Source organism: Lepisma saccharinum, chromosome 29 (genome assembly GCF_977018435.1).
Source record: "Lepisma saccharinum chromosome 29, izLepSacc3.1, whole genome shotgun sequence".
Classification (NCBI taxonomy): Eukaryota; Metazoa; Arthropoda; class Insecta; order Zygentoma; family Lepismatidae; genus Lepisma; species Lepisma saccharinum.
In genome coordinates, this window is record NC_139257.1 from 48,473,521 (window position 1) to 48,594,599 (window position 121,079).

General features: G+C 37.7%; 2 protein-coding genes and 1 non-coding gene across 4 annotated transcripts; 1 reads left to right on the plus strand and 2 right to left on the minus strand.

Moving 5' to 3' along the window:
- Positions 1-20,165: 20,165 nt before the first annotated feature.
- Positions 20,166-20,238, minus strand: TRNAR-ACG (transfer RNA arginine (anticodon ACG)). The gene has a single exon. It is a non-coding gene; the product is annotated as a tRNA-Arg (tRNA).
- Positions 20,239-27,116: 6,878 nt separating this feature from the next.
- CkIalpha (Casein kinase Ialpha) lies at positions 27,117-99,613 on the plus strand. 2 transcript variants are annotated; one of them, XM_083114610.1, is made up of 8 exons: positions 27,117-27,384; positions 42,425-42,531; positions 45,670-45,895; positions 49,641-49,780; positions 53,196-53,274; positions 55,735-55,809; positions 60,426-60,642; positions 97,919-99,613. In XM_083114610.1, the coding sequence occupies exons 1-8, from the start codon at positions 27,259-27,261 to the stop codon at positions 97,927-97,929; spliced, it is 981 nt and encodes a 326-aa protein (XP_082970736.1). In that variant the 5' UTR covers positions 27,117-27,258; the 3' UTR covers positions 97,930-99,613. The 2 variants fall into 2 exon arrangements, with proteins under 2 accessions (XP_082970736.1, XP_082970735.1); XM_083114609.1 differs by lacking the exon at positions 97,919-99,613 and having other exon boundaries at positions 60,426-62,220.
- A 3,954-nt stretch (positions 99,614-103,567) lies between these two features.
- On the minus strand, positions 103,568-112,776 carry SNRPG (small nuclear ribonucleoprotein G). Its single transcript, XM_083114321.1, has 4 exons — positions 112,610-112,776; positions 111,371-111,393; positions 108,821-108,945; positions 103,568-103,793 (listed from the first exon to the last, which is right to left on the minus strand). The coding sequence occupies exons 1-4, from the start codon at positions 112,639-112,641 to the stop codon at positions 103,743-103,745; spliced, it is 231 nt and encodes a 76-aa protein (XP_082970447.1). The 5' UTR covers positions 112,642-112,776; the 3' UTR covers positions 103,568-103,742.
- Positions 112,777-121,079: the final 8,303 nt, after the last annotated feature.

The following is a 121,079-nucleotide window of genomic DNA, read 5'->3' on the forward strand; positions in this document are numbered from 1 at the left end:
AAGAGTAAAACGTATAATATTTTGGCATATTAATTGCCTTTATTTTGTTTATGAAACTGACTGGGCCAGTTGCGCTATATAACGCATCCCTCCCTTCCTCCCGGCATGCTATTGTACAAAACATCGATTGCCTACTTCGTAAAACCATGCCTCACTACTGCCTGCAACAATTATTATTATTATTATAATTATTGATATTTTGAAATAAATATGCATCCAGGTGCGAAATAAGATTTTGACTTACTTTGCTACTAATTGTAGTGATTCAAATCTCACAGAACTTTGCTCTGCTGGCATAAATGGTATAAGAAGGGGAAAGAAAGAAAAGGGAAGTTAGCAGCACTGTCGTAACAGGAAAGGGAGGGTCATTCTCCTAAGAGGGTCATCGTGGGTGAAAGACAGGGGAGGAGGGATTCCTTCAGTTCGCATTCCAAGGGTTGCGGCTCTTTTCTTGACCATACTGAGAAGGAAATTCTCCTTCCTTTTCAGTGACTAAGGAATGAATGAATGCCTGTGCATTGCTGTAACTCAACTCCAATATTATCAAAAGTAATTGAAGAAACAATACATTTCTCATTGCCAAATGTAAACATTTTACAATATTGGCAATTTATGAAATAAAATGTATTTCTGCTTTGAATTTTATTAAATGACGAAACCAATGGGGGGTTTAACCCCCACCAACCCCCCCCCCCTGGGCACGCCACTGGAAGTTGCTATCACACAGTTATATGTATGCAGGAGCTTGCCAGTATGATGTACGGGACCAATTGCACAAGCATTGTGCAACTATAACACATTCTTTATTATATTTTCATAATTACAAGGCATAAACGTATCCTTGCTGCCGAAACAATGCTTCGTCTCTCGCCTCAATGGGGTAGAGTTTGCGAAAACTTTCGATCCCTTCATACATCTGAAGTCCAGCAAGCCACTTTCTCCGACATTGACAACCAACAGATGCTCAGTGTTGCCAACAGCACGAGAGAAAAACGGGCTAAATCGCACCCAAAATGGAGCTAAAATTCACATCCAAGGGGCTAGATTTACTAATCTTGGGTGTTTTGGTGCAAAAATTTCTGAAACTCAAGAACCACAACTAATCAACTGTCAAGATGAGGGACATACGCTCAACTAAATTAAATTTTCTTACCTTAAATAATTAATTTCCCCCGTAAATTGTGCTGCAAGAAATTACATAAAAGCATTACACATTTTCGGCATATTCCTCCTTCATATATATGCACACGCACACTCACACACATACACACACGGCCGCACACACGAACTAGTCTCTGGTCGAGCCTGAACGATTCGTCGATTCCGCATCGCATTTCTGTGAACTTTCAAGGACCTGATGTAATACAACTGAACAAAGATCCGCATTTTCTGGAATCGACGATATCCGTAATTCGCCTCGGGCTACACAGCATATCAAAACCAGAAACAAGGGGATAAAGTGACAATGTGCACTTGCTACCTGCTCCCAAAGAGGGGTCGCAGGACGAGCTTGCAGGTGCAGAGGAGGGTCGGTTAAGTGAATTCTTCTTTGCAGTTTACTTTACTGAAAATACGATAAAACATTTCATTACTGAAAGAGCTAGATTTGTAGCAAGATTTCTCTCTGTAGGGCTAAAAAGCCCCTCGGGGCTTTTGCTGAATTTTGGGGCTGAGTACGTACTCAAAAGGGCCAGTTCTGGCCCCAAAAGGGCTAACTTGGCAACACTGCAGATGCTCTACTTTTGGGCAAATTTGTTGTTTAGCCTTCCCACCAGTGTTGCCAACAGCACGAGAGAAAAACGGGCTAAATCGCACCCAAAATGGAGCTAAAATTCACATCCAAGGGGCTAGATTTACAAAGGTGCGGCTGCGCACTGAAAAAAACAACCTGGTTCTTAATTCTTGGGTGTTTTGGTGCAAAATTTCTGAAACTCAAGAACCACAACTAATCAACTGTCAAGATGAGAGGCATACGCTCAACCAAATTAAATTTTCTTAACTTAAATAATTTATTTCCCCCTTAAATTGTGGTGCAGTAGATTACACAAAAGCATTACACATTTTCGGCATATTCCTCCTTCATATATATGCACACGTACACTCACACACACACACACGGCCGCACGCACGAACTAGTCTCTGGGTGAGCATCACTGTTAGGAACGATTCGTCGATTCCGCACCTCACTTCCGTGAACTTTCAAGGACCAGGTGCAATGCAACTGAACGAAGATTCGCATTTTCTGGAATCGACGTTATCCGTAATTCGCCTCGGGCTACACAGCATATTAAAACCAGAAACAAGGGGATAAAGTGACAATGTGCACTTGCTACCTGCTCCCCAGGAGGGGTCGCAGGACGAGCTTACAGGTGCAGAGGAGGGTCGGTTAAGTGAATTTTTCTTTGCAGTTTACTGAAATACCAAAAAAACATTTCATTACTGAAAGGGCTAGATTTGTAGCAAGATATCTCTCTGTAGGGCTAAAAAGCCCCTTGGGGCTTTTGCTGAATTTTGGGGCTGAGTACGTACTCAAAAGGGCCAGTTCTGGCCCCAAAAGGGCCAACTTAGCAACACTGCTTCCTACACGTGCGACGGCTTGGTCCCACTGTAAGGCGTAGGATATAAGCTTCTGCCATCTATTGAGCGAACTGGAAAGCAGCATTGTAGTATCAGATACTTGCCTGCCATCTGTTGAATACTTCAGAAACTACAATGCCTCCCGTGACGTTGCTGGTTGTCTTGGGTGAGCATTTACATTGATTGATTCTTTACATCATCATTTGATGAAGCAACCCGATCACGGATTTCAAATTTTAAAAAAGTAGCTAATTCTTTTTCAGAGCTGTTCAATCATCACGACTGATTACTTGATATAAAAACCGCATGAGTAGTTCGTCAACACTTGGATCATTTGCCCTGTATCATGAGACTGACACCGTTCAAAATTCCGAATTATTTTCATTCTCTTTATTTTAACATTCAGAAAAAGTGTCGTTGGGACGCTTTACCAGGTTCTTCAATCGGGAACGTAAGAAAACTTTTGTTGCAGAAAAGTTTATCAAAACTTTCACAGCATAGTGTATAATCGCATTCTTCACAACATAACTCGAACATTCATTTCCACAACAAGAGAATAGTTTGTTTTATGTTTTGAAGTGGGATCCGAACCATTATGTGCCTGCACCCGGTAACGAACGCGGGATCCCTTGTGTTCCCACTCACATCTCTTGTTCTTTATAAATTGCCGCTAGTTGAATGATTTCAATTATGAGAATGGATTCTTTTCTCAACTACAGAATTTCTACTATATTATGCCTACGCGCACAACACGCATTACTAATCTCTTCTATACTGGCAAGCTATGTCAGTTTTTGGCTATTTTGCTCCCTTCGCACTATTATATATATAAAAAAACCTAGCAATACCAAGGTATTTTTTGTTACAGGCATTACGAAGGGGGGGCCTCAGAGGCCCAAGAATGAAAGTTCGATGGAACTGGACTGATGTGTGTTTTCTGTCATTTGTACGCATAAGTTAACTAATTAGACACTACTTTCATGTTTTGTTATGGATTATACATGAAAGATAAAGTACATAATGATTTTTAAGTAATTATAGTAAATCATTGTAACATTTATTACTTTTCTTCAATTACAATGTTGATACTTGGAGCAATGCTTAAACTGTGCAATATTCTAGCAAAGTTATCTTTATTTTATTTTTCTACTACCCATATATTCATTATTTCAAAATGTTACTATCAGTGGCGTCTCGTCCTTTGGGGCTTCCGGGGCTTAGCCCCTAAAGAAAAACGGACGTATTCACGTAATTATCAATCACCATAACGCATAACTATCACACAGTCTTTTAAAAGGCGATTTTTACCCACGTAAATTCATCGTCTGTTGCAATGGATACGACAGCGCTCCTAGCGGCATTGATGTCAATTATCGCTTTCCGGGGCACGTCGCAAAGGAAGGCGTGGCCTACACCCACCTACGCTACAGTGAAGGTCACAAGCTAGCAGAGAGAGGAGGGAAGAGTGCAATGGATTTGAGTGCTGATTCGGGGCTAGTTCCGTTGCGTCGCGTTCGATCTCGCGTGTTGTTCTGTAGTGTTTTGGTGGCTTTCATTCGCTATGTTTGAGTGAGTTTGGCAGGGTTGATGTTCGAACACAAATTGATGAAGGACATAGGCTGTCAATTACAAGACACAATGAATTTGTTCGGAAAAATAGGCATATATTAAATAGAATTATCGATTGCTTAAAATTCTGTGGTCGACATGAACTTGCTCTACGAGGACATAATGAAAGAGAACAATCTTTAAACAGAGGTATCTTCCCAGATTTATTATCCCTTCATAGAAGAGGGAAAACTAAAGAGGGAACTTCGTGTTCTTTACTGTAGTGAAGAGTTGAAAAACATAAACTCTATCAGTAGATTGCATTCATTTTTTATTTAAAATTATTTAAACCTTTTCAGAAACAGTAAAAATGACAAACATAGTTTTAATAACTCCAGTGGCAACAGCTGAATCTGAACGATGTTTCAGCACATTGAAGCGTATTAAAACCTGCTTAAGAAATGCAATAGGACAAGACAGACCAAATGCCTTGGCACTTGCTTACAATAGAGATAGAATACATTTCAAACAAAGAGGGCTTCAACGAAAAAGTAATAACAAAATTTGCTGAGCAGAAGAACAGGAGTCAACGTTCGTAGAAAGGTATGTTTCACAACAATACCTGTTTCTATTGTAATCATGTGAATTATCATTATATTTTAAATTCTTTAAAAAAATAAGTCCAGTTTTGTAGTTTAGAAGAAGATAAATACCCGTTTTTTTTGTAATTCATTTGAATTGTCATTATATTTTAAATACTTTAAAAAAGTAAGTCCAGTTTTGTAGTCTAGAAGAAAAAATACCTTTTTTTGTAATTCATGTGAATTGTCATTATATTTTAAATACTTTAAAAAATAAGCCACGAGACGCCACTGGTTACTATAGTTTAGCAATTGAACATATCGTCTCATGTATTGAAATACCTTTAAAACATCATTGCCAAATCTTTCCTTAGAATTACCAAGAGGTGGGCCTTTGAGGCTCATAAACAATATCAACGAAATAAAGTAACTTTTTAATCAACATTTTTGGGAAAAATCACGCGGTCATTCTAAATATTGCAAAGAACAATTACTATTTTTTATGAATTTTTACATTGTTGTAATACGCCCTCCCCCCTTGGTATTGCTAGGGTTAATATTACACATTAATTTATTTTGTAAAACATAAGTTTTTATGCAAATTTTAGTGATGTTAACTAGACATAAGCTAGATAATGAATTCGTGCTGTTATATCTCCATTGTTGTTATTAAATGAATGTTATGTATATCTCCATTCATATGTCATCTTTTTACCTGTTCTTGTAATAATAATAATAATTTTAGTGATTAGCCAAAAGTGGCAGAAAAACGAAATAAAATAAACCAAACCAATCAATCAATAATAATAATTATTATTATTACACTTTACCTCTTTTATTATTGATATTATTATTATTAAAGATATGTATCATATTTTCCTATTAATTATAAACTTTATTATTATTGCGTGTGAGTCACTTAGTTCGGACCCTTCCCTAGTTATAGACTTGTTCTTGTTTTCAGTGTAAAGTGCTCACTATGTGTTGTGTTTGAAATTTTCTCGATAAATAAATAACAATATCCACAAGTTTGGAAAATCAAGGATTTGAAAATTGCAATTGAAAACCTTCACAATGGCATTTCGGATATTTGCCTTCCGTTGGAGAATAGTTGTACAGTGAGATCCATGAGTATTAGGCTACCGTGCAAATTGTCGATCACCATGTTCGTGCACTTCATTTAACACAATAAGATTGATTGATTGATTGATTTGGTGTTTTAAGTCCACTTTATGCACAGTAAGGCTAATTGGGACTGGACCTACAGTTTAAAGTGGAATCCGAACCACTGTGGGCCTCCACCGAGTATCGAACCCAGGACCCCTTGATTACAAGGCTACGACGCTACCACTGCGCCATCGGGGATGCCCCTAACACAATAAGAGCTTCAAGAATTAAAAGAAAACTCAAAACAAGCTGTTGACAACTTCTGCACCAGCCTACATAAAAATCCATCGCTTAAAACACACAGGATGTGAGAGAAAAATTAATGACAATAGTCATGGACAATTTGCACGTTAATACTCATGGATCCCACTGTACATGCGCAACCTTGACTTCTACAAGGGGATATGAAGAAAAATCTTTACATCGGTATCGTTTGACAAGATTAGTACGTAATAATGAACATTATTGCAAATGCATTCATGGGCGTCCGAAAGAGGAGGGCAAGGGGGGCCGAGGCCCCGCCTGGAAAATTAAAGTCAACCAAAAAATATGTATTTCACACATAAAATTTCATTTTAGCCATAATAATATGTGTTAATTATTTCATGAACACCATAAATTTAAATTTAAGCAATGTTTATTAGGGAACAACACTCTTTTTGGGGAAAATGTAACTTGTTTGCCGCCCCTGGAAAAAATACCTTCCTTGCCCCTGCCTGGAAAAAATCGTCCATGAATGTATTGCATTTTATAGGCAAAATAAAGATAATTTGAACTCTAGCCTTCTTATACCCGAAGGTTTATGGCTGCAGCAACACAAGCATTTCATCTGTCCTATCCTCGGCAAGATCATGCCAATCTTTTCCATTCCTACCGATTTCCATTAGGTCCATCTCAACCTTATCCCTCCATCTTCGTCCTGGCCTTCCTACAGGTTTCTTACCATCAGGTTTCCCAACAAGATTCCTATAAACTCTTCTTGACTTAATTATTCTAATGATATCTGGAGAGGAATACAGATTATGCCGTTATAAATTATGTAACCTTCTCCACTCACCTGTATTCTCATTCTTTTTAGGTCCAAAGGTTTACTAAGGATTTTATTTTTAAATGCTCTTAATTTATTTTCCTCTTTTAATAGTAATAATAACCCGTGCCTCGACAGCCTGTAAGAGCCTTGGCCTATCTCCCGACTGCCAGTCTCCCTCCCACAATCCTGCCTAGAGGGGTGGAGATCTTCAACCAGTAACGGGGTGACGTGGGGTCAGCACGTCGAACCCTCAGCCGTTGTATGAGATTTCCGAGACAGGGTTACGCTACTCTTTTAACCTAACCTAATATCTTCGGACATAGTACATAATTACAGAAAATGACGTGGAGGATTTCGTAAATGATGGCCCTGAGTGTACGTGCGTTTCCGACACCTGAGTGTGCGGACTAAAGCCTTGAAGGCCAAAGCTCTTTGTAAAGTTACGGAAGCAGGAACTCAGCCTAACCGTTAACTGTCCACCTTGCCTCGTGGTGAGGATTTATAACTGTGTTTTGGCACAATGATAAGTTGCGAGATGTCAAACGTCGCCTTGAACGAAAGCAAAAACTTTAAAAAGATAACTGAATGATAAACTGAGACTAGATAAAGATGATCTTATTGGAAACTTTAGTTGGAGCTACGCTTATGCATCCAGGCAGTGGCGTAACTACGAATTTTGTTCAATTGACTTTCTCCTCGTCAATTGTGGATTCTTTTAGAAACATAAAATGGATTACGAACGTAAATTAAAGCTCACCGTATGAATTGATATTAATCTCGTTGCTATTTTTCATGCCAATGTGCCGACCTTTTCTAGCGCGCGCTACAGGGTGTACTTCCACGTACTGGACTGCATTTGCAGGCTAATGAGGCTCAGGTGTCTGGACCTACGGCCAGTATAATCTTCGTAGGACTGTGTTGTCATGTGTTTTGTCTTCATATGTGCTGAGTGTCCCGGTAACACTTTCATATAGATGTGACGGATTTCTTACTTTTTACAGGAGAAAGTTCTACGCAAATCATTTTCTGTAGCGTTGTGGGAATCGTGAATGTAGTTTTGATCAATTTTAATGCGAATGCATGTTGTTTTCTGCGAAAATCTCTGTCCGACACGCTGTTGCTTCTACCGCCATTTGCTTCCTGCACGAGAGCACAATGTTTTGCGTGTTAGATGACGTAAACACCGTAGTCAGTGTTTCAAACCTCGCCGTGTTTTCACTATAACATGACGTGTCGAGTATTTTTATATTTTAAAAAAAAAATTGTAAACTATGCTAGCCTAACCTAACCTAACCTTACGGGAAATGGTTTGTGGGGCTAACGTGAATGGTTTGTGGGGCTAACGTCAACGATTTGTGGGGCTAACGTCAATGGTTTGTGAGGCTAACGTCAATGGTTTGTGGGGCTAACGTGAATGGTTTGTGGGGCTAACGTGAATGGTTTGTGGGGCTAACGTCAATGGTTTGTGGGGCTAGCATCAATGGTTTGTGGGGCTAACGTCAATGGTTTGCGAGGTATTAGCATAATTTCAAATCCTGGCACGAAAGTATGTATTTTTCGGTGAACAAGATTGCAACACTGCATAAATCGACAAAACACTCGCACAACGCGCGATGAACCAGTTGTGTGTTACAGAATCGAAATAACGAATAACAGTAAGTACTCGTAAATGTAAGAAATAGACATTATTTTCGTTAGAAATTCATTATTCCGCCTAAAGAAATGTTCCGCAATGGAGAATAGTACAGTAGCAATGTAAAGAAGTGCGAAATAAATGATTTATAGGTGTCACACCTATATGAAAGTAGTACCAGTGTCCCTTTGCAGCATCAGCTTTTAACCCCGGCAAGAATATTTTAGTCCTTAGACACGTACGTGTCTATTTTAGTTATAATAAGGAGCTGGACCCCGCGTAATATGACGAATGCGTAAGTGCTGACGCAGCCAGAATTTTAAAATCAATCAATCCAAGCGCACTATAACGCCGTGGGTTCCAGGTTCGAAACTGGGCATGGGGTGTTCTTTCTGAGTGTCCCTTCTTTAATTTCATCATATCATCTTCGTGATTAGCCAAAAGTGGCCACGAAAAGAAGTAAACTTTGACCGAATGGACCTACACAAACATTCGCGCCTCACTAAATTTGACAACTAGCGTAAGGACCTTTAAAAATCTATGCCGGAAGTTGAGACTTTCTTCGCAGCAGAACTTCTCGGACAGATTAACCACCGCACGAACAGAGGCGACCTTAGTGAGGAGCAAGTGGGGCACTCGCCCTAGGCCCCGCGCTTCAGGGGCTCCCGTGCCAGATAAAAAAAGGTAACAGTTTCATACATCGGAGACACATTTCTTCAGTCTTACACAAGAAACTACCTACGGAAATGAGTTTCTCCAAGGTTTGCAACGTTCGTCGAGGTATTTTCTTTCATCGTGGAATATAGTATTTGACCGGGAAATCATGTAATCAAGAGAAATATCTCACCGACGCACAATTGCCATTGCTTTCATTTGCTTGCCCTACGACAACCGGATGCTGCGTACGTTTGATGACGTAAGCCCCTGTCAGTGTTTCAAACCCTTTTTTTTTTTACTATGCTTGCCTAACGTAACCAAACCTAACCTAACCTTATCGGAATTGGTTCGTGGGTCTATCCGTGAATGGTTTGTGGGGCTACCCATGTATGGTTCGTGGGGCTATCCGTCAGCTACCCGTGCATAATGTATAATTTGCACCGGTGACTAACACGATAGCAGGTATTTTTCGGTGAAGAAGGTTGAAACACTGCATACCCACAACTTAAGTCAAGATGTGCCCGCCATATTGTGTGTTCCGTAAGTGAAGAAAGTAATAATAATAAAAAAGCACTCAGAATGTGAAAAATTGCGTTTGTTTTAGTGTAAAAAGCATAATGGCACCTTGTTCTGCAATACACAATTGGTAAGTATAAACCATGCGAACACACAAAATATCCGATTTTAATGTGTCTCCGATCTATGAAACTGGTACCAAAAATAATTGTGTGCGATTTATTACTAATTTATACGACTCTGGTGCTTCCATTTAAGCAACTAATCACAATTATTGAGTTCATGGATTGTTATTGGCATACTTAAGAATATCGAAAATTACTGAAATTATATTCCAAACAACGAACTACAGTACATAAAAAATCGTCTTCAATCAATATTAATTAATATGCACTATTCGTTTACTTATGGAATGAAATCGTAAAGTTAAAATATTATTTCGTATGAAACAATGTAAATTCACCATAGCGTCAAGATCCAAGGAAAAGTAAACAAAAGAAAATCACGACAGATAATGTTATTGGATACGATAAAGAAAATGCCACTTCGACACGTGAGATAAGAGTTTGATATTGAACACACCCACTTGTAATCTATAATGAACGTCGCACTAGTGGCGAATCGGAAATTAAAAGAAACAGTAATTTCGAAACTTTTGTAAACCTCCCATACCCCACTGCCTCCAGGAACAGAGTTGCAGTACAGAGGCAATGCCTTGCCTCTGTTCGATGTTTCAAACAAAACAAATATGAACAATCGCTGCGTGTATCAATGAATGATGAGTACGATTTATTTTACTTTTGAGTAAGTGGGAAGATGAGTATGAATGTTGAAAATAATATACCCGGTCTCAGCTAACTGTGGAGCAAGGCCGCGTCAGGGAAGCGAAGGAAATCGAGTGGCCAGGGCGAAGGAGTAGACGCTGCTGGGAAGGCAGCCGCCCTCCCCCCACACTCCAGGCAATTCCGTTCCTCTTACGTGTTCATTGGTGGAGCCGTCTCGCGTCACTACTTGTTTTCGTTTGCCTGCTCCACAGTTAGCTGGGACAGAGTATAGACGAAGGGACCATCACAAACACATGTACACATCACAACTCCCATAGACGGTGTCGGCGATTGGGTTCCAAAACTGGGGGGGGGGGGGGCAAGGACAGTTTACTTTCTCTTAGTAGATAAGGTTTAACATAGTGCTGGGGCCAGTGATGTGCCGTAGACTATAAGTTTACGTCTACATGCGTTGTCTACACGTAATCTACGCGTAGATTACATTTGCTTCTAGTTTTCATAGACTACGTAGACAATCTAAAGTGCAATTAATTTTCAAGGGTTTCATGAAAATAAAGTGACATTTTCAACTACATTGGTTCCTAACGAACTGAAAAGAATTCTATTTACAACAAAATTCTCTTCTGTTCTCTCATCAACTATGGAAGAAGATAAATAGTATGCAAAAGAAACAACAGATGGCAGTCGTGAGGCAAGAGTGGTCTTTTCCCCATAAAACACTAGAATATTTCCTATATTAGGTTTCTTCCTAGGTGAAAAAATTATTCGAATTTGGAAGAAAGAGTATGAAAAGTTCTCCTCACACATCAGCAACTGATACGCAGTATAATTTTATTTAATTCCACGGCGCCCTTTGATAAGTTATCACCTTTCGCCATGTTCTTTACATAGATCTACGTGTATAAAATTGTCTACATGTAGAATGTAGACTATCGTTGTTTACGCGTCGACGCACATCACTGGCTGGGGCAAATGTGAGGGAAGCAATTCCCTCTCGCAGTGGCGTGCCCAGGATTTTCGAAAGGGAGGGGTTACGTATACTTTTTGTTGGTAGCCTGCCCTCATTTTGCCATATTTTCCTACCTTTGACGTTCTTTTTTAGGAATGCTGGGCCAAAGGGGGGGTTATAAGCCCCACCAACTCCCCCTTGGGCACGCCATTCTCCTCGCTCCCACAATCGCCGCCATTGCTCACAGATGATTATACTGGCCATGGATGGATCTAGACGCCAGAGTCTTTTTTGTCTGCAAAAGCTCTGGATATACTACGTGAAAGTGGGACTTATTTTAACAATTGGGTGTCTAACCGCTATGCCCTGGCTGGCTTACAGGGGCGCAGCAAAATGTTCCAATATCTTCACTGAAATTGAATATGATTGTTCCAAATATGTGCTTATTTAGTACTTTTTACACAAAATGTTTCTGAATTTGAAATATACGTACGTTTATTTCTTAACTGAAGGCAAGCAACCTAAGCACCAGAGGCGTCTCGTGAACGCATGCGGTGCATGCTGCGCATGCCTGAATTGTGGTGAAAAGGACAGCTTGCTCTGCTACGACATCCATGAGCATTTCTAATTTCTTCATATAGGAGAAGTATTTATTTTACACGAAAGCGCTGAACTAAGCTTATATTATATTTCTTGGAGCAGTAATGGAAGGACTGCAACCGAAAAATCGTGTATTTATGTGCGGCATATAAAAGCCTCTTCCGATATTTTCCAGAGTGCCTATTTCGGGAGATGAAAATGCATTGAAAATTGTTGGAGGGTCATAATTCGAAGCGTCGTGACTGGTGGTGCGTTAATATCCGATTTTTGAACAATATGGGTCATGTGCAGCTATGGGAGTCGCCAAAATTTTTTGAAAGGGGTCAGCTCATTGATAAAACTTAAATAGTAATAAACAATGCTAATTATTATTATTATCCTGTTTATGATTATTATTACAAAATCATTACTATTTTTCAACATAAGATGAACCAATTCTATCCTAAATGTATTATTATTATTATTATATCCTTGGGGATACTTTTCTACTCTATCCATCAGATGAGTGAATATCCACTCTTATTTCAGCGATGAACTAATTTCTAGAATTACCCCTATGGAATAAACAAGCAAGAAAATGTTCAAATCTCTCAATGGATGAGACTTCTTAATGCAGAAAACCCGCTTTCACGTTACAAGCAGTGAAAATCTGGGCTGCACTTCTTTTGAAACACTCTGTATAAGAGAGAAAATTAGCGAGATACGGATAGAACATTGAGCCCACCCAAATAGCATACATGGGAAATTTTAAGAAAATTTAGCAAACATCTTTCACATGCTCGAAATCATAGAGTATAAAGAAACAGAGATAATGAGGGAAATAGGCGAAGATTGAAAAAGAAAGGAATTTAGAGGCAGAATCTCAAGAAGATAGAGTGATAGAGAAACTGAGAAAGCAACAGAAAGATAATTTTAATAAAGGGGGAAGAAAGGTTGATAGGAAAAAGAGTTGGAATATAGGGGGGGAAAGAGGGTGTGTGTGTGTGTGTGTGTGTGAGAGAGAGAGAGAGAGAGAGAGAGAGAGAGAGAGAGTAACCAAGAAAGACCAAGAAGGAAGAAGAGAAGAAGAAAGAAACAAACAAACAAAGAAATCGAGATATACAGAAAAAAGAATGAGGAAATATAGAAAAGAAAGAGAGAGAGGCAATGCGTGAGAAACCGAGAAATGTAGATGGAAAAAGATCCAAAATATAACAGAACGAAAGAGATAGTGATAGAGTACGAGAGATTTATAATAAGAAGAATTAGAAAATCGAAAGAAAAAGAGAGAGAAATATACTAACTAACTAACTCTCTAGCCTTCTTAAACCAGAAGGTTCATTGCTGCAGCAACACAGGCCTTCCATCTGTCCCTATCCTGAGCAAGATCTATATACTCTTTTCCATCCCTACCGATTTCCTTTAAGTCCATCTCAACGTTGTCCCTCCATCTTCGTCTTGGTCTTCCTACAGGTCTCTTACCATCAGGTTTCCCAACAAGAATCCTGTAAACTCCTCTTTCCTCTCCCATTCGTGCCACATGGCCTGCCCACCTAAGTCTTCTTGATTTAATCATTCTAATAATATCTGGACATGAATACAAATTATGTAGTTCTAAATTATGTAACCTTCTCCACTCACCTGTCTCCTCATCCCTTTTAGGTCCAAATACTTTCCTAAGGATCTTATTTTCAAATACTCTCAATTTATGTTCCTCTTTCAATGTAAGGGACCAAGTTTCACACCCATATAATATTACAGGCATATATGTATGTATGTATTTATGTATGTATGTATATAAATATATATATATATATATATATATATATATATATATATATATATATATATATATATATATATATATATATATATATATACATATATATATATATATATATATATATATACACACACACACACACAGCGATGTTGTGTGTGTGTGTGTAAAGGTAGGTAGGTAGCTAGAGGGGGCTTTTGACAATATTTTGCGGGGGGGAGGCAAGATTTGTAGATCCGGCACTGAAGAGAACAATATAATCTTAGACACTACTAACGAGCTCGTCTTCCAAATTTTCTTGTGACGTCACTGAGCATCACCCCATGGGGCTATGCAATAAGAAAGGTGAAAACCTACTAAGACCAGCGGCGGCGCCAGGATTAACCATCTAGGGGTCCCGAAGAGGTGCGGAATGAAATGTTATAGGGTGGAATCAACTTGTAGTATGCTGCTATGAAAATATGCCAATGACTTGATTCATTTTTGTTTGCTTGCTTTGACTACAACATGTACAAACAAGTAAATGTGGTTCCCTTTCAGATTAGTATTAATGGCTTGCCTGTAGTATACAATAATAGTAGTCTCTCTTCAATTCTTAATATTATACGCTCATGACGACATAGTTTTCGTAAGACATAACGTAAATGACACTGCAACACAGAAAAACTGACTTGGTTGATGCACGTTTGTTAAGCTATTTGATAAATCTAAACAGCATGTAGAGGGAGATTATTTCCATAACATCTTTGGCTGTTATGCATTTGAAGCTTCGGAACGAGTCACAACTCTCGAAGCAGCCAATCAACGAAGCGAGCCGGTGACGTCAACTCAACCCAGAGCATATCGCTAAGCCCCTTTCTCAGGCTCTACACGCCCAGTAGGCTCGCTAGACAGACTCGCGTAGTCTGCTGGAGATGTTCCGAAAGTAATTCGACTCTACTAAACTTGATAATTTTGAACATTCTTTGGAAACTTTAAGCACACGTGCACGGTTACTAAAGAGCATTTAGTACTGCTGAATAATCATTTGTTTGTCGCTGGGCCATAGATAAAGCTTGATTAGTGCAAGAAATAATGACACTAATAATTATTGTTATTTTACAATAACTATTATAAGTTATTAAAAAGAAACCGATTTCAATCCAAATGTATTGTTATTATTACATAAATCGAGAAACTTTGCTACTCAATCCACCGTATCATGAATATCTAAAGCAATTGTTATTCTTATATTTTGTGCAGTTAGTGTACTGAAAATCATAGTTATTGTATTTTGTTATTAACTTTTACACAATCGTTCGAAAAAAGCTTTAACAGTTAGTGGTAAATTTTACTCATAAAGTTTATATTCTGTGACCTCTCACAAAGAAAACTATATACATTTTGGAAGCTGTGGATCCATTTATTCTTTGGATTAAATGGTAGAATATACAAATATAACCTGGTTTCTCTATTATACACTAATTTTTTTTTCAATGTAATGCAGTTTTTACTGTGTTTATAACTTTATTTCTGTTGTTAACAATAAAAATAACATTTAATTTAGATATTTGTCCAAACTTTTTCCTTTCTGAAGAGCTAACAGTATTTCCGTCTGAACTAGCCCTTCCAAAAATAGTTATTCGCAGCAGAGCGGAAGCGAATTCTGAAAGAAGCCAAGCAACATTGAACGTTGCATATGACGATTTGATATCAGTCGGGAGCTGAGGATTGACGTAATACCTGTTTACGTAACGCTATCTACCCGCTTAATCTGCATTGTGTAGAATTGATTGGTCCCCTTCTCCTTATTAACTTATCGGCCCGAGTCATGTCGCAAGAGCTTAACAAGAAAACACAAAAGTGCTCCAAGATAAAGAATGTGACGACGTTGGACTAATTCTATTAACAGGAACGACGGTGTATTTCTGGTGACGTATCTCGTAGTGATTTTTCGCTGAAGAATTTTATTGCACATCAGTGATTTCCAGTGGCGGCGATTAGAGGGGCGTAGGGGGATGTTGCCCCCATTCTTTTCCACTTTTTCCACCCGCACTATGACCTCTTAATCCTATGCCTTGTCTACCAAATGAAATAAACTATCCTTTATTCCATTGAAGGAAAATTGTGCAGGTGTGCTGACTTTTATTTTTCTCGCTCAAACTGTCGCTTAATAATTCTACCGGTGACGTCACCAGAGAGCAAGTGGACGAACCTCCTCCAGTCAGTTTCGCAACCCCAAGGAGACAGGGGGAAGCATTGTCCCCCCAATCTTGGACGGAAATCAATTCTGGGGGGGGGGGGGACATTGAAGTAAAAAAAAGAAGCAAGACTAGCAGAATCTAAGACTAGAAGGACAAAAGAACACTCAAGTTGGAATTAGTTTTCAAGTATTTATTGCATTTTTCTTCCAGACGGCCAAGGACAGCTGCAGGGGGGGACATAGGGGCAATTGCCCCTCTCTCGATTTCAAATTTTATACAAATAAAAATACATTTCGTAAAATTTCCATGCTCGTATCGCTCGCAATATCTGATTTTCTTACCGTCTCAAGTTCAGAGCCGTAGCTAGGGGGCGGCAGGAGTCGCGCCTGGGCACCGAAGGATCTCAATGAAAAAAGTTGTAAAAGAGAGTATGCCATGGCGCCCTATTAAATCAATATTGTTTTCTGTTTGAAAAAATGTTGATCTAAATATTTTCTTTCCCACTTCGCTCGCTATATGATTCTCTTCTGTAATGCATTGTTAATTACCAGAGAGAGAAGTAAGACCAACTGTGTACGTACTTCAGACTGTCGTCTTAATGCTTGAACAATTGTTTGGAGGAAAAGGAGGGCGAACATTTGAGAGACAATTTAGATATTTTTTACTGTTGGTTTGTTATGAGGCGGATGAATTGATTATGTAGTGTAATTAAATAATATGTTACATATTACATATGTGTGTGTGGGGGGGTGTATGTATGTATGTATTAAAGAAACTTTGAATACGTACACAATTTAGTGTCAACATGTTGCATATGTATTTTCTTATTTTACGTCGCTCAATGTTCCATATGTGTAAAACATATGTTGTACATGAAAGTCATGCATGTCATGTGTACAAAAATAATTATATTCGGAAGGCATTTATCATGCATTTTCTGTCTTTCAAAAATACAGTTTGCATGCTTGTTTTCCATTATTAGGTAATGTGAAATTGAACGTGCTGAAAAATATTTCAAATCGTTTGTTCCAACACAAATGCTTTAGCAGTGACTTCAACCATCTTCTTGCGTGATTTATGAGGATAATAATGTATTTGATACTACTACTACAACTACTACTACACTATTATTATTATTATTATTATTATTATTACTACTACTACTTCTACTACTACTATTATCATTCTTGACACGTTTATCCTGGTACTTGCCCCCACCCAGACAAAAATTCGTGGTTGCGCCTCTGTCGACAGTGCCCCATCCCCAGCTCAAATATAAATTTCTTATGACGATAGGATTATATTAAATATTACTGCCTTCTTACTCATTTTTTTATGGCACCGGCACTGCATGATCATAATTCTGGCAAAGCAATATATGATATGACTATACTCGAGAATATCCGGCATGGGAATGAGCGTTCTTTGTTAGTGTCCCTTCATCAAGTTCATCATATCACCACTCATCTTTATTTTCGCGATTAGCCAAAAGTGGGTAGAATTGCAAAGTAAAATAAACCAAATCAGTCAATCAGTACTCGGTAAAATCATGGCTGTACATTGACTGTCGATTCATTAAAGAAAAGTACGATACTTTAAAGTGTGCAATGAATAGCAATGAAACATTCACTGAATGTTTTCCAATCGCAAATAACTTTTAAAATATCGTCATAAATGAATCACTACTTTCTTCAAGCTTATTGCTGTTGTACGACGCAGTTTAAAATCACTCACTATTGAAGTTATAAATCAAAGTTATCATGCTGAACAAATCCTTGAGTAGATTTACTTTCATGTGCAATATGCAGAAAAACCTTCTCTCTGTGAATATCGTGTAATGTTTGTGTTTAACATGTGATATTTACTTTTAGCAGGAATTGTGTAAGAGATAGTAATAAAAAAATCTTACATATTTTAAGCGACTTAGATATCTTCAAGCTCAAGGTTATCAATCACACAGATTGGCCGGCCACGATTAACACACTGTTCGCCTCAAATAGTGTAGCATTACGTCACGAAAACAATGTTGCCAAGTTCTTTGCAATATTATTACTTGCTGCGTTTAATCGAACTCCAATCCTATGACAAAACAAAAACCTTTCGTTTATCTTCAAATGAATTATTTTGCTTTTATTTCTCCATATCCATCGTATTTTGTTTTTGAATCTCAAGTGCAAGACTATCGAGCACTATGTAGGAGTAAATATGTGAATGAAATTTATCGTAACAACAAAGAGTGGAAAAGCGTGAGAGCATCTCTTTAGACGAATGCATATCTGTGAATACTTTATTAAAACTTGTCTCCTTGTTAATTCGTCACATGATATCAGATAAAACGAACGATAAAACAAGTGGGCGCCAAATGAGAAAGAAAAACAGATAAGACTGTATCCAATAAAAATCTCTTCGTTCCACATGACCATGATTCACAATGCATCACTGCAAGGGTGACTTCATAGAAAGCATGTTAATGTTAAAATTTATTGAAGGTTCTTTATATCCGATCCAATCTAATAATTAAATCGAGCCTTAAATGAACATGGAATCTTTCTGCATTGTATTAAAATATCGGTCTCAAGCCGTTGGAGGAATACTAATACAAGACTAATCTAATCAAATCCACTTTAATCTCTGTAGGCATTTCAGCCATCCAACTTGTTGTAACAAGGGAAAATAACTCGTACATAAGATTGCTTAATACTACAGCTTCTAGCTTACTAGAGTACGCGTCACAGAAACTGGAACACTGCAATGCGTGTTAGATTCCGATTTTAAAAAGAATATACAATGAATCGAGGAAACAAACAGTTATTGAAGAGGTTCTCTGGAGATAAGTTATCAGTGTTGCCTGAGAGTGTCGAAATGTTCATCACAAACGGAGGACCATGAAAAAGGTAGCCTCTTTTCTTAGAACGTGGCTTAACCTAGTCATAGTCATATATCGAATAGTTGGAAGGAACTTTGAAAGATTCAAAATGCTTACTAGCAGGGACGTCGAAACCAGGTGGGCTCTAGCCCCCCTTGAAATATTCTTAGCTCACTCTCCTACCCACACGAATAGCCAACAGGAGAAATTTTCAGATTAATTTTGAATAGAGGAAGAATCAAACACAGATAGTGAGAGAGAGAGATTGAGGTAATTAGAATAAAATAAAATTAAAGAGAGATAGCGTGGAAAGAGGTGAAGTATCAGAGGAAGAAGAAAAGAAAGAGAAACAAACGAAGAAAGAAAGCTATACAGGGAGCTTTCAGACCGAAGCGACAAACGATACACTACACGACTACACGTGTCACTTGGAAACTAACCTTCAGAATTAAATGCAGACTTTTGTACCGAAGTGGCACGACATGCTGCACGCTTCGTTTGTCTCGTGCGTATCTCTCAGACTGGGCAGTTTTGTTAGTAACTTGCATCGTGTTGCCTCGATTTTTGTATTGATTGCTTTACTACAGACTGGATGGGACCCGTGTCGCTTGTCGCTTTGGTGCGAAACGCTCGTATCGCGTGTCGTTCAGATCTGAAAGCTACCTAAGCACTCCCGAACTCAATTCTTTAGTGGCGCCACTGCTGACTAGGGTAGAGCTTGCTATACTCATGTTTTGTTGGCTGTTAATTGAAAAATTAGCCGGTGCAGGGTATATTTGCAATTTTCCATCTTTGGGGAGGTGGGAGGAAGTTGTAATTTTGTATTTAGGTGCATATAAGGGTAAATTTAGAACCAAAATCATCATAAATTGGACCTTTGAGGAATGTTTTAGTGGTGTGTTGAGGATGTGTGGATAAATCACTGAATGGATGAAACGAAAGAAAAGAGTTTTGCAATGTCCTTGAATGAAGTAGCCTGATAACAAGACGTCGTTGTGAAGACCTAGGGTCCCAGGCCTATGTAGCGCGAGAAAATGGGTAATGGGATTAAATTTGTCTACGAGATGGATAGATGGAAGGGTAATATCGATTATGACAGAGATCTCGTTATTTTCAGCACTACACAATCACATTACCTAATATCATATAGAATACTATTTTTTCTTGGTTAGACTGCTCTCATTCTGTATTCGCACATAATAAACATAATTTCAGCATATGTTAATAGAAAATACGCTAAAAACTGAAGATAGACTGTGAGCAAATCAGACGAGGAACGGAAAACAAGTAAGGTGATTTTAAAAGAAAATGAAACGACCCAGCCAGGATTCGAACCTGGAATCTTCTGATCCGTAGTCAGACGCGTTATCCGTTGCACCACTGGGCCACGGCTACAGTTGCCCCTGTATTTCATTATAATTAAAGCTCGGATAATTATGCATATTGCATATGGAAATGTATATTTAAGTATTTTTAACTAAAAATGCATGCATATTTGTATGAAAAAAAGTTGAATTGAATATTTTTGTACCCACAACAAAAAAGACCGAACATATACTGTAATAATTTTTCTTCTCCTCGCTTCTCTTTTCTTTATCCTTTCTCTGACTTTCTTCTTTCCTTTTTCCTGGATTGTATGAAATGTGGCAAGTACGTCATTCTCTCCTCAACAATCGGCTAAGCTGGCAACACCGCGTGTAAGTTCCTTATCGCAAATGAACAACGTGTGGATGATCTGGAACTTGATGTGTCTGACTTTGTTGCCCTAAAATACAGTCCATTTGTATCTTGCGAAGTGGAACGTGTGTTTTCTGAATATAACACTATTCTAGCTAAAAACATGGACTTTCAAGTTCGAAAATGTAAGACATCATTGCAAGCATGATCTTGATCTGCAATGTATTGTGTTTCAATTAACACAGAACCATATTAATTGAAAAAATCTGTGTAGCAAATGAGCATTCAGAATAATGCATATTCATTGCCTGGCATGTAATCTTTCATAGTTTGTAATATAAAGCATTTATAAATTAAACAGGTTTTTAAAGTGCATATTTTACACTTTTTAGGGCATATTTTGAGTTTTTTAATGCATATTTTGCGTTTTTAGTGCATATTTTGCGTTTCTTAGTGCATATTTTGCGTTTTTTTAGTGCATAACTATCCGACCCCTAATTATAACCATATGTTTGCATGACCTCCAGCGCCAAGAGGCGATGAAAAGTTACTATCAGGGGGGATTTGCCACTGGCGTACCCTAGGATATAGCCTAGGGGATCCATGTCCAGGAGGGGCCTCACAATATTAAAATCCCTTAATATTGTGATAATAGTAAAATAAAACAAGCAAGTCCTTTTACTTGCTTATTTCATTATAGAAGGTAGATGGACTGAGTTTCTGGCGTTTTCATAACCCTATTATCAATACTGTATTTAACCGGAGTGTAAGTTCAATTATTTTTAATCAGATTGACACGTTCTTTAGTCAAAAGAACGTGATTTAACTAAAAGAGCAAATAATAAGTTCACATGAAAGAATCGAAAGCATTCGCGTGATGCCTCTCAGGGTATGGGGTAATATATCTCTGTTAGTTCGTCAAATAAAAATCAAAGATAAGTTTGGAAGACTATTTTACTTCTTTGCAAACTAAACACTTACATGCCTAACACATAATCCATTTCACTCAAAGAAATTAAACTTCTTATAATTCAAGTTGATCACTTTATTCAAAAACCGAGCCCGAACTTTTAAAGTCAAGACAAAATACAATCGCAATTGCCATGGCAACAGCTCTTAACAAGATAAGTATATACAGGTTAGTCACTATCCTGACATTATCAGTGATAGGTAAATTACAGAAATTAAGATTAAAGAACAATAAACATTTGTACAAGAGAAAAAGTAATTAATAACAATAAATATTAGTGCAATGGGAAAGGACGTGTCAAGATGTGTCTATATTTTAAAGTTTCCAAGTGTTATTAACACAGAGCGCTACGACGCAAGGGGTCATGGATTCGATTGATATTTGATTGATTGAGTTGGTGTTTTAAGTCCACTTTATGCACAGTAAGGCTGATCGGGACTGGACAGTGCCGTAACGGCCGCCCCCGCATCCCCGCCATGCGAGAGGGGCCCCCGAGTTATACGGGCCCCGCAAGCGCATTTTCTTTTTCCAGTCAACTTGTGATTGCGGTTTCATTTCTTGCTCTCTGATTGGCTGTTGGAAAGTTACGGTGCTGTGATTGTGAGAATATCCTGTTTGCGCTGTACGTTAGGTTAGGTTAGGTAAGGTTAGATTAGATTAGAAAGCAGCAAATTTGTGCTAAAAATAGGAAATAAGACATTCTCACAATCACAGCACCGTAACTTTCCAACAGCCAATCAAAGAGAAAGAAATGAAACCACATTCACAAGTTGACTGGAAAAAGAAAATTCGCGCCCCTGCAATGTTCTCCCTCTCTCCTCGGTTTGACACACTTCCAAAACTAATTCTCTTAGGCTTTTTTTTTTAGTGGAATCGATGATATATAGCTGCTGACTTCCACTTACATCAGAACTAAAGACCATATATTTCTGTGCATAACAATAGGAAAATGGTAACATTTCTTGTTTCAAAGGGAATGGACGCAAATGAGCAAGATTTCAATGGTAATGCCCGGTTACATAAAGCTAGCTATAATGGTGACACTAAAGCAGTTAGGCTCTTATTGGAGCTTAAAGTAAATGTGAATGCTCCTGAAATTTTATAAAATCCCAGAAATTCAATTATTTAAAATAATGTAAAAATTTCAAAAGAGAATCTGGTTTCCAGTAACATCATGCAACAATATCTGCTCAGCCAGAGGGTGCCGGGGAACTAGACATGTGCTCCCCCCTCCCGTGAAATGCAGAATTAACTTTACTCGCAGATGGCCATCGATAGGTAAAAAAATCCCTTATCTCGTAGCTACACCTTTTGTGGCAAACGTATACTCTGTCAACTGCCTACAGTTACAGTATCAATCCAGTAGAAAGTTTCAGTTGCTCAACCAGTCGACGCCTTATTGCTACACAATAAACACTCAAACTTGTTACCAATAGTTTTAGTTTTACGTGTGATATTTAAAATTTAACTTTCCACCAAATATTTTCAAGAGGACCCAAAGCCTTTTCATATTCAAATAAGAGTTGAGATAAATTTCCCATATTGCTCAAACCTGTTACGTGTCACTTGAAAGGGGCCCAAAAACTCAGTAGAAGGTGGGACCCAGGGGGCAATTAATTACACCCTCTTCTGTCTCACAAGGTATACAACATACGAGTTACCATATTTGCCAACCCTTTTTTGTACACATTTTTGAGGAAAAAGTTTTATCACTGAATATTATAATTAATTTACAGTATTGCAAATGTATAGTAATATGTAGGCCTACTTTCAACAAATAACTTACCAATCTAACTAGAAAAGAATACATTTTAATATTCTTCGTCACACACCGCAAGGAAGAAAAAAAGAAATCGTGTAACTCAGAACATAGGAAATTTCCAGAAATGGAGGTAATAAAAAACTTAGTATCTGTGGATAAGAAACACCATGTTTTTCAGACCTATTTTTAAAGGGAAAAGGTGCGTCTAGTACGCCGGCAAATACGGTAAATGTTACCATCATATTTTGGAATTTTGGGGATTTGAAGTTCATTTTTCTTCCATATAGAAATGTTGTGGATATTTCTGTCAAACCAGTTACTTTCCAGTGTGTTACGATTTTCTGATCTACAGTGCTTGAAGTGGAAATTCCTAGCTGTAAGAATGCTTGCTCGAGTTTTGGGTTGGAATGAAGGATCCTTGTGTGGATCAGCAAGGATGGAATGAAATGAGCTTGGGATGCCTAACACCTTTGGAGACTCTAATATTCTGTCTTATATCACCAAGTTTAACAGGTTCGAGAATATAACATAAGTCCACATTATGCTCATGGTAGACTGATCGGAATTGGAACTGCAGTTTAAATTTCGAAGCGAACCACTGTGCAATATGCCTGAAAAGGGGATCGAACCCGAGACCCCTCTGTTTATGCACTTTACTCGTCGTCTTATCGTTCAGTTTACCGTGGCAATGACAATGAGAGACATTATGACAACGGCATACAATAATAACAATCTATTTCAGCCCTGGTCCCCTATTTTTGCAAAACAATACGGTAATCTCTAGAAGATGGAAGTCAGCTTGGTTCCTGTTTGCAGTACTATATCTTGTTTTCATAGAAGAGGGGGCCCCAAAATATCTAGTTACAAACTCTTATATACGTGATAATATTCTCGATAATTTATTTTCACCAAGGGGGCCCCAACATTTTACTTGCGGGGGGCCACAGGAAGCTGCGCTACGCCACTGGGACTGGACCTACAGAATCCGAACCACTATGTGCCTCCACCGGGTATGGAACCCGGGACCCCTTGATTACAAGGCGATGATGCTACCACTGCGATCGGGGAAGCCTCATGGATTCGGTGTGGGCATGGTGTTCTTTGTGAGTGTCCCTTCATCAATTTCATCATATCATCACTCATCCTCATCTCCGCGGTTAGCCAAAAGTGGAAGAAATGCGAAATAAAGTAAACCAAATGAAGCAATCCAATCCGTAAGTTTTATAAATGATTTACTAAAATGGTACACTTACCAATAGATTCCATTCGACACTTGATATGAAGTAGTTCTTGAAGTAAATGAACAATAAATTCCCGTAGCATTCAACTGAATATCGGTGTCACCAGCACAAATATTTAGTTTACGCATATCAACATTCTTTTCCTTGTAAATTCAAGGGCGTTATGTCATTGTTGTGATTCTCATTTCCACGATGTTTTGTCTGCTGACGGCTTTCTTGTTTGCACCATATTAGTTATTGCTTCACACATAGCAGTGGCCATAGGCGCCAATTTAGGGGGCAAGGCACTTTCTGCCACCACCACCCCCAAAATTCCTCAAGAAGTATATGTATTACACACAGGGCCGGATTATGGTGGGTGCTATTGATGCTGCAGCATTAGGCCCAGATGACAACAGACGAGAATTTTCAGAAAGCTGAACAGTTTTCTTTTGTTATATGAACCTGAAAATAAATCTTAGAATTAAATTTGGAGGCCTAGACACAGCGTTACTTATTATACAGTTACTATTACTCTTTGCGCAGTGACGTAACTATAACGTCGTCGTGTTTATTGTTCACCGAAGATTTCAAGCATCAGGCCCAATTTCGTCTTAATGCGGCCCTGATTACACACAAAAACGTTATTGTTGTCACTTTTGTCCTCCCCAATATTTATATGAAGACGCCTCCGACACTCCAGAAGAGCGGCTGCCCCCTGTGCAACTCAGTTTTTAAGGAGAAAAGGTTTTGACTATCAATATTTAAAATGGAATCACCATTAACTTTAGAACTTCTGAGAATTTATGTGTAGTCTATACCCCAGCAGCCACTCTGTAGTTCTAGACCACAAAACTCCTTAGTTTCAGTCAATAGCCGGATCACCAACCATAAATAAATAGACACGAGTACCACTACTACCAATAATAATAATAATAATAATAATAATAATAATAATAATAAGTGCATATTAAAATAACATTGGTATTTAGGGCTTTTTTCTGGAAGAAAGGTTTCGGAACTCTTCAAGTTGGTTTGTTATTGTTATTATTATTTGTTGTTGTGTTCATCATAAGGACTGTAAATATTGTGGTATGAGCTTGCATCCTTGTAGTCGCACAAACCCGCTCGCTTCTTTCATTAAAATCAAATTTTGTTTCGTTTTATTCTCAATAAAAAGATGTTATAAGGTACCGTTGGGTACCGCCAGGAAAAGCACTGAGATATCTGGAAAAGTTCGTGCAATTCGAAAAGTTAGAGCAATTAACTGTCATGCTCAATAAAATAACGAGAGACATTAGAATCATGTTGACTGCCGTACCCAGTGGCGTGCCCTAGGGTGGGTTGGTGAGGGTTATAACCCCCCTTTGGCCCAGTATTCCTAAAAAAAACGTGAAAGGTAGGAAAAGATGGCATAATCAGAGCTGACTACCAGAAAAAGTGTGCGTAACCCATCCCTTTCGAAAATCCTGGGCCCACTGGCCGTATCTAGGGGTGTGTCGGACGAATTCGAGATTTCCCGATACGATGAAACTCTCGAATTCTACACCCCCCCCCCCCCGACAACTGATTGTTTTTAAACTTCTGGAATGAAGACTATTCATTTCAAGAAATTTCAGACACTATATATATTAATTAACCATTTTTAAATACGATCCTTAAGAATTTCTCGACTGTTTGGGATCCAGAAAAGCCTGTTTGATATCTGTGCATCGTGAAAAAGTACAAGAAGACGAAGCACCAGTGGGTTCGAAAACTAGGGGACCAAAGACACTTTCCTTGGTAGATAAGGTTTAGCATAGTGCGGGAGCAAAAGTGGCAAAAAGTGGGGGGCGACTGCGCTCCTCGCCCCCTAAGCGCCGCCACGCAAACAATTTATAGATGTTCATGGAAAGGAAGCAAGGCAAAAACAGTTATTTTGAAATAGATGACTCTAGTCTGAAATTGTTAATGTCAACACCGCCAAAGTATTTTCAATTTCAATGTTATGATTTGTACAATAATAATAATAAATGAACGGGTAAAATAAAAGTTTGTATGACTGAAGGGCAAGATGTGAAATCTAGAAAAAGGAATACAATGCAAGTTCAGTGATGACTGCAGATAATAATCAGATGGACAACAATTACACACAAAAAAAAAATAAAGCGTTGCTTTCGAAGTAACTTGTTACTTTCTGAATGTAGTAATGGTTTTATATATATAATAAAAAGTAAGAACAGTCAGTCGGTTGTAACGTGTTAGTTTTTTGTGTAGCTTTCTAATTCCGTGCAAAACCACAGTCTGGAGAGATATTTTGCCATCTCTTCTATTGTATCCTCCAACTTCTGTATGTACAGTTTCATTAATACAACAAAACTTTCTTTTTATACATTTACCTGTTATTCCAACCTTCCACGTTTATGACGTCACATAAAACGATATCCCTCGTTTTCAACCACCCGTTAAGAAACCCGATTTCGCTTTATTTTGGATATACATTTTCATTAGATTTATTGTTTTTTGTCGTGAGAAGGGTTGAAATAAGATAACAGGCCCAAAATTTTCTTCCAAACATAAAGAGATTTTCGTACAAATAATATAAGTTGCACTGTATTACGGTACTCGACATCAGGATTGGCCTTTCCCAGCATGCATTGCTCTGCTTTGTTCTTACGTCAGTCATTGGGAGAAGAGATGTCGGCGTGTAGAAGGAAGTGTTAGTTTGTGTATTATTGATTTTTGTTTTCTTATTTGCCTTCCTAAATTCCAAACTTTATAGCACAACAGACCTTTAAAATGGCAACTTCAGGTTCTTCATCCAAACAGGAGTTTATTGTGGGAGGAAAATACCGTTTAGTGCGAAAAATCGGTAGTGGTTCGTTCGGTGACATCTATTTAGGCATCAACATAACGAATGGAGAGGTAAGTTTCACTTCGAACTAGTGGAGCAAAACGAAATATTCTTCGAATGTTCCCATGTAATATGATACAATATTATAATTTAGACGTTAAATATCGTAAAACTAATATGTAAACGCAAGTTGAAAGTGTAAGGAAAAAGTAGTACGTTGTCCATGGACGAAGTGGAATCACATTAATGGCAGACTGAAACCAGCTGAGAATGGCCTTTTATGTTCAGCTGATGATATGTGGGCTAACAGAAATAAAATATATTCTCCTTGTGCAGGTACATATGATGTTTGATATTGTTAATCGTACCCGGAAAGCGAAGTTGAATATGCACTTAATGTACCGTTATAGTATTGTAACAAGGAAGAAGACTTAAATAGGTCTCAGCCTAGTTTCGCTTTTTGTACAGGCGCGATCATTATAACATGGACTGCGGTAGGCACAGATCCCTGCCTTGTATGGGTTTTGTGGATGGATTCAAAATATAGTTTCAAATTAGATTATGAATGCAATTTTCGTCCCTAAATTTGAGACATTTTATTGTTGTTTTTGTGCTTATTTTCACAATTTGGAATATTGCTGTAGGTCATTTTTTAAAATATTAATTTATAAAGAATCGAGATGAAAGTTACTAAATTCTTAGAAATTGTACATTTATCCGTGATGTGAGTATTTCTATTGACTAGTTATATGCCATATTGGAATGTCTCATGTTTCCAATAACATCTATTGTTGAAAATATGCAACAGTATTACATGTAAAGTAATTATATTATATTGTTCATGGAGGAAGTTGAGTTCATAATTCTAGCAACAGGATTAAAGTTTTCAATAGTTCCAGTGTGTAGACCATCACTGTAGAGCTGTAAATTGTGTAAATACCTTGAACATCGTGAAAACATTGTTATGGTTTATTTTCTGTTAAGCTAGCAGCTGACTCATCACTGGTGATTCACAGAAAATTCCCCCTGCTACATTTCATTCATAATTTAACATAAAGAGAACTTACATTGTATTATAACATTCATACCACATTTTACGGAGTGCTTTCATCAGTTAATTTTAAAAAGTATAACTTTGTTTTCAGTTTTTAATACATAATTGACTCATTCGGATTTTATAAATTACAATTTTATCTTTCATAATATGCAATGTGATATAACTGATATAATATATTTAATTAAAATATTATATTTGTACTTTTTGAGTAGCGGAATTAGATAAGTGAACAGAAGTAGGTGCACGTTGTCTGATAAGGCCAATTAAATTAAAATGGCTTATAAAAAGTTGTATTACATGTAAGTGAATGTATAATTCAGTGACATCATGCATGACTGTGCATGTTGATATGTATATGTTAATGCTAATACTATTGTGTTGTACTAAACTACAGAGGATTTCCTCAAAATAAATGCTTACACTTATCACAATGTATGTGTATACAAACAATGCTTTTTTTCTGGCTGTACACCATACTGGCACCTATTTATAGGTTAGAACAAAACTAATAAAATTTTATATTAACGAAAGAAACGAGTGTGTGTGTAATGCCATAGATACACTATCATTTATGAACAGACTACAATATTTTGAATTTTTGAGTAGTTCTTATGATGAACACAATAACAAAGCTATGTGAAGAGTATGGGAACCTTTCTTCCTAGAAAAAGAAACAATGTCATAAGTTTATAGCTTTAGGAGCAGGGCCTCCCCGATGGCGCAGTGGTAGTGTCGTCGCCTCGCAAGCAAGGGGTCCCGGGTTCGATACCCAGTGGAGGCACAAGTGGTTCGGATCCCACTTTAAACTGTAGGTCCAGTCCCAATTAGCCTTACTGTGCATAAAGTGGACTTAAAACATCAAATCAACAATCAACATATAGCTTTAGGAGCAAAAAGGCTTTCAACATAATGAGAACAACTAAGGAAAAGGGGTTAAGTGTTGTACAATGGTGACTCATATTCCAGTGTTTGTTCTTAGCAAGGTGGATAAAAATCATTATTTTGACATCACTCTCCAATTTCTATAAAATTTCGCCTACTTACTAATTTCAGTGTCCTGATGACGTATCTGTAGTTCATATTTTGCGGTCACTTGTTAAAATTGTACATTTACGTGTAGAACTTGTATTATAACCTTGCGATTTACCACGGTCATTGTCCATACACAGCAATTCGGAACCATCTCTCTTTCGCAATTCATTAATGGTCTTCCTTTACGCACAACAATCTTGCTACCTTGAATATTGACGTCAACGAGGAATGCCTACGAGGTTAGGTTAGGTTCCATTAGCATAAATACAAAGAAAAATTAATATTTTGGCTAAGAGAACTATATCTTGTCTTGCTTAACATGAAAAAGTGCTCTTCCGTGACGTCAGAACACTATGTTGCTAAAGTGCTGTGCGATAAGTGACACCCATTCGGGGAAAATGGCATGTTCCGTGGAGCTACTGTTCTTATGGTAGGGTTACGTTACGTTAAGAAAACATAGTTTATTTAGTTTTTTTCTCTATTTCCAACTCCACCGCCAATTATTACATGCAGATTCGTGATTAGTTCACAATTAGTGAGTAGGCAAAATTTCATTGAAATTGGAGAGTGGTCCGGTATTGTAAACTCGTTCCATTATTTTTTATTTAAAAAAAAACTTTTTTTTTATGTTTTTTTGAAGGCTGAGCCAATACCCATACTTGTATAATTCCAGTATAAAATAACAAAGGCTAGTCACGGAGATATACTAACTCCTCACATAACCAGGCACGTATCTAGAAATATAATTTGGGAGACCGGTCTGAACATGTGTCTCAGAAATATAATAATATAAGGTTTTTTTTCAATATGTTAACATAATACATAGGTCTATTCGAAATGATATGTAAGTTAATTAATTGGTATTTAATTACTACGATGTGTACGGAATAATGTATGTAACCACAGACTAAGAAACTGAGGAAAGGCAACGTTAATACCTATTTTGTTCTTTGTTTCTTGACTGTAAAAAATATTGTTATTCTTATTATTACAATAATAGTAAAAAGACTATAAAATCAGAAATATAACAATATGCAAATATTCATCATCTGGCTTACATGTAGTTGAGACTGCTAACCTGCTAAAATTTGCTTAAAAACAAGTGCCCCGTGTAAAAAATTAATATTTATTGAATAACAAAAAAAAAAAAAAAGAAATGATATATCCAGTGGATGATAAGTAAAGTTCCTGAGTAATATGTTGTCAGGGTGGTTACTCACTGGTAATTCCTTGAATTCCAGGAATTATGCGTGGATTATTGGCTCCGGGAATTATGCTTGAATTCTGCGTGATTTTTCCTCTGTAGACGTGAAAAATTGCAATTTTTATTAATCCAAATCTCATTGAAACTATATATATTTATAAATTCCTGAGGCTAGTTTTTCACAGTTCAGCGTTTATTTTTATGGAGGAAGAAAAAGAAAGCTGCATTGAAAATAAAACAGATCCTCTCAATGCATTTACTTTGTTAGTGTCCTTTGTAGAACAATCTATCTGACAGACAGAAAATTATGGCAAGATATGATATTTTGAAGTTGATTAGGTAAATTTGAGTTTGTGATTCTCATACAATTTGCAATTAACAAGTTAATGTATTCCGTAACTTTTGTGACTCGTTTTTGTAGATGTATTTTGAAGTTCAAATTCCAGCCTGGACATGGATGTTTCTGAGTGTCCATTCATCAATATCCTCCCCATCTTCGCAAATTAGTCAAAAGTGGCACAAAAAGTTAAGTAAAATGAAGCAAATCAATCAATTAATACTGTTTATTACAAACATAGCCTGAAATAGAATGATTTATCTAAGAATTAGTTCAATGAATGTATTATTATATATATTTATATTTTAGTTATCTCTCTGGCTTTTTTTGTTTTCTGCTCGGATATTTATGTAAGTTAATATCATAGCATAGTATATTAGGTAATCTGAATTTTACCTAAATAAGCTTTAAAATAATGTTAAATACCATGTTGAAATATATTGCATGAAATACAAAATTCATGACAACACAAATTATTCAATATCTTTTCCTAGTTAGCCTTGGCAACCTACTGTACTAAAAGAGGTGATTTGCTCATCAATTATCATCATTCTGTGATTTCATTCTCAAATGTAAAAAGAAATTTAAAACGACTAATACACAAAATTTGTGACTTTATGTATGAATGAGATGAACTTGAACACATCATGTTCTAAATGAACAAATTGACTCATTATACAATTCCAATATTCACCAATACAGTTTCAGAGAGTAGTTTCAAAGTTACAAAGTGAAAAACACAGGTGGGTTTTAGTGTTTTTCGTTTCTTCAAGTAGGCCACTTTGGCAAACTGATTGTAACAAATAACCACTGTCCTCTACTCTTTGATCATGAGAATCAGATGTCATTCTTGTTGACTGATCTGTAATAGGACTATATGAACCTTTAACATGTGTTAACTTCATGTTATAAAATACTAAAAATATACAGTTGAGACTGCTTTATATGTAAATTACGTAGGTACCGACGAAATATAATTTAAAAACGTGTTAATTAAACCTTATATGTACATAATTCATTTATACTTAATTCAGTGTTATACGTACTAATTGTCATAAAATACTGTTGATTTGAATGTAACCAAGCTACAACAATGAGATAGAATTACACATTTATTGTTATAAAAACACGAAGTGAGTTTCAAATACGGAACAGGATAGGTGAGCATGGTGGCGGCCGCTCTCAAGATGCAAGAAGAATGGGCAAGGCACGGCGGTGTCCCAGAGAAGGCAAGGAGAAAGATTTGCCGCAATTGTTCAGAACATGAGATTCATTTTCTTTTGTACATACGAAAGTACACATATTAAAAAATATGCCGATATCTGATGTTTGCCGTGTTCCATAATAAAAACAGAACAGTGATTCAGTCAGTGAACGTTTTCAGTTGCTACTAGGGTGAGTGCATCAGTTAAGAACATTTTCCCACAACCTTACTTCTAGGTCAAAGAAGAACAAAGTGAATCCAAGCTAATTGCATAAATGAATTCAGCAAGTAAATACATATCATTATGAAAGAAAATGGTGAAATTCGAATCAAGAAAATGGTGAAATTCGAATCAAAGCATAGTGAATGACTACCTCAGTACCAGTGAATGACCACAAATATTTTTAATAATAATAATAATAATGATGTTTCCTGAATAAAGAAATTTGAAAAGTTACAGACTTTTTTTTAAAATATATTTTAGCATTTCAGGTATTGTATAGTAAACAAATACCTTTCAGACAGGATATTTGTGGAGCTTGAATACACTCCTTGATGTCTCAATGACTACCAAATTTGATCAGCTTTGTTAGACCATTTCCATTTGTCAACTTCACAGTTATGCAAATCTTTTATTTCAGATTCATCCTTAAATTTATTATGAATCACTATTCCTGGAAAATATTCACCATCACAACATACTGTAGCGGAAGTTGATGAAATGTCATCTTTTTTCTGACATCTCGTACACGATGCCCATTAAATATACACAATATTATACTTCGTCTAGATCCCAAAAAAGGTAATTTTAAAGTGCATTTTTTGCCAATTTTCAGGTTTTAGGACATTTTCCCCGATTTTCGGCATTTTCCCGCCATTTTTCGCAATATTTGGTGTATTGTTTAGTCATATTTTACCACTTCTTTAATTTTGGTAATATTCTTGAGTCTTTTCACCAAGGTGAACATAGGCCTATATATCTCTCGCAGAATTTATTTTTCTTTACAGTGCCACAGAAACACACCATACTACATCACCAGGCAAGGATGTGGGAAATTAACGCATTTTACACCAATTCATTCATTCATCTATGACTTTTTCATAAAATTGTGTGCTTGTTTCCATTGGAAATCCTCGTTGCATATTTTAATTGAATGTGCATGTGGTATCAATTGGTGCTTTTTCTTAAAGCAAGATTGAGTTTTGTTTAATTTCCTTTTCATTTCAGTTTTTAACCTGAAAGTAACAAATGTAATGGTCATTTTTTGCATTCTTTACGTCATTTTTTCCTATTTTTTAGGACATTCTATAGGTCATATACCTATATTTTTTTAGGTCATCCGATCCCTAGTAATCACCATCATTGTGCATAATGCAATTTTCACTGCTTTCACTCTTGTTTAGCACAACAGATAACAACAACTCGTGTAAACCTCCTTCAGATTCTGATGCCAAGGACATCTAATATGAATCTATTGGTCTCGCTATATTCTATCGATGTGATAGCTTTTGATTTCTTCTTAACATCCACTTTCACTTGTTGCTGTTTTCTTCCTCGTTGTTTTAGTTCGATATTCTTTCCATTTCTTCGATGTTATTGCAAATGGTAATCTTTCAGATCTTCTTTTGTTGGCTGTTCATGTTTTTGTCATTTACTTTAACCCACTCTTCCTCTGGAGTTTTGGGTCGTTGGCACTCAACCACAGATGATTCTTTCCTCTTACTGTCAGTGGCCAAGAACTCGCCTGCATTAGATGTACAAGGTTAGATGAATTTTTGGAGACAGGTATTGATGTTCATATCAGTGTTGAAATTGCAGCTTGACTTCTTTGAAGTTCACTTCCTTCAAGTAGCAATGAGCAGGACATATCAGTATTTCCTTCCTTATCAAAATGAAAATCGCAAGGTTCATTTCCAGAAGCTTTCTCTTTGATTTTTTCCAAAGATCAAAAAGAGGTAGTTGGTTATATGTCAGTGTTGCAGATCATTGGAATGCATTAATAATTTCATCTGGATCTTCCTTTCTTTTCTGATCTGACTGCAGTGGTCATTTACTAGAGGTGATGTCTAATTGGTATCTAGTGTTAACCCCCCCCCTGCTTTTTTGCAATTAAATGCGCAACAGAGAATCTGTAATTTTTGAATAGCCCATTACATAAGCACAAATTTCACACATCTTGAATGTTTCTTGTACACATGATTACAATGTAGTAATCCTTACCTTATTAGCAATACCAGATTCTTTGTCTTGTCTGCTGAACTCAAACAAGTGTGCTCTTGAATTCCCTACCTTGTGACCTGAACAAACCAATCACAATCTACATGAAAGAATATGGATTGTAGATGAATGCAATATCATTTCTTATTGGCACTGTTTCTTCCAAACCTTATTTTGCTCTGTAGTATTTGGGAATGGTCATTCACTGGAGATGGTCATTTACTGGTGCACTCACCCTAGTCAGCCAGGGAGAACGGAAAGATTAAAAGTTACACGCTAGACCAGAAAGTAAAATTTATACTGGAAGTGGATACTAATTCATGTAAAACTTAAGAATTTAAGAATCAAACTTTTAGATTCGTTAATTTACCACTTTATGACAGAAATAACCTGTATTACATATGTCTTGTTCCTCAAAATAGATACAATTACAGTATTTTAATAATGATATGACATGGTATCTAAATATGTTCTGTAAGTAATTCTTAGTTATACATATTGTTTTCTCTTCACCTTGACATACATAAAACTCAGGTTCAACTGTATTAATTTTTCATCTTTGATGCCTAGATATTGAACCCAGTTCTGAAATTTGGTCTGATGTTGTTTTGGATATAGTTGTGCATACTCTTTTCACATCACATTTAATTTGTTTTAACATGAATGCGATACAAAACTAATGGTTAGAAATCTCGAATTCCTACTATAGCTTTTTTGTACTTATCTGAAGCTATTGTTAGTTGTGACCTCTTCGTGATGCACATTATCATTAAGGCTCAGATTTTTTGTAGCTTAAAACATGTGAAATATGTACATAAACATGCAGAAAAATCACTGAAAAATGTAAAAGTACCATGTAAATATACTATATTATGTAATATATTTTTCATGATTTTCAACCATTAACTTCATTTCTTGCAGTAAAGAAAAGTAATTATACTAAATTCATTTTATTATTATGTAACAGTTATGACATTGTAATGTGCTAAATAGTACTGAAAAGTTCATGACCAACATAAATTGATTCTGTGAATGACAACATGTCTTGGTACAGTTCATTATCCTGGTGTGGCCAGGTTACTAGACATATGGGAGAAATTCTTCATTTTATACAAAATATGCACTAAATTGAAGAAACTTAATATACCTCAAAATATATAATCCATACATATTGTTAGTAACATGATAATTTGTCAATATTTATAATATTCCTCTACGTTCAGAGGATAAAATGTTATTACATAAAAATCTAAAAATCCACCTTCTTGTTGTTCGTATGCATGCAAGAACAAGGAGTTTTTTTTTGATGTGTGAGAACAGTATAGGCAGTTGCTTTTATAACTTATACAGGGTGTTGCAAAATACCTGTTACAACGCTTGGGAGGTGGTTCGACAAGTAAAAACGAGCAAAAAATGTCATGTGAAAAAATGTCGAAATCGGCACCGTTTGCGAGTGACAGGCGTGCGAAAATCGCCTCACACCATGCGTAAAGTACAATAACTCAAGAAGGAAGAAAGATATCAATGTCGGAATAAAAGAATACAAACAAAATCGTGCCTGACGAATACAATGGTGCAGCAATTGAGGCCCAGTGTAAATTGCGCAAGGTGACTCTCAAAGAAAGTGGGGAATCCCGATGGAAAATATAGGAAATTTACTACTATTTTCTACATAATGTTGAGATCGGAATGTAGGCAGTAAAACATGGCGACGTATGTCCACATGTCCCACTACTGCTGGGACACCGTCCCACACTCGGGAAATAGGAAATTCACTCGAAAATGACGCTATGCCGTCAAATTACGCTCAGATTGATTTCAGCTAATTGGTACAGAAAGCTCCACTAGAGGCGCTGTGAGTGTAGGTCACCTGTTACGTATTAGTGTTGGTGGATACTACGTAGAGACTGTAGTCGACCGTTGTTTTTCCTGTCTTGTTCTGCGTCTCGCAGCGTGGAGTTTAGTCTGGCGTGTGTGTGTGGTTGAATTGCGCTAAGGAATACTGTACGTAGAGTACGTATTCCCGTGTTCTTTCTCGGTTTGCAACAACTGCGTGGACACCTGTGTGACATTACGTGGGTGCTAATCACGGTAGTTGTGATCCGTCACTCGGAGGGAAAGTGCCCCTGTTTCTGGGCAGTTCTCGAACAAGACAATGGTGGAGTACTCTACCCACGAGCTTGCTGATATGCATCTCGTTTATGGAGAGGCAAACCGAAACAGCCGTGAAGCACGTCGTTTGTATCACGAACGTTTTCCCAATAGGCGATTACCAGCACATGCACTCTTTCAAAGACTTGATGCTCGACTGCGTGAAACTGGATCTCTACTACCCCGTAGGTGGGATTGTGGAAGACCCCGCACTGTGCGCACTGTGCAATTTGAAGAGGACGTGTTGGACGCGATACGAGACCGTCCTGACACCAGCACACGTGTCATTGCTCGTACTCAACAAACCCACCATAGCAATGTGTTCCGCGTTCTTCGAGAGGAGGGATTGCACCCATACAAATTGCATAAGGTGCACCACATACTGCCCACGGACTTTCCCCTACGCATGGATTTCTGCCAATGGTACGTGCAACAAACTCTTTCCATTCCAGAGTTCCCAACAATAGTTTTGTGGACCGATGAGGCAATGTTCACCAGGGACGGCATGTTCAATAGCCACAACAGCCACGTCTGGGATATGGACAATCCGCATGCAATCATTGTGCGCCATCATCAACATAGGTTCGCAGTGAATGTGTGGTGTGGCGTAGTAGGTGACCACTTGATAGGCCCGTACATTTTGCCATCTACTTTGTGTGGTGGGAATTATCGGGTGTTTCTACATGACGTATTACCTGAACTTTTGGAAAACGTGCCACTGGCAGGTAGACAACGTATCTGGTTTCAACACGGCGGCGCCCCCGCACATTTCGACCGGGAAGCCAGAGCCTTACTCAACGATATTTTCGGCGATCGTTGGATTGGCAGGGGTGGACCTTTACCGTGGCCACCTCGTTCCCCCGACCTCACACCACTGGATTTCTTTGTGTGGGGAGAAATGAAAAGGCTCGTGTATGAAACCCCTGTGGAAAGTGCTGAGGATCTCGTTGCTCGTGTTAGTGCCGCTGCTGGGACAATTGGTGACATGCCAGAGGTATTTGCACGTACCAGACAATCAGTGCTTTGCCGATGCCATCTTTGTCTTGAAGTCAATGGCGGACATTTTCAACAACGTCTCTGAGTATACCGGTGTTTGTGTGAGCCCCTATCAGCACCACATAGTGTCCTTTAGTGAAAGGTACGAGTGAAGATGCTGGATATCGCTGTACTTCATACCGTCGATCTGCATGTGCGGAGGTTGTGCGCTTCTCAGTGGAATCCCTTCCAGATGTGCTGTGCCTGGAAATGTTACATGCCATTGTGTGCGTTTTCTCGCCATTCTCCGTCTTCATTCCTTCGAGGATTACCCACTTTCTTTGGGGAGCTCTCTTGTAGTATATGTACAGCCTAACGACATGTGGCCATTGTTTAACTTTTGTTTTTCGTACTGCAAAGTAGTGTGTCAACATTAAGGGATTGAAAACTTTTTTTTTATGATTTTCCAGTATTTTTTTCCATTTGGGATGGTGTCCCAGCAGTAGTGAGACATGCGACAAATTGGTTTCTTTTCTTCGAACCGCAATGTGAACCGTGTACAACAGGAGATTTGCAGTTATTTTCCTATTTCCCGGGTGTGGGACGGTGTCCCAGCAGTAGTGGGACATGTGGACATACGTCGCCATTTTTTACTGGCTACATTCCGATCTCAACATTATGTAGAAGATAGTAGTAAATTTCTTGTATTTTCCATCAGGGGATTCCGCACTTTCTTTGAGAGTCCCCTTGCGCAATTTACACTGGGCCTCAATTGATGCACCATTGTATTCACCAGGTACGATTTTGTTTGTATTATTTTATTCCGACATTGCTATATTTCTTCCTTCTTGAGTTATTGTACTTTACACATGGTGTGAGGCGATTTTCGCACGCCTGTCACTCGAAAACGGTGCCGATTTCGACATTTTTTCACATGACATTTTTTCCTTGTTTTTACTTGTAGAATCACCTCCCAAGCGTTGTAACAGGTATTTTGCAACACCCTGTATATGCAGTCAAAGTTTTAACGAATTTTTTCATTTTCCAAGGTATGTTGCACTGCAGCAGTGAATTATTTTTAATAACCTGACTGTATTAATTTGATTCACCTTTGTACTGTGGTTTTAAAGATTGTAGAAGTATAGGATTTTCAGTATTTTTTGTTTACATCATGTAGCACTTGATAAGTATGCAATTCTAACTTCTTTGTAGTTTTTGGAAGCAATTTGTGTGATAAGGATGGCATTAGTTACCAAAGATATTACTTACTACTTTGTAAAAATGATGTATTAGGTTAAAAAGGAAATGTAACTACATTCAAGTATAACATTCATGCGTCCATTGTCTTAACGGGAGAAGGAAAAAGCATTTCAAGTAATGTACCTTATCCTTCTCTTCATGTATGTTATATGAACATGACTAGAGTTTGTCACATTGAGCAGTAAATCAACAACCTAATATGTTATGATGAACTATAATAATTAGTGTGATAATTTTTTGGGTAACAGTATGGTATAGTGAAAACACATTTCTTCAAATTTACAGGAGAAACTACTTACAGACCTGAGTTTCTGTAGACTTTTGGAAGCTCGTGGATGTGTTTTCTCCCTTCGTTCAACTTATTCGGCCGGTAAATCATGTATTTTTCGACATTAATGTATCGCCGATGCACAATAGCTCTTGCCACCATTACCGTCGACTACGTGAATCAAATGTTCCGTGCGTTCAATTATGTAACCCTCCGTTAGTGTAGCAACCACGCGGTAGTTTTACACTATACCATACTGTTACCATTTTTTGTAGCATTTTTTAGTAACATTGCATCAAAATTGTACAAACTACACATCTTCCCTTTTATGCTAATGAAATTGCACAATTGATGTCACTAGCTTCCCTACCTACATGAACTCACCTCCACAGACATAAATTGGTTAATTTTCCATAGGATGTCTAATGTTCCTCACAAAGATTATGCCATGTCATTTAATATTGTTATGTGTAAGGAATTCTGGCAGCATATTACATATATAGCATGTATTAGACATTTTACACTGAAATGGTAATTCACCAGGCACGTATCTAGAAATATATTTCGCGGGGGTCCGAACTAAGTGTCCCGGAATAATAATAATGTTCAAATTAAAACAATAAAATTATAATTAAAGTAAATATTAATTATAATATGTAAATTTATTAATATTGCATTTTTATTATTGGATGAATACTTAAAAAGAGCATATGTTTATTGTCTAGTTTGCTTGTACTTACGATCTACAAATTTGTATAAAAACAAGGAAGTTAATGTCAAATAGATAAAAGAATTGAATATTTATTGAATAATAGAAAAGGACCCAATATAATTATCCTTGTCTTCCAAGTTCATAGGGAAAAAATTACCATCGATTACAGTAAATCAAATGCTAAGAAAAACATTTTCATTATTTTTTTAGTACTTGATAAGTCTTTCAGGGAGGTGGGAAATATGCATATACCCCCCCCCCCCTAAATACATCCTTGTCACGAGTGATAGTCTGGATAAAGCAAAGAGCTGTAACCCTAGAGTGGTTGTTATGTTGCATTCATGTTGATTCTAGCACCTCGAAGCAGTGGCTATCTTCATAGGCAAGCAGTCACATATAGGGTGGTGCATATTGTATCTGCCAACTTCAAACGACAAGGGAAAGACAGTGAGTGCTTGTAGTAACGTTCTATGGTTATGAAGTAAAAATAGACACACAGGTATTTAATGCAGCATATAATATGGACAATGCAGACATCAGTGCTTCTCGAAAATAACATCTTCCAAATGCCCTCCTCCTGCTTGGATGCACTGTTGGAGGTGATGCAGGAAGGCTTTCATGACATGCATCTCAACATGTGCTGTGGAAGAATTGCACGTATTTCACAACTGACGATTCACAACATTACCTGTGGCCGTCCACTGTCTATGCCACCTCAGAATGTTGTGTGTTTCTGGAACACGTGCGTGGCGATCTTCATTGTTCCGAGGCTTCCACTGCCGCACATGTCTACATGCATTCTGGCATGGTTGCCAACTCAAATTGGTAGATTCCAATATGCGCCAGCCTGTATTACATGGCCAAAGCTTGACCCGTTAACATGATTTCAAAGGTGAATTCCAGTTGACAGCTGCATGAGCACACGTCATACATATTTATGCTTTATAATACTGTCAAATGGGAGGGTCAAAATATTTCAGAGATGCCCACCCTTGTATTGCTTGTTGAAATAAAGCATTTTATTTTAAAGGCTCCTTGCTTGTTTTTTTGTCCGTCGTTCCATGGGGCATGAATTATATATTGGGTTGGCAACTAAGTTCCCGCCGTTTTTTTTCCTTGGAAAAATCTCTATGACATTAAATACGTTTGGCACGAAGGTGTACATCATGCGAAAGAGAATATATTGTTCTACCTAAATTTATGTTTCTTTGTTACTAAGACACATTTTTTTGTTATTTACAGATCATTAAATTGGAATGTCAAGTTGAGTAGAATGAGCATTTTCGACACCTCCTCCTTTTTGCCTTTAATCAAGGTTCTAAGGCCGCAGAAGCTGCTCGCAACATTTGTGCTGTGTATGGAATGGGTACTATAGCTGAAAGAACCACCCGTGATTGGTATGCGAAGTTCAAAAAAGGAAATTTTGACCTCAAAGATGCATCTCGTTCTGGCCGTCCAGTTGAGTTCGATGAAGAGCGATTGAACCACCTGTTGGATGAAAATCCTCGTCAAACAACAAGGGAACTGGCAGAGACAATGGGTTGCTCCCACACTACTGTAGAGAAGCATCTTCACTCGATGGGAAAGGTTCAGAAGTGTGGAGCATGGGTGCCTCACACTTTAAGTGTCACCAACAAAAATCATGCAACAGGTGGTTCAATCGCTCTTCATCGAACTCAACTGGACGGCCAGAACGAGATGCATCTTTGAGGTCAAAATTTCCTTTTTTGAACTTCGCATACCAATCACGGGTGGTTCTTTCAGCTATAGTACCCATTCCATACACAGCACAAATGTTGCGAGCAGCTTCTGCGGCCTTAGAACCTTGATTAAAGGCAAAAAGGAGGAGGTGTCGAAAATGCTCATTCTACTCAACTTGACATTCCAATTTAATGATCTGTAAATAACAAAAAAATGTGTCTTAGTAACAAAGAAACATAAATTTAGGTAGAACAATATATTCTCTTTCGCATGATGTACACCTTCGTGTCAAACGTATTTAATGTCATAGAGATTTTTCCAAGGAAAAAAAACGGCGGGAACTTAGTTGCCAACCCAATAACTAGGGCTGGGAAGTTGAAGACCTATAAATTGCCAAAAAAAAAAGACCTAAAAATATATTACATATTTAATGAATATGCACGGCACCTCCTTATCTGATTTGATATCTTTGCAGGCACGTGCTGTCTGGTCGTATACACAGTGCTGAAAGCTTCAAAACAAGAGAAAGTTGCCACTTACAGCGCGACCTTCCAGACAAGTTACGGTTAAAGGACCTTGTACCGTTCCTGCTTCGGTCGTCCAAAAATGTTTTTCTCTCGTTTCAGGGATGGTTCGAATATATTTATTTACTACAGAAAGGATGTTTCACAGATGATGAACTGATGATGATTTGAATTGAGAATGGGCAGTAAAAGCGTAGTTGAAAGAAGGTGAAGTTGCAAAGAAAAGCCGTTAAGACCTTTAAAAAAGCTAAAAAGGGACCAATAAGCCAAAGAACGCCAAAAAAGGACAAATATAACCCACCTTTTTCTGGCTTACAATGACTCAAAATGAACATATATTACGGTGGGCCTCGTCTTCGAACACTAGGAAAAGAAAAGTATATTTCCTCAACTTCCGAGCCCTATATATAACATTCAAAAGTGAGACCAAGTGGTGCATGTTTCATGGTGTTTCTCCTTGAATTCCAGGAAGTGGCTGTGAAGCTAGAGCAGGTGAGGGCCAGGCACCCACAGCTTCTCTACGAGAGCAAACTCTACAAGATTCTTCATGGAGGGATCGGAATTCCACACATCAGGTATGTGACCTACAATTGTGCGAGTATTTTATGTGTGCATGCCAATATTTTCTTCGGCTAAGGGCTCTTAAGTAGTACCACAATAATTAGGGATATGAGTTTCATATTTTGGAAAATGATGGGTAAACCTTGTTGGGTTGTAACTAATAGTCCAACATAGTGCAATTATGCTATTTGATTGTGATTCTACTTCTTATACCAAGGTGTGAGCACTGATCATACACCTATGTTGGAGCCTGCTTCTAGTCATTTTTTCGTTCCTTTTTGGTCCAAAAACAATGAGAAAGGAAGAAGGAAGAAAAACATTCCCCACCCTGCCCCTAGGGGTGTCGTCCTTTCTCTCTCTCTCTCTCTTTCTCTTCATCTCGTGGCACCGTGGAAGATAGAAAGAGGCATACTCTCTCTCCCTCGCTGCACAAGGAAAGGAAGATGGTTCAAGATGACCACTACCTTCACCGTTACTTTAATAACTACCCTGTGTTTTTATTTTTCCCTCAAAATTTTGTGACTTTTCATAATTCTTTGTCCTTTTTAAGATGGTATATTGAAATCTACAAAATATAATTTCTTTGTGAAATTTCATGTTATACCCCTAGGTGTAAAGTTTCACTTATGTGTGCGGCAATATCAGGGTTAGGGTGCAGTTCCTGTGTCAACCTGTCTTTAGCATGTTCCCACTTGTCACAGTTTACATGTCGTCATGTAGGTAGTGTTCTTGGACTGGGAAGGACGTCTCCGAACATGTCGCATCCTGAAGCAGTTTCTCGTGGTGAAATGTTGCGTATTATGGAGTGTTCAGTTCTTTATTATTATAATTTTTATTTGTAATGAAAATGTATCATTAAAAGGGAACGGATTTATATGTAGTTAAAATGTGCTTCAAGTGTTTTACAATAACAGAAGCAAATGATTGGGATCTGTAAAATTAAAGAAAAAGAACATTATTGTTCAGATGATAGAAGAATTATTATTAACGCAATTGGAAGGTATAGAAACACTCATAAACTTTGGTTTGTTTAACGCTGCTTCGGACTTCGTCAGTTATTTGCAAGAAATTCATCCAACTCTTTCTGGGCACACGGTGACATGTAGTTATTGGAGTGTTTTGTTGAGAAATGTTTTGAAATGTGGAAATAATATGTAAAATATGAGCCAAAGCCTAATATACACTATCTGATCAGAAGTATCCGGACACCACTCGAAACTGTCATCAGACGTACTTTGTGCCACAAAATCTAAATACGCAAGGATACAAAGTAATTTTGAGCAGTTTCATCATCTGCTATTACCATAGAAGAACAATTCGGTGATGACGATTGCCTGTATCAGCATGACAACGCATTGCCTGTGATGGAAAGGTTTTCAGTCAATAACGTTACAGAATTGGCCGGCCCAGAGCTCTGACTTGAATCCCATTGAACACCTTTGGAATGAATTAGAACGCTGGCTTCGCTCATGACCCCAACTGCTCTGGCTGCAGCTCTTCAGGAATAATGGGCTGCCATTTATCTTGATACGTTCAGACACCTGACTGAAAGTCTCCCCCACAGAGTTAGGGCTGTCATCGGAGCAAAGGGTGGACCTACTCCGTCAATAACTGGAACTTATGGTGTAAGGTACGTCTGACACAGTTTCGAGTAAGTGTCCGGATACTTTTGATCAGACAGTGTATGTAGGAATGTGGAAAATAAAAGCTGAATTTTTCTAGTCTACATGCATGATGCGCAAAGATAATACAAAATTAACCGATTTCAGCTTTGTACATACATATGTATTTACATATAAATCCATTCCCTGATCATTAACCACCTAAACACTGATTACAATACATAAAGTACCGTACATAAAATAATATAAATTTTCCCATTCTGAAATAATTAGAATTTTAAATGCATTTCTTATGAGGTCAAAGTGACTCCTTTCCGTTGTTCTAGGGGCTGTAAGATTCTTCACCGTTCTAGTGTTAACTTGTTGAAAACTAAGTTTGCTACTATTTCAGTCGTAGAATAATCAAGTTCATTAGTAGTTACCGTAAAAGTTTAAATTGTATTGTACTAGGTAACAGTTGCCAAAAATTGGTTTGTGCATCAAAGGTTGCTTGTTCATAATTTGAAATAATTTATTGATGTTTATGTATGTGATTTTTGTACATGACAGGACGGCGATTAGGTGTAAATGTACTTGTATGTATTGGATTTAACCCTTCAGTTGAAACCATGGTTACAATAATTAAATTATGTTTCCAAGCCTAGAAAACTATTATATGTTGCCATCAACCCTTAAACAACGGAGCGTGTTTGCCGGTGAACTACGGACGTGTTTTCAGCAAAAAATTTAAACTTCTGCATGTTTTTAAATAAAATTTTATATTTCTGGAACTAAGAACGCTAAAGTTACAAATTATGCGCCGTTTTGTTCAGTACACATTAGGCTTTAAGCCTGTGGTCGAAAGAACAAATTTTCCATAATTGGTTTGAAGAAGAAAGAAAAGAAAATATTTTTCATGAAATTGAAATTCATCGGGTTCCCACACAGGCAATGCCAACGCATGAAAGTACAAAACTATGTTTTCCGTATTTGCATACTGTAGAAAGAATTGCACACTTTTTGCTTTTTCCTTGGTAAAAGTGTATTTCCAAATACTAGAATTGAGAAAAGAGTATTGTTGTCAAAATCAATGAAGAAAAGCAATAATGAGATTAAAACTTTACTCATTGCTAAATTACATACCTCAATACTCATGCAGAAGTCAAAACATGTATCTCCGACCATTATCAGAGTCGCAGTATGACCTAAAAGTCGCATACTTCGAGAAAAAGCTTGTTCTATTATGGTAGAGTCGAATTACTTTCAGAACATCTCCAGCAGACTGCACGAATCTGTCTAGCGAGCCTAGTGGGCGTGTAGAACCTGAGCAAGTAGCTTAGCGATAGGTTTTGAGATGACGTCAGCAGCTCGCTTGGTTAATTGGCTGCTTCGAGAGTTGACTCGTTCTGATGCTTCAAATGCATAACAGCCAAAGATGTTACGGAAATAATCTCCCTCTACAAGCCGTAGGTTAACGGTTGAGTCTGTATGTTGAGCAACATTGTACCTTTGATATGGAATGCTTATATGACTGAATTGTTCTCTTTTCAGGTGGTACGGCCAGGAGAGGGAGTATAATGTATTAGTCATGGATTTACTTGGACCATCGTTGGAAGATCTGTTCAACTTCTGCTCCAGAAGATTCACCATCAAAACAGTCCTCATGCTGGCAGATCAGATGATCGGCCGCATTGAGTATGTACACAGCAAGAGCTTCATCCATCGGGACATAAAACCTGACAATTTCCTCATGGGAATCGGGCGACACTGTAACAAGGTATGCTTTGGCATTCCCATATATTTATAGTTTCTCTTCTCTAAATAAAATTTAGATGTGCTGAGGTTTTTGTATTACTCATCTTCCAGAAAATTAAATACGATTTGTAATTTGGTGTTAGCAGGAAGAAATGGTATATCGTAATGATGGAAATTAACAGTTTATTGAATAGTTTGTGCAATTTGTGGTTCAACAAGGGATTGGGCATGGAAGTCGTGACATTTCATTCCACGTCGGATCTTTCAAATGGACAAAATGTACACAAGATATACATGTTGTGTATTGTAAGAGGAGGGAGAGGTTGGTGGGTTTGAGTTGGCTTGATATTTTAGTTGTTACAGTAAGATGTCAGTGACCCCAAGTTCAATCCTTGGTTGATTCATAATTTGCCTACAATCTTTTCTTGACAATTTCACTTCAAATTCTGAAAAGTTGGAAAATTTTGGCTGTACCTAAGATTTATGCTTACTGTGAACTTGTCTTCTTGTACACCCTCAGCCTATGTTATTTGTATATCCCTCTGACAATTTATCACATGCACAAAATTTATGTTAGTTTTGAGGTGCAATTTAATGAGAGAAATTTATAACTGTTCTGATTTTGAAAATTGGCTTCAAAATTTGAGGCTGATAAAACTTCCCAGAGTTCGAACACACTAAAACTTGGAAAATTTCATGGTTATAATATTTGTACAGGGTTATTAAAAAAGAATGGTACAAGAGTAAAGTTAATTTATTTTTAACTGAAAAGAGATACAAAAGCAATTCTGGTGGGAAAGAAGAACAGAAGGTTGTAAATTTACCTGGGTAATTACAAATGTTGGATATGAGCACCCTGGGTAACATGGAAGATGTCAAAACGATAATCCATTTCTTGCCAGACGCGTTCCTACATATCCTCGGTTATCAACTCCACTGCATGAGAGATGCGCTGCTTTAAATCATCCAGATCCTGTGGTTATGGAGGAACGTACACAGTGTCTTTCACAAACCCCCATAAATAGAAGTTGCATGGAGTAAGATCTGGGGATCGTGGATGCCAGGTCAGAATTGCCAAATCTTGATTCCTAGTACAGCCAATCCAACGACCTGGTCTAGTGGCATTGAGGTACGCACGAACAAGGTTGTGGAAGCAGGGAGAAGCACCATCTTGTTGAAAGATGGAATTCGGAATATCTTCCTCCAGTTGTGGCATGAGCCATTCCGATAACATGCCCAGGTAGGGCTGGCCAGTAACACTGGCTTCGGCAAAAAAAGAAACGTCCATACACTTTGTCTGCTTATTTCACAAAACACGGTCACTTTTGGTGAGTCCCTTTTCTGCTGCACTATGGTATGAAATGTCGCTTCATCACTAAACACTAACCTGTCAGCGAATCCATCCTCTTCTTCGAATGAAATGCAGAAGGTCTGCCATTTCGGCATATCGACATTTTTCAGCACGTGCACGAGTTAAAGCATAGACACTTTCTTAGAATATGCCATGCAGTGGGTTGTGACACATTAAGTTCTTTACTTGCTTGGTTTGTCGATTTTCTGGGACTCGTTTGAAAAGCAGCACGAATCCTATCTACTGTCTCCCTCGATGTTCCTGGTCGACCGGGAATTTTTCTACTGCACAGACATCCAGTTGGTTCAAACTTCTGCACCCATCATGTAATACAGTGTCTTATGTGGTGCTCGTTTCTTGAATTTCGTACGAAAGTGTCTCTGAACTGTAACAACTGCCCCTGTTCGTGCAAATTCCATTATGCAATATGTTTGCTCTACCTTCGTTGTTGCCATTTTAGTTATCAAGTAGCGCCTCCAGCAGATTTAACGTCAACTACAACCACAGGCTATAAATTTACAACCTTCCTTCCTTCTTTCCCTCCAGAATTGCTTTTGTATCTCGTTTTGCTTAAAAAGAAATTAACCTTACTTTTGTACCAATCTTTTTGCATAACGCTGTATAAATCATTTTTGCCTCTTGTTATAAATGCATTTTTTGCAGTTGATGACGACGTGACACTAACGTGGGAGCATTTTTTACATCAGTGAAAACGAATGCATAGTTTTATGCACAGCAACCCATTTCACTAGCTGTTGCATTTTGAAAAACATGCCACTGTGTTCTAGAAAACATCAGTCACTAAACTCACAATTTATTTCCAATGTACAGTGCATGGCCGCTAATGGCTTCATTTTATGTAAACATGGGACAGCAGCAATAATTTTTTCTTAATGAACGGTAAATGTTGCTTGCATAAAATAAACCTACAGAAGTGACCACTTTTGCATTGTGCCCTCCACAGCAAAATAGTCTAGTTATGTACATAATTTTTTTTTTTGCCAAATTCGTAATCTCATTTGTCAAATTTTTCAGTTAATATCCAAAACATGTTCTTCAAAGACTTCCATTCATTCTGCCAGCTTGTAATTGGCAAATTGCAATAATCACTGCTACCAGGTTTTGTCCCCTTTGGGACAATATTTTTGTGAAAGAAAATGGTGATTTTGTAGTGTGAAATGTTTATATTACTAAGTAAGATTCTCTTATAATAAAAATATTCACAAGTAAAAGGTAAAGTTCTCCATGCTCATTGCACAGTGCCATCAAGGCACATAGGCCAGGAGGAGGGAGGGGCATGTGGAGGTAGGGCCCACCCATTTTCAATCCGTATGGAGGTTGTGTAATCATCATCATGCTACAGCTGCCTTTACCCTGCAGAGTTCACCCCCCTGGTACCCATTTTTAAGATGTTGATTGAACCCCAACTTTGTGTATGGAGAAGATTGGAAAAATCTCTTATGTGAGAAAACTACATGAGCATCAATTTTAAGTAGTTTGTTGAGCATTGCAGACAACATACATGAATCTTTGTCATATTATCGTATTAATCTATAAGATTATATTTTATTTAAACTCTTTGGATGCTTCATGTTGACCAGGGCATTCACTTGTTTACTCCAGTTGTCTCAACCTCTGTGGTATGTGAATAATGCACAGTGTTGTGCTATGCAAACTTCCTGATGTATTCAGGATATAGGAAGTTCCATCAGGTTTATGGAGTCAGCTGTTCGCAATAGAGGTAGTAAAAATCACGGTTCGGCATGGAGGAAGGTCTCCATGGCCTGGGTGATATAGAGGTGAGACAGACTTTGGTTTTGGATTGAGGGGAGAGAGGAGCCTGGAGAAAGGACTTGAGGGAAAGGGAGGTGAGTCCTGGTCAACGAGCAACGAAGCCTTGAGAGGTCTTAGTTTATTTTATTCGACGTTACTTTGAATTAATCATCACTATTCAGATAGACAGGTAATTATCCTAACCCAGCCATGATTCAGGTTCGAAGGTTCATAAAACCCAATGAGTGACCATTGTCTATTTTAGTTGTTAAGCTGTTTAGTTTTAGTTGTGCCTTTCGCACTGCCAAAGTATTTGACTTGTCATGTCAATGACGAGTGCTCTCATCATTGAGGATGGATGATGAATAACCTACATCACCCATTGATTTATTTTGGGGGTGGTACCTACAACACCCACCTCAATGGTTAACGTTCTTGGTAAGATCCCACGAACCACAGAGTTCGTTACGTTATAGCTGAATATTTGTAACAACCACAGATTAAAATCAATGTTTTCTCATTCATCGGATATAAAGCAGTGTGAAAATGAAATCCTGTTATACCTTTACACCAGATAAGCTGTGATATCATCTTTTGATCTTGATTGAAAACTTTGCTTCATTTTATTAATTTGTTTTTGCAGCTCTTTTTGATAGACTTCGGATTAGCAAAGAAATTCCGTGATACTCGCACACGACAACACATTGTTTATCGAGAAGATAAGAACTTAACTGGGACTGCACGATATGCCTCCATCAATGCACACTTGGGAATTGAACAGAGGTAAGTACATCATAAATGTTGTTTTTAAGCACATATTATGACTGTACTTGGCACACATCCCTCTGAATAAGAAATATTCACTGAATTTAATGTGCCATTGAGTGAAGGAACAAAGTGTAGATGATTATATTAGTAACTAAATATCAGAGTTGATTAATGAGATTTTAATTCATATTATGGGAATGAGAGACGCGGGTGTAGAATATAGTGAAGTTTTGATGACTTGAGTAAGAAATTACCAAAGCAAAACTATAATTATATATGAACTGGTTCTGTAATTTAAATGTGAAATATGCAGTTTCTTTTTCAAAGCAAAGCCCAGTGTAGTCAATTATTAGTTATATTAATTAAGGTTGTTCATGGACCAATCATGTTCTCAAGGGAAAATTTGCAATTTTATATCAGTTCTGTAGAATATCTGTTATCAACAGGATTGCCTTTAGGAGTATGCGACACGTGCCAGCACAGGGCTTCTTCCATTTAGAGATCTCGTGCTTTTAAAATATTGATATAATGCTATTGAATCTTAGTCGCAGGAAAGCAAAGTGTCAACAGGGACTACAAGCCTAAGATCTTGTGAAAGAAAAATATCCCCCAGAACACAATTGAATTTCTATTTGTGACCCCCAACTTCTATCTGATTTCCTGTCATGAACTGTTGTTCGTCAGGGTAAAGGCACCATGATTGTGTGTGTTAAAGCTGAGAGACGTCAAATTTGAGGGTGTGCCGCCTCCACACTCTCGAGGGAAGATGCAAAGAAGAGGATAGACCGTGGCAGAGGATATTGTACTGCTCAGCATTTTACCTTTTGTGTGAAGCAAATCCGCAGCTGACATATAAATAAAGGTCTGTGGAGATATTGTTATTTTTATGTCTTCACACTGCATTTATTTTTGTATCCTCAAAACTCATTCTGCAGAAGGGACGTTTGCAGATTTGCCAACAAGTTTCGAGTCAGTTCATTGCCATTCGAAACAATAGTGCATGCGGCTTCCATCCAAGTATTATATGTGCAGTATGTTGTGAAATCTGCTACAGCAATGATAACAGTTGTGAGTTCTGGAAGGATCTTCTCTTTTTTGACATTAATCAAGCTGTATTTGAGAATTATATGTCTTTAAAAGAACACCATTTTTCATAATACCAATGGGTAAAGTAACATGCAGTAATTGGACATTCCAGCATTACACGTGTGACATAAATGTAAGGTTCTAGACATGAAATTGGATTAAAGTATTCATAATGCACTGATTTCATAGAATTATGAAGCACTTTGTGGTGTCGGCTAGTAAATAAAAAAAAACTTGTGTGTAATAACATAGCCTGAATGCCCAAAAAGCATTAACGAAAATGTGTGATGCTCTAAAAATGTACCAAAATTTGATTTAATTTGTCTGTGAAGCACATACTTTGCAGATGCTGATACTTTATGTTGGTGAAATATGCAAATTACAGCATTCACAAGTATTTATACCTTAATGCAATTAAAAGCAATCATTTTCAGATTAATGCATATTGTTATTACATGTAGTAAGACCACTTTTTGTGGAATGTCCCGTATACAGGGTGAAACACCGCCAAAACTTTCACAGCATAATATTTTGTTGAGGTCTTATTTCGATGCTACGAGCCTCCCCAAAAGGAGGCTTTTTATCCTGTATGCTTGCAGTCGAGATCACATTCAGGTTACTTTCCTGTGGAAAACGAAAAAATCTTTAGAACACTACAGACAACTTCGAAAGAATCACCATCAGGATATGAATATCTCTGAATAAAACGTAACGAGTTTTAGTGCAAATTTGTCACATAGGATAAGCTACAGTTCATGAATTACGAGGGTCGCTATTTATATTTTGAGCCTTGGCAACACTGATTGAAGTTAGGCGCGGTTTGACGTTTGCACGGCATCGTCTGGCATTTTTGACCATAACGTACTTCAAATGGTTTGTCAATAGGGTGATTTGTATTGTTTATGTTGCCTTGGAGATTGCACGACAACAATAAAATGGAATTAACTCGTGAACATTTTCGTGCGATGATTTTTTACGATTTTCGACTTGGATTATCAAGACAAGAGTGCATCTATCAACTTACTTCCACATTTGGCGATGAAGCCCCATCCTTTGCCACTGTGAAACGCTGGTATAACGAATTTAATCGTGGCCGCCATTCGCTCACCGACGAGATTCGCGAAGGTCGTCCAAAATCAGTTGTTGTTCAAGAAAACATTGATGCTGTGCAAAACCTAATACTGCAAGATCGTCATGTGACATACTGTGAGATTGAGGCAACCATAGGCATTAGTTCCACCAGCATATATAAAATATTACATGATAATTTAGCTGTGAGAAAGGTATGTTCTCGTTGGATCCCACACAATTTGACAAAAACTCAAAAAGACTATCGTGTCAATTGGTGCAAACAAATGCTCAATAAATACAATCGTGGTGCTTCAAAAGACGTATATAAGATTGTAACAGGTGACGAATCATGGATATATGCATATGAGCCGGAACGTAAACAGCAGTCGACTGTATGGGTGTTTCAAGATGAACCCAATCCAACAGAAGTTGTTCGCGCTCGAAGCACATCGAAACAAATGGTCGCCTGTTTTTTCGGGAAAACTGGTCATGTGGCAACTGTGCCTTTAGAGGAACATAGAACGGTCAACTCTGAATGGTACACAACAATTTGTTTGCCAGAGGTCTTCGGTCAAATACGGAAAACAAACGAATGCCGTCGGATCATTCTTCATCAAGACAATGCCAGCTGTCACACATCTCGTCTAACAACCGACTTTATGAACAGTCAAAAAATAGAATTGATGGGTCATCCACCATACAGTCCTGATTTGGCACCCAATGACTACTTCTTGTTCCCGAATGTCAAGAATAAATTGCGTGGACAACGATTTTCGTCGGCGGAAGACGCCGTTGATGCGTTCAAAAACCATATTATGGAGGTGTCTCAAGAAGATTGGAAAAACTGCTTTGACAAATGATTCAAACGAATGCAAAAGTGTATTAACCATAAAGGAGAATACTTCGAAAAACAATAAAGCAGTTTTCAATGCCAAATTCCTGTTTTTTCATTGTTAGGCTCAAAATATAAATAGTGACCCTCGTAAACAGAAGGTTATTCTCAGAAGTTTCATACTATCGCCTTCTCTGCTAGCGCAATCTCATTGCCGTAGAGTCCTAACGTCTTTAGTGTGCTATTTGACAGGAGAAAAATGTCAGTGGCAACACTGAATCCATAGTGCATGGCCACATAAACAGAGGATATTGCTGGCAGTGTTGAAATTTTTCTCGCATTTCCTAATGGCTACCCTGGTTATCGATATAGGTAAATTTTATATTTCTTTCTAACAAGTTACATAATTTTTCTAAATAATATGTTTGTGTGTAATTTCAGTCGCCGTGATGACATGGAGTCTCTAGGGTATGTCCTGATGTACTTCAACCGTGGAACTTTACCGTGGCAGGGACTTAAGGTGCGTATGCATACGCTTTCTTCTTGTCTTCATGGTGTGAAAGAAAAATATTTCACCTCTTGCGGGCCACTTGTCCATAATGTGTTGGCATTTAACATGTTATTTGATGACAATATTTCAGATTTGTTGTTTTTGATCATTAATATACATATTGTGTACAGGGTGGACAATTTAAGTTGATAACTTGAGATGTCTTACAAAGCGTTTTTTAAATAAATTTTTCAAATAAAAGTTAATTGATTTGAATGGGGAAAGAGAATGTCATTATTAGGGAACGGATTCTTAGGAGCTTATAATAAATTAAAGCTATCATTATTAATTAATAATTTTTTTGAAGTCATTAGTTTTAGATGCAATTTGAATTCAAAATTCACTTTCAGTGCAGTGAATTCTATTCTTGATTATAAAAATAATACAGTTGGTCCAATACAAACACTTCATCAGGTTTTGAAGTACTGTGCCACCATATGCTTTTCAATGTTTTCTGTGGTGAATTTCTTACGGTCATTGTAAGTGGGTGTGTGTACACTCCTGTTCTCATAAAGTGGCACACGTTATAAGGTTGAACATTTGAAAAATGCACCACTTTATCTGAACAGGAGTGTACATGGAGAAGCTTCTCTCCATGCTGCAGAAAGGTATTGGTGCAAACTTCATAAATACAACTGCTGCTAATTCCAAAGGCAGGTTCTGGCCTTCCCTATGGTGTAGGGGTAACACCATTACCTTTTAATCGAGGTCCTAGGTTCGATACCCGGTGGAGGCACAAACTGGCAGAGGTAGTATGGTTACAATGCACTTCCATTATGGGGGCTCATTCTGCAAAGATACAACAGACTGCAACACTGTACAAGAATTATCCTGTTAGTTTTTTTTTCTTTTTCTCTTTTTTTAATACCTGGTCTTCAAACAGGGTTGCTACTCACCGGGAATTATGCGTAAATTTTTCTCCGTAGACGTGAAAAATTATTAATCCAAATCCCATTGAATTTATAAATGTCCTGAGGCAAGTCTTCACAGTCTAGCTTTTATTTTTATCGAGGAAGGAAAAGAAAGCTGTGTGGAAAACAAAACAGAATTCTCTCAATCCGTTTACTTTGTTAGTATCCTTTCCAGAACAATCTATCTGACAGATGAAAGATTGAAGTTGATTACGTAAATTTGAGTTTGAAATTCTTATACAATTAACAATTTTTCGTAGATTAGTATATCCCGTAACATTTCTGATGTGTTTGTACATGTATTTCGAGTCTGAGTATGTAAAATGGCAAATGTAAATTCCGCACCTTAAATTAAATATTATGCACACACTATTTTTGGTAAATAAAAAAGTAAAATTTCAGTACAAAAATAGAGTCGATTTCGGGTTGAAAAGCGGTAAATAAAATAAAATTTCGGTGTTATAGCGGTGAATAATCACATCAAAAGTGCTATATAAGATGATATTTTGATTTAAAAACTGCACTTATTACACAAAGTAAACTTTTCCCTTCATTTATGTAGTTACCAGAGTATTAAGTTTATTCCTGTGTAAAGGGGTCCATTTTTGCTTCTCAAATATTTACAGCAGACTTAATCAATTTTCCGTAAATTGCATAACTCACAGGATACTTCAGACTTCAGAAAGTGTCGCATCGGTATGTAAACGGTAAATTTCGTGTTTTAAGAGTCAATTTCACATTTTGCAGTTCATTTCGTGACAAAACAAGGTAGAAAAATGCACCTCAGACCTTTCAGAAACATGAAAAATGAACATTACAACATGTTATTTCAAATTTCGTGTTTTCGTCAAAAACTAAATTTGCATGCCTCTAGCACACATACACACTCGCACGCCATTGAAGTGAATTGAAGTAGATTTTTTTGAATACATTGGAATCACACCCACCTTTTATATTGTTACTATATTTGTGTGTGTGGGTGCATGTGGTGGCAAGAGGTGGTAATATGTAAGGTTGAAATTCAGAAAACATCTACTTGTAACCTTGAATTTTTGGAAAGTTCGCCTTGAAAACCGGGAATTATACTTGGATTTTATCATGGTCCTAGAGTGTCCACTCTGTCAAAAGATTGAAAAAGTAGAATATGTTAAGGATGCACATCAATATAGGGATATAATATTACAATTTCATGCGCTGTAAATTTAGATTTTAAGCCAAAATATTTCACAGCAGGTAGAATTCGTTTTTGGAGTGAAATTGGTCAACTTATTTGAAGGTGGTTGTCAAAAAAATCTGTTTTCCTTGTCTTGTTTACATGTCATATGCTGCAAATCGGGCTGAAAGCTTTGTAAGGGCTTCTTACCAGATCCAGACCTGTTTTAGTAAAGTTGATTGAAATGTTGGAGAGGGGCTCATTTGAAACCTATCAGAATGAAACTTTGTACTTGGCTCAGGAGTGATATGTATATTTGTATGCTGTAAAGTTACAGGCGTTGATCCATTATTTTTACTTTTCTAGGCTGCAACCAAGAAACAAAAGTATGAAAAAATCAGTGAGAAGAAAATGTCCACCCCAGTAGAAGTGCTGTGCAAGGTAAGAACATGTATATATTTTTTGTGCGTGATGTAATATGGAAATGATTTCATCATAATTTTTTTTCCTGCCACCTGTGGCAAATCACAAGATAGAGTGGAATGAAATAAATCTAAACCACGAATGGATTGCTACAGTAATTATTATCAGTATTGCTAAATTTTATATCAGTGTTGTATTTTATCAGCAAATGATATGGATCCATTGATTCCCATGAAATCTGTTTTTTTGCAGTTTTGCTATAGTGTCTTACAAGCCATGAAATATGTAAAATTTGAACCAAATGTTTGCCATTGTGTATTGTTATTCTATAAATATAAGTAACATTAATTTACTGGTACATCAATACTGTAAACCAGGGCTGAGCCGATGCCGAAGTATTGGTATTGATCAATGCCAGTGGTATATCAATATCAGGAAACATCGGTTTGAATGTATTTACCTATACGACCCTATATGTTTCTGGGCTTAGGTCTTTTGCTGGGTCTTCAAAAATGCCTCGTGACACTTTTGTGGAGTATAATTATCTTGTAAATTATGCAGAATTCAAAAGTTTTCATTTCAAGTATGTTCCATCAGTAATATGGGAAAAAACTATTTTTTTGATTATATAAAAGGAAATTTAAGTGGCTCAGTCGGTAACGCGTCTGACTACCATGCTCAAGGTCCCGGGTTCGATCCCCGGCCGGTTCAAATCCGGGAACTTTTCTAACGGCGAAAGCGGCCCCGGCGCCCACCCAGCGTCGAATAACATGGGTACCTGGGGGAAACCCTGGGGGGTAAAGGCGGTCAGGGGCGTGATGCTGATCACATCACCCCCACTCACGACCGGATCAAGAAAGTGTGGGGCGTTACCCCTACACCCCCTATACGCCTTCATGGCGTGGTGCTATGCACAGGGGAACACTTTACCTTTACCTTTTTACCATATAATTCTTGAATATTTTAAATATAGCTGATTCGATACTGGTGCTTGAAAATTGTAATAATTAAAAGTTGTTCAAAATATTGATTGCTATTTGTGTGTAAGTATTCCACTTAATTATATGCATCAATTTACCAACATTTTTGCTTTAAAATATTCAAGTATTACATCAGATTATTAAATTACATGTTATGTTATTACAAAATTGGTGCAAAGTGAAAAGAAACTTTTAATATTGCATAATTTCCAGGATAATTAGACTGCGATAGTGTCGTTCTGCATTTTCGCGGCGTGTGTGAAAGACCAAAATGCCAGATAAGTATCTGCAGATATCGGGGAAAATGAATTCCAACCGATGCTTTCCGATACCGAAACACTGGTATAGGCTCAGCCTTAATTTTAAGGCAAGGTGATGTACAAGGGAGAGTCAACTGAAAACCTTGATTTGTTTTTGTTTCTTACGTAGTAGATTTCTGTGTGTAGGGTTGCACAAGTTTAATGCATTTTAGCCCACACCTATTGCTGATTTACATATATTTTCAACTTTAAGTTAGTGCCTCTATACGTTAAGAAGAATAAGTCTTTGGGGTCCACGTGCAGTCACTTATGAGCCACTGCGATGGCCTTTCCACCCATCTGCCTGCGAACTGAGGCCATTGCCAAACTTTCTCCTCCATTAGTACGAGGTGCATTGAAGTTCTAAGGTCTATTATTTTTTTTTTTTTCATGAATATAATCAGTTATAAACGGGAGAGTTGTTTGAGATGAAGCATCCATTCTTGAAGGTTGATGAGGCCAGATGGCTGCAGGTTCTGCCTCGTAGGAAGCTAGTGACGCTGTCTAGAGACAGGTGTGTTTTTGATACTGGAAATAGCACCGTTTACATTAGAAGAACAGCGTGTTATTATCCATTTTCTTCACCTGCATGAAGAAACATCCATTGATATTCATCTTCAGTTGACCGAGACAAGCTGTGGTGGTGCCATGGACGTGAAAAATATGCATTCATAGGTACGACATTTCAAGAAAGACCAAACACTAGGGATGTGACGAAGCCGAAAATTTACCGATGCCGATGTACTCACCGATAATTTTTGGAACCGATACCGATGCCGATATTTAACCGATTCCGATACATAAGATTATTAAACAGAAATGGGATGTTATTTTCAGCATGACAAAATAAATTTGCTATGTACATTTCTATTGCGTATCATATGTATATACATATATATTCTCAAGAGATGCGTATGTACATTTGCATCTACAAAATGTTATGTGAACCTTTAAGAAGAACATGGATTCTTAAGAGATTTAACATTAGTACACAAGCAGTTCTTTGAAATGCAAAATGAATTCCTGTTCTGCCAGATTCAACTTCAGAAACACGAGATTTGGAAGCACTTCAGGAAGTAACCTACTTCTTCTCTTATCTCAAATCTGTTCAGCAACACTGAACACTCAATCAATGAATACTGATGCAGCAGGTATGCCCAAGTATTTTCTCAGCACTTGCTTCAGGTTTGAATATTCATTTTTGAATTTCCAATACAACAGCAGATCCTCGTTCAGCAATGTACTGTTTTATTTCCGATTTATAGTTAGGTTGATCCTCTGAATGAGTTTGCAATAATTTTATTACAAAACTCTACAATAATGATGGATCATAACCTAATTTTCAATAAATCTTACAAAGCTAGAATATAAAACTTATTAGAAGGTAAAACTCTAGTATAATCTGTACCGGTTTAAATATCGGATTTTTGCCGATTCCGATTCCGATTCCGATGCCGATGTGTCAATTTCGGCCGATTTCCATACATCTGTAATCGGCTTCGGCAAATCCCTACCAAACACCATGTGAAGACAAACCAAAAGAGCCTAGGCCACAAACCAGCAACCAGTTACTGCCCTCCATTGCTGAGAAAATGATGTTCGAGGACAGAAAAGTCTTTATACTCACACATTGTTACGCTAAGGGTAGCACGGTGATGGGTACAAGCTATGAAGTTTTTTTGAGAACCAAGTTGCTTGCAGCATTTCGAGGGAAACTGCCGGAAAAGGCTGCAACTGTGTTCTTACATCAGGGCAACACACCTGTTCATCGGGTAGCCATTGTTTACATGTTTTTCACGGAAAACAAATTTGAAGTGATTCCACATGCTCTATCCATACTCACACAATGTGATTTTTAAGTATACAAAACAGTCTCCTAAAGAAGCGTTTGCAAAGGACATGTTATCGTGGTGCCAGGGTTGCGAAAAATGTGTTCGTCTAGAGGGAGATTATGTTGAGAATTGACGACAGTTTCAGCTTTCTGAGGTGAGAATATTTTTCAGAATAAATTAGGAGACCTTAGAACTTGGCTTAAACTTGTTGGTGTGGTAAGCATGCACACAGATATTAAATTTTCATTTGCCAAGAAATTTCTGTAGGCTGACAGAGGGCAAGAAACCACTCTTCACTGTTCCAAGCGTGTACAGGAGGCTCCATCTTTAAAATAACAAGAATGGCATTTTGAAGCTTACATAATTAGCTTTGCAGCCTTCAGGTCGTTTTGTAAATAACAGTTGATACCTCATGTAAATTTGAGCTGTATACAGTCTCCCCTACAATTCTTATTGGACTTTTAAGGTTTTCATTTGACTCTTGTAATATACAGAGCATTCCCTGACATTCGCTACGAGACTCGGCGGCAAGCGGCCCGGCATCAGCGCTTGTCTTTCCCGGTGAAAGGGTCCATGACAGTCGGTAGAATCTGCTATTAAAATTACAGTTTTCATATTGTGTACTATCCTTGACTACAGAAGGTGTTGAAAATGATGTCCCTCTGCTCCAACACATTCCTGGCATCTCCGAAGGAAATTGGCATTTACACGTGCTACTTCGTCTACTGTAATTCTCCTGATTTCTCGTACAATACTCTCTTAACTCACGGACGGTGTGCAGATTATCTTTGTATACTTTATTTTTTAATTTCCCCATTTTTCTTTCCACTTTTATTCAGAACTGACCCTGTTACTCTAAACTTTTTTACGAGGTTTAATATAGTGGTCCTATGTGGAATGGGATCACCAGGAAATTTCGTTGCAATACGTCATCGCACTTCTCCACAATTCTTCTTTCCGAAGTAACACTCGACAAGATAAATCCTTTGTTGTAATTTAACTTTTGTGGTGCCACAATCTTCAACACACGGACACAACACAACTTCCAAGGGAAGATTATAGTGGCGTCAGTCTGCAACGTCAACAGAAAGAGAAAGAGAGCGAAGGCAGGGAGAGGGAATAAAACACTGTAGCGTGCGATTGTCACGGACCCGTTCACCAGGAAAGACAAGCAAGCGCTGATGCCGGGCTGCTTGATGCCGAGTCTCGTAGCGAATGTCAGTGAATGCTCTGTATAATTGTAATGGGATATGCAATAATAATGATCTAATTATTTCGAACAACTATTGATTGTTACCAATTTCAAACATCCGTATCAGTGGTTAAGAGACTATACCCTACTATAAATTTTTCCAAAAATAATCACATTACTGAAATTTGTAAATAAAATCAAAACACAATAGATTGCCATCTCTTAACGTAATTCAGAGTAATTATATACTGAAGGAATGCATGGATTCTGACACAAATATAGGAGGGAAAGTTAAAGTTGTAATTGTTACATGTCGTTTGTTTCTCCGCAGGGCTTCCCAGCTGAGTTTGCGATGTACCTGAACTACTGCCGAGGGCTGCGATTTGAGGAAGCCCCTGACTACATGTACTTGCGTCAATTGTTCCGTATCTTGTTCCGTACTCTGAATCACCAGTACGATTACACTTTTGACTGGACAATGTTGAAGCAGAAGGCTGCTTCTTCAGCTGGTAATGTTGGTGGCACATCACAGGCACTCGCTACCCCAGGTGAGAAACGCGATAAAGACAAAGATCGGGCCGACAAACGAGAGTGACCGCGCTCTTGGATGCAAGGAATAAGGCCTTCTATGAACTGATGATTGTTCCAGGTTTATTATTTTGGACGGGTGGGCACAATAAAATTTTCTGATTTCATTTGTTTCCGTGGACGTATAATTTAGCTCTGAATAAATTTGATCGTTTTGCCATACACCCAGAAAAATCTATATTTCTTCTTTTTTCTTCATTCTTGATTTGCATGTGAATTCTCTGTAGGTATGTTGTGTAGCAGTTTATTGGTGGTACATGCATAGGAATTACTTCTCTGTATTAATTTCTTTTAACTACCAGTGAATATTGAAGAATTTTAGAAGATAATCAAAAATATTTTTTTTCCTCATATCTGTTAAAAGTAAATTACAAATTCTGTGTAAATTATGTAAAATAAACTGAAGAATAGAACAAATGTGTAGAATCATAGGAATAAATCTAGAGATCGCATGAAAAGTGTACAGTAGGGAATGTATCCAAGGAGTTTCCTTTCACAATGCACATTATTGATGTACATATCTCTTGGAATTACCTTGTGCATTAGTTTTTTGCTCATGTGATACTAGAATTGTACCCTTGTCCGGGAAAAAGGGAAAAAAATCAGTATGTATGTGTGAGAGTATTGCATTTGTTTCAGTAGGTGAATATATAGTGTGTGTATATATATATATTCAAATCATGAATCCAATGGGATTCATAGGAGTTACTCTGGTTCGTATATAATGAAGAAATATATAATAACTCACCCTTCTTTTTCCGTAGTCAAGTAAATAATAAGTACAAATAAAGAATGGCAGGTTTGAAACACTGTTTGCTTCGTATTTCCGTTGCAATGTAACTCTCCTTAAGAAACTGTCATTCTTTATTGTGTTCAGAATTTTTGTTGTTCACTTACATGGGAGGTGGTTATTATAGCAAAATGCATGAGCTCTCACAGTAGTAGCTTTCCTTATAGTCACTGTTAAGTCAGTTGGTATAGTTTGTACAGCTGCTTTGCTGTAAGTCACATCCTCTGAAGCACTTCTTTTCCGGATACATCACCGTATTGATTCTGTAGTACAATTATTGGTCACAAAACACAAGAAGAGGTTGTTCGGGCGTATTTCGATTCTTTTTTGTATGTTGTAATTTTTTGTGATGTTTTTGTCCCTTTGAGTTCACTCTCGTACTGGTGAACGGAATGTATTTACGTTGTGTAAGCAGGCCATTTCTTGTGTTTGAGGGCTACGTAATGGAACTGTTCACTATTGTGGCATGCTACGAAAGGTTGTATCCGTGGGTGTGCTTTGTTTCCTCTCTTTCTCTCTGTGTGTGGCACATAGCTCAACTGTCGAATGCATCAGTTTCTGTGTAATCTGAAAGGCATGCCGTGTCTTTTAGTGAAAGGATCAGCATGTTTTCTTTTTCGGTTAATTTGCTGTATCATCAGAAGACATTTTCAACCAGGAATTTTTTGTAATTTATTATTATTTGTAATTCGTATTTCATGTAGTGAAGTGAGATGGTACATAATAAATTTTTAAAAGATATGAAAAACTGGTGTTATTTTGGAGATATATATATATTAAAGTTTTTTTCCTTTAAGCTTATATTTGTGTGCGAGACCTCGGTTGTGTGACTGACCTGTACCTTTTGGTGCAACTGCACTGGTGAATACTTATTCCTTTTTCTCCACATTCTCCGGATAAGTAACACCCTCAAACCGTTCCCTACCTTCCTCAGAAGCACAACGAGTGTGTCAAGATGTCACGATGTGGAATTTAAAAGACATGCAGGCTTGTATGGTGGTATGTAAATAACTGCCTTGATTATTCTTTTTCCATTAAAAATCTTGTATGATATGACGGCTTTGCTTTTGCCTGGTTGAAAATTATTTCTGGTGTACAGATATAAAAGTTGGCTTTTGTTTGCTTGTTAGTAACTTAGTTGTTTTATATTTTTTTTAAAATATACAAACAAAAGGAGGCTTTTGTTTACTTCTTGTTTGTTGATTGCTAGTCTAACTGCCTTCTTTTTCATTTTGTCCGTCAGCTAATATTGCAGTACCTTACGCATGCTTTTGTCATTTCCTTTATACGTAATACAGTAGTACACATGAGTTCACATTACATTGGATGGGGCAGTCGGAAGCACATTCTCATGAAATGCACCTAACTTTACTAAGAATACTGCATGAAGACGTTAAAATACACTTTTGAATAATAAAAAAAACTTTTTTAATGTTATTAATAAGGGTCTACAAGAGTGCTTCCACTAACAAACACATGGAAATGTCATAATTTTCATCATGTGTATTACTTTGGAATGTTAATAACTTTTAAAGAATATTTTTTGTGTGTTTTCAACCTTGAGATATAGGCTTTCTGCATTGCAGCCATTGTACTTACCCATACATTAACAATTAACCTTTGCATTTTAATTTTCAGAAGTTGTAATTTTTCCTCTGGCAGGCAAGTATTGAATTTGTTTTGGTAATTTGTAGTGTACAGAAACAATTAGGTTTATTTTATATTTGGTTTGTTTGTCAGTAAAATGCTATATATTTTTTTCGTAGCCAAGTATTATGGACCTCAGCTAATTCTATGACGTTAGCTGATCGTTGCTATTACCAGCATTTTGTGAGAGTTATTTGCAGTAGAACCTTGTTTGTGAATAAGTGCTATTTCTATATAATTCTATACGCATGACTATGATTTCCTTATGTACATATTTCCCCTGTGATACTGTGTATTGTTTATCCCCACAATCTATGAACCAGTGTTTATGATACTATGTCCACGTTTTGAATTTCCATAGCTGTGTAAGTGTAGCTCTTATGAACTTATGCATATATCAAATTAAGGATTTACAGTATTACAACACTACTAGCTGGATAATTTATCAATTGGTATGCAGACAATGCACAATTGCGAGGTGGTAGATTCAATCATTATTTATAAAACCAGCTCGTGCAGAGAATTGCCCAAGCTTCGATTTTTAAGTTGGCATCTTCGAGTGAAGAAAATGGCATCATCGTGATATGAGAGAGTGAATCAGAACTTATTTTTGGTAAATAAAAAAGCAAAATTTCGATACAAAAACAGTCGATTTCAGGTTCAAAAGCGGCAAATAACATAAAATTTTGGTGTTATAGCGGTGAAAAATCTGATCGAGAGTGGTTTTAAATTTGTGAATATAATCGTAAATTTGATTTAAAAACTGCACTTATTACACAAACATATCCCATCTAATAGCACATTTATGTAGTTACCAGAGTATTAAGTTTATTCCTGTATAAAGGGGTCCAAATATTCACAGAATTGCATAAGTCACAGGATGTTGTGTTGGTAAATAAACTGTCAATTTTCCATTTGAGTCCATTTCGCATTTTTTACTTCATTTCGTGATAAAACAGGTCAGGGAAACTGCATCTCATGCCTTTCAGAAACATGAAAAATAATTACAGCATGTTATTTCATATTTCGTGTTTTCGTCAAAATCTAAATATGCATGCCTCTACATACTATATTTGGAACCATTTCATATGTAAGCTAACATTTCCTGTAAACAAAGCAAGTGCATGTTTTAATGAATTTCTTCAGCTTAGATAACAATATTGGAATGGGTAGAGGTTACTCTTTTTAATGTTCCTACTTTAGGTTGGATTTTGCCTTAAATTTTCCATTATTTCATACCACAGTATGATGTAAAAAAAACACATTCTACCTATCAAAATGTACAGTACCTACCTTTGGGTTCCATCAAGTGAAAAGTGTGCGACCCTTGAATTGCATAATGCAAGTAGTAGTACTAGTAGTATTGTACATAAGTATTACATTCAGCTAATTAAGTTTTCATGATTTTTTTTTTCTCTTGACAACATAAGCCCATTGAGGGCCCGGATCTCCACGCTCACTCCCACCCGTTTCTACTCACTCATTCTCCCGAGGTAGGAGATATTCAACCAGTTATGGGCTGACATGTGGTCAGCATGACGAACCCCCAGTTGTCGTCGTCGTAGGTTTCTGTGACCATGTTACGCTCGTTCCTCATTCGTAGCTCCCCGATTTCCTCACGATGGTTGGTGGCCATGGTCCCATACACAAGCCGAAATCTCTGGAGAAAAGTTGTTATGCTTCCCCCAGGAGACTCCAATCTGCACGCATCCTGTAGCCGGAGCCCAAAGCATGATGCCTTAGACCGCACGGCCATTTTCTTTCTTAATGAGAGGTCCGGTAACAAAGTAATGAGCGTATTCTTCCAATATATTAAGTTACTGGTAGGCATCTCTGCATTACTCATCTTCAACTTTTGTTTTATCCTAGAACAGGACTTATGTACATAATATGCATTACCAGTTGCTTCTCGCATAGTGTAGTATACAGAAATTGATGTTAGATTTCACATGTATCCTAATAATAACACTATTACCCCATACGGGTCGGGAGATGTGGTTGGTCCATTGCACGGTGATGTGGATCCCACTTTAAACTGTAGGTCCAGTCCAAATTAGGCTATCTGAGTATAAAGTGGAATTGAAACAAATTTTTCTATGAATACTGTTGTATTAAAAAGCTTGTTCAATGGTTTAAGAACATTAACAACATTAATTTCCTTCTCTTCAATGTTTAATGGTGGAGAATAAAGGGTTTGAGTCCCAGGCAGGGTATGACTATTTCATTGTGTTCTTTCGTCAAATATTCAGTCAGTCTTATTGGTGTGATTAACTGCAAGAGGTAGAAAAACAGCCATTATACAAATGCATATATCCTTCACCACTGCCCCATCATCACACAACAATAGTTGACTAATGTAATTTACTGAAAGGATGCAAGTTTATATGAAATTGTGTACATACTCAATAAGGATCCAAATTGCAAAACAAAATCCTTACCCATTATAAGTTATTTTCATATAACCCAAAGAGACTTCTTCCAAGGTTCCACTTTTTATGTACTAGTTGGCCATTCCATGTGAATGCAATAGAGACTAAACATATCTTGGCCTTAATGTTATGACACGGATATTTTAGTATATACCGTATTTACACGTGTATAATGCGCACCCTGGTTTTTGGTGGGTTAAAGTGACAAAAAATTGTATATAATACACAGTACAATCCATTTTCAAGAAATGGCTTTCTTAGTTGTAGGTCGTAAAGCTGTTGCTATGCGAACCAAGAGCAAAATATCCTCTTATGTAAACAATAAGTCTCCAACCCATGCCACCTCTCCCTTCTCTCTCCACTGTGTTTAGCATCCCAAAGCTTTCACTCTTGAACCAGCTTATTTATTCTGTGATAGTAGAAAGCGAGATCAAAATTAAGTCATGGATTTGCAGTGCCCAGGAAGTTACTATTATTTCTCGTCCAACAAATACTGCTGATATGCATCCCATGTGACGAAAGTTGCATGCTCGAATTCCGCCAGAGTTGCACTGCTTTTCTTGGTGTCGCAGAACATTACATTACAAAATGAAAAATCGTGTGAAATGGCTTTCAAACTTTTATACGTGGTTTTGCTCATTCCTTCTTTACTTTCTCTAAAAGAACTTCATAATATATATTTTTTCTTTCCGTGACTAATGTAACATTTATTCAGGACCTTCCAAATTGCAGTTAGCAGCACGAGATTTCTTCCATTAAGGAATTTACATACTCCATGTATGTCATATTATTTGGCCAGTAATACATTTTAATTTTATCATCTTTTTCCTTATGTTTTCTTTCACCCAAAGTATCATAGAAATCAGAACGTTCCTACATTTTGTGATGAACTTATTTCAACCACATTTCACAGTAGTGTTGTTATCTTGAATTGAATACTGTTTCCATATTCAGAAACTGCAGGAGTTAAGCTTTACAACGATATATAACATGATAGGGTTCCTTAAACATGAAAAATCAATGCAAGTGTCCCAAAATCAGATTTAAATTTTTCAATCATCCATTGGTAAATTGACTCCAAATCGCTGATCTGATGAATTTGTGATCACCATCTTTCCAAAAGTAGATACTAGGGATGTGACGAAACTGAAAATTTACCGATGCCGATGTACTCACCGATAATTTTTGTAACCGATACCGATATTTAACCGATTCCGATACATAAGATTATTAAACAGAAATGGGATGTTATTTTCAGCATGACAAAAATAAATTTGCTATGTACATTTCTATTGCATATCATATGTATATACATATCCGTGAATCTACATTTGCATCTACAAAATGTTATGTGAACCTCTAAGAAAAACATGGATTCTCAAGAGATTAAAGATTAGTGCACAAGCAGTTCTTTAAAATGCAAAATGAATTCCTGTTCTGCCAGATTCAACTTCAGAAACACGATATTTGGAAGCACTTCAGGAAGTAACCTACTTCTTCTCTTATCTCAAATCTGTTCAGCAACATTGAACACTCAATCACTGAATACTTATGCAGCAGGTATGCCCAAGTATTTTCTCAGGACTTGCTTCAGGTTTGAATATTCATTTTTGAATTTCCAATACAACAGCAGATCCTGGTTCAGCAATGTACTGTTTTATTTCCAATTTATAGTTAGGTTGATCCTCTGAATGAGAGTTTGCAATAATTTTATTACAAAAACTCTACAATAATGACGAATCATAACCAAATTTTCAATAAATCTTACAAAACTAGAATATAAAACTTATTAGAAGGTAAAACTCTAGTATAATCTGTACCGGTTTAACTCTCTAGCCTTCTTAAACCCGAAGGTTCATGGCTGCAGCAACACAGGCCTTCCATCTGTCCCTATCTTGAGCAAGATCTATATACTCTTTCCCATCCCTACCGATTTCCTTTAGGTCCATCTCAACGTTGTCCCTCCATCTTCGTCTTGGCCTTCCTACAGGTCTCTTACCATCTGGTTTCCCAACAAGAATCCTGTAAACTCCTCTTTCCTCTCCCATTCGTGCCACATGGCCTGCCCACCTAAGTCTTCTTGATTTAATTATTCTAATAATATCTGGACATGAATACAAATTATGTAGTTCTAAATTATGTAACCTTCTCCACTCACCTGTCTCCTCATCCCTTTTAGGTCCAAAGATTTTCCTAAGGATCTTATTTTCAAATACTCTCAATTTATGTTCCTCTTTCAATGTAAGGGACCAAGTTTCACACCCATATAATACTACAGTCAAAATTACTGTTTTGTATATTTTAACTTTTAGTTTCTTAGATATTAAACGAGAACATAAAAGTTTATGAAGAGAGAAGTAACATGCATTTCCTGAATTGAGCCTACTTTTTATTTCCTCTTTAATAGAATTTTCATTTGTTAATATTACTCCTAAGTATTTGAATTTGGAAACTGGTTCAAACGAGTTGTTATCAATAATTAGATTTTGATTATTACCTAACACTTGGTTTCGCCCTGTAAGCATATATTTAGTTTTCTCTTTGTTAACTTCCAAACCTATCTCTTTAGCAGTTTTGAAAAATATTTTAGCATTATTCTTAATTGTATTCACATCATCCCCCAGTAAGTCTACATCATCTGCATATGCTAACAACTGAGTCACACCATTTAATTTTAGTCCTTCTTTAGTTTCTCTTACCTTCCTTACAGCATATTCTAAGGCAAAATTAAAGAGCAATGGAGATAATGCATCTCCTTGTTTTAACCCATCATGAATTGTAAATTTGTCAGACACATTATTACCCACACGAATTTTACTTTCTGTTTCACTGGTGCATATTTTTATCATACTAACAAGCTTCTTAGGTATTCCAAACTCTACTAATATATTATATAATTTATCTCTTTTGACCGAATCATATGCTTTTTTGAAATCAATGAATAGCTGATAGACATTTTGATTATATTCCCACTTTTTTTCAAGTGTCTGTCTGATGTGAAAAATTTGATCTGTAGTTGATCTGTTACGTTTAAATCCACATTGATAATCACCTATAATTTCATTAGCATATGGGGTTAGTCTTGTTAAAAGAATGTTAGACAATATTTTGTATGTTGTTGAGAGTAGAGAAATTCCACGGTAATTACTGCAGTTCATTTTATCACCTTTTTTAAACACAGGAACAATTATGGATTCTTTCCACTGTTGAGGGATTTCTTCTTTATTCCATATTAAACAAATTAATTTATGAATTTGACATATTAATGAATTTCCACCATATTTAATTAACTCAGCTGGTATTAAATCAATGCCAGGTGCTTTGTTATTCTTTAGCCTTTTAATAGCATCTTTAACTTCAGTCAAGTTAGGTTCTGGAACTAAAGGTTCTGCTGTGTGTACTTCATTTACTTCTGATTTATCTCCTACATGGACATTTAAAAGGTCATTAAAGTAGTTCTTCCATCTATTTAGAATATCGCTTGGGTCAGCTAGAAAATCACCGTCTTTATCTTTTATCAAGTTTACTTTAGGTTGCCACCCCTTTCTAAATTCATTTACACCTTTATATAAATCTCTGATATTTTTATTTTTGTTGTTTATTTCAATTTCGTTAATTTTGCTTTTCAAGTACCGGTTTAAATATCGGATTTTTGCCGATACCGATGTGTCAATTTTGGCCGATTTTCATACATCTGTAATTGGCTTCGGCACATCCGTAGTAGATACACTCATGGTTGTTCTCTTTTTCAATCTTGTTGAACAAACCTTCTTTAGAAATTGATTTTCTTGTACGTTTTCAAAAATTGTCAGTTGGAGAATTCTAAAAACTCTCATTTTCAAAATATTCTCGGGTGTTAGCACTTGCTTTTTGAACATAGAATGAAATAATAAAATTGGATCACCACTTTCAGGCATGAATATTGCTAGGGGATTGTGATTTTAAACGACGACCTAATGAAAGAAATTAGTATATTTCAACTTTTATATTTAACTTGACTAAAAAAGAGGTAGCGTCTCAAAATACATTTGCCTCTTATTTGAATCCTGTCCTGCAGCTGTTTCCACACATGTTGCTAGGAATGGTACAGACATGAGACAAATATTGATTTCATATTCCAGATATCCAGCCTAGAACAAGAACTGGGAAGAAAATAATCTTGCATGGTTTTCTGTTTTGAGTTCTTGCAAAAGCACAAAGAGCTCCAAGCTGACCATTTTACCAGTGAAATTTATGGTGATGTTTCCATATGGGATTTTTCTTTTGCTCATGTATCGAATTGATAGCAACCTGCGTAAACTGAAACATGGAGGACTCTCCAAAAGTCTCTCATGTTTAGACAACATTTAAGTCTTCCATCCTTGCAATCATCTATCCAGGTAAACTACTAAACCGTGAGAACGAAGCTTAAACTCTCAACTGGTGCCTTACCTCTTGAAATGTGTTTCGGAATTTATCTATTAGGGCTGAGCCAATACCACTTTGAACCGATTACCACCAAGACTTGCAAATTGTAATAATTTATAGTTATTCACAATATTTATTTACAATAGTGTGAAAGTATTTCACTCTTATTATATGACCAAGATTTTTGCTTTAAAATATACTAAAATTACTGATATATCATCACAAAATTATTTTTTTCAAACAAAAGAAATGATGCAAAATAACGAGCAACTTCAATTTTGCATAATTTCCAGGATAATAGACTCTGCAAAAGTGTCGAGAGGCATTTTTGCGGAGCCCAAAATGTAGCCAAAGTAATGGTCGGTATCGGTATATAAATTCCAACCAATACTTTACGATACCAATACATCAGGATCAGCTCAGCCCTAAAGGTAATGGTAAGTTGTTTGTGTTCAATGCATATATTTATGACCAATGTTCAAGTTAGAGAAGATTGCTGATGAGAAAGCTCATTCGGGCCATTCCACGAAAAGTGGTCCTATTCCATGTTAATAACAAAATGAATTAATATGAAAGTTATTGTTTTTAATTGCATTAAGATTCGGATGTTTGTGAATGCATACAATTTGCTCAAAGTGTCGTGCACGTAACACACTTTTGTTAATGCTTTTCATGCCTTCACGTTGTTTTCCATTTGTTAGCACACACCACACACTACTTCATAATTCTATGAAATCAGTTCATTATGAATATTTTAATCCAATCTCATGTCCAGAACCTTAAACTTGGTGTGTAAAATGTCACACACATAACGCTGGAATGCCCCATTGAAATTTGTGTTCATGCAGATTCATGCAAGCTTAAGAAGGCTCTTTTCAGTTGGCAGTTTCTACCTTGTTCTCATAACATGCTAATGAACAGTGTTTACCTTGCTTGGTATTATAAAATGTATGTGTTATAAAAACTAAAAAAAATTACATCTTGTAGATTCTGAACACACACTAATCATGAAAGAACTGAAAAAGTGTGGCTGATCTGATCGGTTACTTAAATCAGTAATAATAGGTATGAAAGTATAGAAACATGCAGAGAAATAAAAAGAAATCCTCTCCTTTGCAAACTCCTGTTCTAGAACAGATTCTAGACAGAAGTTGAGGTGAAATTTTTGGCCCAATTTGCCCTTTTACAACATGTGGTCACTGTCGGTCTTATATTCTGCTTCGCCCATAAATATTGCACATCCATACACACACTTATAAATCAAGTTAATCACTACAAGTGCTGTGAAAGCACATTCAGTGTGTGGAGGTAGTTTCATGAGCCGGCATCAAATCCTACATCAGCAAACACCAGGCAACTCCCTGGTGGGGAGGTCACCAGGGGAATCAGAAGCTAGTGGCCGAGAGAGTCTGAAGCCCAACTTAGATGCACTCCGTGGACCAGCACCGCGAGAACATCAACACGTACAGTGATGACAACTGGCCCTTCTATAACCAGTGTTTAATTACGTTTTAATCCGGCTCTGGCATGAACTTCCCCTCCTTACGTCTCTGGCATGAACTTCCCCCTCCTTATGTGAATCCTAAAAAAATATTGGTAAGGGCCAAGAGCATTAATTATTCTGCCTCCTCACATACGAGGTTCACTATTTATATTTTGAGCCTTGGCAACACTGATTGAAGTTAGGCGCGATTTGACGTTTGCACGGAATCGTCTGGCATTATTGACCATATCGTACTTCAAATGTTTTGTCAATAGCTTCATTTGTGTCGTTTATGTTGCCTTGGAGATTGCGCGACAACAATAAAATGGAATTAACTCGTGAACATTTTCGTGCGATGATTTTTTACGATTTTCGACTTGGATTATCAAGACAAGAGTGCATCTATCAACTTACTTCCACATTTGGCGATGAAGCCCCATCCTTTGCCACTGTGAAACTCTGGTGTAACAAATTTAATCGTGGCCGCCATTCGTTCTCCGACGAGATTCGCCAAGGTCGTCCAAAATCAGTTGTTGTTCAAGAAAGCATTGATGCTGTGCAAAACCTAATACTGCAAGATCGTCATGTGACATACTGTGAGATTGAGGCAACCATAGGCATTAGTTCCACCAGCATATATAAAATATTACATGATCATTTAGCTGCGAGAAAGGTATGTTCTCGTTGGATCCCACACAATTTGACAAAAACTCAAAAAGACGCTCGCGTCAATTGGTGCAAACAAATGCTCAATAAATACAATCGTGGTGCTGCAAAAGACTTATATAAGATTGTAACAGGTGACGAATCATGGATATATGCATACGAGCCAGAACGTAAACAGCAGTCGACTGTATGGGTGTTTCAAGATGAACCCAATCCAACAAAAGTTGTTCGCGCTCGAAGCACATGGAAACAAATGGTTGCCTGTTTTTTCGGGAAAACTGGTCATGTGGCAACTGTGCCTTTAGAGGAACGTAGAACGGTCAACTCTGAATGGTACACAACAATTTGTTTGCCAGAGGTCTTCGGTCAAATACGGAAAACAAACAAACGCTGTCGGGTCATTCTTCATCAAGACAATGCCAGCTGTCGCGCATCTCGTCTAACAACCGACTTCATGAACAGTCAAAAAATAGAATTGATGGGTCATCTGCCGTACAGTCCTGATTTGGCACCCAATGACTTCTTCTTGTTCCCGAATGTCAAGAATAAATTGCGTGGACAACGATTTTCGTCGGCTGAATATGCCGTTGATGCATTCAAAAACCATATTATGGAGGTGTCTCAAGAAGATTGGAAAAACTGCTTTGACAAATGGTTCGAACGAATGCAAAAGTGTATTGACCATAAAGGAGAATACTTCGAAAAACAATAAAGCAGTTTTCAATGCCAAATTCCTGTTTTTTCATTGTTAGGCTCAAAATATAAATAGTGACCCTCGTATAAATACAACCTCTCGCAGCCAAGCAGTTAAGCCAGCGAACGACTTAAAACACAGCAGTAGGTTTCCATGCATTTTTCAGTTTTTACAGAGATGGTGGTGCTTAATATGACTGGCCATATAGATAGCCATTGATGAGAAGCTGGGTGAAACCTAGAACCACTTACGCAGACATTTCCAGAAAGAAATCCTGCTGGAGATATAACAGCCTGTGAATCTAAACCTTGTCGGCTTGGAAACTTGCGTGTAGCAGTCCTGCTTTTCAAATGGAATTGAGGTAGACAACCAAAAGAAAATCTGACAGAATTGTAATTAAAAAGTTTACGAGATTCGGAGATTATTTCAGACACTATAAATGCCTCCAATGGAGTTCTACGTGGTGGTTGAACAACAGACAACACAGTTACTTTACCATTTTACATGAATATTCCTCTCAGAAAGCCAACCTAAATGTTTATCCTCTTTTACAATGATCGAGAACTCAGATGAACTACTCTTAGTTCCCACAAAATGGCATTTTGTGGTAGGAAGTAAGTGCAGGCAGGCAAACTTTCTTGTGATTTCTAAGATCAAGTTGCTTGAATGACATTCTGTCACCTCTCAGATTAGCTGAAGAAGTTACAGTGGATTTATTAAGGGGGCATGGGGCATTATATCCATGTAAATATTTTCGAGATGAATCTCCTCTATCAGTGTCCTTCCACAACTGCCCTGTCAGACAAAAATTTATCATCTAATTTCAAGGACTCAATGGGTCTCGTTTAATAAAGAAATTTATTTGTTGTTTTTAAGTCCACTTTATGCACTTAAAGGCTAATTGGGACTGGACCTACAGTTTAAAGTGGAATCCTGTTACTGCGACACAGATCTGAACCAGTGTGCCATGTGCCTCCACGGGGTATTGAACCTGGGACCCCTTGATTATAAGGCAACAATGTTACCATACCATCAGGGAGGCCCGTTTAATAAAGAAATGAACAGGTTCTCCTGAAAATGCACTCGAATGGTAGCAGATTAGTTCTCACCATCGTAGTTTCCGATATAACAACTTCCATAAATATATCAACATTTTGTGTGGGTATGTGCGTATTAGCACCTGCTCAAATCCTGAGAATGTGGCCCTGTTTAACCTTGAACATCCTGATGGTCGATCTGGGAACCGCACCTGCGTATCCATTGAGGACGGATGAGTCATATTTTGACCGGCAGCAATTAATGTCCCATTTCTTGAAAACTACAAATGATTTTTCAGTTCTTTGTTTTTTAATCTTGAGTATACATATGAACCTATGACATACTCAAATTGCAAAACAATATGTCCATTGTTGCTATTATTAACAAGCGAAGTTTGAAAAAACCCTATTTTCCCTTTGTTATCCCTGTATTATTATGGGATAGATTTATAAACTACTGCATGTTTTTTAAAAATTTGAATTCTGTAAGTAAGGAATTAGTAAAGAGCAACATTTTAAGTAGCAACTGACAATTAAGGGTCCAGGGAAAAACCAAGAATCTGAAGTTCGTAATTACTGAAAATTTTCGGCATGCCATAATTTTTTTTTTTTTCAAAGTTGCGGTATGTGCATTACATATCCTCATAGAGTGATCTTTTGTTGTGCATCCCTCAAAATTTTGTCCATCCAGCATTCATAAGCCCGACGTTAGAAGCGAAATTCCGGACATTATCCAAGAAGTATCAGTCTGATTTCAACAAAACTTTTCATGGTTGTAGGAATGTACCGCCACTACATTTTTTATTTTTATTCACTTAGGTCTATTGAGGGGGCATAGGGGCCGAATGCCAATCAAAATTAAAAATTCCATTTTCTTTTCTTCCTTTAACACTAATTATTGGGAGGCTTAATGTATAAATTTTACCTCTGCTAGAAGCACTGTCTTTAAGAAAGAAAACAAAATCAACAAGAATACAGGTGTGCGAGGCTCCGGACTTTAAAGATTCATCATCAAAATGCGAGCACAGTCTCCATACTTACTGAAGGATTAGGTGTAAGCAGGTTCTTGCTTTGTATTAAAAGCATGGCATTATGCCTGTGTGTTCCAAAATGTTAAGTTATTCTTAACATATTCTCTTATAAGATCCAGCATACTCGGATGTTTCATCTCATGTAATCCTGTAGAAAATTCAGTACCCAATTCTATTTCCTTTCTTAAGCTTCCAGAATGCACGCTTGTTTCACTGACGTGAGCAGTCGCGGGTTGTACTTTTTACAACATATGCAAATTAGCTGCTTTTACAAGTTTAATTTATCTTGTTTTAATTTATTTGTTGGATGAGATTATTTCATTAATTTTAGTGGCACAGTACACAGTGGTACTGATCCCTCCTTAAACTATAGGTTCAGTCCCGATTAGCCTATGTGTGCATAAAGTGGACTTAAACACTAATTCTAATATTTTATTTTATATCGGCTACAAGGTTTTTCAAGAATACAAAAGACTGTTTTGTTGCTGGATATGCTGCTTCTTGAGAATGTTACGCTCAATATTTTCTTCACTCAGGGCACTTTCATCTAAGTCACTAATTATGCCTACATCGTTCTCCTCGCCTGATGGTTCTTGAAGAAATCGTTCTATTTCACTTGTATCTAATCCATGTGATGTTGAATAAAACAAAATCACTCGCAAAATGTATGACAACCAAAAGTAAAATACTACGCGAGAAGGCATGTGTTGTAAAAAGTTCAACATTCACTGACATTCATTGTTTGAAACCTTATTTGCCACTGACAAACCTTCAAGGGAGTTACTTGAACTTATGGAAATGGTGGAGGAGAGTTAAAGCAAAGAATAGACATGGGTGCCACGTTGCAACAATAACAAATGCCTTTGTTATTAACAAAAGAACAATGCTGTAAAATTTACAATGGCGTGCGTCCCAAAGGTTTGAAAGAAGACTTTCTTGCACATCAAAAGACTAGCTTTTAAAAACTACAAACCTATGCTGTAGCTGCTTCATGAGCTGAGGCAATAGCATTAATAAGGGAATTTTGCTCAATTTTTCCAACTGTTGAAATTCAAATCTCGGTGGATGGTCAAAGAAACTAAAATTGTATTTTTTTTTTCATAGTGAGATCCCCTCCGCAATACACGCACACAAACGTGGGTGAAATATATACCATGAAGGTCACTGATACGTATGGAATGACCCTAGTGTCTTTATTGTTAATTTCACCACAGTTACTGTCCTGATGGGTCTCTGAATACACACAGTGGTCAACTCATGATCACACCAGTGTAGGTTCAAGGTTTGAATTCTGGCCTGTGTGTTTTTGTGAGCATTTCTCATCATTCACCATCTTCTTTATAATTAGCCAAAAATGGAAGAAATATACAAATACATTTGACCAGAGGAAAATTTTGGAGGTAAAAGAATGTTTCAAAACTTTTTCTTGCTTGAAATTTATGTACTGAAGCTCCTAATAATCCTCAATTGGTAAAACCTAACTTTGAAAAATGTTCAGTTAATATGTATAAAACAATATGTGTTTGCCACAATGTAGTCAACATACAACAATTGAAGTTTCATGTAAAAAATGTTAAAAGGAGAGTTTTAAAAATGAACGTTCGATCAGAGCAAAAATATTGCAGCTAAAACATAATAAGACATATTGAAGTCCAGCCCAGCCATTTTCTGAATCCGAACTTACCTAAAAAAAATGTTGCCATCATTTAAATTTTCGAGTTTTTCAAAATGGCACCCTGTAGTCTGCAAATGGCAGTTTTTCATCAACTTTTTCAACCTGGTGGATAGGAACCTGAACTCTGAGGGTTCTTGCTGCTGTCTCCTACTGATGACCCTTCCCCAATCCTTCCTCCAAGGATCCGAACGTTTTGGGGTCTCCTGAAACCCACGGTAATTTGGTACCCTGGACATGCTCTCGGGTACTGCATCGGACCTAACTCCCAAAGTCATGTGGTGCATCCCTTTTTCTTCACCAATCAACACGGAGAAGGAAAATGCTAAAACAAAATGGACACCGCAGAGCTAAACTGCCTTAGTCATGTACACATATCTTAAAACGACCATGCTTATTTACTGGCAGGAATGTGTTACTAGAGTGCGCGTCAAATCTCCTGCATATGGCCTTGAACTGCTGAACAGCACCAGCGAATCACAGACGTGCGGCGTTGCCTAGTTCAGAACCTGTTTCACCTCGCTACAAAATCGTGTACCTGGTGCTCGGATATAAATAGATTATTTCAAGTGTCAGTAGTTCAACAGATGGAAAGATAATGAATTTGCGAGTATGTACGAAAAACAAGCGTGATTGTAGCTTATACCGTTCCCTCTGTAGAATCAATGTTATTATAAACGTATTTGCATTGTATCCTTTTTGCTCTTCCTTCGTTCCTGTTTTTAAAATAATGTTCGAGTGAAGAATAGAGAAGTAAAATTGACTTTAAGAAATGCCAGGCTCTAACAGCTCAAGCGTGTGGTGTGAATCAAGCTACCGTTTCTCGGATATGTTCGGGGGCAAAATAATGTGGATCGGGGCCTGCTCCAATGTTTCAATCACCTAGAAAGCACATTAACGTACCGAAAAGAACAACAAACCTAGATGACTTTGAAAAAGACGTAGTTCGTAGAACCGTCTTTGAATTTTACGATCGTGGCGAATTTCCTACTGCCAAAAAGATAACGTACTCTTTACGGGACAAAATATCTTACAAAGGCTCTACAACTTCCATCTTGAGAATATTGAAACACTTAGGCTTAAAGTACAGGAAAACCAACGACGGTCGTAAATTTCTGATGGAGAGAAGTGACATTGTTACGTCAAGGGTAAAATTCCTTCGTGCAATGCACGAAATTCGAGTATCTGGTGATTCGAGACCAATCTTTTACCTTGACGAGATATGGGTAAAACAGAACCACACATTAAAATGTGTTGTTAACTTGTTAACGAATAACTTGACAATGTAACACAAGAACAATGGGTCGCTTGTGTTAAACATGCACAACAATTACAGGAAAACGATTTTGTAAGGGAGATAGATCGGGACGAAATTTTGGACCCAATTATAATACATTTGAAGGACGACACAGTGACGTTGAGGACAACGACGGCAGTTGTTGGAGTGACGAGGAGCCCCTCTCTGGCAGTCCCTCTGGCATAATCAGGCATGTTCTTTTCTCCCATTAAGTTTAATATATGTTATATTACCTAATGTTCTGTGCTCTCCGTGACAAGGCGTTTCGCTCAACCACGCTGTCTCTTTTCCGTGCGAGATTTCGACATGGCACCGCTGCAGTGCGCTGCTATTGGCTATCGCCATATGCAGGAGATTTGACGCGCACTCTAAGTACATTGTTAATGTTTAGAGGAAAGAGCTCCCATGTAGCTGAATGTCCAGAGTTTACTGTTTTGGTGGGCTGAGCATGTTAAGTGATTGATTTTCAGTCTCTGCACCTAAGTTCCCAGGTTCAAAATGCACCTAATCACTCATCCTCACGATTAGCCAGAAAACAGCAGTGATGCGATGCCATGTGCTGACCTGTACCTCGCTATGAAGATTCATTTGGCAGTAGTCTTTGCTCTCGAAGAGGTGTTGCACCACAGAGTTCAGTTTAAAATAAGGGATGGGCAAGTTGCATAATATAAAACAAGTATAACAATAATTATGTACAAGTTCTTTATTGCTAATAAATATCACAGATGACTACAGAGGAACAAGAAAAATAAAATGTAAAATAGACATAAGCATATATACAGGGCTATTCAAAATGATCTTCCCGATTTCAAAGTGTAATATATCACGTTTATTTAGTCACAATGACATGTAAATTATTTTAAATGAAAGAAAAACTCAAAAAGTTTTTTTTTTACATACATACGTGTTATGTTCCACGTCAAAGGTGCTCAATATGAGTGCCTTTTGTAATTCGGCACACATCAAGCCGATAGTCAAATTCTTGCCACACTCTTCCCAAAATCTCAGTCAATGGATGCTTCTTGGATGCATACTCGAAGTTCAGGTAAGTTGTTAGGTAGGGGAGGCTCATACACTTGGTTTTTAACATAACCCCACAAAAGAAGTCACACGGGGTGCAAAGGGGTGGGGCCAAGGAAGCAGAACCTGATCCTCACGACTAGCTCGTCCTATCCATTGATTTGGTAACCTTCCGTTGAGTTCCCACCTGACATCCTCGTGCCACACTGTTGTCTGATTCAAGTTCAATTCTCTGCTTGCACGAACCGTTGATTTGTTGGGGCTTCTGACGAAAGTCGCACGCACCCGATCAACTGTTTCATCACTAACTCCTGGTTGGCCTGTTGATTTTCTCTTGCAGATACATCCACTTTCTTTAAATTGTCTATACCACTTCCGAATTGAGTGACCGCTTGGTGGATCTAACCCGAACTTCGTTGGACACACATAACTGACTATTGTGCATGGAATTCCTGTCTTAGTTTCCAGCCATCATGATTTACTGTCGCCCTAGCGGGAGAATGTGTAACTAAACATCAGCTTTGCCAGACACTAAAACTTTTTGAGTTTTTCTTTCATTTCAAATAATTTGCATGTCATTGTGACTAAATAAACGTGAGATATTAAACTTTAGAATCTGGAAGATCATTTAGAATAGCCCTGTATTTTTGTGCAATGTATTTTGAAAGCTGAACATCGGGGATCTGATGGAAGAAGGCAGGTATCAACTTCCTGGTGGCAACAAAGGAAAAAGTTAAAGAAAAACTGCATCCTGCTTGGGTTTAGTAAAGAACTGAGCCTTGTAGATGGTTGTGTTCCGTTACATAAGCAACAGACTAGAGAACATGCATGAAAGCATGCCAGAAGAGCTTAAAATAGCAGATAAAATAAAAACTGCTTGAATACCCAATCAGTTAAATTGAAAACTTAAATCGTTCTAAAACAGATGAAAAGTATTTAAGGAATGTTCAAGCTTCAGTTTACTGGCATCTTTGCTAGAGTTGCAAGTATTGCATGCATTAGTTGCAAGCTGAATGAATGTCTGCGTTAATTTTGCGTTGAAATATCCTTCATGACAGTTATACTTTTTGTAGATAAACATTTTTAAATGTATATATTCTGTAACAAACTTGGTTAGAAGTTGAAAGAGATGAGTTCAGTTCCACATTAAACTGTAGGTCCAGTCCCAATTTGCAACCTTGTCCCTGCATAAAGCAGCTCTGGGGCTCACCCAGCCTCAAATCGATGGGTACTTCAGGGATAAAGGTGGCTGGAGTGTGCTTCTGATGAAATCACTTCCAAAATGGCTTGAGATCAATAATGTGTGGGGCCCTAGCACCCACATCCCCTAAATGTGGCTCTTGGCAAGGTGCTAATGCATGGGGAACTTTACCTACCAGTCCCAATTATCCTATTTAAACATAAAGTGGCTTAAAACACATTGTGACAGGTTTGACGAACAAATTTAGTGGCCACGGTGGCTCAGTCGGTAACGCGTCTGACTACCATGCTCAAGGTCCCGGGTTCGATCCCCGGCCGGTTCAAATCCGGGAACTTTTCTAACGGTGGAAGTGGCCCCGGCGCCCACCCAGCGTCAAATAACATGGGTACCTGGGGGAAACCCTGGGGGGTAAAGGCGGTCAGGGGCGTGATGCTGATCACATCACCCCCACTCACAACCGGATCAAGAAAGTGTGGGGCGTTACCCCCACACCCCCTAAACGCCTTCATGGCGTGGTGCTATGCACGGGGGAACACTTTACCTTTTTTTTTTTGACAAACAAATTTATACATGTATGTAATTGTATTTGCTGTGAAGTCCTAACATGTGTATTTTGAATGAATTGAAAGTAATGGCCGATTATGCAGAAACTCAGCTGTGATCTGTTGCACAATTATTCATTTTACATGAAGCACTGCCTATGCCAAAAGAAACCTAAATAAAGAAGTAAATAAAAAGCAGTACTCATTCCCTGCGCTACTTCTTCATTGCTGTTCTGTAGAAACCGTCCAAAGTTTCAAAACCTTGTCACAATGTGTAACCATTTATAATGTTTCTTAATATCTTAAGATGTCGCAGAATCTTTCACTTCCCATGCCTCACTGTTAATCAGACAGTAACAAAACTGAACATTCACAGCTGCACATCAAAGTGTTAGCTTGTACTTATTTGTGTTAAACTTTCAGTTAGGAGTGGACTAAATTTGTTGGAAACCAGCAATGAATTGTCATATCAAGGTTTGGAGTAAGTCTATATAATTCTTTTTTTGCAATAACCTGGAAAAAAGTGTCTACAGGTTTTCCACCAAATTGACTGTATCCACATATAAACAGTTCCATTCACTTTGTACTTGATTTTTAACCTTATTTATCAACAATCAGACCTTCCGAGGACTGGTTATTGTAACTATGTAACCATGTTGCAAATTAATAAACCATCTTCTGTGGTGTAGTAGTTAGCATAATGCATTATTTCATCCTCTGAATGAAATTAGTTTCAATTCATTGTATCACTTGTCCTCAACATCCCATATACAATCAGTGAAATGCATTACAGAGTCCAGAATAAAATTCAGTAACATATATGTATCTTATCATTTCTCAGTAAAAATTTGGAAAGAATATCATTGTGAATGAGCTGGGGCATCTCACAATATAGAGCAACCACAAAAACGTTGGACGAAAAGTCCCCTCGCAGCTTTCCGTTCAGTTTGGGCTATAAGGAAGCATGCTCCACTCTTCCCCCTCCCCTCCACATGGGAGTACGGTGCACAGGAGTCGAGGGTCTGCGCAGGTTTTTTTGCTTGTGTTTCCACTATAGTAAAATGGCATTATACATGCGTATTAGCTATTTTTAACATGGGCCTGCATGACTGATAGTCTGAAAATAAATATAAATATAACATACCAGGCATGTGCAGGATTGTCGGGAGGGGCAGCAGTGCTCAAAGTGAGAGAAGCATGGGGGATGGTATCCCTTCAGTTAAGAATATTCTCATGGGGCACCCCATTCTAGGATAATTTGCATAGACATTCCCAACATGTTGATCCATACAAGCATCCCCCCACTTTTTACCAAATTGAGCAAAGCATTTCCCAGCTATGAAATTTCTACTTTGAGCACTAAGATCAGAATAAAATCTTATCATATCTTGATCTTAAGTCATTTTGGCACTGTTTGCAAGTTCAAACTTGAGTCCACTATTTAAATAGAAATTTGATTTGACGTGCTTCCTTTCTATAAACATCTATCACTTTTTCATGAATTGAACAGTTCTTTGTCTTCTGACATATAGGTCCGCATGGTTTTTTCCAGGGGGGTCAAACAAGACACATTTTCCCCAATAATAGTGTTGTTCCCTCAAAAAACATTGCTTAAATTTGAATTACCATATTCATGCAATAATTAACACACATTATTGTGGCTGAAATGAAATTATATGCGAATAAGTATAAAATTTTTGGTTCACTTTCATTTTCCAGGGGGGTGGGGGTAGGCAGCCCTCCTTGTCCACCTTCCAGACGTCCATGTCTTCTGTACATCTTCAAGATGCATAGGGATCAAACAGATCACTTATTCAATGTTGTCATGGCACAGTTCAACTATGTTTTTTCACACTACAATTTAATAACAACATAAATCAGTAACATAAAACTTTTGGTCCTAACCTATGTAGTGCATTTTTGTGTCTATTTTGCTTAGTTCAGAGGCCTTCTCAATAGCCATCGCATGTTTTATTACTAAGACCTGGCTTTTTATGCAACCAAAGTATGCAAAATATGTAGAATAAATAACTGACATGTAACAATAAATTAAAATATGTTGTAATATTTTGCATAATTCTCAGATGTTTCTCCCACAAATATATCTGCATTGCTCAATGAAAAATAACCGAATCGTACCAATATCACCTTTTACTTAAACATTTGAACTCTAACCTCAAAATATGGAACATAAAATTCATATATGTGGTTCCGAACAGTGTAATTCACAGAAATGTTTCCTTGACTGCATGATTGATGTGCTTTATTTTACTTCGCTTGTATGCCACTTTTGGTTAATCGTATAGAACGTATGATAACCACCGCTGCACTTAAACTTTCAAAACGTGCAGAACAATTACCAATGCAAATAATATTGCTGTAATTTACGTTAATCCTTATATTTAAATCTCACCACTTCCATTACCATTTTTGAACTTAACTTATTGCTTTCCGTTACTATGGTTACAACAATTTGTTTTCTTCTTTTTACTTTTTAGATACAAAGTATTTTATACAGCGCGATAAGAGCAATATATATATATAAAACAAACATGCATAAGTTAAAGCAACATTAATAACATAAATAATATTAACATTGAACATCACAGTTTGAGAATTGGGGCAGTCTCAATCTTTCACCTTCTCCTGGTAAAAAAAATGAACATGTTATTTTTTTTATATATATACAGTACTGGCCAAAAGAGTCAACTTTTGGTTTTTTTGCTGTAACTGAGGTATTTATTGCAAGAATTACACAATATTGGCACCAAAACATCTTCAAATGAATTACATTCGACTGATAACCGAGTGGTTCGGCAAACTGTGAAATGGTCTAAAAAAAGAACAAATTTATGTAAATAGAAAAAAATACACACCATCGAACATAAAGAAATATTGCACTTCAGTTCACCGGGAAAGGTCAAAACTGGTGTTGATCAACACAAAATTAACAAACAGCATCTAGTACTTTGTGGCAAAGCCTTTGGCGATGACGTGGCTTGGCAATGACGCGGCATGGAGTCGATAAGGTTGTGGATAAAATAGACTGGTATCTTCTTCCATTCCTCCTCCAACTGAGCAACCTTCTCATCAACATTTCGTGCTCTCTTCCCTGCCAGACAACGCTCCAACTCCTTCCACATGTGCTCAATCGGATTGAGATCCGGGGATTGGCTGGGCCACTCGAGAACATTAACGCGACGGCGGCGGAACCAGTTGCTGATGTTTTTGGATGTTTGTTTTGGGTCGTTATCTTGTTGGAGGGTGAAGTTACGGCCAAGGGTTTGGAGAGCAAATGGTCTCATTGTGTTCTCCAGTATGTCCTCGTACTGGAAACTGTTTATAATACCATTGATTCGGCATAGTAGGCCGACGCCATTGACAGTGATGCACCCCCACACCATCACAGATCCCCCTCCATGCTTGACTGTGGGAAATTGAAACATGGGATCAGATCTCTGGCCGACAGGACATCTAATCCACACTATTCCATCTGTTCCAAAGAGGCAATACTTTGATTCATCACTCCAGACCACATCTTTCCATTCGCTCCTGGTCCACGCCAGATGAGCTTTACCCATGCAAGTCTGGCCTTCTTATTCTTCGCCGAAATCAGCAGTTTCTTGACAGGCCGACGTCCATTGAGACCGGCCGCTTGGAGACGACGTCTGATGGTCCTTCCAGATGGCGACGGGGTGGTTGGGAATGATAGCTCCCGAGCAATGTCGGCTGACGTCAGTCTGGGGTTGCTTCTGCTGATACGGAGGATGGTCCTGTCGACGTGTCTCGACGTGATCCTGGGTCGTCCTATATGGGAATCCTTCAACAACACCTCCCTGTTGCTTCCACCGCCTCAGAAATTCCGATACTGCACTTCTAGTGATTCCAAACTGTGTTGCCAGTTCCTGCAGTGTTCGCCCTCGTGCGCGTCCGTTAGCAATGCCTCTCTGCATGTCCGGAGACAGATTGGTGCATCCAAGGCGAGTACCCATACTCTGAAAACATAGAAATGTGTCATGCTGAACACATATTGGACAATGTCTGGTACACATTGTTACAATCATTAACCAGCATGGATAGGTACAATAGTAATTTTTCGGCGGGTTTTGTAATTCCTTAATATCATGGTGAAAATGGTACACTTCGACCAAAATACATGCGTTGAACATCAGAAACATCCTCAACAACATATCATGCGACGTTCATTCTCATTGGATAACATTGGCAAGAGGTATGCGAAAAAAACATGAAGTTGACACTCTTTTGGCCAGTACTGTACGACATAAGTTTTGTGTCCTCCTGAAGGGATACTACGAGGGTCAGTGAAAGTTTTGAGGATCGACAACAATAAGCCAACGCAACACGCTGCTGGTGTTTCTATATTTAGACTGACATTTCAATAGCAAACTCTGCAAGTTTCAACTTGCTCCAACAATGGGCTGAGTTAGCATGATAGTTTACACAGCAGTACTTGAGGTTTTGTTCTGAGCAAGGATGGATCTGAAACGAGAGCATTTCCGCGCTATGATTTTTTATGACTTCAAAGTTGGTTTAGGCAAGAGTGAGGGGCGTGAAAGATTGCACCATGCATTTGGGGATCTTTGCCCTTTACAAGCCACCATCTATCGATGGTTTGCAGAATTTAAGAGAGGAAGGGACTCCCTTGAAGATTAAGATCGTTCAAGGCGGCCTGCAACAGCCACAACAGATGAAAATGTGGCGAAAGTTGACCAGATGTTGAGAGAAGATCAACGATGTACATATGTGCAGATTCAGACAAGCCTAAATATTGGATCGGCAGCAGTTAGACAGATCCTGGATGAAAAACTTCATGTCAGGAAGATTTGCAGTCGCTGGATCCCCCACAACCTAACAAATGAGCAGAAAAGGACACAAGTGGATTGGTGCCAGGAAATGTTGGACAAATTCAGTGGAGGAAGATAAAAAAAAAAAAAAAACATTTTTAACATCATAACAGGTGACGAATGCTGGATATACCAATATGATCCTGAAATGAAGCGACAGTCATCAGTCTGGGTCTTCCCTGGGGAGGATCCTCCAACAAAAGTGAAGAGATCAAGAAATGGTGGCAAAAAGATGATCTGTTCTTTTTTCTCTGCAAGTGGGCACGTTGTGACAGTTCTGTTCCACTTGAAAAACAAAAAAAACAGTCACTGCCAGATGGTACACGACAAAATGTCTGCCCAAAGGGTTCGATGCGTTGAGGAGGAATCGTCCAAAGACAGGGCTGCTCAGAATAATGCTGCATCATGACAATGCCTCTGCTCACACCACAAGGGAGACAACAGATTTTGTGAACGCGTCAAAACATTACACCATCCCCCTTATATCCCAGATCTGGCCCCATGTGATTTTTTTATTTTTCCTAAAGTGAAAGACAACCTTTGTGGTAGTCAATTTGACTCACCTGAAGCTGCGGTGGCTGCATATGAACAGTGTCTTTGTAGCATGACGCATGGCGTTCAGCATTCAAAAAGTTGTTTGAGCGGTTGACACGTTGTATAGTGTGTGGTGGAGAGTACTTTGAGGAGATGTAATGAAAAAAAATATTTTTTTTCATTTTAACGCTTCCATTCTCAAAAATTTCAGAGTGACCCTCGTATCCCACGTGCCTCTCTCACTTTGAAAGCACGTTTGACAATATAATGAGAAAGTTTATTTAACATAATGAATTAATTCACAAATTTACAATACTTTTTTACTAAAGTTCTGAAAATGTCATTTTAGTGTTTGAATTTACAGTTATTTATGCATCACTACATAACAATTACATTAGTTTAAACAGTTCCTCCCTTTTCTCATCAGAACAATTAAATTTCTTGATATTTGACAAGTTCGGCCTTGTTATTATCTTCTTTCAGACCATGGACATCAAAATTGCATAATTGTTGTTCATAGCATCAACTATGTAGGGTCCAAGCCATAATTCCATAAACTTAAGAATTTTCTTGTTAATTGCACCACTATGTTCATGACTCAAACAATATCACCTTGGACTATCTTCAATTTATTTGCACCACATTCACTGGGTTTGGACTTGTATCTTTCCTTAATATGTGCTTTGGCGGCCAGTTAATTTTATTGACAATTACATCCTTTAATTCATGGTGAAGGAAAAGTTAATTAGGTGTGAAACCTGTTATTTCCAAAACTGAATTATTTAGAAGTCCTGTTACATGATTCAAATATTTTACCCAGTCCTGATGAATTTGCAAAGTATACGAGGGTCACTATTTATATTTTGAGCCTAACAATGAAAAAACAGGAATTTGGCATTGAAAACTGCTTTATTGTTTTTCGAAGTATTCTCCTTTATGGTCAATACACTTTTGCATTCGTTCGAACCATTTGTCAAAGCAGTTTTTCCAATCTTCTTGAGACACCTCCATAATATGGTTTTTGAACGCATCAACGGCATCTTCCGCCGACGAAAATCGTTGTCCACGCAATTTATTCTTGACATTCGGGAACAAGAAGAAGTCATTGGGTGCCAAATCAGGACTGTATGGCAGATGACCCATCAAATTCGAATTTTTTGACTGTTCATAAAGTCGGTTGTTAGACGAGATGTGTGTCTTGATGAAGAATGATCCGACGGCGTTTGTTTGTTTTCCGTATTTGACCGAAGACCTCTGGCAAACAAATTGTTGTGTACCATTCAGAGTTGACCGTTCTACGTTCCTCTAAAGGCACAGTTGCCACATGACCAGTTTTCCCAAAAAAACAGTCGACCATTTGTTTTGATGTGCTTCGAGCGCGAACAACTTTTGTTGGATTGGGTTCATCTTGAAACACCCATACAGTCGACTGCTGTTTACGTTCCGGCTCATATGCATATATCCATGATTCGTCACCTGTTACAATCTTATATACGTGTTTTGAAGCACCACAATTGTATTTATTGAGCAATTGTTTGCACCAATTGACGCGAGCGTCTTTTTGAGTTTTTGTCAAATTGTGTGGGATCCAACGAGAACATGCCTTTCTCACAGCTAAATGATCATGTAATATTTTATATATGCTGGTGGAACTAATGCCTATGGTTGCCTCAATCTCACAGTATGTCACATGACGATCTTGCAGTATTAGGTTTTGCACAGCATCAATGTTTTCTTGAACAACAACTGATTTTGGACGACCTTTGCGAATCTCGTCGGTGAGCTAATGGCAGCCACGATTAAATTTGTTATACCAGCGTTTCACAGTGGCAAAGGATGGGGCTTCATCGCCAAATGTGGAAGTAAGTTGATCGATGCACTCTTGTCTTGATAATCCACGTCGAAAATCGTAAAAAACCATCGCACGAAAATGTTCACGAGTTAATTCCATTTTATTGTTGTCGCGCAATCTCCAAGGCAACATAAACAACACTAATGAATCTATTGACAAAACATTTGAAGTATGTTATGGTCAATAATGCCAGACGATTCCGTGCAAACGTCAAATCGCACCTAACTTCAATCAGTGTTGCCAAGGCTCAAAATATAAATAGTGACCCTCGTATAATAGCAACAATCGTTGTACCTTTCCACAGGATTTACGAAAGGCGAATAAACTGATGTGATGTTTTATGTTACAATCATCCATATATAACTTCCACTCTTGATTTAAATTGAGAAGCAGTCGAAATTTTCATTTTCAACGAATTTCTTAGATGGCATATATTCTATATCATCATTCAAAGTTGACACATCCCGTAACAATCCACATGAATGACTTTCATTATCATTTAATGCATCTTCAGAACAAAAGTTAGACCTTGTATAATACTTCGAACCAGAAGAACATTGGTGAGCCAGAACAGAGGAAATTTATTTTCCTTTATTTTTTAACAAACTTACATTCACTTCTTTAAAATCAATTATAGCTTTATATTTCCTCAAAAATGGAACTCCCAAAAATGACATCGGCATTCAACTCTTTAAGAACAAAGAATTCCATAGAAAAATATTTGTTATTATTATTATTTATTTGTTCAGCACATGATACATTTCTCAATTATGTCGAACATAATACACTGTGAATAAATAACAAGATAGAAGAGAGAAAAAAAAGAATACATGAAAGTATGAACGTCTATGTACACAATATTTACATCAATTTATGAACTTATTGTTGTCATTATCTTTTTTTTCAGCACACTACGTGAGTCTGTGAACATATCAAAGTCTACAGTTTTTAATAGTTCATTCACCGTGTCCTGCATGCGCACTGCAGGTGAAAACGTATGCGTGTTGACCCTTGACCTCTCCGTGTAGAATAATTTTCGGTTTCTTGCACTGTGTCGGCCTACATTAAAGTTTATACTTTCTAACAGTGCAGAACACTTACAGCCATGATTAATCAGTTTCTGTAAAAAAATGACGTCACTGACGACTCTTCTGTTGAACAAAGTTTCCAGACCGAAATGCTTGCATAGAGATGTGTAGTTCTTTTTGTGATATTCAATGTTCACCTTGAAGCACAGCCATTTCACAAACTGCCTTTGGACGCTCTCCACTTCCTCGTGCCTTTTGGGACCAGCAAAACCTGTGAGTTTTAAATCTTGCACATTATCCAGTTTAATATTGCCAATCAAAGACAATAGTTTACAAACTTAGAACATTTGCCTGACTTGCAGAATCTATAATACAAACTACAGCTATTTGACAAATAATTCCATGAATAACTGGAACTTCAGTTAATGGAACCAGAATACCATAATCACTAACAGCCCACTCAGGTTCTTCTTCAATTGGGACAGTCTCGCATACGAGGAAAAAATTATGTAATTACGAAAGTCTAGACCGTAGTTAATTAAAGTGTAATTAAAGGGATCAGGTCTCACTTCTGAAACTGCAGAATTTTGTGTTAGTTGAGAGAAGTTGGAAACAATTGAATTTTGAATCCTTGAAGAAAATCTTATGTCCACCTGAGTCATTCATTCAACTTTCTCAGTGAGTACTCGAATTGGCAGCCCTCGCATCACTTAAGTGGTGAAGCCGTTGGTAGAAGTGTTGACTTTAAAATGCCCTATTCCTTGCTTATGGAGCTTAATCATTTTTCTACTATACTCATTGAAAATAGAGGTGCTGTATATTTAAGACAGCTTTGTAAGTTTTCGATTTATTACTCGGACAAACATAGCCTGTATTACAACATGAATTATTTTCCTGTAGTTTACGGTTATTACAAGCATAAGAAAACAGTTTTTCGTTCTGACGTTTCAGGAGAACACACGCTCCCTTCATCAGACATTTAAAAAGATACAGTTATAACAATGGTTAGCAATTTTTTAAACAAAAAGAATCCCTTATATAATGGATGTTGTCAATGTTACATTGTTGTAATATAGCAACCTAACTGTGAAAAGAAAGTCTGTTTTATTTTTATTTCAGATAAAAAAATAATAATTTTGATCACATTATTTTTTTATTTAAAATTATGAATCCCAAATATCATCAGGTAATTCAAAATCATCATTGTTTTCACAAAGACACTTGATGTTTTCTGTTATATTAAATTTTAAAGCTGGTGGCTTACTCCATTTGTGAAAAAGAAAACTCCACACTGTACCATTTTCATTATTTAATTTATTCCAGTGTTCTTCTGCAATGAACGAAGCTTCCCAGTCATTCAACTCTATGTTTCCCGGCAATCTTTTTGAAACCCTTCTGTTTTTAATCAAATGTTTCTCTTCAATGATGTGAGCTGACAAACCTGTTCTTGGGTTTAGATTTATAATGTCCAAATCGTGTTCCTGAAACGTCACAACAAAAAACTGTTTTCTTATGCTTGTAATAACCTTAAACTACAGGAAAATAATTCTACAATGCAAGCAATGCGTACATACAAGAAAAACTATTACTACGTGAAATTTTGTATTTCTGCATTGCACAATTTAATAGTTATTTCTGATTAATATCGAAGGCTCACTGCCTTTATTCACTAAGGGTACGGCGTCTGGAGCGGAGATGGTAGGGCATCGCTACCTTGTTAGTTCCGTGACGCGCTACTATCTCTGCTCCAGATGCCGTACCCTTAGTGAATAAAGGCAGTTAGCCTTCGAAATTAATCAGAAATAACTACCAACTTGTGCAACGCGGAAATATGAAATTTCACGTAGGTAAACCTGCTTAGGAAAAGACTCGTGAAACACATGAAAGTACACTGAACCAGCTTAGTGTACTAGACAGTTGATATTAAAAACTATAGAGCATTCCCTGACATTCGCTACGAGACTCGGCGGCAAGTGGCCCGGCATCAGTGCTTGACTTTCCCAGTGAACTGGTCCGCAACAGTCGGTAGAGTTGGCTATTTAAATTACAGTTTTCATATTGTGTACTAACTTTGACTACAGAAGGTGTTGAAAATGATGTCCCTCTGCTGCATCACATTCCTGGCATCTCTGAAGGAAATTGGCATTTACAAGTGCAAGTTCGTCTACTGTAATTCTCGTACAATACTCTCTTTTAACTCACGGATGGTGTGCGAATTGTCTTTGTATACTAGATTTCCCATTTTTCTTTCGAGGTTTAATATAGTGGTCCTATGTGGAACGGGAACACCAGGAAATTTCGTTGCAAAACGTCATCGCACTTCTCCACAATTCCTCTTTCCGAAGTAACACTCGACAAGATAAATCCTTTGTTGTAATGTAAACTTTTGTGGTGCCATATTAAGCCACAATCTCCAACACACGGACACGACACAACACAACTTCCGAGGGAGGATTATACTGGCGTCAGTCTGCAACGTCAACAGAAAGGGAAAGAGAGCGAAGGAAGGGAGAGCGAAAAAAACAGACTGTAGCGTGCGACTGTCGCGGACCCGTTCACCGGGAGAGACAAGTGCTGATGCCGGGCCGCTTGCTGTCGAGTCTCGTAGCAAAGGTCAGGGAATGCTCTGTATATACTGTATTAAGTAAATAGTCTGCACATGGTACACAAATATTTATTTTGCATTCAAAGTAATTTGTTTTATATTTATTGAAATATTGCCAATTGGTTGCAATTGTTAATGTTTGTGCTGCAAATCTGCGATGTTTTTTAGAAACACAACATTCCGCCATTTCCACAGATTCATACAAAATTGATTGCTTTATGAATATTTGATACTTGTGTTATTTGGGCATCATTTTTCTACCTTCATAATTAGATAAAATTAATGAAGAAGCAGACATAAAGAAACAACTATCCCAAATATTAAGAATGGAATTCTGGGCCTACAGTGGCAATAATACCAGCATACTAGGCTGCCCAATTCAAAACTGCTGGATATCTTGCAGGTTCACATACTGGCATTTTCCATTACTTTGTGTCTGCATCTATGTCCTTTGGGTGCAAGGGTTTTGAAATTGTTCCTAAATGTCGAGGATTTTGTTCCAGTTTCCATCACATATTTGCTGTAATCATCATTCATTGTTTTTATCAGTTAATTTAAAGAGGCAGAAAGACGAATTAATAGCGGGTGTATCATAATAAACAACTTATCAAGTTTATTGTTAAAAAAATTCCTGAAGCACAGTAGAGATTTGTTGTATAATAATGAGAAAATATCCCAAGTTTTGTTTTCATGCGCAAGGCTGTGTAAAAACAGTCATTGTGATGCTCGTGTAGTGTTAAAGAAAATGGCGACTTTCAGAGGTCCTGAGAAAACAGACTGCCTTTTATTAAAGTTCTATGAAACTAAGTCCGCAAAGACTGTACAGAGATGGTTCTGTACTACCTACAAGAAGCTGATGTCAAAAAGAAAATCAATTTACCGGTGGCACAAATCTTTCTTTGAAACTTGTTGTGTGCAAAGAAACACACAGGAAGACCACCTAACTTGGAAAATGTTGATCCCGTGTGGGAAGTGTTCCAACGTATAACCTGTCCCAGCTAACTGTGGAGCAGGCCACGCATAGCGGCAGAGGAGGAGGAGGTAAATCAAGTGGTGAAAGCATAGGGTTGCCAACCATACGGTTCTGATCGTACAAACACGGAAATTTCATGGCATGTACAGACCTTAGTCAATACGCTAATTGTACGGCTTGACGAAATGTGCACTTGCTGTTGTATCCTTAATATTTCCCTAAGAAATTCTTAAACCAAGCGTACGGACCTGGAGACAAAAATACAGCCAGTTTGCCATGTGCGTATGGTCTTATCGTTTTCAAAAGTTGCAACGCTGCAGAGAGAAGCAGGGAAATCAGGTAACTTCAGTCGTCCATTACACAATCCTGTTTCTGTCACTATTCATTGGTGGAGCCGTCTTGCATCACTACTTGCGCAGGGACTTGTTCTCGTTCGCCTGGTCTACAGTTAGCTGGTACAGGGTTTGGTCCACAAAAATTAACAAGACGAGCTGGATGTGTGTGACATAACTGGTGGAAGCCACATTTAACATTTGAAGCCGTTTGTAAACATTCATAGAATGTTATTGATTGATACATAACAAATATCATTGTTGTATTCCATAAAGTTTAGTTGAAATAAATTCTTAAAGTTGTTTGCTCTCATACATCCTGTATAACCAGAATACACAAAATTATGGATATATACACAAATGGGCAAGATCAGGTGCATATACAGATATTTAATGTTTGTTGGTTCTTAATTCTGAGAAAAAGTGCTGGAATTCATAAACACTAGAGTACTGCATTGGACCAATTTCGCTCGAAAATACTCAACCAAATCTCCCACTCTCGAGCGTAATTCGCTCGAATATATAGAATATCAAATATCTTTTTAATGGGACAATAATCGTACATATGTGCGTAAAAATCCATTCTGGTAGTTTCAGCCCATAATCATCTATTCATTTTCATACATTGCTGTGTGTTGTAAAGAGGGACTAAATTACATTTTAACATGAAAATGATGACGATGCAGTGAGGAAGTTGGGGCAGTCGTCACGTCAGCTTGACTGATTGCAAGATTCGAATCTCCTTGTCTGTAAACTATCAATGTATTCATCTAACTTTACTTGGCGACGTATGCGTTTCTTTTGAGGGTAGTGTCATGGCACGGCGGCTCTACCCCTTGAGCCGCCGCTGCTTTCGTATATTGCTATGTATTGGCAAGATAGGCTAAATTACATTTTAACATGAAGATCATGTTCACTTCAGTTTCAATTTTACTGAGTCTTTCACTTCACGATCCATGTTTCAGGGGCCAATACTACAGAAAAATTACGGTTACACTTGAACTACTGGCTTTTGAGCGTATACTTATCATTTTGCCTGTTTGAGCGAAATTCGCTCGTATCTATCTAGTGTCGTCTGTGCGAACTATTTGCCGGTCGAGCAAAAAACGCTCATTACAGCACTCTAATAAACACACTTGCAACAAAAGCCATGGGTCACAGGTTCACATAAGATATACATTTATTTCTGTTCTGTCAGAATGTAAATATTTATGTTAAAAGGGCTCCATTGTATTCTGCAGTATGTATTTCTTCTCAAGAAGCAGTTGCAAGGAGCTCTTCGTGTTGCTTATTAAGCCCAATAAAGACATTGAAAATAACTTCAACAAATGTGTTCAGTCTCCCATATATTTCTTGTGGAGAATGCAAACACACCCTTTCACTAATAATCGCAACATTGTTCTGGCATTTTTTGATCCAACATATTGTTCTTCAGCTTTTGTTGTTTCATGTGCTGTTATGTTAAGCAATATGTCCACAGAGTACTACTCTTAACCCCTAGACGACGGAGCGTGTTTTGCCGGTAAACTTGACAATCACGGAGGCGTTTTCAGTGTGAATTTTAAAATTCTGCATGTTTTTAAATAAAATTTTATATCTCTGGAACTAAGAATGCTAGAGTTACAAATTATACCTTGTTTTGTTCTGTGCACATGGGGTTATAGGGCTATGCTATAAAAACCTAATTTTCCTTTATTGGGTAAAAGAAGAAAGATAAAAAAAATAGTCGGATCCCCACGCTAGCAATGCTGGGACGAAAAGGTACAGAATGGTACCTACATATTGTCTGATATGTTTTTCATTATCATGGAAAAAATTGCGCTTATATTGCAGATACTTTCTAAAAAAAAAATATTTTCAAATGTAAAGCAAAAAAAATCGAACGTGATTTTCAGAGGGCTGTACCCCTCCCAAATATAACAAAAATTAAATTAATTAAACCTTACTAATTGCTAATTACATACCTCAAGACTCGTGCAGAACTCAAAACAAGTATATCCTAACATTATCCGAGACACAGTATGTCCAAAAAGTCACATACTAACAGAAAAGCTCCTTGTGACAATATGTCACAACCCAGCATTTAAGGGTTACTAACTTCAGTTTGACTCCAGGCTGCATAGATCTTCCTTTTGCCCTTTACTAAACCTGCAAACACAAAACATTGCCAGGAATAAAAATATTTATGTGATTTGTCTTTAACAACAAAGATTGAATGTCTGATACAAAATTTAATCTCGCTATCTCTATAATCTAACCATCAATTTGGAGTGACTATATATATATCACTTCTACTTCTGCAACTGTATGCTGGATTTTTCTCATTGCTTGGTAAGTACTAGTATGCTGCATCGAGGCTTTTTTGCTCGATTGTCTTAATAGTTTGCATGGATGACACTAGATGGCTTACGGAATTGACTGTTCCTTTGCTCAAGCTAATAATGCTCGAACATTCAAACGATTGGTATATGCTCGAAGCCCAGTACTTCACGTACAACCGTAATTTGTCTGTTGTAGTGGGCCTTGAAATATACTGCATGAAGTGAAAGGCCCAGTGAAATTGAAACTAAAGTGAACAAGGGGTAGAGCCGCGGTGCCATGACACTACCCTCAGAAGAAACGCATACGTCGCCAAGTAAAGTTAGATGAATACATTGATAGTTTACAGACAAGGAGATTCGAATCTTGCGATCAGTCAAGCTGACGTGACGACTGCCCCAACCTCCTCACTGCATCGCCAGCTGTTTCGTCTGTACCCTCGCGAGGCAACGGTCCATGCCGTCCAAGAGCTGGCCTAACCCATGGACCTAACGAAGTTGACACACGTGCAGAGGGTTGAAGAAGTCTCAGCGAGGAACATTTCCGCAATGAGCCGAGAACAAAGTGGTAGGGGGCAGGGCTAGCCCATAAGAAACCGTGCCCGTCTTTGCCTGGCCCAGCAAGGGAACTTTCGCAGTGTTGACACGACACAGTTGCCAACTTCAGAGAAAAGTCGCTAAATACGACTGATTTGTAAGACAGGAAGTAATTTCTGCCTACTTTTGGAGAAACGAACCTAGTATTTTTCCAAAGTTAAATGTAATTGTATATATTTTTTTGTAATTGTTATATTTTTAGGGAAGTGTCCTGTAGTGTATAAAGATAGGTTAGTGAGTGAAGATGAATCGGATTAGTACGTTATTACTTAAACACACGTTGTATTCCACGTTACCAAATGAGGATAAACATCTTGGCCAGTGGGGCAACCTCAAGGAGGGGTCGGGGGGGGGGGGGGGGCATTGCGGATGTTTTTTTTTTCTATTTACTTGATCACGTTGGCACTACCCATCATAGTTGCCGCCGGCCACCACTGTATGAAAGTGAATAGATGATTATGGGCTTAAACTACCAGCACAAATTTTATACATATTTGTAGGATTATTGTCACATTGAAATGATATTTGATATTCTATATATTCGAGTGTGGGAGATATGATCGAGTTTGAGCACGCGAAAGTGGTCCAATGCAATACTCTAGTAAGTACTCTTTTGGCCACTTCAAACATTGTTGCTGCAGTAGGAAGTAGCGGACACTTGGAGGTGCTGGTGTCAATGTGAAATCAGCACATGGCTGCTTCTCTATTTTGTTAATATAGCTTCACTGAAAATTATGGAAAATAATTATACTGAACAGTGTTGAGGGCAGAAATTGTAATGCATTTGTAGGTGATGCAAAGTTTGTATACAATATTAGCTGCTTTCCTTTGTCAACAAAGTTCAAAGCACCAAGTACACAAGTGTGAACAATTGGGAAGGTTTTCCATATTCACAACAGTATGATCTACATGCAAGTTATAGTTTAAAGATTTGAAATAAATAGTGTCTCATAAATTTACTTCCTGTCATTACAACCACCAAGAAAAAAGAGAGAGATTTATATTATGATAAAACAAGCCAAATTTCTCCATGAGAGAGAATTCTGCAGAGCATTTCATGTGCTGGTTCTGATATGCTAACCTATCATCTTGCCACTGAATTCATGAATAAAGACAAAATTTGCTTGGTGGCACCAGTTTGCATTGAATTTTATAAATTACTTTGAAGAATGAAATCAGATAAGGTATTTTGCAATAACTTTATTGTGTAGTTCATTATCTTTGCTGCTTCCTTTGTAATTGTTGCTAAATTCAGACAATGAGTCTTCATGAATGTTAAATTCTAAACAAACAAGGAATGAAGCATTGTTCATAGTTCAGAATATACACATACCTTATTATTAGAGCCTTTCACCCACACCCATTCTTATATGTTCATCACCTGCCATTATCTTTTTTTATTTTCCACCTCTTTCCTTGCTTTGTCTAGCCATTTCATTAGGACCTTTCCCTTCTCCTAGCATAGTACATTCCTGCATGCAATGTTCTCTTTGGTAATGTTATATATTGTAGCACAACATTGGTTTTCGTTACTGGGATTGAATAATTCGGGAAGAGAAATCCAGTCAGGTTTAAAACTCGCTCAGCTATCTCTTCCCTGGATGGCTCGAGGTTTTGAGAACGAATTAGGGTAGTGGTAAGTGCTGGCATTAAGTCACTCACCCAATGCTATATATATCTAGCTGTAGATTAGTGTCTCCTGCCATCTGGTGGGCACCTTGGACGGTGTGTTTTTGTTGTTGAGATCGATCAGAATGTGTCTGTGTTGCTTGATGATCTCCTGCGGTATTTATCGTTCCCAGCTTTGCATCTCCAGTCTGCACCTGCGACGGTCATGCACCAGCCGAGTTTCCAGAACCAAATGGAAAATTATTATCCATTCATCTCTACATCCATAGGATGTGTGAGGTGAACAAACATTTGGATTCCCATCAATATGTGTACAAACAATAAGTTTGCTCCCATCAATATGTGTACAAACAGTAAGTCAATGGCAGATCGTAACCATACATTAGCAATTATCTCGGAAATGGTTCGATTGCGACCCCATGTTTACTGAGACTTTTTTTTTCCTTCTACTATTGTGTACTTTTCACCATTTCAGTTTCCACTATCACTTCTGATACACCCTGTATATCTTGATTGTTTAAGTTTGAACTAAGCCACAATGGTTATGAAGTATTGAGTACTTGTTTCATTTTTTTTTCTTTTTACAGGTGGACGTTAACCACACTATGATGCTACTGAGATGAACACACACCTTAACTGCACATAATCCTTAACGTGTGCTAGAATGCTATTTCACTGTTGCTTGGTAATCCAATTGATGTTTGGGAGTTTGGTCTCGAGATTAAATTGCAAAGATGTTCTCTGGAACGCTATATGGCTTCGGTTTGAGTATGTGTATAGGAGATCAACATTTAGAGATGCCCCCTGTGGATGGAAGATAAAGAGAACTTTTTCTCCTTGGTAACCGAAATGGCTTTTTTTTTATGCTTGATCTTGCAGCGTGACGAGGGAAATCTCTTGTAGTGTGATTCGCTTAGGCTCTGCACGTACAGAGTTTTGTTGAAGACAGTGCGAATAAGCGAGCTAATCTGTACATGTCCCGGATATAAGTATCTATATATATATATGCATACATTTACATATACGTATATGGTTGACTGCAAGGTGTCACTTTTTTGATTAATCGTGATTGTGGTGACAGTTCTTGATAGTCACGATGAAGTGATAGGAAAAAGATATTCAAGTTTGTCCTTTATTTCCCCACATTTTTGTTTTATATTGGATATGCATCAGTCATACATTTGAGAGGTGATGTGAATGTTTCTTTTTTTTCCTTGAATGTGTAGTTTTTAATTTTTAGATATTGTAAAGCACTGTGGGGTTAAAGGGCTGTTGTTGGTCCGCTCCACCTATTATGTTCTTCATGCCTCTATTTTGATCTTGTAATGTGTGTTTAACATTTGATCGCTGGTGAAGAGTGTGTGGACATTAGCCAGGTTTTCGTAAGTGAACCGATTTCCCCCAACAGTTCAGAAGGGGGAAACTGCGGTGTATGTTTTGCATGGAGTGAAGCGTTCTGTGGGTGACTGGGGTGGAGATAACCAAACATATTAGCAAGTCTTTTCAATTATGTAATACATACAAAAATGAACTTGCACTATGTATGTATGCGTACGTACATAATATATAAATATATCATTGTTTAATTTTTGTCCTGTGTATAAGAAAACAAGAGTAATGAATTCGAAGGAGAAGAAAATTGTGGCGAGACAGTAGAATGTTTGAACGTAGTCATAGAGAAGACTGTATGTGTCCATTTTTTGCAGTTTGTAGAACCCCATCCTTTTTTCTCCTTGGATATTGTTGACAAGGGCATGTAATGACAATTAACTTCGATGTAGGTCTGTTTTGTTAAATTTTACATGTTAAGACGTAGGAGAAAATATCTTTTTACATGTGACTTTGTTCTTGTATTTAAACAAAACAGGGGTACAGTTTAAATTGAAAAAAGAAAATTGGTCATTAAATGTGAAAGCACAGACAGCAGTTGTACAGCTTCTTGTATCTAGACAATGACTGTTTTTCTTCTGTTCAGATTCAGAAAAATAAATGAAGGATGGTAACACTGAATGTCCCATGTTCGTTTATCGTCAACGTACACAGTAGGTAAGCAAAGGTTTTATCATCCCCATATACAGGATGGCTTTTTATGTTTCACCTGTTTACCTAAGTGATATGTGTGTTTGTCTGGTAGTTCTTCAAAAGAAGAGAAAAAAAAACATTTGTCATTTTTTTTCATCTTGTGGCATTTTACTGTAATTATTTTTTCAGAAATACTCTTGTATTGAAAAAAATTAGAACCTGTAGAATGAAGAGATATTGACAATAAACTGCCATGAAAATGTTTATTATTTTCACATCAGTCCCACTTTGCTATTTCTACTTGCATTCTCAATGAATAGCACTGCATGAACTTGATGATAAAGGGTGTGCCAGTCTATGGAAATAACGGTTAATCTCTTATCACTCTTCCCTCTCTCTCTCTGTAAAATGAATAACTAACTTTTTTCAAGTAACAGACATGAAATTCGCAATGTAGATTTTACAGCGAAGAATGCAGGCTCGACGAGGACTCGAATTCGGCTCTTTTCTATGCCATTGCTCTACCACTGAGCTACCAATCCGGCTTTGCCTGATTTTTTGTCGTCGCTGTTTTACCTGTGTGTGCCTAATTTAAAGAATTGACATCTCTACGCTGGGAAGAACAAGGCAACGTCAATGTCTGCAGTGTTTCAAGGGCAACAGATTTTGTTGCGGTAGCACTTGCAGATAGGATTCCACACCTGTGTGTGCCTAATTTAAAGAATTCTTCTCTACGCTGGGAAGAACAAGGCAACATCAATGTCTGCAGTGTTTCAAGGGCAACAGATTTTGTTGCGGTAGCACTTGCAGATAGGATTCCACACAGGTAAAACAGCGACAGACCGGCTCGGTAGCTCAGTGGTGACACAGAATGCCGGACACCCGGGTTCGAGTCCTGGTCGAGCCTGCATTTTTTGCTGTAAAATCTACATAGTATTAGGCGCATCCAGAAAGTAAGTTTCCCTGGGGTCGTGTACAAAAAGGAAACATTATTGCATTCAATGATTTATTGCCACAGATACAGCATGTGTCCAGTTACTTGTCAACATAATTTCCGCTGGAATTCATGCACTTGTCATACTGAACCACTGTGTGACAGCTGTCTGAACCTATTTGTCGCTGTGAAAATGTTGACCGGACAGGAACTTTGAGGTGCAAGAACAGTTGGTAATCACTGGGAGAGAGAACCGGGCTGTTCGATGGATGATCGAACACATCCAAACCGAACCTGTCCAGAAGGGCTGCTGAGTTCCGTGATCGTGATGCAACGATCCTCCAATATGCGCTCGTCGTCATGCACATTTTGCCAGCCTTCAGTAAATGTCCTGCATCAACAACGCACCATCTGCTTGCTCACTTGCTCATGACATCTGGCACAGCTGATGATGAATTTCGATCGGCTGTATGTTTTGTTCGTTCAAGAACTACTGAAGACGTTTGGGAAGCGTCTTCTAGGACATTCACTAGCCAGGGCACGTGCCTCTCACGCATCCGCAAAATAGGCATGGCCTGCACCTGTGGGCAAGTGGGAAACTTACTTTCTGGATGCATCTAATACATCCGTGTGTGTGCCTAATTTAAAGAATGAAATTTGCATTTTTCACATGAAAACTTAATTTCCCAGCTTAATCTTCATGCAGATACATATTTGTTGTGAGCACATGTTTTGCAACATAACTTTCTCAAAAGTAGGGTTCACATTGAATTTTCTTACCTCTAAATTTTTATGTTTAAATATATCAGATTAATTATAATTTTTGATGAAGTAATTCATGCATGAAACATGTAGTATAAAGTAACTAACTGAATTATTTTTCAAAGTAATGGAAACTGTAACTCGGTTACAGTATGTATGTGTATGGGACCAGTGGCCACCCACCATCGTGAGGAAGTTTGGGAGCTACAAACGAGTAGCTTAACCCGGTCATGAAAAGCTACAACAACGACTGGCAGTTTCTCGTTCTAACCACACGTCACTCCGTAACTGGTTGGACGATCTCCCACCTTGGTTGAGTGGAGTGAGTGGTATCAGGTGGGAGTGAGACCGACAGTCAGTAGGCAGACCTGGGCCCTCAGTGGGCTGTAGCACCAGGGGTCTTTTTTTCCAAAATTTTGTGACTTTTCCAGACCGTCATTCTGGTAATTCATGTTTTTAAACATGTGTAAGGAGGTCATTACATTTTAACTATACCGCGTTTGTTACAACCTGTCCCGGTTCCCACGCTAGTTGATCGCTGGCTTTTCTCCATGCTGGGGAAAGCCAAAGCCAGGCAGCCAATTAAAATACGCAACGTCGCAACAGCGTCTACGTAAGCGCCTCTCTTCTGGCTTCCATTCACTCCTCGCTGCCCAGCAGACGATTTTTTCCTCGTTTCTCATTCGCACCGAAACTGTCAATCGATCGCTAGCGCAGGAAACGGGACAGGTTCTAACAAACGCAGTATAAACACCAGTCTTAGAATCGCACTTAACCAAGTTCTTAGAATATTCACCACATGTTAAAAGTAATAACAAGAAGGAAAACTGAGCAGAAAATGACTGTTGGATAGGGACATCAGGGGTGAGCTTTTACATATTACTTGCCACGTATTGACTAATGGTAAACCAATGATTCTTTTTTGTGTGTATAAAAAAAATTGCATAAATAATACGTAATTATAGTAAAATTTAGTACAAGAGCTATTTTTTTGCACACAATTCTGTATGGTTACTGTAATGTTCATATTGGACAAGAGTGGGTTTCATACATTATACTCACAGATGGCAGCACCATCAGGTCTTTGTTTGGTAGAAACGCTTTGTTCTAGGCCCTGCAGCTTGCATTTTGCATGACACACAATGGTGTGACGCGGGAGGAGCAGTATGTAGCAATCCAATTCTGTTGTGTTTCAAGCTGTGATGGTGAATAGGATGCTTTTCTGGAATCTGTTATCACCGGTGATGAGTCATCGTTGCACCACTACGACCGAGAAGGAAAACAAGCCAGCACAGTATGGAAATCGCCTGGGTCTCCAACACTGAAAAAGGCGAAAGTTTTTCCATCTGCAGGTAAGGTGATCGCTCTCTTTGACTGTAAAGGAAGGGTGTACCAGCATACAGTTCCCCCGTACACCACTGATACAGCAGAACACTATGCGCCAATGTTGGCAACACTGAGGAGGCACACTGCAAAGAAACTACCACAACCTTATTGGAATGGGTGGCGACTTCAACATGATAATGCACGACCTCATGTTGCAAATAACGTCCTGGCATATTTGATGAAATTTAACACCACCTGTGTACCACATCCCCCTTATAGCCCCAACCTAGCACCCTGTGACTTTTTTCTGTTCCCTGCACTCATGTCAAAGCCACGGTGCCATCGGTTTGCTGACACTCAAGCAGTGCTGAAGAAATGTGAGGCAATTCTCAAGGATCTTGCAAAGAATGGCTTGAATCATGTGTTTGCAGACTGGTGGCAGAAACATGTCATAACGCATTCAAGTCAGGGTGGGGGAACTACTTTCAAATATATCATGTATCCTTGCACCAGAGTAATAAAACATCAGTCTGTTTTTGTTGATCAGCCCTCGTATTATATATATTAGTCATAATATCAACACAACCCAAAAATTACAAGAACTTGGAAAATGCCACCATACACATACTGTAGTAGATTTCTACTTAATACTCCATCTCTAGTGTAACTACTGGCAATACTGGGTACAATTGTGGAAAGAAATACTTCCCCCTTAAGGCTGCTGGTAATAAGGTTCTATGGGGGAAGTACTTTCTTTCCATGACAGTACACAAACAAATATAGTTTTTCCATAACACATTAAAAATTTCTTCCTTGTCATTTTTCTTTGTTCATCTACTTGTGTTAGATCAGATCAGTGGTGTACCGTGGGCTCTCCTCAAAGAGAATTAGAATGTGTTATTTCATATTTCGTGTTTTCGTCAAAAACGAAATATGCATGCCTCTACACATCACATGATGAACAAACAGAATTTCACGTAGAAAAATTGCAAACTATTAAAATTTAAGATTTATTTTTATCAATCCAGAGAACCTTTTGATCTGACATGTTGTTCTGGTATTCAAAGGGAACAATAAGAACACTGCAAACGTAATGTTCTGTCATCTGGGAGAGCATTTCCAATGCTAGGTGTAGTAAAATTAAGGTTGTAAGGGAAGACAGCACACTGTAGGAATGATGGTAGAAATTGAATCCTTTTACAGAAAGTTTATTTTTTACAAAAGTTACAGGTAGTTTACAAGCTTTCCTTACATATGAGTGCAATGTATCAATGAACACAGTTTAAAATCGTACTCGTACACATGAATGGACTCTCAACTCAACATCGCAAATGGAATATGGTATATAAAAACACACGCAGCTGACATCAGACCCTGTCCAGCGCTTCCAACATGATAATACTGTTTCCTCTGATCACCTGTCGAAAGAAAAGTAGTATCAGTTACACAGAAGATTATTGTGCTATCATAGCGTATGTGAAAAAATAAAAACTTAACAAAAGAGAACCAACACATTTTCTGTGTCATCAGAGATACTGGCTCCAAACTTCACAGAGAATGACATGACATTGTGAAATTTAGTTTGCACATTCGCTAGTTTCCAGAGTGCAGCGAAATATGACATCCTATAGCCATCAAGGAGGATCTTCCTGGTGAAAGAACATTACAAAAATAGAAGCAGCTCGGAGACTCAAACAGCATTGTATAGTGAATGAGCTTCTGTGGGCACTAATTTGTATGTAGATTTAAGCCCCTATCACACGGAACTGGATTTCTAGTAGGAGTGCCCTAGTTGGTGCTGAACTAACTTTCTAGGTAGCAATCATGGCCGCCTGGCTGACTGCTTGACTGGTTTGGAGGAATAGGACATGTTCTAATTGCTACTTGCTTTCCTTGACTGGCTTCTGTGGAACAGCCAATCAGACCAAAGTTTCGCCATGTGGCGAGTGTGCAAAGGAGCGTTTTTGTCTGTGGCTTCCGAGTGTTACTCCAGCATGAAATGCGCGTTGAGTTACACCATCTATGCTGAGTGCACGGTGTTTACATTTGAGACAACTAAAATATTCTTCCATACGTGTACAGTAAACGTTGTAAAGTATGTATTTAAGCAGCGCCATCGTTTTGTACCTAATAACGTTTTCTACGAAACGTTATTCCTCTCCGTTGAATAGTTATCGGCTTTTAAAAATGTGAAGTGATACATTGTTTACATCTCACGCGGCCGCCATTACAACTTCCCTCATATGGGAACAAAAGTCTATCGACAAGTATGCTGATAAGAATCATGTGAGGCGAAAACTAGCAAATCGGTAGCCAGTCCAGCGCCAACTAGGGCATACCTACTGGAAATCCAGTTCCGTGTGATGCGGGCTTTAATCATGTGATTATTATTTATTTGTTCAGCACAGGATACATTTCCCAATTATGTTGAACATAATACACTGTGAATAAATAACAAGAGAGAAAGAATAAATGGAAGTACGAATGTCTATGTACACAATATTTACACTTACTGTTATGATTATCTTTTTTTTCAGCACACTACACGAGTCTGTAAACATATCGAAAGTCTAGTTTTTAATAGTTCATTCACCGTGTCCTGCATGCGCACTGCAAGTGAAAACCTATGCGTGTTGACCCTTGCTCTCTCCGTGTAGAATAATTTTCGGTTTATACTTTCTAACAGTGCAGAACACTCACAGCCATGATTAATCAGTTTCTGTAATTTTTTACTTGAGGGTCTCGCATGGAACACCCAATTTCATGAGTTTACATAATTTCAATTTTTAATGAAGTGATTATCGGCTTTCGTTGGAGAACTATGAGTTTCTTCATGTCAAGTCCATTTTTTTTCTTTTACACCCTGAACCAAGGATAGACAAAACTAAAATGATCTAGGCGCCAGCCACCTTCTACTTAGGAGAGACAAGCAAGGGAAGCCATGAATGCAACTAAGATAAGTTATTAAATTAAAAACATTAAATTTATTAATTAATACAAGTTTGGATTAAAATTAATTAATTCTTGCACCCGACTGGTGTTGCCACATGAAGGGAAATTTTCCTTTTGCAGGGAAATCCGGATGCAATTTTTAGGCAAAAGGGAATTTCGTTCAAAAATACCACAATTTCAGGGAAATTTGAAGACATGTAACTCCACATTATTACAGTTTATTTTTCTTCTGTTCCTTCTTATCTCTGCTCATTTGAATATGTCAAAATCTATTTATATTTCTGTTACGTTTATTGTACATCACTTTTATGCATCTTCGGATAATAGCAATGATGAGGATTAACGATTAAGTGGATTCCTGACCAGGAAGCGATGAAGCTGATTTTTTTTTCCATACTAACATGGACCAACGGAAATACTATTACTGCTGCTGCTACTACTACTACTACTATTATTATTACATGATTTGTTTAGGTGAAGGGAAAAATTGGTCCAAAAAGGGAAATCGAGCCCTCATATTGTGGCAACACTGTGCCCAAGTGGCCTCAACAGGTTACAGCATGAATAACTATGCAATACATTCTAATGTACGGTCAACTCCACCATATTGCTGCACATTTTAAAATTCAGCTAGCAACAGTGCAGAAATATCTTTATTCTGATTTAATTATACGTAACAGAAAGCAAATAGCTGTACTTGTTAATTTAAAAAGAAAGATAATGTGCATTTCCTCAAACTAACTTCAAATAATAATAAAAAAATGGCACCTGAAAATTTTCTTCCCATGCCCTTAACCTACCTAGTCATATCATAAATACTGACACAACATTGAAAGTGAATTATGACGAAAGTGTTAAAAATACTTTAATGTCCTGATTGTCTAGGTTACTTACAGGTCTAACGAACACATAACACCAATCATTTTTCAAAATGGCCACCTTTGGCCTTCACACAGGCCTGAAGTCTCTGCGGCCACTCATCTACAGCATTACGCACTGTCTCCGTAGGGAAAGTTGCCACTGCCTTCACCAGGGACCGTTTCAGACTGTCAATATTGGCATGCCTCCTCTTACAGACCATGCCCTCAAGCACTGACCACAATTTGTAGTCTAACGGGTTGAGGTCAGGGCTGCTAGCACACCAATCAGCTGGAGCAATGAAGTCCGGGACATTGCTCTTGAGCCACTCCTGGGTAGTGTGTGCCTTAAGGGCTGGTGCGGAATCCTGTTGGAAGGTCCAATGTTGGTTCCTGAACAAAGTGTCACTCAAAGGCTTCACAACAGAGTTCAACACAGTATTTTCGTACACTCTGGCTGACGTTTTCACCCCTTTTTCACAAAAATGCAGCTTGGTGGTGCCATCATACGCCACGCCCCACCAAACCATGGCTGAGGCCGGATGATGACCCCTCTGGATCTTCGGGGCTTTCTCCCGAGCTTCGTGGGATGTTGACGCATACACCCGGTCATTTTGGCGATTGAAAGTTTCCTCAATGTTGAATATCTTTTCATCTGTGAAAAGAATTTTCCTGTGGCCATTGTTGGCGTAACGCTGCAGGAGGCATTTTGCTTTTATCACCCTCTGCTCTTTCAGACGTGCATTGAGGAAGTGACCTGTACTTCGCCGGTAAGCCTTCAACCCCAAGTCACTTCTTGAGACACTGACATTTTGGGAATGTTCAGCTCACGAGCAAGCACTGCCTTGTACAGGATTTCTCTGAATACGGGCTGCCACTGCTTCCACGACATTTCCAAAGCTTCTCACCTTGCCAGGAGTCAGGTCAGGTGTTATATAACTGTACTGCCATTAATTGGATATGACAATTAATATTAGGGATGGGACCAATTAATCGGTACTCCATCGGTATAGGCTGATATAAGCATAACAGTGTAGCGGCATAATTACCGATCCGATATATCGATAAATATCTGATAATTCAGTGCAAAATTCTGCCATTTTGTTCCAATTTTTATGGATAATCTCCATGCCCTACTTTCTAAAAAAGTAAGTCTAAATATGCAATTTCTTTTTCACTGCAGTCACCTTGAAACACATTTTTATTAAGGAGGTGAATGAACCTTTAAGGTTCAAGGACCATTTCTAATTTTATATCGGATCGGTACAATATCGGTTATCGGTGTTGGCCAAAATTTCATATCGGCCCATCGCTAATTAATATACACATTTTTGTTTTTCCTGTCACGGGACTTTAGATGTGGTATATTCATGTACACATGAAACTTGCTTGCTTATCTGTCTAATATCTTCCTGCAACATGAATGGATATGACAAGTTTGAGCTGAAATCATTGCTTTCTCCACCCGAGTCTACAGTAGACCCAGAATCTGCGGTAGCAGTAGATACTCATCACAATTGACTGAAAAGAAATTTAAGCATAATGGGCGCTACATAAATTTTAGGATATGCTTGGACACCAGCACCATTCCCACCTAGGCCGGGACTAAAACTTACAACACTTAATGGTGAGATGGTAAGTTGACAACTTAATATGCTCTACAACTAAGGTGCCTAAGGTCACACATCTTCAGGGTTTCCATTATGCCAAAAAAAAATCCCAGGTTTTTAAAACATAACTTATCAGATCACCCTATAATACCTTAAAATAACAATAAGTGCAAAGTCCTCAACTTAAATGAATGAAGATCATTCAAGAACATTAACAATAAATGAGAACATAAGAAATTTTGGTAAAACCATCAAAGCTGGGAAACGTCTGTAACTCGTTTATTCTGTAATTGTTGACATTCGTACTTACCTATTCTGCATTGCGAAAGATTGGTTAAGAAGGGATTTTGCTTTTTTTAACGAAATTAGTATCTATTGTCGACATATCGAGTAATTACTGTTCATTCTTTTATCGCTTCCTGAACACACAAAATGGCAGGCAAATCTTGACTAGCATTGTTGATATGCTGTGTTTCAACCTTCTTAACAGAAAAATTCCCACATAGTCCCAAAAACCATTCAGGATCGTATGACCATCCACGAATAGCCCCAAACACCATTCACGATAGCCCCATGCACCATCACGGTAAGGTTAGGTTGCTTTAGGTTGGGCAATATAGTGAAAAAACTGTTTGGAAACACTTACCGGGGATTACGTCATCAGATGTTCGCAACATCTGGTTTAAGTACATGGGTGGAAATGCAAGCAACAGCTTTCGTGCATCGGAGGAACATTATTATAGAAAAAATACATGATTTAGCGGCCAAATACATTGAAAAATGCAAGAAAACACATCTACAACCTTCAGAAATTCCACAGAAACTCAATTCTGTACGTATTTTCTCCTGTAAATTAGAAGAAATCAGTTTCCCGGCTTTGACATTTTTAGAAGACAGTTAACACTGCTATTTTCATAAGTAGCACAATAATATCACTATCGCGTGACAAACCAAAGTTTATTTCTAGGGAAGGGGGGGGGGCTACAACAATCCACTAGTACCAAACAAAAAGCAACTGCTTCTTACCACCATTCCGATATTGTTCTTTGATCCGTCCTTGCACTCCTCTATTGCCTCATCCACAACAAGGTTCATGAATGGGTCAAAGCCTCTGAGGATTCCACTCACGAGCCTTCCTCCATTCAGCTTCACTGTAAGAGCATGAAAGCAGACATCACTACAACTTTCATACAATATGTACAATATTAAGAAACTCTGACTACATGCTATCAAGTTGCTCCCCCCTCCCAAAAAAAAACAATACTTTTGCAATTTTGTCCCCCTGGAAACTGTCTAATTCACCTGGAGCTTAAACTGCAAAGTACCAAAGCTCAAAGGGAGAAGAGTTGATAGTATTTCCTGTGCTAACGTTTTAAGAATATTTGGTGTTTATTAAGACAGGGCAATATTTCAGTTTAAGAACAAAACAGAACGACTTGAGATGACAGTACCCTTCTCCGATTTTCTTCATATTTGGCATACTCACTAATTGAGGCATCATCATCACAAATCTGAAGTTAAAATTTGTCGGAAACGTCTAGAAATTGCAAAATAAGCGAAAATAAGGCGTTAGTTTTCGGAATGGAAACAGTCTATTTTCGCAAATTTTTTTGTTTCACAAGCAAATATATATATTCCTGATACTACCACGACACCAAATTTTAACTATGTTTGCCTAACCTAACCACGTGCCAAGGTTCGTGGGGCTAGCGTCAATGGTTCACAATTATTTGCAATTTCTAGATCCTGATACTACCACAACACGAAATTTTAACTATGTTTGCCTAACCTAACCACGTGCCAAGGTTCGTGGGGCTAGCGTCAATGGTTCGCAATTATTTGCAATTTCTAGATCCTGATACTACCACGAAACGAAATGTTAACTATGTTAGCCTAACCTAACCATGCGCCAATAGTTCGTGGGGCTAACAACAATGGTTCACAATTTCTAGATGTTTCCGACAAATTTTAACTTCAGATTTGTGATTAGGAGGCCTCAATTAGTGAACTATGTCAAATATGAAGAAAATCGGAGAGGGGTCCGGTCATCTCAAGTCATACCAAACAAAAAAAAAAAAACTTCGGTACTATTATCGTATGGGCAAAACACCTCAGAATCATATATTTCGGACTTCTTTACATCGCTAACGTGTTGCGGTACATTTCTTAAGGCGAAATAATGCATTTCTAACTAAGATAATGTTTATTTTCTCTATTTACGAGTACTTACTGTTACTTGTTGTTTCGAATCTGTAACACATTATGGCCGTGATAGCATACTGGTTTAGGGGGCGTTCTGAGAGTGTTTTGTCGATTTATGCAGTGGTGCAACCTCGTTCACCGGAAAATATCTACTTTCGTGCCCCTATTTGAAATTATGCTAATACGTCGCATTTACGTGTAGAACTTGTGAAATAACCTTGCGATTTACCACGTTCATTTTCCATAAACAGCAATTCGGAACCATCTTCCTTTCTCAATTTGGAACCATCTTTCTTTCGCAATTCGTTAATGCTCTTCCTTTACGCACAACACTCTTGCAACCTTGAACATTGACGTCAGACGAGGAATGCCTACGTGGTTAGGTTAGGCCTGTTAGGTTAGGTTCCATTAGCATAAATACAAAGGAAAAATAACATTTTCGCTAAGAGACGCGTTACCTTTGTATTGCCTAACATGAAAAAGGTCTCTCCTGTGACGTCAGAACACAATGTTGCTAGGGTGTTGTGCGATAAGTGACACCCATTCGGGTCGTAACCATCTATCTTTCGAAATTTGTTAATGCTCTTCCTTTACGCACAACACTCTTGCAACCTCGAATATTGACGTCAGACGAGGAATGCCTACGTGGTTAGGTTAGGCCTGTTAGGTTAGGTTCCATTAGCATAAATACAAAGAAAAAATAATATTTTCGCTAAGAGACGCATTACCTTTGTATTGCCTAACATGAAAAAGGTCTCTCCTGTGACGTCAGAACACAATGTTGCTAGGGTGTTGTGCGATAAGTGACACCCATTCGGGTCGGAACCATCTCGCACAACACTCTTGCAACCTTGAATATTGACGTCAGACGAGGAATGCCTACGTGGTTAGGTTAGGCCTGTTAGGTTAGGTTCCATTAGCATAATTACAAAGAAAAATTATAAAAAACCTCTCTCCTGTGACGTCGGAACACAATGTTGCTACAATGTTGTGCGATAAGTGACACCAATTCGGAAAAAATGGCTTGTTCCGAACTCGACAGGTGGTTCTAGTGAAAACACGGCGAGGCTGAAACACTGGCTACGGGGTTGCATCGTCTTAACACACGGAACATTGCACTCTCATGCAAAAAGCAAATGGCGTGAGGAGAAACAGCGTGTCGGACAGAGATTTTCGCAGAAAACAACACGCATTCACATTACAATGGATCAAATCTACATTCAGGAACTTCCAAAACGCTCAAGAAAATGATTTCTGTAAGTACTTTCTCCTGTAAATTTGAAGGAAATTTCAAGGAATCCGTTTTGCCCATACGATAATGTTACCAAAAAAGATTGTACTGGCAGAAAAGCATAAAGCAAAATCTTAACTTACATGACAGCTTCTTGTCCATGAACCTGTAAAGAATTAAATAACATTAGTAAGTCAATGATATAAAACATTATGTACACGATTACAATAAAATACATGAACCACTGCTCAACTGGCCATTGTATACACCTGACTTTGTGCTCTAATACCTACACTTTTTTCAGAGTAATCATCTTCATCATATAGTGAACCTAGCCTTGTGCTGCTACTTCACCAGGTCACATGATTCATCAGTGGGAATTTGTTTTCTAAATCATATCCATTCCATATTCCTTCCTTTTTGTGCTGATTGTATCTCTCTAAAACATGTAGGAACCTTCCAGTATTGCGGAGATGAGGTGGTTAGGTTAACTGCTCTCTATAATAATAAATTGGTAACAGTTCGTTATATCGGCGACACTTTTCTTCAAATTTACAGGAGAAACTACTTATGGAAGTCAGTTTCTGTAGCATTGTCGAAGTTCTTTTGAGGTATTTTCTTTCATCTTTCAATCTATTTCAGCCGGAAATCAACTCCTGTTGCTTCAATTTAAGGGAAAACGTAACCACGCCGTTTTTTAACTATGTTTGCCTAACTTAACCTTCTGTGAATGGTCCGTGGGACTATCCTAGAATGGTTTTGGGGGCTTTCGTGGATGGTTATACGATCCCAAATGGTTTTTGGGGCTCGCACCATGACGTGTGTTCCATAACACTTCGAGAAATAGCTTATTTTAGTGTAAAAAAATGTTTCTAATAGTGTGAAAACCTTAGTGGTCTGCAATACGACCCATACGAAACACAAAATATCAGATTTTAAACTGTCTCCGATATAACGAACTGATACCAATAAATTTACTCTCTTTTTCATGTTCTTATGCTTTGTGTACATAATTAGTTGGACGACATACTGTTTTCATACAGAGGCACATATATTCATTCAAATTAACGACAGCATAGTATAGGTAATATAAGGCGAAACAAGCTTTTCAAATTAATGCATTTTGTTCATCGATTTTAAGTGAAACCAATTTTCATTAACGAATTTCACGCGCTCCGTATACATACCTCTTCGCAACGTCTGATTTTGAATACTCTCCAATAGTAATGATACTTTTTAAAAAATGTAAAGGAAAAAAGTAATATATTAATAACAGGCATATAATCTTAGGTAACGGTAATCTCAACTCAAACCTAATGTGTTGCAAAGTTCCCAAGATGCCGGTATTCTGTAGTAGTGGTAATATGTACTTAATCACTTACTTTTTAAGTTCTGGGGGATGTGCCTTGCTCATTTTGGTATATTCTATGTAATTATAGACAAATAAAGTACAATACAACCAAAGTTTCTGTTGGTAGCACCACAATTTCTTCGTTCTTCCTCCTAGATTCTTTGTAGAGTGGGTTTTACGGTGTGTCTGTCGCGTTACCTCAAGTCACAGACTATTGACAAACCACAGATTAACGGTGCGCGGGAACATTTAGCCAAAAAGAAAAAGAATACTGTCTAAAGGCCCTATCACACAGATAGTGTCTTCAGTACTGGGGAAAATTTTTGAAAAATTAATTCTAAAGAGAATAAGTTGGCATATAGAGGGACAGGAATTATTTTCAAGGCTTCAAGTTGGATTTAGGAAGGGTATGGGGTGTACAGATGCCTTGGCAATGTTATCATCAAAAATTTATGATACAATGAAATGGAAAAGTAGTCTTATTGCTGCTTTCTTAGATATTAAAGGGGCATATGATAATGTAAATATAAATAAATTATTAAACATTCTATAAAATCTGAAAATACCTTATATGTATCTAAAAATAATTTGGAATCTATTAAAAAATCGTTGTTTATATTTTTACTTTCACAATAAAGTTGAGGGTCCTAGTCCACGAGGACTTCCACAGGGAAGCCCTTTAAGTCCTTTACTTTTTTATATATATTTAATGGATGTTCAAAGAATATGTCCTGAGCCATTTGGATTTATACAATATGCAGATGATTTATGTATATATGAGAGTGTCAAGCAAGTAGATAAAGGAGTCACCAACATGGATGCGAAAATAATAGAGATAAAGAAATTTCTTGAGAAAAGGTCTATGAATATATCGTCAGAAAAATCAAAGTTGATTATATTTAGTAAAAAAGGAGCTCCGAAATATGTGAATCAATACACAAAAAAGTTAGACATTCCCATAGAAAATTCAGTGAAATATTTAGGCGTTATATTTGATACTAAATTAACATGGAAACCTCATGTTAAAATGTTAGTGAAAAAGGCGGAAGTCATTTACAATGTATTTCGTTCTATGGCTAAAAAAAATGGGAAAGTCATCCTAGTACCATGATGAGTTTTTACAAAAACTATTACAAACCAACAATAGAATACGGGATTATAGTCTTTAATACAATTTCGGAACGTGTATTTCGACCTTTGGAAGTAATGCAGAGGAAAGTTCTACGAAAGTGTCTAGGACCGATGAAGAGTACTCCCAATGTTGCAATATACATGGAAGCATGCGAATGGAACTTAAGTTATAGGAAAAGAGAAATGTCTATTAAATATCTGTTAAAAACAATGTCAGAAGTTAATCATTAGTTTAACGACATTCTATTCGACTTGGTTGAATTATATGATACAGGAAAAATTAATAACTGCGAAGATATAGGATGGGTGCAATTATATAATGAGTACTATGAGGATCATCAAAAATTATTGAAAGTAAGGAGTAAGCCCATACATACTCTAGATTTTCCTGTTTGTGAATATAGAGATATTTATTTTCCTGAACAATATACAAAATATGATTACATGGAAAGATGGAAAGATTATTACTTTATATATACACAGACGGTTCAAAAAATAGTCAAAATGTAGGATGTGCTGTTTATGATGTACAAAAGAAGGAATCAATTATGATACATTTATCGGAAGATTTTTCCATTTTTACAGCTGAAGCTTATGCAATATACCAAGCACTAATTTATACATATAAATTGCAAGAAAAAAATATATTAATATTAACGGATTCCAAAAGTGTATTATATTCAATTCAGGCCAATTATGATTTATTATTTAAATGCTCCCCATACATTATAAACTGTGTAAAAACTTTACAAAATTTAAGGAGCAGAGGAAACATAATTCATTTAACCTGGGTTAAAGCACATTGTCAAAATTTAGGAAATGATATGGCAGATTTTTATGCAAAACAAGCTAGAGTAATTCAACCTGTGCTGGAGCTGAAAACCTGGTACACAGACCTACCGAGGGTGAAGAAAAAGGGTGGACGGAATGGTGGAAAGGTGAATTTCAAAATGGAGGCAGCTTTTATCAGAGGATAGCTAATTTCAATAGAATGAGGCCTTGGATTACAAAAGTTCAAGGTTCACGGAATGTGATAGTATTACTAAATCGTATTAGGTCAGGACATACAACTACCAAAAGTCATTTACAAAAGATCCGGATTGTACAAAACCGAAACTGTACATGTGGCAACAAGGAAGATATACACCATATCATATTTGAGTGTAATAGATACACACAAGAAAGAGAGACATTCTATAAAACTCTTATAAACTGTGAAATTCCTTTTCCTCAGTGTTTGGAATCTTTGATTTGTGAACCTAACCTTACAGTTGGATATATATTATCTTTTTTTTTAGAAAATGTGGCTTAACTATTTAATAGAAAAAAAATTGTTCATAGTATCTTTTAATAATAATGTACTAAAAAATGTAAGTTTATGTACAGTACATATATAGATATGGGAAAAACTGCTTAGCGGTAATCCCACGTAAAATGTAAATAATAAAAACACACAGAACTGGATATCTAGTAAGAATGCCTTCGCTGAACTAACTTTCTAACGTTGTTAAGATTCCGAATTACGCGAAATCTACGAAGGAAAAAAAACAGGGCTAGACTCTAGTTTACGTCCTTCTTGCCCGTTTACGTCTTTCTTGCGCACTCCTTCTTGCCCGTTTACAAAACCGTGCTAGCAGCAGGGTTGGCAAAATTTATGTTTTTTAAAAAAATAACAAAACAAACTGTTTTTTTGTTTAAAACATGTTTTTTAAAACATAGTTTTAAACATGAGTTTAAAAAAACATGTCTTAAATATGTTTTAAGTATGTTTTAAACAAAGGAAAGTCAACCTTTTCCCAGTAAATTATAGTTAAAGTCGTTATAGAAAAAATACTCATTTTTATGAGTACAGTGACGGCAAGGACAGTTTATTTACCTTTGGAGATAAGGTTTACCATACTGCAGGGTAGCGGTGTGCGGGACAGAATTTATTGTGTCTGGACGGGAAATTCTTTAAATCCCGACATTCGGGACGGGAAAAATTCTCAATTTCCCGAAAAAGTCGAGAAATTTTCGGGACGAGATATGTTCGAAATTTCCCAAAGCTCTTGATATCTCGAATTCTACACGTAATTTCCATCTTAAGTGCTTGTCTTTGCACTTCTGGTACAAAAACTAACAATTTCCGATAAGTTCCTGACATTTACAATGCAGAAAACGTCTAGAATTGACGACTTTTTTAAAATGACCATTCGGTATTTCCCGACTGCTTGGGATCCCGAAAAGTCGGGAAGTCATTTTCCGAAGTCGGGATCGGGACGGGACTCCCCCCCCCCCGATCCCGGTTCTCACTTTTTGGGATCCCGCACACTTCTACTGCAGGGACAAAGGTTGGGGGTAATAGCCCCCTTTTTCTCTCCACTGCTGAAGTAGGTTAGGATTCATATTCATCTAAATTTCAAGAAACTAAATATTATAGAATTACTATCCTCGTCCTGGAAAAATCAGGGTGAAATATTTCCTGCTGCCTGAACAGTTTATAAAGCAGAAAACAATCTTCAGTGTCATATAGATTCTCCAGATCAATTTATCTTTCCAAGGGTAGTGTCTGCTGCCACGTTCCTTTTCTGCTGGAACTTCAAAAAAGATGCGCGTGGCAGTAGACTCGGTCTTTGTTTTATCGTGTTTTCATCATGCTATGTATGCAATTACGTCTGTAACACATTCTGTGAAGTTGTAGCGATTACTTTCACAAAAATGTTTTAAGATTATGTCCTTTAGCATTCTTCTAATAATAAACCTAAATGCTCTGGTAGTTAGGTTAAGTTCTGTTAGCATTAAAATAATATCGCTAAATGCTTTCTAAAGAAAAAGGATCTAAATTACCTGTACATTCATTCCCACTAATCATAAACTTGCATTTCTCTCGTCTTAATCTGTTCTTAAGATTTGTAACATCCTCTTAGCAGACGAATTACGTGGCAGCAGCAAATTTGACGCTTATTCTTACTGCTGACACGTGCGTGGCAGCAGACTCGGCCTAACAAAATAGGTAGTGTCTGCTGCCACGTTCTTTTTGTGCTGGAACCTCAAAAAAGATGCGCGTGGCAGTAGACTCGATCTATGTCTTATTGTGATTTCATCATGCTATGTATGTAATTACGTCTGTAACGCATACTGTGAAGTTGTAGCGATTACTTTCACAAAAATGTTTTAAGATTATGTCCTTTAGCATTCTTCTAATAATAAACCTAAATGCTTTCGCAGTTAGGTTAGGTTCTGTTAGCATTAAAATAAATGTTTTCTAAAGAAAAAGGATCTAAATTACCTGTACATTAATTCCCACTAATCATAAACTTGCATGTCTCTCGTCTCAATCTGTTCTTAAGATTTGTAAAATTCCTCTTAGCAGACGAATTACGTGGCAGGAGCAAATTTGAAGCTTATTCTTACTGCTGACAGCAGACTCGACCAAAAATTATGTTACCAAAAGTAAGCATCTGCGCTTCATTCAGTTATACAAACTAGGGATGGCCAGATCCGGATCCTAAAATTTTTCGGATCCGGAATTTTCAGATCAGGATCCGGATCCGGTACTTTCGGATCCGGATCCAGAAGTTTCGGATCCGGATCCAGAATTTTCTGATCCGGATCCAAAACTTTCGGATCCGGATCCGTTTTGCCATCAATCATGCGCTTCTTTGGAAAGTAAGAATTTGCTTATAACATATTGTTACCTGCTAATATATATATATATATATATATATATATATATATATATAATATACATACACATATATATAGTGTGTGTGTGCGCGCGTGCGCGATTTGTAATTAATTAATACACTTACTAGGCAGGTCTAAGTCTCCCCCTCCGATTTCCATGAAACTTGGCAGATGTATAGAGGCCCCCCCCTCAAATGTCAAGATGAGGAGAAATTGAAGTGGGGATCTGACCCCGAAACCACGTAAATATGGCATAGGAAGAAACAGGGGCCATAGGGCCTCTCTATACACCTGTCAAATTTCATGGGAATCGGAAGGGGACACAGGGGTCAGATGATTCCCACGTCAATTTGTCCTCATCTTGACATTTGAGGGGATTTTGCCATCTGAAACAGTTTTTAGCTGAAACAAAAAAACACATAATTCTTCCTTCGGGCCCCTCTATACACCTGCCACGTTTCATGGAAATTGGAGGGGAACACAGGGGTCAGATCCCCACTTCAATTTGTCCTCATCTTGACATTTGAGAGGAGGTTGCCCCCTAGAACAAATTTATTGCCGAAACAAAAAAACACGTATTTCTTCATTTGGGCCCGTTTATACACACACCTGCGAAGTTTCATGGAAATCGGAGGGGGACACAGGGGTCAGATCCTCACTTCAATTTGTCCTCATCTTGACAATTCAGTTGGTTTCGCCCTGTAAAACAGTTTTTTTAGCTGAAACAAAAAAAAACACGTATTTCTTCCTTTGGGCCCCACTATACACCTGCCAAGTTTCATGGAAGTCGGAGGGGGACACATAAATCAAATGCCCACTTAAATTTGTCCTCATATTGACATCTGAGGGGGTTTTGCCCCCTAAAACCGTTTTTTAGCTGAAACAAAAAAACACGCATTTCTTCCATTGGGCCCACTATACACCTGCCAAGTTTCATGGAAATCGGAGGGACACAGGGGTCAGATCCTCACTTCAATTTGTCCTCATCTTGACATTTAAGGGGGTTTTGCCCCCTAAAACAGTTTTTTAGCTGAAACAAAAAAACACGTAATTCTTCCTTTGGGCCCCACTATACTGCCAAGTTTCATGGAAATCGGAGGGGGACACTTAGATAACCTCCCTTGTTAGTCTTACACTTTGTAATTATATAACACTGCATATATTATAATGTTTTATTTTAATTTGTAAAACTGTAACTGTAGAACATTTGTATAATTTTTGTATAACATTTCTATCTTGTTATATGTGTTAAAGGTTTCATCCTGGAATGGAATGTCTCACATTTATGTATGTTTTCATTTCTAATACATTCGAATGAATACATATTCGTTTCAATGGCATTTACAAAATCACCTCGGACATTTGTGCACGAGTGTGTTAGCCGATGCGTAGCAAAGTATTTTAGGAACAACACTTGAAAAAAATTATTGTAGGACTAGCGAAAAATTTATTTGTAATCGAAGATCATAATACCTTTTAAGGTGTGGTAATATTATAATGGGATTGAGATACGAAACTCTCGGATCCAGATTCAGATCTGAAACTTTCAGACCCGGATCCGGATCCGAATCCGGTTGGCCATCCCTAATACAAACCAATGAATCGTATCGAAAGAGAAAATAATTCACGTCATGATCTAAATCACGCATTGTGTATTCAGATATTAGTCTCCAGCTTCCACCAGTCTCAAACTTAGAGGACGGTAGGAAACAGAGAACTGAGAAGTTTCGATTTCTACAGTAAAGCACGGATCTTTCTTGTCGCACAACAGTTTTGCTACCTTGTGCATACATAGCTAGCCTGCATAACCTAACAACGTAGGCATTTAGCCTAAAATTAAAAAGCTTTCTCCCATGACGTCAGTACATAAGGTTGCTCAAGTTGTTGTGCGATAAGTGAGACACGTAAGGCACGAATTAATTAACACAGATTTAATGAAAAGACAGGGTTGCCAAACAAAAAATTATCACAGACTATAAAATATCAAATACCAAAATGTATTTTAAACACTTCTAAACAAAAAAAAAACATGTTTAAAACACATTGTTTAAAACATTTGTAAAAAAACAAAGCCGTGTGTTTTAAACACTTTTGTTTTAAACATGCCAACCCTGGCTAGCAGACAGCCGGCGCTCTGGCATCCGTAGGGTAAGTAAGTTTTTCTTTTTACACGTTTTGTCACTAACCATTCACGGGAACGAAGTATGCCTACGAGGTTAGGTTAGGCCTGTTAGGTTAGGTTCCATTAGCACTCCTTTCACCCCTAAATATGTGCTTCATCATCGAAAAATGTCGTCAGTACGTTCAATCACGCATATCCGGACAACATCGGTTTCTCTCGATTTTCTCCTCCAGGAAATATTTCCTCGGCTTGGGATTTACTTTGTTGAATTCCTTATAAAATAACCTTTCCAACGATATATGACACGTATTCCTTAGGAAATGGACGTAAACTAGAGTCTTACCAAAAACAGTGTTGCAAAGAAAGATTTGTTGGATCTCGTTGTTAGGAAGGCAGAATGTACAGTCACGGACACTTCTGGGTTGTAGCAATCTCATAGACTTTCAATGTTATCATTACAACCCAGAACTGTCCGTGACTGTACTTACCATTTTCTTTCCAAGCACCTTCACTGGTTGAGTCCACTACTACAAAAAAAAGCAGTTTATGTTTGCGTTGCGTTTGTATTTCAGCTATGATTTAAGTCTGCTTTATGACCTGCAGTTCAGAGTGAAATTGTTCTAAATGTCCCACTATCTTCCACCGGGTATCGAACCAAGGGTGGGGGGTAGTAAGAAAGCAGACGAGGGATTTAGTACACACGTAAATACCACTCGAAAATGCATATTTTGGCTAAAGGGCTATATATAAATCACTTTATATTTCGAGACTACATTTCCGAGCATATTCATACAGCATCCATATTAATGAAGGGGATAAATCTGTTAGAATGGATGAGAGTGATATTGGAAATTGAAGTTTTAAACGTTGTAAACCTTTGTAGAGTGTGATTTGTTGATCTGAAAAAATTGGACATTTTAGAAATAAATGTTGAGCATCAGGATTATTATTACCACATTTACAATTTTCTTGAGTTTTAATATTTATTTTTGCTAAATGTGCTGGTGTACGTACATGTCCTGTTCTTAATCTATTAATAAAAACTATAACTTGCCGTGGGAGTTTGTATGAATTGAACCAAGGGACCTTGGATTTAAATTCTGCAATCCATCTATCTGTATTGCCCACAAAATTAAATTGTTCCTTCGCTCTGTCCACTCAATTTCCCTCGCTTCTCTAACGCTATGCGAGGCCTTGCTCCACAGTTAGCTGGGACAGAGCATAGGCTCGCGAAAATAAAAACATTTTACGTTCGACTCTCGATTTCTGGAAATGACCCACTTTCTGGATCCGGAACAGTCGGGAAATTCCAAGGCCTTGTCAAAGCAAACTGTTGTAGGATGCAGCAGCCCTATTGTGTCACCACGGTTTTGATCGGCAATTATTCTCCCATTTAAATACATGGGAAATTTGATGCCGAACGTACTGCTATTACATTAAATTGCAAGTTTAATATCATCTTAACCTCAGAAATGATGTCTGAACATGATAATTGAATTATCAGTGCTGTAAATGTAAGACTTTTGAAAAGACGATCGTCAACAACAGAAAAGATATCGGAACTAAAAAAAGCCTTAAAATT

Bases quoted from the DNA above. Each gene is read 5' to 3' on its own strand.
- CkIalpha (XM_083114609.1), top strand. From the start codon at position 27,259: ATGGCAACTTCAGGTTCTTCATCCAAACAGGAGTTTATTGTGGGAGGA. The intron at 45,896-49,640 runs GTATGCTTTGGC...TTGTTTTTGCAG, and splicing joins TCGGGCGACACTGTAACAAG to CTCTTTTTGATAGACTTCGG. The intron at 49,781-53,195 runs GTAAGTACATCA...GTGTAATTTCAG, and splicing joins CACTTGGGAATTGAACAGAG to TCGCCGTGATGACATGGAGT.
- SNRPG (XM_083114321.1), bottom strand. From the start codon at position 112,641: ATGAGCAAGGCACATCCCCCAGAACTTAAAAA. The intron at 111,394-112,609 runs GTAAGTGATTAA...AATTCTTTACAG, and splicing joins CATCCCCCAGAACTTAAAAA to GTTCATGGACAAGAAGCTGT. The intron at 103,794-108,820 runs GTAAGAAGCAGT...TTCTTTCGACAG, and splicing joins AGAACAATATCGGAATGGTG to GTGATCAGAGGAAACAGTAT.